The sequence below is a fragment of the Pholcus phalangioides genome, unplaced genomic scaffold (assembly GCF_987345545.1).
Source record: "Pholcus phalangioides strain wild (caught in Gottingen) unplaced genomic scaffold, Ppha-v1.0 ptg000009l_1, whole genome shotgun sequence".
Lineage (NCBI taxonomy): Eukaryota > Metazoa > Arthropoda > Arachnida > Araneae > Pholcidae > Pholcus > Pholcus phalangioides.
In genome coordinates this window covers 40,099,201-40,214,629 of record NW_028301602.1, presented here as the reverse complement: position 1 = coordinate 40,214,629, position 115,429 = coordinate 40,099,201, and the positions used below count along the sequence as shown (strand labels likewise).

The following is a 115,429-nucleotide window of genomic DNA, read 5'->3' as shown; positions in this document are numbered from 1 at the left end:
AAGGTCATCCTGCTCTCTGAATAGAGACATTTTCAAATGGGAGTTCAATGACTGAAAGATGCATAAGATGAACCTGTTTGAAATCTTGATGATATTTAATCCCTTAAATCGCATTTTATTGCCCATTATCATTACTTCGACAATTTTTTTAAGTAGAAATACTGTTCTTATCGTCATCGTCTTAACAATCAGATCAGTCTTGAGTTACCAAATTCATTCACACCCCAAGACCAGACGACCATGAAATCTAGATATCCCATATAATGAATAAAGATTCCCATCATTTTTACGTTGTTTTTTGATGAAAAAAACACTCCTCCAACCATAGCGATAAGGATAAAACGTATCAGGTATCTTTCATGAAGAACATTATCCACACAAGGGTAATATGAAAATAGATTTTCTCTTCAAGGAGAAAATGAAGGACGCGATGGAAATGAATGCACCCATCATTCCATCTGATTACTTAGTACCTTATTATTGTTGTAAGTGGATGAATCTTTGAAGGAATAGGGAGTTGGGTTTTTCTGCCTCCAGAAGATGCTGTCAATCCGTGTATACTATATGGTTATGGACTAGGGAATAAGAAGTTAGCGATTTGATTCTCGGTTTCGGCAGGAAAATTTGTATTCAGGACAACAAAGAATAGAGAAGATTAAACGAAAAGGTTTGAACAAATTTCCTATTTTTCTTCTTTTCGTGTGCTTATAATACCGTGTTTATTATCAGTGTGCCAATAAGTGCAGGTGTTAATAATTCAAGCTTCCCTGTTCTGAGCGGTGCGAGGTGCGGGCATCGTGCTGGAATCTTGTTGTAAGGATCCGAGTTCGTTGTCGGCACAGTGGTAAACTGTACAAAACACCCAATTTGAATAAGTCTCTCCACAGAGAGCAAGCAGATCTTAACATATTATACTCGACGTTTGTTATAACGATCCAGTTCGTTAGTATGAAAATGGGCGTTATATCGGATAGCCGTTATATTGAAAAGAAAACAGTACAGTCGCTATATGAAAACATTTGGGACTTATCTTACCAGTCTGTCGGATTGGTCGCTATAATGTGCGCAGTTTGCGCTTATATAACATGTAAAATTCAAGCTCTTATCATCTTCATTTAAAAATATGGAAAGCAGGTGGCAGCACCAGCAACAACACGAAACCAGCACAACTCTGCCGCCGTAAATATATTGGGGCCACGCATATGAACTCCTCCCACACAACACATTCATGTACCGATTCGTAAAAGAATCCGCAAAAGAATGTGTACGAGGTGTATGTTACGGTTGTGAGTGGTAGAAGCGATAAATCGATTATGGAAAAAAAAAGTGCGGCAGGTCTGAAAAAAACCATAATTTGTGGAGTTTCTGAAAGACCTCACTCAAACTGAGCGCAAGATTTTGAAACAAGAAAAAGTCCTATAAGGTGACACCAATTTCATCGAAATGTCTGGATTTAATGGCGAGCTGAAGGCGCTGAAAGATTGGCGAAGTTCAAAATCGAATTGTCACCAAAATTTTTAATTGCTGATTCCGTAAACACCCTTCTAGCTACAATCGGTCAAATTTGCCAAAAACTTACCCTTTCCACCAGCTTTCGAAAGAGTCTAGAATAAACCATATTGGTCATCTAGTTCCGGAGAAATTTAGTCGTTTGTTAGCAATACATCATTGAAATCTGCGTTCGTCGAAGTAATTTTAGTAGGTTTCGGCGACAATTCGACTTTTCACTTCACCGATCTCTCAGCGCTTGTAGCTCGCCATTAAATACGGATATCCTGTAGATAGAGGTAGTGTGTCACTTTATAGAATTTTTTGTGCAAAATGAAATTGTCGCCAAAAAACCTGTAACCGCCAATTCCAAATTTTCATTGAATATCTACTTCGACAAACGCTGATTTCAGTAACACAATTGAATAATCGACGTTAGATTTATCCAAAATTCCAAACGAACACGGCTATACGCGTTTCGGAACTATATGAAGTTCCTTCATCAGTAACAGAAACAAAGAAGAAAATATTGAAAACTCCCGCTATAAGGAGTTTTTCAATATCTTCTTTCTTCTTTGGAATTTTGGGTAAATTTAACGTCGATTATTCAATTGTATTAACAAAACCCAAAAAAGGTAATTCATTTCTGCTGATTTCAGTGATGCATTGCAAACACAAAAGACTATATTTCTCCTGAACCAGAGAACCGATATGGTTTATTGCAAGCCAGTTTACCAGTTTCCCTTGTTAATGTATTGGTAGCAGCAATATCGCAGATCTAGCCCGCAGACAGAAAAGGTTGTGCACCACTGTTCCAAGGAAAGAAATGCTGTTCGTTGCTTCTGTAATGTAAGTGTGTCCAGTGCATTCGTCCTTCTTGCTAGGGAACGATGGTGCGATTTCCTGCACAGGCGCAATTAAATTTTATTTCCTGAATTAATTTTTACGTAAAGTCAGTTTTCAAAAACTTTGAATGTGGAAAGGTTTACTTTGGTTGCCGTGGTTTACAAACAATGAGTTTTACACGTGTTTATCCTTCTACAATGGTTTGTCTAATGCACTCAGTATATGGAGAAAACCCGGGCAGCACCGGTTATTTTGCTAGTAAATTCATAAAAGTCATCGATATTAATACTCATATTTCTTCCGCCTCTATGACGGAGACGGAATCAAAAATTAGTTAAACTGATTTTACAACCAACATGATTTTGTAGGGGGAAAAAAAAACCATACAAAGTTTGCAAACAACTGTTTTATTTTTCCCTAAACATAGTCGACAAGGAAGTTGAAGAAGGGATGCAAATCGTGTGTACAAGTGGTGCATAGCGAAATTATTATCACTTATTATTATCACTTTTTTTATTCGTATTGCATTACTATTAATACAGGGTGGTCCATGCAACCCGTTATAAAAAAAATTAATTTCTCGAATTCTACTGTTTCTAAATGTAGTTTTTTCATAGACAGCAGCACTATACTGTTCAAGATGGAAAGCCCTTGTTTTTAATTTTCCATGTGCACTGATACTCTCGGTGGCTCTTTTTTGTTGTTGTATGATGTAAATGGTTTCTTGCCAGAAGCAAAGAATTTTTATGATTGAACAATATTTTTCAACTCGTTCGTTATTGAGGCGTTTAAAAGCCGTTTGAAGCCGTTATTGAAGCGTTGAAAAGTGAATTAAAAAATGTTTCTGTGCTCAATACGACAACATTCTTCCGATTGGTGTTCATTTTCGAGAAACTAGAAATGCTGAAGACCGCAGACGAAGTGGACGTCCATCTCTATTGAGCCAGTATGGGCTGCGTCAACTAAAGGAAAGAAACTAAAAAAAACTGAATTGTAGAACTGAACTGAATTCACGCCGTAGGAAAGTGTGGGTCCATTTTCTTTTAAGAAACAGTGGATGGGGACCTGTATAGGGAGAGATATGATCTTGTAATTCATCGCACTGTTGGATGAAAATTAACGTTTTTGCTTTTTGCAACAGAATTGAGCAACTTGTCATACGCCAAATGAGACAATGGATCACTGCACGCATTCGATGATTCCATTATTGCCTTGTCATTTCTGCATCCGGTCATACATTCTTATGTGGTTCTGTTTTGTTGTTTCTGTGTTTGTTTTCTCTCTCCCCCTAAAAGTTTGTACGTCGAGTTTTGAATTACCCTGTATATCGTCATTAGGTAAAACGTTAAAGGAAATAATTTTGAATTCAGACAACATAGAGGAAAGATGGTCTGATAGAAAAAAATGAAACTTATAATTCGTTGTTTTTCTGCATTGCACAGCGATTCCTTGATTGAGTACGAAAAAAGGCTTCTTTTTTTTTAATTTAAATTTTCTATTGTATGTTTCTAGCGGGGGGGGGGGGGAGGGAGAGCTTGTTTTTGTGCGAGTTGGAAGTTTAAACTCTCACACATAGAGATATTGGGAATATATAAATATTTTCTAAAATGAATATTGATGCCTAGAAATATTGTTTTTATTGTTTTCCTCCCCCGATCGCGAACTTACGAATTCATTCGAGGACTTCTGTGACTGAGACAACATTGAAAAATAAGTAAGCCATTCAGTGTTATTGATTAATATTTGCAAAAAATACTTCAACTAAAATTTAATTAGCAATGTATTAACCCTTGAATGCTCGATTTTTTTTTTCGAGCTCATAATATTTTTTTTTTCATAGTTAATGACAAGTATTGAAAGCGGGAAAGATCATTTAAAAGAAAATCTATTTTGAATTATACTGCTAAAATACAGGGTTGAGAATGCTCCAAGTCACAAAAATCACACATAAAATAAATGTATTGAAGTAATACTGCTTTCATGAAAAACTATAAGTAAGTTTACTCCTGTAAGTACTATAATGCGGCTTTTATCCCATCAACCGTCCATCGTAGAGGTATGATTCCACTTTGAAAAATGCTCAAAAGTCGTTCAAAAATTATCTTGTACCAGTTTTGAGCTTGAAAATAAAGGGGTCACAATATTAAAAAAAAAAAAATCTGCATTTTTATACGGTCCCACATGTCCTTTAACTTCTAATTATAACGTTGTTGCCCTGTCTCTTCTGAGGGCAACAAAAAATTCCAAGTTTTGAGGGCAATATTAGCTGAGATATTCGGATTCAAAAATCGGAGCCAAGTTGGGAAAGGACAGTATGAATGAGGGAAAGGGGAGTGTTGTCCGTTAGTTTTTGCCGTTCTTCCATAACTTTCTTTCGCTTTCGAAATTCGAATATATCTGTGAATATTGCACTTAGAAACATTATTTTTTTTTTTGTTATCAGGAGAGACAGGGCAACAACTTTATAATTCGACGTTAGAGGACAGGGGAACGTACAAACATTTAGATTTTTCATTTTGTTACACACTGTATTTTCACTCTCAAAACTGGTACAGGGTAATCTTTGAAAGCCTGGTGAGCATTTTTTGAATGGAATCATACCCCTACGACGGACGGTTGATGAGATGTATATTGTATGTGTTGTAAATATTTTGCAACTACAACCTTTTGGTACATTTCACTTGAATATAATATATGCAGGTGAAATGTGCCAAAAGGTTGTAGTTGCAAAATATTTATATTATATGTTACTGTCCATATGTTACATATATTATATGTCACTGCCAAACTCCGCAGTTGTCCACTTCGCGAGCTGTCCAGCCTAGTTGATTCGGCCAATGTTCTAAATTCGGGCTTTGGCAGTCCCCTATATGTCGATCCCTATACATCCTTATATATGGGTCACTAAGATATCGATATTCAGGTTCCTTTGATCGTTAGGGTTGCCATAGCTAACCATAATCATTATGATTAGCTATGGCTAATTATAAATGGCCGTAATTATCACAAAAAAATACGCCAACTTGGCAAGGATGTATAGGGATGAATATATCGTGCCCAGTTCCGAAAAAAAAACATCGTAAGAATAAAATAACGATTTTTCGCAAACACCGATTCATGAATTTTTAGCGTCTACAATTTATGGGACACACTGTGCATTTTATTTTCGATGAAACAAATTTCAGTCCTTATGCGTATCAGTGATTTTTACGTCTTTTTTTATCAGGTAAGAGTAAATTTTATCATTAAGAGAGTGACCTTAATTTCTTATCTTTAATGAAGATTTCCGAATAAGTTGATTCTCCTCGTTTCTGGTTCAAAACTTCAAAAATGATTCATTTTCAATTCACGCAATTGGAATCTTCAATTATTATTATTTTCAATATCAGACTAAATTCTGTCTCGCAAAAGGTTGAGAAGCAGTAATGATGTCCGTTGAAGAGAAAGACTGCAATGGTTCGAATTCCACCAAGTCGATGCCTCCACCATCTTGGAAAGAAATGGACTTTCAAATAATCACTGAAAAAGCTAGAATTGAATTGGGGGAGACTCCCGAGAAAGTGCTGCATGGTCTGGCATTCCTCAGAGGATACATAAAAAGTGTGTGTGTTAAATATCATCCTTTTATATTACATTCTCTGTTATATGTGTTAATACCTCGTGGATTGTATTTTTATGAAATTAGCATTATGTGTGTATATGTTACTGCCGATGTCTGAAGTGTTGCCACTTCGCAAACTGGCCTGCCCAGTTGACCCAGTCAATGTACAAAATTCGGGCTTTCACCGTCCCCCTATATATCGATCCCTATGATTCGGGGTCACCGAATCATAGTTAAATAAATAAAAATTATGGGAGATTCAGGGCTAAATAAAAACTATGCCGTGATCTGGTCTTTCGAAAGTCGTATAAACGGGGTTCTCTCTAGCCACTGTATTTCTTTTTTTCTTCATTCTCCTCTCTTCGGATACGAAGACTACCCAATGTCCGAATTTGAATGGGTTTTGTGCTACTACACTGGTGTTTATCTAAAATAGAATGTGTTAACCCCGGCATCTGTTGACAACCCGGTAACTTTAGATCCTTTCTACTCCCAGGGTTACATAACACAATCGTTTTCCCTTTAATGAGCATAAAAAAAAAATCAATCAATCAATGGTCATATCCTTCGCCTCGGCCATCCTCCATCTATTCTTTATCTGACTTTTTATGAGAGCGAAAGACCTATTCCAGAGAAGTTGGTCGCTGGAAAACTTATCTTTTCACTTGTTATATCTTGTATTTCTTTCCTTTTTCTTCTTGAAAAAAAATGACCAGTCAGCCTTGAAAATGACGAAATCTTTTTGTGTACGTTTTTTCTTCACCTCCCTTCATATTGGTAAAGTTTGAAGTTGAAGCTGCTTCAAAGAAAACGAGAAAAGGGCTTTGTCCCACCAGTGGTAATTTTTGATCTTCACTGGTGGGGCAAATAGAAAGGCTAGTGCAGCAAACTAGTTAACATGTAAAAAAAGGCTTGAGGTAACAACATATTCCTTGGAAAGTAGAGGACAAAAGGGAACTTAAAGAAATGAAATTCTGTCTTTTTTAGTACATATATGCGTTTCTAACAAAAAGATTTGACTCATCTGAAATGGGCATATCATTTGGGAACTTTTCTAATGGAAAGTATGTTCCTATAACCAACGGTCGAGAGGGAAAGGTCCTTGGTATGGACTTCCGATGGACCTCCTTAAGAGTTAGGGGTGTTGCGACATATGCGGTCGCACTGGACCCGCTTTTCGGGGAGGATAATGGTAATTCCTTTCATAAATGAATTTTGGACAATTCTGGGATCATTTTCTTCAATAAAATCTGCATTTTTATCAATTCTGGAATTGTTTCTTCTATAAATTCTAAACTTTCATCGTTTTCGGAATTATGAATTTTCATCAATTCTAGAATTATTTCTTCCAATTATTCTCAGAATTTTCATTTGTTCTCAGACAATTTCTTTATACAGATCATAACTTTATGTGGTTTTGGAACTATTTCTTTCATCAGTTCAGAATTTTCTTCAGTTCGAAATTTTCTTTAATTTTTTTGTTTTGTTAATTTGCATTTAATCGTGTCTATATTTTTCAGCATTGCTGTGTATTTTGTAATAATTTGTTCCTTTCTGAATGCTGATTCCCATCTCAACAGAATATATAACATCGAGGCTAAGGGACCTCGAAATTATTATGACGCCTCTGGCTCAGCTATTATCTTTGCACCGAGTCCCACGTCAGGTAAGGGCGGCCCTGGCACGCTGTAACATATTTGAGAAGTTTGAAAAAAATGGACATTAACTTCGCATGCTTTTCTTTGTAATTAATGTAAATTTTTCAATTAATTAACTTTTCGATTAATATACGTTAATTAACTTGATTTAATTAAAATAATTAGTTATGATTTTAGGGAAACTAATGTACCAAGTGACTAAAAAAATTAAAAACAAAAACAATTTTTTCCTTTTTTTTAATTATTTTTCTTCATGGTTATGGAGGGGAGACATTCCACTTCGAAAATCGGGATAAAATTTCCAAAAATTTCATTTTTGAAAAGTCATAAACAATTAAATTTATTTGTAAACAAATTTAAAAAATACTGTGTCACTCATTAGACCAGGCATCTTCAACCCGTTACTCGCGAGCACCACTGTGCTCCCTGAATCACGTAGAGTGCTCGATGCTCATGACTGATTTCGTACTCGCGAGCACTTGATCAACGTCTCAAGTGAACACCTTGCACAAACTGCATTGAAGGATTGAAATCATCCTGATTTCAACGCTTTAGTATGTCAAACTTGCCCCGATGGTGCTCTTATTTTAATGATAAAGGCAGTGCTCGTGACTAGAAAAAGGCTGAAGACCTCGCACATTACACCTTTTTTAATTTTCCAAAGATCTTCATTTAATACATAATTTGCGTGGAAATGAAAACAAAAAGTGTTGTGCAATCGCAACGTAAGGGAAAAATGGATGCCCAATATGTGTTTGTATATAACAAATACATTATTTAAAGCTGTAAGAATCATTTTTATGCATGTTTTTTTTTCTTTAAACAAAAATTACTAATATTGTCGGGAAGATTTATTTTGTTCAAAACATCTTCAGAGATGATTGATTTTTCTGATTAATGTCTCTTCGCACATAAATGCCTTAAATAGGAATCCTTATAATCATGGATATTTTTCATCAATTAGCCATGCCAATGAAGTTTGCAGGGTATTTGGAATAAACAGTCCTTGCTTCTTATAACGACACCCATCGTCCCACGGAAAATGAGCGTTACATCGGAAAGTCACAAAATCGAATGAAAAAACATAGGTCAGTCGTTATATGAAAAAATTTGGGACTTTTCCTACTGATGGTTGTAATGTAATGGTCGCTGTAACGTGTAGTCGTTACAACGAGCGTCGACTGTTTTCTTCTTTTTTTTTAAATTTAATCTAACATCAGATTGAAAATTGTGTATATGACATTGATTTTAAATTGTATTTCTTATATATTTATTGCTAGGAAATAATCTGAAATTCTACGAGAGTGACGATTACCTTTTGAAATTCCTCAGGGTGAAAAAGTTTAGACTTGAAGACAGCTGCAAGCATCTTAAGAGCTTCGTTAGAAGCATGCAAAACGCTTACGATAAGTACGGGCCCATCGACCCTGTAATGACAAAAAGGGTGTTGAATAGAGCCGCTTGCGGTTTCCTACCATACAGGGATTCAGACGGTCGATACACTCTTATATACCGGATGGGTAAGTACACTATAGATGCTGTATATCAGGGGTGTTCAACGCATGGCCAATAGGCCACATTTGGCGCTCGGAGCTTTCAATCGTGGCCCGTTAATCATCTTCAGAAAACGGTTTTGTGTGTGTGTGTTTTGACAACGTTATTTAATTTTGGTACAGCCTTTTGATATATTTCACTTGCATGTATATATACAAGGTGATAACTATCGACCGCCCAATAATTATACAAATACAACGCCACAACAGGCAAAATGCCCAACGAGGTGGCTGGATAATTACCGAGGATGATATCACTCTCCGCTATCCGTACAAAGGTTTTTAACAGTTGGCTGATGCGAAGATACATTTTGGAAAGAGTAAATTCAACTGCCCCTGCGTAAAGTGAGTTCACTTTCCCGGAAAGTGAAGGGACGTGTGTTCGATTCCCCACAGGGGCAGTTGAATTTTCTCTCTTTCCAAAATATATCTTCGCATCAGCCAGCTGTTAAAAACCTTTGTATGGATAGCGGAGAGTGACATCATCCTCGGATAAATTGCACGAGTTGGTGGCGCTCGGACATCGAGGGAACATTCAATTCGGCCGACGTGTCTGAAAAGTTGAAGACCTGTGCAAACAGGTCTGATACAAACTCGAAATCAGTGGTGTTCAATCGATGGTGCGCGGACCGGTTGGAAATTCCTACCGGTCCGCGGAGCATTTCATCCAATTCATGTTGCCACTACATTATTTTAGATTAGATTTAAAATATTACACCGCAGTGCCATATATGTTTTAATTTTTCCTTGTTTCATCCGTCGTTACGAGGATTATTTTTCCCATTCATTTATTTTTCACGTCTTCTTTTATTATTTTTACTATTTAATTTTTTCTTCGTTTTATTTGTTTTTGCTGGTCCATGAATCATTTCACTCATTATTTTCATAAGGGAACTAAATAAAACGTTAATTTATCTATATAAATGTTTTCAAGTATAAGACCATTTGGAAAATTAAAGACATTTTTTTTTTTAGTTCAAATGACCTCACGTCACTTGAAAACTTCTTGTAATTGAAAGTATGTCTCCAATGTCAAATGTTGCCGAGATATCCACTGTGCGAACGATTTGACAGCCTGTATAAGACATCCTAAACAGGTTGATTGTTCTTCAAGCTAATAAAATTTGTCAAACCTCAAATTTGAGAAGCTAATATTAGCAGTATATAAGCAAACTAGATATCTTTATAAAAAATTTATCGTCTATTTATATAATAACTATTTCTTTCAGGTAATAGTGAAGATGTGAACTGGTTAGAAACGATGCGGACTGCGATGTTTGGCCTTTTGCACGTGGTGAACGATCCCAGCAGTCAGACTTGCGGAATAAATCTGATAATTGATGGTCTAAATACCTGCCTTCAGGAACTTGTATACGTGAATTCGTACGGGCTGGCACTCATTAAGCTGCTCGTAATATATTTACATTGTTTATTTATGATATTTTGATGGAATTATTCAGTATTCACTGTTATGTGAATATTATACAGAGTGTCCCATAAATTTGTAAACAGTTTAAAAACTCATTAAAAAATTAAAGCACTCCGTATATTTGAATGCGGCTTGTGGAAAAAATATTCTAACGGAGAGAGAGATTTTTTCGATGTTGAAAACAATAATTAGTTTGAATTTTTTTCGATAAAGTTCACGAAAGAAAATTCTAGAATTAAACTTTTCTTCAACATCTTCTGCGATCGACGCGTTCGTAAAGCTTTTGCCGGTGATTCGTGACTGAGGTAAAACAACTGCATCAATAGCGCTTCATCCACCAATGCCAACATCACAATGAAAACCTTATAAAACCCGCAGTAACAGGAAAATTCAGAAATGAGTTGTTCATCGTAGTAAACCCTGCATTTTATAGAACTCTGATTTCCATATTCCCAGTGGTTTGCTTTCTTACAGATCCCTCTATCAACAAAAATCTGAACAATTTTTTCGCATGAAAAAAAACCCTCCCCCTCCGTGGAAAAAACCTTTTTCGTATTCCGCATTCAAATATACCAATTCCTTCACTTTTTATGAATTTTTAAGCTATTTACGAATTTTTCGGACACCCTGTACATACAAATAGGGTCGTTCGAAAGCACAGTTTGATCTTACTCTCATTTGTACCATATTCTACAAAATTTTAATTCTACGTATTCGTGTTGATCCAATCTTAATGATTTTAGGATGGTGTTCCTTACCGTTTGTCAAGAATAGATGTTGTCAACTCATCGAGGCTATTCCGTTTGTGTCATATTGTAGTGAAACCTTTCATACCTCGCAAGCTTTCGGAACGAGTAAGAATTTTCTGTATTTTATCTGGGTCAGGGGTCTCTGCAACGCACGGCCCTCGGAGCTTTTTGTCATGGCCCGCAGGTCATTTTCAGAAAACGGTTGAAAACATTGAAAAACTATCGGTTGAGTCTGTAAAAGGGCTAATGTGTATGTTTTGTTGTTAGAATTATTGCAGCATGGATGTGGGCCGAAGGAGAGATCAAGATATCTATAGAAAGGGGGTTAGAGTTCCTGAGAGGACAGTTTTTTCTCGAACAAATCAAGGAACAATTCTAGAATAAATGAAAGAAATAATTCAGCAGTTTCAATTTGGCCAGCCGTGCCTGAAAGGTTGAAGACCCCTGATGTAGGCTAAAGATCAAGGTATTATTATTCCACAGTATTTATTCAGTCACGGCTGTAGAATACTAACAAACGTGTACATGCATCTCTTCCAAAAAGATATTTATCGATGGCCTATTCTTATGTTTCAACCATTTTGATGGCATAAGTTATAATTTTCTTGAACAATCGTTCAAGTCAATGGTGCCGACGACCTCCGAAAAATTTTCCTGTAGAAAATTATCGAGACAATCCAACGTATCAGTCAGTATATACCACGGCAAATATCTGGGCCGATCATATTTCGGGAAATAGGGTTCCTTACGAGGCATCGCCAATCGGGAGCATTGCCAAAGACAATCAAAATTACCGATTTTTGTCAATTACAATCAAAAAAAATTTCAGAGGCAAGTAAAATATCCAATTACAGCAAAAAAAAACTGTGAAAAATTTGTAAAGTTGCTAACTATGGCTACAATTGCTGAAAAATCACCTATGACGAAATAAAGGACGACTGTAAGTCGCAATGGATTGAAGTTATTAAAAAAAATCCTATATTTTTACAAATATATGACATGAATATATTTATACACACATATGAAAGTGCAGAGTGTGACATATATATGTATCCATTCAAACATTCGCACTCCACGAAAGCGCCACCACATTTTTGTTACTCTGGTTATATACCAACACATTTATACGATATTTGAAATTTTATTTAGTAAACTTTATGCAGAGAAAAAAAATTATCAAATTCTGCTTAGTTTGTCGTGGTGCTGTCGGCAACCGCGCAAACGATGTGTCGACAGATAGATGAGAATAACAGCACCAACAAATACGCGCTCATGCGAACAGCGCCACCACAAACTTAGCAAAACGTCTTTATTTGCTAATTCTTTTTCCGCCGGGTGAAGTTTACCAAATAAAAATTCAAATATATAATATAAATGTGTTGGTATATATTTAAGGAAACGTAAAAAACCTGAAGAAAAAAGATATTATAAATATTTTTTACAGTTGGTGCTGCACTCAGGTTGCGCAGGTGCTCTGAGGAAGCATTACGATATGAGTTTGATACCCGATGAATTCGGTGGTTCTGGTGGACCGTTCACTAACGACCATTGGGCAGCTGAATTCGACAGTTCTATCGAGAAGATGGCAGAATTGCAACGTCGAATAATCACTGGTCGTCATTGATAAATAATATTACGATTAATCTTGCGTGCGGATCTGATAAAAAAAAATCAATAAAAGTTTTAGCTGTATATTCATAAAATAAATTGTATTTGAAATTACATGCTCTTTCCTGCAAATTTTCTGATTCTTGTGCATGTTTTCTGATCATTTCAGTTTTATCCAGAACACCGATAAATAGTCATTATTCAAAAATCGTTTTTCCATTAATTTACATACATAGTAATCATTATAAAGAAAAAGAAACATATATATACAGTCGAATCCCGTTTTAACGAATACCGTTATAGTTAAAATCTCGTTTTAACGAACACTTTTCTAATCCCCCCTTTTAAGTTTATATAGGAGCAATGCAAAAACCTGAAATTCCTTCATAACGAAATTTCGTTATAACGAAGTGATTTCTCCGGTCTCTCTTGGAGTTCGTTATAACAGGATTCGACTGTATATATACATGTATATGGCCGGAACAAAAATTGTAGTGTGAAAAATCGAGAGATATGGAGATAGAGAATGAAGAAATTGCTAAAAAATAGCTTTTTAAATGACAAATGCGCTAGTGCTACTCACTTTGTTCATTCAAAAAAACATATATGCACAAAAGATAATTATTTTATGAAAAAATATACAAGATGGAATTTATGCAAGAGTGGAATAGAACCTATGCAGTGGGTCGTCATCGGGGAAACAGCATTCATGGTTCGAAAAAGTAGGCGTTCCTGAAGGGTGGCTATGCCTGATTGCACTAAAAATGCCGACCCTTGTTCCCGACGCCTGCTTTCTCAAAAAAAAAAACACGCTGGACCGGGGGAAAAAAAAAGTGGAGAGAAAAATGAGGAAAAAAATATATTGAAGAGATACAACATTTGAAAATATACAGAACTTCAGGTTATATAAGTGAAATGAAGCATGAGAAAAAAAATTATTAAAATATGCAGGTTTTCCCATCAAGGCTGAACACAGAACTGTGTACCTGTACGACCCGTAGTTTTCGTGAAAAATGCGAAAGAAAAGTATGATCTCATACCCGACGCAATTAAAAAAAAACTTTATTGGAAACATGAACACATCGGTATTTGCATATGTTTGCATAGGAAGATATTCAAAATATCCACAGCGCATATCGAGGCATGCGTGAGCGCGCCGTGGAATGTTTTCTCTTCCTTGCACCGGATATGACGTCATACTTTTCTTTCGAATTTTTCTCGAAAACTATGTGTCGTACAGGTAAAGTTTTAAATTCGAAACGGAGAATCTGGCTGTGCAGAGTTTGGGAGGTCTTGATGGGACACCCTGCATATCCAAAATTACAGAAAATTTACAAAAATTACAGAAAATTAAAAAGTCCAAAGAGTAGTTAAAAAATCACCGGGCATACCTTAAGAAGTGGGATACAGTTGTGCTGTTTTGAATATAGTGGAGATGTAGTGAACAAAGAGGTGGATATTACGTTACCGCGCTGGCTAGGCATCTCGTTTCGTCCTTTTCCCGATTCATCCTTAAATAGTCAGTTTCATCCGATTGTTCCGTTTCAACGATAGAGTACGAGTGTCAAATCAAGATAAAACACGCCCCCCCCACCCCCCACCCCGGTTGAACACTGAAAGAAATTCGAATGATTGACGTAACAAGAACTTCATCATAAATAGAGAGCCTAGAAAGACACTTTATACACATATATAATATAACCAATGTGTTTGTGTGTGTGTTAATCTTATGTTTATGACTCTACTAGTTCAGAGCTGTGGTAACGCATGGGCCCGACCGGGCATCTCAAGAGAAGAGAGGGCTCACAAAAATGCGATCTGGTTGAAATTTTTGAGAATTTGCCATGTAAGGATCTCAGAAAAATCGTTTCTTCTGGATTCCCATGATGCTTTTAAGGTATCCGACTACGTTGAAAACATCATTTTGGAAGGATTTCATGGATTTTCATTTTTTTTATAAAAGCCCTATTTGTTGTGATTCCAAAACGTGCCTTGTTTTGTTTATATGATGCTTAGAATCAAAATTACGTTTACTTTAGTGTTGCATTTTTACATACAAGTTATACGCGAATAAAGACTTTAAACATCTTTTACGAAGAATGCTATTTTTGACATTTTACTTGAGTTTGTGACATGATTTGTAAAAATTGATGCATTGCATCCTTACGAAATTTTAATGTGATATTTCGCTATATATTGTTGAGGTTATGAACCAAAATCTAAGGTCTATCACATATATTTTTTTGAATTACAGTGTTTTATAGACAAAATGTAGGATGAAATTTCAAAAAATTCACGCGTACTTAAAACAGATTTTGGTGTAACTTATGAACATATCATGCAATCCTTTAAATTTTAGTTCATAACCTGCAACATTACTAGCTAAATACACTGTGAGAATCAGAAAGCATCTATTTCATTAATAAAATTTGTTGCAATCGTGTTTCGAATATCACATGAATTTTGCCTAAAATTTGACATAAAAACGACTTTTTTTATAAAAAATACAATAGACAGACCAGAATTTGTCACTGTTTTCACCATTTCGAGACACTTTCTAACAAAAAATGTATTTAAAGTTCACTTCAGAACCATTTTAAAGAAAAGTGACAAGGAAGGTAGTCGGATACCTTAAGACGGCCTTCTACTAGGTACCCCAATTATTATTATGATTGGGTATCATATCAAGTATTTTGTGAGACAGAGTCACAATTTTTTCCTCATCTAATTCTAATCGAACAATATCGCAATGGCACCATTAACACTAACGACACCATTGGAATAAAAACCTTTATTTTTAAAAATCGTTAGTTTAAAATTTAGGAGCATTTAAAAGAAAAACTGATGCAATCAAAGTTTGTAGGATGGAAAAAAATATTCTATGGTTGAGTTTTTTTTCGTTCGTATGCAATTGCAGTCAGTTTTTTAAAAAAATAAAGCTAATTATTTTTTCGTGAAAAATGACTAAAAATCAGTTGTAAACGCCTTTCGATATGCACAATTAAACATTATGCACATGCAAAAATTACATTAGACAATTAAGTAACTTTCAATTTAAAAATACTCTAATTTATTGAAAAAAAAAAGTTAGAGCAGCTTTAAAATTGTTCTTGAATTCAAAGTTAGATTTTTCTAGCTCAAAAAAAATCTACCATTTAAACCTAATAACCCCCCTGTTTAACATATACGGTGTATAGACTGTGTGGTGATTCCAATATGAATTTATCACATTTCCGGTGTTTATGTATAATCGCTTGTTCGTAATCCTAGTTAGTTTTGATGACATAATGCAATGAATCAGATTTACCGGACATTATGCATAATTGTCAATTCGGATGAATTCAGAGAATTATTTCATTTCAGAATTTTATCAGAATTATAGTTAGATTAATATCCATTCTTTTGATAAACTTTGCGTCTTTCATACTCCCAAAATGAAAAAAAAAAAAAATCGCGCTTCTTGCTTTTGAAGTCACTTAGGAATTTTTTTTTTTACTTTGGTTAAGTAGCCACAATTAGCATCAAGAGTGCAATGGGTACTTGCCATGTTATCCGAAGTGCAGATCCCCCCCCCCCCCCGTTTAGGTGTTATCACCTGAGGATGATGAAACGGCACTATCTTGCTGAAAGAATAAGATGGGAAAAGACGAATCAGAACATCACCGGGGCGCTAATGTATACGCGCCTTTACAGAAATATTTTGAGCCATTTCATGGAAAATGAACGGTTAAGCGAAAACACATAGAATACATTAAAAAAGCAAAAAAAAAAAAAAAACCTTAGTGTCGAATGATTCAAGTGCATACGGGTAAAGGCCGCTACACACCATTCAATTGCGATAGATCTTGTCCGATTGTTATACATACATACTAGCCAAGTCAATATTGAAGAAACGATAATGAAGGAAAATGTAATCGAAGAAGAGATACGAATATTGTATTCTCTCTCATCGATTACATTTTTCTTCTTATCTGTATGGCAGAGAGAGAAGAAGAAAGAACTTTTTTTTTTCATTTCGCTAATCTATTTGGTACAGATTATGTTTCTGTTGTTGGGCGTTCGCCAGATCGAATTCTCCTAGCTTCCGACTGCTGATTACACAGGAGCACACGCTTCGTTTTTCATTTATATTTTATTCTATCGAAACATTTTCCGCTCAAGAAGCCTCAAGAGTTTTCTCCTTCTGTATTTCCCAACTCTGTAAGTGTGATACATATTTTTTTTTTGAGATTTTTATTTTATTTCTCTTTATGCTCAAAGCAAGGCTGAACTCCATAAATGTACATGCTCGACCAGGCATGTGACTTGAAATAACATTTTTATTTCGGACTTAGGCAGGTGCGAAAGGTACGGTGCACCGAGCTAATTTTCCCATAAGAAACTTTTTCCCCAAGGAGCCTCAAATTTTTTTTTTGTACTGGGCCACGAAGTTCCCAAGCCCAGCCCTGATCAATATTTTACATGCCCGAAAAATGTTACTAAATACTGGATTTACTTATTTCATTATAATATATCATTTCTTATTGTTAAAAAGAACGCACAATATAGTTCCATATGTAATGGTGATTCATATAATCATCTACAAGAAAAAAAGAAACATATAATGATTACACAAAAGTTTTAAATAAAATCACCACCTGAATCTGTCTTATCACTATTGTGGCTGTTGATATGATGAAAATCCGCATAGAGTTTCCCAATCTTACTTGTCTTACCATCCCATGTCAGAAATTTTTTCCCATCAACCCTACCTCCCCACCCTGTTGAGACATTGCATTAGAGTCAGGATCAAATTTATCAATTTTTAGACTATCGATGCTGATCCTCATAAAATAAATGCGGTCACAAAATAGCCCCGTTTACACGGGAAATGGAAAAAGCGGGTTTAAACGCGCTTCAGGAATTTTCACCACAATTAATTCTCCTCATTTCTTTCCTTACGAAGAAAGACGTCAAGCGGGTGCTAAAACTCCTAATGCAACCGCAATATTGCACATGTAAACGGGGCTTGATTGAAAATATAAGATCTGTCAATAATAATTTTCTGCGCTGATGGTGTCGATAAGTATGGTAACTGTTCACTTCGCTCATGGAATCATAGCCGATTTACGTTCCAGGACCGGACTTGATCCGGTGCGAGCGACGCAGCAGCACCAGGCCGCAAAATACTAAGGGCCAAAAAATAAAATATTTAACACTAGAAGGACCACGCCGGTCATTTTTCGATCTTCTGGCTCGATTTTCGTAATAAACTAAATCGTTTAGAATATTGAAATTTCACGACTTTTCCTAAAAATGCTCGAATATTATACTGTGCAACTATCATAAATTAAAAAAAAAATCGGCCTAGACATTTTTAATTATACTTAGAAGGACCATCACCTCAATTTAACCGGTAACGTCATAGGCACTGTCGTATCCGTGAGCAGAAATTATTTCGTCGAATCGTGGCATCGAATTTTTTCTAATATAGATAAGCTCACTTCGGTTATTTGAAAGCATTTTTAATGATCGACTAATTATGGAATAAATTACTAATAAAATAGTGATGCAAATCCAAACTATGTAGGAGCAAATCTAATGTAAGAGCTGAAACATCATTTTCATTTGTATGCCAAAACGCACACATATCAGAATTTAATTTGCTTTTCACGTTTGATTTATTCTTTTCAGCAACTCAGTGTTTGACAAAAGAAAGAAAGAAAAAACTCATTGCGGGCGGAAACCGGCAAAACTCTGTGATCTAATTTCATAAAATGCCTACCCGTGCTGAATGAATAAAATGCTTGAATAAAGTGAGCTATTTGAAATTAATGAATTGACAGTATAAGAAAATATCAAAGTTGCTAATTTGTAAATTCTAAGTGGTTTTTTTTTTTTAAATTTGGTAATTCAATGCTCATTTTAACGTTGTTCAGGTGGAGTGCATCGAGAATGTTTACCACTTAATACAAATTACGTTGTTCAGCCTATCCATGAAGGTGTACCATTCGAAATCTGAAAAACTTTTATATTTTAAGGGTAAAGAAAGTATCGGAAAGAGTGCAAAAACTATACAGTTATCAATAACTAAAATTTGAGAAACAGTTTCATAACGATGCTATGTTGAATATTGATGCTTAAGTTTGCAATTTGTATCCGGGTTATGGATCCAGGATAGATTAATTGGATAATTCGAATCAGCCAAGCTAGAGACGAAGAAATTCTCAAACGGATGAGAAACTTTGTAGTCCGTTTTAGAATAAAAAGTAATTCTTATGAAAATCGGAGGCAGGGGGGGGGGGGGGAATCCTTATGCTTCAACTAAAATAGTTTACGAATTCATCCCTTTTGAACTTTTCATCCCCTTTTTGAACTTTCCTTACAAAACCTTCCCTAAACTAAGATTAAATCCTCTTATTCAGACACGGACAACTACCATGTAAGGGTCCAAATAATAGTACTTAATTATTACTCTATGGGGGGCTTAATGGTATTTCCAGCTTCTACTGCACGATAAAATGGCTCTTGCGTGTCCCTGGGACACCGATAATTTGCATTTATACCTAGACAGCTGACAGTTAAAAAACACGTTTTCGCCCGTATTACATCATCAAAGAAAGAAATGTTAACATGCTATAGATTGCTTCGCAGCTAAAATAGAGATAGGTAGTATTATGTAAGAGAGTATCTTGGGAATATATTCGTTGAGATCTCTTGGATGTGACTTTTATACGTTCGACTGATTATTCTCATGACTTTATTATTCGACTTGGAAGAAATAGAAGAAAAAGGTTAGTGGATTCTGACCATTTTAAATATCAATTTCTTCAATAATTTTCAGTTCTTTTTCGAGTTATAGTAACCTTTCATTCGAAATGGTCGGGAAAACTAGGCCAGTAGTTTCCAACGTGAAAGTTCTTGCGGAACCCTGGGGGGTTATGAAGTTGTTCGACGAACCCCGAACAAATTTCGAATATTTATCAAATATACAGAGGAAGTCCTGCAGTCCGAAAATCCTCACTCCTAGCCATGGCCTCACATTGTAGAGGGAAGCACCCAAGCCAGACTTCTCATGGGCCCGGGCCCTTCTATAGTGAATTTATAGCACGAAAAAACAAAAAAAATGATTCTACCCCAGGACAAAAGATTGGAACCCTGTCAGCCCCACCTTTGTCCCACCATGCTTCTAGCCGATAGAATATTTTTTACTAACCATCTTCTTTATGACATGAAATATCCATATGAAACGGGAAGTAACATTTACGACACTTCATCCATCGCATATGGTTGCAGAGAGGTTTTAGTTTAAAACTTCATTTTAAAAAATCCTAACAAGTTATACAAAAACCAGTGAAATATGAAGTAGTGCTGAGTAAGAAAGAGTTTTTTGAGATGGAGAACACACGTGATATATATACTGTCTTTCCAAGTGACATGTATTGCATGATCAGTCCTGAATGTACAGCGAATCACCCATGTGTTGCTATTTAAGGTTTGAAGTCTCGAAAATTTCTGTTCTCACACATACAGTGATGGGTCACTGAATAGTTTCCCATATGCTTTGATTTTAACAACAGAAAAAAATTGATCATTTTGTCGCACAACTGTCATTTTCTGCCCACGAGATCTAATTACAACCGGCCCTGCAGTTTATAGTCGATTCTGAACTGCAGCCTTTTTTTTTTATATTCACCGAGTGGTTGGTGCGCTAACCACCTCGATGTGGGACTCCCTGCGGTAGCAATCTTTTTTCTGTGGTCATGTCATCATTTCTGTTGTACCCCTGTGTCAGGAAAGTTTATGACAAGGATGAACCAGGAATCGAACTCGCGACACCTCAAAACTACTTAAGGCGAGTATGTAATCGACCAGGGTTACCGCGCCCTGAGAAAAATTTGAAGGGAAAAGATTGATTTGCTGAATTCTTTTCATAGTTGTAATGTCCGCAGTTGGTCCTGCGAATTGTCTGAACTTTGTAACGGATACTACTTCGTCAAAATCCAAAATGAAAAACAGTTTTACTTGTATAATTTTTTTTTCAAAGCTCCCGGGTTCCGGGAATTTTCGGGGTTCCATGACGTTTGATCCGCAGACACCCCTCCCCGCCCAAATAAGTCTCCCGGAACACCAGTCGGAAATCTATTGATTCAACCATAGTTATAAACATAGATGGCAGATAGCCGCACTATAACAAGCATTACACAGAAACTTCACGTTAAGTTCACAACACGTACACACACATACCAACATGCGCAATTCTCTAGATGTTTCGCAGAGGAATATTGACGAAGTGCATGTGTGGTTTAGTAGCAGTCAGAAACCTATGAACTAGAGAAACTTGTGGTCGCTGAAAGTAGAGGAAAAGCGAGGGGACAGAACTTCGGAAAGGAGCAGTTATTAGAATCCCAACAACAAATTATCGCATTCTTATTCGACCAATTTTAAAAATTTTTTAAAAGTGCGAAAAAATATTCCCCCCTCTTTTGGTCCTAGGCTCCGGCGCCCCAGGATTGAACATCATAACCATTACTAGTACTTTGCCGTGCATGCACCTCGTGCACATTCTTCTGTGGAAGTTCTATTGAATCGGTACATACAGAACCATTATGCGTGTGCATGTGTGTCCCTAACGTATTTATGTTGTCAGTGATGTGTTCGTTTCGTGTTCTTGTCAATGCTGTCATTTGTCATCCATATTTTGCAGTGACGATGTTAAATGCTTAAATTTTAATGTTATGTAAGTATACTGTTGAAGGTCTGTCTGCTGTCCGTGAAAAGAAATTTCTAAATGGGAGACCGGCTCGCATTCTAGTCTTGAAATTGGAAAGCAGCACAAAACAAACTTCAGTCGACCACCGCTGCGCCTCCAACGCGGTTCGAACCTGGATCCTGAGAGTTCAGTAAAATGCACAGCACCTACACGACAGCACACTGGCAATATGAATATACAGTAACTGAAATAATAAGAGTTGGTATTCCACAAAAAAAAGAAAGAAACTACAGCATAAATTAATCTTTGCATTGCAGACATAATCTAAGATAATTATGCTACATACAGTGCATTACTAGATAACATGTTAGTTACATAATATACAGTTACTAGATAACATGTTATTTATATAACATACAGTTACTAGATAACATGTTAGACTATAATATTCCGTAATAGCTTTTGTAATCAGAATGCCGTGTCTATCATCTGCCACTCATATCATATCGGTATCATGCAAGGATAAGTTTTCAATAAATGGTGGTGAATTATCCTCATGGCATTTTACCTTCTAAGGAAATCGGATGTTAAAAAAAATAGAGCCATATTGATACCACTGATATCAGGTATCGATATCATCTGGTGATTAAATTTGTTTGGATTTAGATGCAGTGTAGCCAAACTCCCTTTAAATGTTCACGACTGATGCGAATATTGCCGAGACTATCATCGGTGGTTCCCAAAGTTGTAAAAACTCTGTAATTGTCAAAATAATTCTCGAAAATCTAATTATCATTTATTATGAATAAAAATAAAACAAAATGGTTTAGTTCATTCTATTTATGGGCAGTCCCAAAAAATGGCAACTTTTGAATAAATGAAATCTTTTACTAGTGATAAGTTTGATAATCTTTTGTTAAATATATATATATATTTTTGTGCAAACGACTTTTCAAAGCAGAATCTACATTTTAATAATTGGAAGTTTTAGCACATGGAGACTGTGTAAAAAGTGAACTTATTTTTTTTTTCGTGTACAGTACTTATACATAATTCGCATATTCTATTTTTTTCAGGGATTTTTAGGTACGGCTTATACGATCAAAAGCTTTTCTTTACTTCTCGTATTAACTGACAGTTCGATATATCTATTTACTTATTCATTTATTATTTATTTATTCATTTATTATTTATTTATTTATTCATTTATTATTTATTTATTTATTCATTTATTATTTATTTATTTATTCATTTATTATTTATTTATTTATTCATTTATTATTTATTTATTTATTCATTTATTATTTATTTATTTATTCATTTATTATTTATTTATTTATTCATTTATTATTTATTTATTATTTATTTATTCATTATTTATTTATTTATTTATTTATTTATTCATTTATTATTTGTTTTTATTCATATCATTTACTGGTCTAACATGATTGTAAAAACTACTCAGTTGATTTCACATTTCAAAGTTATTTGCGTCTCCTCTTTCTTTAACTTCAACAAAAACAACAAAAAACATGAGGATGTATTCATCTGATGTGATTTGGATACTGTCAGCATATTTTTCCCAAACAAAAATATTTTTTTATTATATCTCTGAAATATGTCTAGACAACTTTCCATCAAGCAAAATATTTTTCATGCAAATGCACATTTATACAGTAACGATTTGAACTTTATCCTCCGGAAATTACGGACTACTATATAGCGATGATTTTCCATACAACGATGATTGTGTGTAAAATGTATCGCCCCCCCCCCCCCTCCGAATGGCAGAAGCAGGAATGTGCAAATCTTTTTATATCAGCTGGTTAGATAGCTCATTTTGGCATGTTTCCTGAAACGCGAATGGTATCCCTATTGAAACACGTTACAAAAAATTTTACGAAAATAATAACAACATGGGTATACTCAACACCCATCTATAGCAAAAGACCTCCGCGCGAAGCTCGTGGCATCACTGAAGAAAGTCATCTCACCTACAGCCATTGGATATACTACAAAAAAGGGTAGCAATGGTGCATGCGTTGACTTGCTATATCCAATGACTATAGGTGAGATGACCTTCTTCAGTGACGTCACGAGCTTCGCGCGGAGGTCCTTTGCTATAGATGGTGTTGGTAGAGTAAATGTAAAAAAAGAAAAACGTCACTTCCGACGCTTTTTTTCCTCAATGGCCAAGAGCATTGCACATTCGTGTTTCTGGGGAGACGATATGATTTCAATAATTGAAATAGATTTCAAAACTTCTAGGACATCCCGAAGCGGAGCAATAAAAATCAAAAATGGATATCAGTAGTGAGAGGCTTCAAGTGAAACCGCAGTACATCCTGTGCTTGCAGGAATTTACAGACGAGGAAATACGGGATCAAGCCGCGCGGTTCTTGGGCGAAACGCCGGAAAAAGTGGAAAAGGGTCTCGAAGTCATGAGAGATTATATTGAAAGTAAGTCAATCTATATTTTTTCATCCTCTTGGACAACAAAGTTTTGGCGAATTTTCTGTGTCCGGAACAAAATTAGACGTTTCTTATGTAATTCTGTGTACTGAACACGAAAACCGGATTGGCTATGGTTTTCTCCGAAATTGCATACTTAATACACATATTTAATGGCACGATACAATATATTGATATTGAAACACAACATAAGTATATAGAAAATAAAACAAATATACAGAAAAAGCAAGTATATCCTCTGCGTTCCACAAGTCCACATATGTGACCCTCAGGTTTTACGATTTTCATTGGCTTTAAGTGGCTCTAAGACCTGGGGTACATACGTATATATGTACCTAACTCCAATAGTTCTAGTAAAGATATCGACCCAAATGAATTAGTTTATTTATTATTTTTAAATAGAATTTATTTTTGAACATCTCTTATTGTCCAACAGTAGTCAGCCAGCATCGAGGTCGACCATTTCCCCTAGTTACGTTCTCCTTATCACTTTTTCACTATATAATAACACGCTCGTAAAGCATTTATTAACTACTAAAGGCGCAACATCTCAAAAGCAATGTCCAATAAAACTTTTTCATGGTGAATATTCGTGTTCACAGTAGTTCAAAATCATTCGGAATCGTCTATTTTCATCTCGGACGCAATTTACTTATTGTCCAGTGTTATTTACAGAATTTTGTTACTTGCTCCATACACAATAAATACAACACATGATTCCCGTACACCGCTCATCAATGAGGAAACGGGTTCGAATCTACTGCATCAGCGACACTGTCCCGTGCTTCATGATAAGGAACACTTATTCCGCTTACGAATGCAAATATTTTAAATAATCAATTATCGCAGAACGCGCAGCGAGACCTGTTGAAAGATTCAAGCTTTTGTCAATACCCCAAATGTGTCATCATTTGGAATATGATTGAGAACATAAAAATAATAAACAGAATATAAAAATTTGTCATTTTTATATTCTGTATTGTGTAAGAAAATCATTTTAAAGCATCAGCTCCCGGCCATGCTCCTGATGCACAGCACTTATCAGGAGCATGAGCGGGGATACAGTGGATCATGGGGGGGGGGGGAAAGGGAATCCTCCCCGTCTCTCGCCTCCAACATCAAAGATGTGTGTGGGTAATCTAATATAAAGGGTGCATAGCTCGCGAACCATTGATCCTAGAAGCATATTTCCAGTTGGGTGGTGTCCAAACAGAACTTGTAGATCTCAGATACGATACGTTATTCATATTGCGAAGAATTCTATAGTTATTAAAATTTAAAAAAAAACTTTTAATTTGGATAATACTGTCCTAAAAATTGAAATATTGCATTTTACATGATTTTTTGGTGGGGGGGGGGGGGGGTTGTCAAGAGAGACAGGGCAACAACTTTATACGCATACATAATTGGGATTTTTAGGGCAGCATGTGATCAAAATTAAAAGGTCTATTTTTTTATTTCAATAACCATACAACTCCTCGCAATATGCATGACGTATCTGATGTCTGCACATTTTTTTGATACTTTTCCCCCACTGGAAAGATGCTTCTAGGTTTGTGAGTAATTCCAGGATAAAGAACTTTCCTATGCACCCCGTATATGTTAATGTATGCACTGCATAGCTGCCAACTTTTGAAAATGAAAATTCGGGAGATTTTCGCGCAAACCCGTATTTTATGCTTAAACCACTCCCTAATAAATACAATAGGGATTTTTCCAAATAAAATAGGGATTTTCCAAACATAAAAGTTAAAGCGTAGGGAATAAAATCCCTACTCAAAAACTGAAGTCAAATTAAAATAGGGATTTTACAAACATGGAAGTTAAACGCTTGGGAATAAAATTCCTACGCGAAAAACATGTGAAATTGGAGGCCAAAACTTCAGTGATGTAAAAATAAATATTGTGTTCAATCAGAAACGCTGCGAACAAACATTCTGCGTGAATGACCCCAAAATCATCGGAAGATGAAGGAAAAAAGCGTCAATTTTTGAAGAACACTGACTAAGACACTTGCTTGATTTTTTTCTTTCTTTTTTTCATTTCACGAGTAATGATTACAGTCTTTCCATGACCGATGATCATGTCCGTAACACAACTTGTACAAAAAGGAAAAGTCGGCCCTCTTCTGGAACGTTTGATGAGAGGAAATTCATCGGAATAAGTGTCTTTAAAATTGATTAAATATGTTTTTGCTTATCATTATTCATGCTTTGTTATATCGCACGTACGTAACTTCAACAAAAGAAATTTTGACAATATGCGCGTCACTATAATCTTCAATTATTATCCAGGACTATTGGCTGCTAAGCCATTTCCCTGCGCGATAAGACAAACAGCTTTCTTGTTACCATCAGAGGGTTTTGTAAAACTTCCTTAAAAAGGGAATTTTCCCATTTACGACGTGTGGCGTCATTTCAAAAGGGGGAAAAAAAAAGAGTCTTCATGCCCCGAAAGAAATTCCTTAGGGATTGTTTTCATAAGCGGCGATTTTTTTTTTTAATGAAGTAGGGAATGTTTAGGGACAATTAGGGATTTTTTGTGATTTTCTTAAAAATTCGGGAGATTTAAGAACTTTTCGGGAGGTCGAGCGATGAAGCTAAAATTCGGGAGACTTGGCAGATATGCCACTGGGACATCATCATCATCATCTCCCCACATCCAAAGCTCTCAAGTCTAGGCACGAGGGGTACAGATGATAATAAGATGCTCATCCGTCACCACGAAGGTTACCGTCAAATCCACTGAGTCAATTCCAACGAATGTCAAAGAAAGGTTGTTTCCCTATCGAACCTGAGGTGGCCACTGTTTGATGGATCCTTCTCAATAACCCCATCCCTTCTTCTAAAAGGAAAGATTTCTGAAATCAACTCGATAGGTAGTAAATCGCATTATGGCGATGTGTTCAGGGAAAAGAAAAGGACCTCCTAGTGTATCTTCCCTGATGATCAGGAGCCATTTCCAATAGGGTCGGATAGGAAATACCGACCAAGGATCGAGATACAAGCTCTTCATCATGAAGAACTATTTTGCTAAGACTAATTTATTCCCTTTGACCCAAGGCAGAATTCAGCTTAATTATTCGATTTTAAGCTATTTTAAAATTATAGATTTTTAAGCTATTTTAACTGATTTGATCTAAAGTGCACCTAATCTGTGAGGTCGTAAATATCCAACGTCCACTTCCAATATAGAATACAAATCGCAACACTCTGACATCATGTGAATGCGTTGAGGCCACAGCATGCATATACACAGGCAGCACATCATGGCATGCAGAGCCGTAGCTAGCCATTCCTGTGTCCTGTGCACGAATTTGAACTTAGGACCCTTCTGGTCTATCTTTGCTCCCATTCTAGCCCCCCCCCCCCAAGTGGACCCTGTGCGGGTGCACCTGCCCTGATGGCATGCAACTATTTATTAGAAATTCCTCAGAAAATTCTTACGAGGTGCATGTATGGTTTAGTAGTATGTAGTTATCAGGAGGTACGATGACGCTTTCAGGGCCGTTGACAAGCACAGAAAAAAGAAACTATAATAGAAAGTCACAATCATGGTAATCTGATTTTGATTAAAACCGAGATATATGAAAACAGTGTAAATACTGAACTCATTGACAAGGGACTCTATATCATTGCTTTTTTAGTTCACATTTTTATCAGTTACAAATTGCGTAGAGAGATTCGAGGTCGTGAGCCACATTCAGAGATGATAGTGAATATAATTCCACTGATTTTGTCAATTGTCCTGATTTTTGACCTTCGTATAGGTAGAGGAATAGCATAGAGGAATAATGTAGGCCTTGTGCACGAAACAATTAGGCACTTATCTAGTAGTAGTTTACCGCATGCATGTTTTCTTCTTAACTACCTCACAATGTTATTTTCATATAGAATAGAGTCGAACCGCGTTAGAACAAACTCGCTTGATACGAATTGCACAATGCGAATCAAATACAAGTATTTTTCTGCTCGCCGGTCAGATAGCAGCCGGTCATATATTACATTAAAACCGCACTCCCTATAACAGTGTTCTCCGCGGGCAAGTCGCGACACATTTCGACCAATTCATAGAATCGCTACATAGTTTTAGATTTAATTAAATATTATACATCTGTATTGGTTTTTTTATTTCTGTCGTAACCGTAAACGAGTTTTGCGTTTATTAACTTCACATTTATATGACGTTTGACTTCGGCCGCAATTGGTTCCCACATGTATATGTTACTCTAAAAGTGATACACCGGTGGTTATGCATAATCACCAATTGTCTCGATAAAAAAAAGTTTGATTAAATTTCACTACCTTTATCACTTTTGCCTTCGATTATGCATGATTCCCAAATAAAGTTGGAATGTTTGATAAATATGGAGAAAAATTTATAAAACTTTTATTCTCTTCATTAAACCAATTAATTATTTTTAACTGTGCATGCTACAGGCACTACACGTATTTTCCAATAAAAATTCAGGGCGGTTGATGCACGATCTTGGCTTCCCATGCTTTCCTATGGGAAAAATCTCTTTCCTTTAAGGAACATTTAAAAATTTTCTATTCACTTTAGGCATTCAATTCTTTTTCTCAAATACTACGGATATTTTTATGCAGTTTAACAGCAGCATTTAAGCTTTTAATTGTTGGTAATTTTTTTCCTCGAATTTTAACTTCAACAACATGCAACTTTTTCCCGAAAATCACCGAAATTTACCCATAATTTGTGCATTAAAAATGTATTAAATATTTCTAATAAAAGAATCCTCTTGTTAAAGTATGTGACACCACAGTGTTGAGAAGACATTTGAACGAGTGGAGTTCGAAAAAATGTTTCTTATCTGACAATAAACTTAGTTTTGAGAAAAGAGCATTTTAGTGGAAAACATTAGCATATGCCTGCCAGCAGTTTATATATTAAAATATTCTAAAAATATTTATAATAAAAGCAAAACAAAAACATAAACACAGTTAATTGAAAAATTTGAAAATGTGTTTTTTGTAAATTTGCGTGCACCAACCCCTTTAAATTAAGTGTGAAGAAGATAAAAACTAAAAAAAACCCATTGTCAGTCTTGGCTGTAATGTTGGCTTTCTTCATTTGTGTCATTATGTACACAAGCAAAACCAACATTACTATTCTAATTTACCACCCTGGATCATCGTTCCAGTTCAGTTAATTTAGTAATTAATTGACGATTTATTATATTTACCAATGCAAACTTGAGATTATACATAATAATTGCTGAATGCGATAAATTCTTAGTTTACGAACAAAAATTAATAAATTAGTTTTGAAAAAAAAAAATTGGAGTTGGCCTAATTTTACTGTCCGGTATTCGAGAGTGTCCACTAACGGGAAATGAAGTAAACTAAAGCCGTCATCCACTGGACCAGGGATCAGAAAAGTGTCCGTTAGTAGAGGTTTCACTGTATTTTTTTTACCAGTCCGCTAATTTTTTTCAGTTATCCTAATTTTTTCTTATGTTCATTTTTTGCTGATCCGCAAACAATTTTCCCCATTTTTGCGGGAAGTTCTTCAACTACTTTCAATGGTTGGCATTGTAAAAAAGAAAGGTTGAAGAACACTGCCCGCAGAGTATATCTTAATTTAATGAAATGCTATATTTTTCAACATTTTTTTGCTTCGTGGACCTGATGAAATTCTAGGATGTTTGTGCACCCCGGAACTAAATGAACATGTTTTTTTTTATTGACACAGGAAGTCAGCTGAAATGTTATACAGGCGACGAGTTCTTGCTCAAGTTCCTCAGGGTCAAGAAGTTCAGATACACAGACAGCTGCAAACAGCTCGGAAACTTCGTCAAGAATATGCAAAACGCGTACAAGAAATTCGGTCCAATCGATGCCGAGATCGTCAAGCAAGTCGTCCAGAAGAACATCAGCGGCTGCTTAACTTACAGAGACCTCTCGGGGAGGTTCATCCTTTATTTCCGTTTAGGTCAGTATTGTGAGGAACGTGTCTCGTGCTCTGAGTGACACCGATCGTTCTCCATTCTTTACTTGGACCAATCTTTCCGTGAGATCAGTGTGTGTACGGCTCAAGATTTTCCTCCAACCCGTCCCACATCAAAAGTCGAATTTTACTGTTCAGTTCTGAATTCAATTTTAATATTGGAATGTAATTGAAGACTGATGCAAGACCACCTGATCTCCAACAGACACGGGACCAGCATGATATGTCGGGAGGGGAGAATAGTTGTTTGAGTAAGGCCGTATTTTACGAAACAGACAAATTTTCCCATTATATTCAGTTCTTTGGGAGGATGATCGTTTCTACCGCTCCCCCTACTGGATATGCACCTGAGCGAAGGCAGACATCTTTAACTGCGAATGAAGCGAAGGCAGGCATATTCAGATTCGAATGGAGCGAAGGCAGACATCTTCGGCTGCGAATGGAGAGGAGGCAAGCATCTTCAGCAACAAATGAAAACGAGGCAGATATCGTCAGATTCGAATGGAGCGAAGGCATACATTTCCAGCTGTGAATAAAGCGGATCCAGGTGTCGGAGAAGCAATTTATTGTGTAGGTGCATTTTGGATCACCCCTATTTATTTATTTATAAGATAATATTGGCTGATGCTTATACATGAGAATGTGTTTGATAGTGACAGAGGTGTTGTTTTATTTTTTACGGGACAGACAAATTTATTCCATATTTATTCGGCTCCTGGGCTCTGGATTCACACTTGATCTAAAGGCACCCTAAAGTACACACTCGTGACACACCTTTGGTTATTACTCTATTCATTTGTATTTTCAATGTAATGCTATTCAAGATGTCTCGAAGCACATCTGTCCGGCCGATCTCATAACACCTTAAAGTGTAACGGCCCATTATCTGGAAATCTCTGTTTTAGATGCTTGCAGTTACAATATCGCAACGTGAAGGACGGGTCTCCTATTGTATATATGAGGTGGAAAAGGATTCGGTCGCTCAGAACACGATGATATTCATCTTGGTGGCGCATAGCACGTTTTTCCTCTTTGATTGATTTCGCGCTACGAGCGCGAAACCTAATTCACTTCTTGTTATTGAATACCATTCAGGGAACGACGAAGGAATGGAACTGATAAGAGCAATGCGTACCGCCGTGTTTGGTATCTTACACACGATGAACCAACCGAGCAGCCAAACATGCGGCATCAGTCTGATAGTCGACCTCAAAGGCGTATCGCTACAACAGCTTGCTATGGTCAGTTCGTTAGGAATCACTCTCACGAAATTGATGGTAAGTATCTCTCAATACAGGATTTCTTTCACCCCTACTGGACAATATTACCACCGTGTAACCCCCCCCCCCCTCCCGTACCTCCCTCGAAGAACATAATTTTTCACATTATTTTATTATGACTTTGCAACGAATCAGTGGTTACCAACCTGTAATACACTTTTTTCTCGTGAGCATACGTGACGGGCGATGGCAGAGTTAAAAGAGTGAAGTAAACTGAAAAATGCAAAAAAAAAAATATATATATATATATATATATATATATATACAGGGTGATTATAAAAAAAATATCCCGACATATGGGCCTCTAACTATCATACCATTCACAGAAACTGCATGAAATTTTGGCATAAGGTATTTTGAGGTATGCGCTCAAGAATGATATGGAAAACAACAGTGTCACTCTAACAGTTACGGTTACAGTGAGAAAATTTCGAAAATATCAAATGGCAACACCAAGTTTTTTGTATTGGAATGTGATCTCCATTGTGAAAACCCCTAGATAGCGTTCGAACGGCAACTGTAGCATGAAAACCACCGGCGGTAGATAGGCTAAAAGTGAGGACAACCAATAAGGACAGAGAAGCAGCATAAAATGAAGCATTTTATTGTGTTTCACAAATTTTCCACATGACCTTGTAGAGGAGTTATGCAGGCTGGGATCTCAGCCGAAGAAACTGTGTGACGAATGAAACGAACATTAATGCTCACGGCAAAGTTCCTTTTTACTTTTTCCTTGCCTAGCTCCGGGGATTTTCGTGCTACAGGTGCCATTCCAACGCTATTCAGTGTTTTTCAGTATGGAGATCGCATTCCAATACAAAAAACTTGGTGTTGCCATTTGATATTTTCGAAATTTTCTCACTGTAACCGTAACTGTTAGAGTGACACTGTTGTTTTGCATATCATTCTTGAGCGCATACCTCAAAATACCTTATGCCAAAATTTCATTCAGTTTCTGTGAATGGTATGATAGTTAGGGGCCCATATGTCGGGATAGTTTTTTTATGATCACCCCGTATATATATATGCAGTCGAATACCTTTATAGCGAAAATCTGGATTTAAAACGAACATTTTTCTAATCCTCCAGATAAGTTTACATAAGAATAAAATATGAAAAACCCGGGGATTCCTTTATAACGAAGCGATTTCTCCGGTCTCTTGGAGTTCGTTATAACGGGATTCGACTGTGTATAAATATTATTTTTTTTGTGCGAAAACGCGGGGTTCGTATAAGCCTCGTACGCATGCCTGAGGACAAATAGGAGCCCTATGTATTTCCAAGCGTAAGCGATAGCAAACCTATTGCGTATTTTCAGAGATATGCCTTTCATGGGGTACGCAGGCCTTCGGCTTATTTTTATTTAGTAAACCTGTCATGTATTTAGCTATTTACATATGTATTAATACACAGGCTAGCGACTGTAAAGGCTAAAGAGCAGAGAGCAGTAGCTGTTGTTATGATGTGGGAGCACATGTGTGCCTGAACACGGATCCAATTTTACCAAATTAAAATATATATATATATATATATATATACCTGGCTCAATATTATAATACAAAATTACTTGTATTGTATAGTTGTTTCAGTAGTTTGAGACATAAGCGCTCGAGTGGCATGGTGGTAAGATGCTCGTCTACCACCGTGAAGGTTGCTGTCACGATCCCAGGTTCAAACCTGAGGGAGAAGCCAGATAGGCCATTTTCCCTAATGAGCTTGAGGGGACCACTGATAGATAGCGCCTCCATTTCCAACCCATCTCATTAATGGCAGCAAATTGCAATACAGCGATATGGCCAGAGTTGGGGTTTGGTGAAGTAGTAGTTTAAAGCGTAAGACAAATCCTTCAACATTTTTCTAGAGATGTATGAAGCTCTCCTATCAATTTTTATTTTTTACTGTCGTATGTCGGGTTGGTCTCAACGCAGGTTTTCATGAGAAAAACATGACACTTTATTGTTAGAACGGCTCCTTACAATAATGGAAAGGCCCTTGCGGATTCCGCTTCTAAGCAGAACAAAATCTTCAAAGGTAAAAACTTCCAGGGGATTTCATCATTGCGGGGTAGGCGCTATAAAGTAGGAACTGTACTAACAAAGTACCGAAAAACCTCTGGACTCATATACTGTTCATGCCTCCAACGCATTTCTAGTGATACGCAATACTCCTGCACATTTCAAGAGTGTATACACACACACCTTCCACGCATTTCCAGTGGGAACTTGAATCAGGGAAGGTTGGAAGCCACTGTAATACAGTATTAAAATGCCAAGTGACTCTCTTATTTTTTCTATCCTATTTCAGGTCGGAGCTCCATTCAGATTAGGAAGGATCGACGTAATCAACGCATCGACGTTTTTCAAATTCATCCATACCGTTCTTAGGCCTTTCTTGCCCCGTAAAGCCGCAGAAAGGGTTTGTTGATTATTCTTTCTAGATATTGGGGACTTATACACTTCCTCCTTAAGTTTAGGAACAAACTGAATTTGCGCTCGCGCTGAATCGGCTCGCATTTGCGCTTCAAAGTTAGAAACCACAAAAAACCAATTTCCACCGACCACCACAACAGCGGCTGCTAACCGAGCACACCAACGATAGTTCGAGACTGAAGAGAATTTTCCGAATGCGAGAGAGACCGGCTCGCATTAGCCTTGGAGTTGAAAATCCAACTTCAGCAAACATCCACTTTATCGTCATCGGGGATCGAACCTGAGTCCTCACTCTGAGAGCACCCATCACGAAATGAAGAGAACTCGATGTGATAATACCCCGGCTATTTCATTTTTAATGATTTCAATTTACTTACTTTACCGCACACCAACAATTCACTTCACAGAACCGCTCTTTTGATAGATCGAGGGTCTTCAAAGCATGGCCCGGGGGCAGCATTTGGCCCTCGGAACTTTTGTCGTGGCCCGCCGATCATTTTCAGGAAAATAGTTGAAAGCATTGAAAAACGATTAATTCTAGAATTAGTGAAAGAAATTATTTCGGAATAAATGAAAGAAATTATTTTTCGGGAAATCAAGGAAAATTCAGAATTATTGATAGAAGTAATTTTTCAAACAAATAATTTCAGAATTGTTGAAAAAAAACCCCTCATAAATCAATGAGAGAAATGATTTCTATAATAGATTTTATTTCACAATTAAATAAAATAATAATTGCGTAGTTATAAAAGTGAACAGAGGCCTAATGCTGAAAGAAATTATTTCAAGATGTATTGAGAAGGAAAATAATTTCAGAATTATCGAAATAAATAATTGAAGAACCATTGAAAAGTGATTTCGGATTGCAATTGACCTCAGAATCTCAATTAATGTAATCAGTAATCATTCAAAAACTTTTTTCAGAATTAGTGAAAAAGTATTATTCAAGAGCTATTATATAGAAATTGATAATTAATGAAAGAATTGATTTCAGAATAAATAAAAGTTTTCAATTGTTTTTGTCCCTGTTCAACTCGGGGGGCTCCTTCTAGTATAAGACGTCACTAAATTACATGAGTTGGTGGCCCGCGGGCTTCTTGGGATGTTTCAATTTGGCCCACCTAATCTAAAAGGTTGAAGACCCTCCTTGTGCTAGACTATTCTGGGGAGCCGCGTTTGCATGAGACTAGAGAAACGAAGCCACTGGATTAAGGAAACATGGTCTTTCTATGTGGTTGTGATATAAACCAGCGGTTCCCAGTCGGGATCGACGGTCCAATTGTAGAATTATAAAAAAATTATAAAGTTTCTGCTGCCATAAATATGTGGGGAGGGGGAGTCTATGGTAGACAACAAAATACCAAAAAAAGGGGGGGGGGGTCCACGGCTGACACCAACGGGATTTACGACTAAACGTTTTGGGAAGCGCAGTACAAACTATTTGTTCCGTTACTTTTTGAGGGCCGTATATTTTCCACGTTTTTTAAAAAGTTTCGCCACAGAGAGCAACAGGCATATAACGGTACATATCTTCAATCATTACACTTCACTTATAATTCTAAAAATAGATACCAGCACTATAAAGAAACAAACTCCACGTTAAGTTCACAACACGTATACGCATATTCTAACATGTACTGATTCGTTAGATGTTACGCAGAGGAATATGGACGAGATTCATGAGTGGTTTAGAATATTTACCACTAATTTTATGTAATAGTTTTTTCAAATGATTAAAATATCTTCATAAATATATTTCCCGACATTTTTTGCAGATGTCAATACACAACACGGCAGAAACTCTGCAGAGATATTACGACAAGTCGATAATACCGGACGAATTTGGTGGCACGGCCGGGCCGCTGAACAACGACCACTGGACGGACATTCTAGATACTTATATAAAAAGTGCCGAAAACCTCCTCGAACAAGTCATCTCGGAAAAATAGCTCAGCCGGGAACACGCTCATAGGAGACGGCTGCCCAAAAAGCATAGAATACTGTTCGTTTCTCAGCTGGCGGTCATGCGGAACCCCTAGTAAATTATCTACGTTCCAAGGGAATCCGCTACAAAACAAAAAGAAACAAAGAAATTCATGTGAAAAAAATTACCAGGAATATTGTGATAAAATAGACTTTCAAGAATTTCTGGCGACATCTTGGGAAAACCTAGGACACAGATTTCCTACTGCGGTTCCGTGATATTCAAAACTGTAAATTATTATTTTTGTTTATTCGTCTTTCAATAAAGATACATACCACTATTTGAATATTCATGTCGGTTTGGGTTACGGTGCGACCGGTGTTATCAGAGAAAATTGAATTTTGAAAAGTAATTTCACTCCTTCAAAATTTCAAGGCGTATGTTTGCAAAACGAAGGTTATTATTTCAGTGAGAAATAACTCAATTTAAAAGGAAAAGAATTGGAGGAGCATTTTCACTTCTCAACGGAATTTGGTGTAAAATTTTTTGATAAGTGAATCTCCCGTTTAGATGCGAATTGGCGAACACTGCGTGGAACAGTCTTATAACCATCCAGGGGCGAACCACGGTTTGATTATGAAATAAGCCTTGAACTGGAGCAGTGGTCCTTAACCGGGGTACACGGACTCCTTGGAGAGGTTTCACGGGAGGGGGGGGGATGTAAACTTAGATGAGGAAAACAATTAACTTCTTGTCTTCCCATTATTATATACTGAATATTACTCACATATGCATTGTGGGGGGGGGGGGGGAGGAACTCATATTGGTGAAAAGAAGAAAAATTGATGAAAATATATTTCCTTTCACAATACTATACAAAAGATTCGGAGAATCGCGGATGCCCTCCATCGCAAAGAGCATCTCTTTATCGTGGGTCCACGATGTTTATATGGCCCATATCAAAGACGGTTCTGTGCGGTCTTTACCATTTACACACGAGGTCTTCTACCTTTTTCTAGAACGCGAGCACTGCCAACACCCATCATCAAAAGAGGAGCATCTTTTCGTCAAGTTTGACATACTGAATGCATGAAATCAGGATTTTAATTGTTTAATGCAATTTGTACAAAGTGTTTAATCGGGACGTTGATCAAGTACACGCGAGCACGAATTCAGACTCGCGTATCGAGCACCGTGGTCGCGAGCAACAGATTGAAGATGCCCGATTTACACCATTCATCACCCAGCCACAATTGGCAGTCGCAAATTGTCCTGTACGGTCCCCTTCGTACCAGTCTGGAGAAGTAGTACAACGCTGGGCGACTTCTGACATCAAACAATAACATTAAACAACCTTACACGGGATTACGATCCACCCGATGGCGGTATGTAAGGAAAAATGCGCACGTTTGTGCTGAGGGACCCATATTTCTCCTGGGTGAGAACCACTGAGCAAGTCGTCGTGCTCAAACTCCCATCGCAGACCGGAAGGGTGTAGCTAGAATAACATGCGACGCTGCCGCCACAGTCGTCCGCCACTGGATGGCGCTGTCCGAGCGGTGGGAAAAGAGCGTGCCTACGCTATCCAGTGGTGGACGCTATCGCCACAATTACATTCAACATATGTATTATCCCATTACCCAGGTGAGGGGGAACTTGGTGTTTGCGATAAAAATAAAAATGTTTAATGTGATTCTGGAGTGACTGAGGGAAATTCAGTTCACTCGTCTCCGATTGGTTAAAAACCCGAATTTCAAGTTGAAATTCGGGTTACTTGAAATTCGGGTTTTTAACCAATTGAAGACAGCCCGGGTTTCCAGAATCTGAAATACGGCAGCGGGTGCAAAACCTGTTTAGTCCACGGGCAAGCCACGCAGTATTTACGCTGCTCGCGAGCCAGAAACTGATGTGTTGATGACCATCACGCGGTGACATTCACGTAATTTTGGCCATCCAGCTTATTAGAATTGCCTGGTTTTCCTGCATTGTTTGAACGATGCTTGGATTCTTTTCCATTCGTTATTGAAATCAAAGATTGAGATAATTTTTTTGTTATAAATTATATTATAGTAATTATTATGAATGTCATAGTTAATTTCGGTCATATAAAAACGTTAATCTCACAAATTTTGTGCTTGCAGTAGCGCCCCCCCCCCCCTTTATCTTTATTTCCTTCATTGAAATGCGGGAACTCGGGATCCATAAGGGACGTCTCTCGCTAATTATTGCCAAAAAAAGCTGTAAAAAGTTGCTAATTATAGCTAAAAAGAATTGTCGAAGGTATTTGCAGTACGCAACTATCTCTGAAATTGCTGAAAAACTACTAATGACGATATTATTACCTTCGACAATCTTTTTTGGCAACAATTAGCGAGAGATGTCCCATACGAATCCTGATTTCCGCATTTCTATGATGGAAATATGGAAAGCTACTACATACTTTTTCCACCGGAACACTTTCCGCGGGCCGGATGGAACCCCTTGACGGGCAGCATTTGGCTCGCGATTGCACGCCTATGTATATATAAGGCCAATTAACTGCATAACACTTTTTGGAGTCATCCAACACAATTTCATACTTGTATTAGCACAAGGTCATGCTGAGCCACTCCTTCAAACAGGTTTATTTTAAACACAAACAGTAAATCAAGGTAACTGAAACGAAGTGCATGAATACAAGCATCAAGATTAATTGTGAGAGAAGATAGTATACTAGAGAGAGAAGATGCTCCCAGAGAGCAGTTGAAAATAAACATTGATACAGCTTCAAAAGCAAATCACCGGACTTGGAACAAACGATTAGCATCAAACAAAACAAACTAAAGGCTTTGCCAAACCTTAACGAAGTGTCACGAATAAAAAAAAAATATCCCAATCTAATTGAAAATGGGGGAAAAAAAGCATTACATATATAAAACAAAAGAATAGCTAATGATGAAGAAATTGGTTCGGACGCACCCTTTTGTCATGCGCCGCACAAGAAGTGAGTATGGATTCATTATTCACTCGCGATAGACGCGCTTGGCCGGTGGTGGCGCGTATCCCGCGGGCTTGCGCAGCTCGACGGACATGGTCTCGCGTCCGTTCTTCTCCTCCCACTGCTTGGCCTGGTCCTCGAGCAGCCCGCAGATGGAGCTCTTGCTGAGGTGCTTCATGTTGTCGATCATCTTGTACTGCTCGGGACTCTTCTGCTTTAGGAAGAGCATCTTGTGCTTGTAGCTCTCGAGGTGCTCTATCACGTTGATCTTCGTCAGCGACCCCTGGCACAGGTAGCACGTGTATATGTTCTCGGCGTCGCGGTCGGAGCTGCGGCGCTCTGTCATGAACGACAGGCCCAGCAGCGGGCCGGGGTACCTGTCGAGCAACGACTGGATCTCGGGGCGGCTGCGCACCTTCATGTTCTTCACCCTGGACGGGGTTTCACCCGGTGCCTTCTTCATGTTCTTCAGATGGCGCTTGCCCGCGACGTGAAGGTCCCAGATCTGCTTGCTGTTCATATGGCTGTGGCATATGGTGCAGTAGAAGTCCGACGTCGAGCGGTCCGGCTCCGATCTATGCTGGTATTCGTTCATGGCTCGCTCCTGCGAATGTCATGAAAACAATTAGCGAATTCGATAAACAAAACGTCGAGGTTCAATGAAAAACTCATTCAGGTAATTCACGTGAACCTGCCCCATTCTCTAAAGCTGAGCCCCAGCCTGGCCCAATACGTACCATGGTTGCTCATGGGCAAACAGTGTGGCCGCTCCACCATCGGCAATTATTGTTAAATGTTGGAAAGCATGGGCCCACCCAGGCACGGCCCTCAGGTTCAGAAGGGGTGGGGAATCGTGAAAATCAAATCTGGTTAAAATTCTCTATAGCAATCATGTGAAATGGCAGGTATGATGTCACTCTCCGCTATCCATACTAAGGTTTTTAACAGATGGCTGATGCGAAGATGTTTAGGAAAGCGAGAAAATTCAATTGCCCCTGCGGGGAATCGAACCCACATCCTTTCACTTTCTGGGTAAACGCCTTAGACTACAGTGGCAACGAAAATCTCGATCTTTCCTTGGAGTTCGTGTGCACTGAACGGGACCGTACATGGCCAGCTGTTAAAAACCTTAGTATTGATAGCGGAGAGTTATATCATCCTCCGATAAGTCGCCATCTAGTGGCATTGTCGGCAATTGTGAGCTTTGGACTACGGTCCCATTCAGTGCACACGAGCTCAAAGGAAAGATTGATATTCGTTGACTCTGTAGTCTAGTGCGTTCACCCAAAAAAGACGTTCGATTCCCCGCAGGGAAACAGTTGAATTTTCTTTCTTTCCTAAATATATCTTCGCATCAGCCAGTAAAAACCTTCGTATTATAAGGCTAGTCGAAGAAAATCATCAGGACCTTACGGAACCCACCCGAGGTCAAAAAAGCCGTCTTTCTTCGCGATATTCCATCCGTCTGGCCACATATTCAGAGCCGTAACTAGGCAGTTGCACCCGCACAGGGCCCACTTGCAAGGGGGGCCTAAATTCAAATTCTTGCACAGGGCACAGGAATGGCTAGCTACGGCCCTGCACACATTGGTCGAAGATGGCTAACGCCGCTGGCCCTCATGGCAATAAGCAGATACAGGCTTTTCGAACGGAGGAGGATTTTCTACCTCAACCCTCCCGCCTATGCTAGTGATACAGATTTTTTGGGGAATGGAAGGGGCCGTAGCCACTCCACCCCTCTCCTTGCACCGCCGCCTATGCTTGTGGGGGCCCTTTGGAGGTTTTTTATGGGGGGGGGGGTGATCCTTGAACAAGTATGAGAAAACGGTTAACTCATTTTTAATTGGTATACAGTGAATATTATTTTATGAAAGAGTCTGTGGCTATTATTTAATCGGCACATAGTCCTTGGACTTCATGTTACTGGCACAAAGGGTCTGTGGAATAGAAAAAGACAAGTTTCCCCTACCCCCTAATTCAGGGTCTCTTACGACAGTCGAAGATTCAGAGCATGGGCAAACGGAGCACGTGCTCAGTGCCCACAATTTTCAGGGTCCCGAAAATTGCTTCCTTTTTGCATTAAAGACACGCTTCCCCCCTCCTCAAAGAACACTATACATGTAATACATGGGGGGGGGGGGGGCAAATCTCTAAGAGTAAGCATATAAATTCGTAGGCAGGCAACACTAGTCAGGTGGGAGGAGGGTCTGACAAAAACATCACTTTGTCCGGGTGTCCATGATGCTCTTAACACGGCCCTTCTATAGCTACTTTATAATTCACAGAAATAGTGGTAATAAGAGACATCCGAGGGTCCCTGTAGTGGAAGCCGAATTGGAAAAACCGGGGGGGGGGGGGGTCCGGGAATACTTTGTAACGGGTCCGAGGGATCATTTTCATTCACCGCCATTGTATGAACGACACAATGTGTGATGTGAATTGTGATTTACTCAGTCTTAGGAACTGTTAATTAAAAAAATATATATATATTTCGGATTTTTTTCAGGGTGGACATGTTCCCACAAGGGTGAGACTCCCACAGGGCTTTATCCCGGGGGGGGGGGGGGGGGCACGATTCATAATTTTTCTCACATAATAAATTCACTTTAAAAGAACCTGTGAAAAATCTGTCCAGGGAATAAGCCAGAGAACACGGCTTACGGGCCCTGTGGAAGAATCACATTTTCATTTCATACCGTGCACCGCCCAGGCTCTATCGACCATTGTCAATTTCTGCAGGATGAGGGAGCTGGGTGATGTCAGGTGCTTCATTATGCATATAAAATACAGTACATGAATATAAACACATTTAAAAAAAAAAGTTATACACTGATTTGAAAATTTCTATTATACAAAATTTAATATCGATAAGCTCTTACAATGTCTTTGTAAGATTCTTTGATTCTCAACTAAGGGCTCACGTGGCCAGGTGGAGAATCACAAGGGTGCGGCTGACAGAACCAGTGATGATGGGGGGGAGGGGGGTATGGGTACTTACGTGCCCTGGTGCAGGATGTGGGGCCCCATAGGCATGGCCTCTCCACGCTCTCAACCCTGCGAACCGTGATGATTTTGAGAAATTTTTTTTTGTTTTTGGTAGAGATGCTCATGAAAGTCTATCCTAAAGGCTTGCCAAAGATCCAAGCGTAAAGGACCTGCTGCAGGATGTGGGGACATACATGTCCACGGGAGTGGGGCGGATTTTTCGAAAATAATGTACACTACGTGGGGGTTGGGGCTGCAGTGCATCGATCTTCACCAGCGGTTCGTAACGTCAAAAAAGTTGGGAAGCAATTTCATAGTCTACTTCATACATGTCCAGCCTATAGTCAGCGGGCCAAAAGCCGGCCTCATTTGATGTGGCCCGCGACATCAACCCTAGTATTGTAAAAAAAATCAACTTAGTGACGCATTTACGGATCACCGAAGTCACATTCTACACAGTTCCAAATAAGGGGCCCCGAGACACATTTGCAGATCACTGAAGTGACCCGCACAAATTTACAGATCACCGACGTGTGGCAGGTTTCCACTTTAGCGACACGTGGCACAGTTCAGATCACTCAAGAGGCCCACGGCAATCTTCAACATGACTCAAGTGGAACGCGGACATGACCCTTACATCATATAGAAGAACCCCCCCCCCCCCCAAGCCAGACTTTTTAAGGGGCCTTCTATGGTGGATTTACAGCACGAAAAACAAAAATTTGTGGTAATTATCGCGGGCTTCAGCCCCACTATTTGTGATGGCCTATGTTCGCGACCCTTTCCTAGATCACTAAAGTGGCCCCACGACCATTTCTTCAAACTAATGAAGTGGCCCGCATGGTCATAAACCTTTCGATATTTTACTCTAGCGGTTTTGAAACGGTGGTCCACGGATTCACTGGAGGTCGCTAAGGTGTGGTCGTACTTCAGAACTATGCATAAATTAGGATCACAAAATAGTCGAGCGGGGGTTGAATCTACGGTTCTTTCGGTATTGGCCGGGGAGGTGCGATCGTGATCGCAGTCTAATAAAATACAAATTAGACAGAGAGTTCACATTCAATAAATAAACTACGAGCACCTTTGAATTTGTTCCAATGTACATTAAGTCATCGTCATCAACGATTGCAAACCGGATTCGAAACCTGATGAGCGAGCGGGTCGGACCTTAAATTACCGCAGGATATACGGCTAAGAGGAGCATTAAATAAATATATCAGTCAATTTTAATAAACAAATTCTCACCTTTGTTTATATTTATTTAAAAACTTGTTTATACTCAAGAGGAAAATGATATCCGTCAACAACGCGTCAGTACCGCCTCCACGATGGTGACCGATGGAATGACTAACGAAAGGCGGGAAATGCCAGGTATTTCGCAACAATAAACAGCCTTTACAACGGCTAGCGGTTCGTGAAGACTCGTCTGCAAGTAGTTTGATAACCATACGACCTACATTTACCGGGACACACTTTTTTTTTTTCACGGTGGGGTTCTCAACCTGGGCCAACAACGCCCTCTCGTGGTTCTAGCCTGTTTCAGACCCGGGGATTCATTTTGTGGAGTTTTCAACATGTTTTGGCATCTTTTTTTCCTACAAATTTTCTTTTTTTTGTGAAAAATTCACTTCGTTCAAATTTTTTTCAACCAAGATGACGCAAGAGTAATGCATCTTCACATACAATTTGTTCCAGAATTTTATTGCCAAATTTTATGTAATAAATCTCCCTTTTTCCCAGAAGCATTTTCTCTTCGAAGCCATCTTAATAAAAAAAGAAGCCTGTACGTATAGCTTCAAGTGCTGCCCTCTGATGACAACGGGATCCGAAAATTTTGGCTACGACGTTTCGTCCCCGGTACATTTCGCCCTCGAAAATTTCGTCCTGGTTATTTCGCCTGCCCTGACCATATGGCTGAAAGAGTGAATGACCACGTACGTGACTGATTCTGTGAGTGGCCAAGTGATTGGTTGAGTGGCCGCGTGAGTGACCATATAAGGAGGTGAATAACCACATGAGTGACCAAGTGAGTAAGTGAGTGGAAGTGAACCGTATGGGTGAATGAATGACCATATGAGTGTTAAAATGAGCAAGAAACGAGTGAGTGCGTGACCGTATGAATGACCTCGAATTATGAGTGATTGTATTATGAGTAAGTGTAAGTGACTGTATGGGGAAATTAATGACCATATGAATGATCAAGTGAGTGACAACAATCCCGAACACGGCAATGCTTAATAACCGAAAAAAAAACGAGAAACAAATGCGATATCCGAGGCGTCGACATGAAGAAAACATTGGATGGGCTGAAAGTTGCTGGTCGTCCTGTATATACGGGACTTGAGCATACACAGGAGAGGGAAGGGCCGTATTCACCGACATGGTTTAAACAGTGGTCACAATTTTTGGATAAGGATCAACGTATATTGGTTAAAACCGGAATTTAACCAATCCGTGTCGATCTCTCATCCAAAAATTGCGACTATACTATTTATCAGTCAAATTTACTGATTCATTTTATTTCCCCACGGAGCCCATGGGAGGTGCGCACGGAGCCCTTGGGGCTCCGCGTAGTACCGGTTGAGAACCGCTGGTTTAAATCATGCCGGTGAATATCACCCATGCGAAAAGGAAAAACAATCAAACTTGTTTGTGCGAGTAATATAACTAGACTATGTGTGATCTATTGTTTCCTGTTTTTTCTCAAATATCCCAGACTTCCACTTGGCGAAATTTACATTTTGCGAAGGGTTTTTTGAGTGGCTTCCCCCCCCCTATCGTTTTATTTTCTCACGTAATTGCAGGCAGCACCGTAAGAAATTACGAAATTATCGAATTTTAAAGTTGTGGGGACGGGGAAATAATGTTTGCCCCGGGCGGCAAAAATCCTACTTACGGCCCTGATTGCAGGTGGTTTTTCCGATTGTTGTCTTAAATTCGAGTGTTTAACTTTACATTATAACCTCTCTTTTGCGGTCATCGACGGGACAAAAAAATTCGCCCGTGAAAGAGGAGTGACCGTTAATCAGGGATTTGAAATGCATACTTTCATTATACAAGGGGAAATTATTATTTGGCCGTAAAAAAGGGGTGACCGCATCTTAGGGGGGTCCATTAAGAGGGGGTTTTACTGTATTAGTTCTAAAAGGGCCCTTTTAAGGGCAAAATTACATTTTTTGTAGATATTTTCCAGCATTTCTGCATATTCTGTAGAAATGTGAGAATTTTTCGATGTTGATTCCTCTCCCAGAGAATAGACGTATAAAATCGGGGATAAGAGACCCCGAAACTATTAGGCCGCCTCTGGCCGTATTATTTTAGTACCTTGCTCCGAGTCTGATAAGGACGGCCTTGTTTAGTACCATACGTTAGATATTGAAAAAATTAATAATTAAAAATTAGTAAATTAAAAAATGTAATATACCATAACTATAATATATTACATTTTTACAATATTAATATTGAAAAAAGATTTTACTTTCGTTTTTCCTCTATTCCCGCTGTTAATATATACGCGGTTAGATATACTTATGATCTGCTGCCATCTGTCAATGCAATAACAAACTATAAAACTGAAAAATTTGTTTGAAACAAACTCTGCGACATGCTGCCATCTCACGACTAGATATTACACTAAGACGTTTTATATAATTATCACTAGATGGCAGTGTAAAAGTTATCAACGATTTTTTTCTGGAATTAAATGAAAATTGGAAATTCATTTCATAAAAAATAAAAAACACTCCTTCATTTTCAAATTATAAAAAATTTTCAGAAAGGGCACGAGGAAGTGCTGGAGGACCTCGGCTCGATTCCCGGTGGAGACAAAGAATTTTTCTTTCGAAGTTGAACCTCGGGACCATTGATATCCAGAAAGTCTCTTCCTTTGATGTATTAAAATTTTGCTTTTGGTTTTGTTATTAACAAAATTTTCAAACAGTATACCGTAGAATACTTTCACTGTTTCGAGAAACCCCTATTAATGGCCACCCCTTGCTTTAAGATCAAATAATAATTATGTTTTATTAACTCCCGGTAAGATTAACTAACAGTTAACTCCCCAGTTTATTAACTCCCCCACTCCATTAATTTTTTATAACCAAATGATGATTACATTTTAGTTTTAACACTTTATTAAGACTCCTCCATGTTATCCTACGGTGATACTCTTACAAACGAATCTTTACATCGCTCCGGTGTCCGTAAAAGAGGGGTTTCACTATATACACGTTAAGGCTCTTCCCCCCCACCCCCCCCCCACCCCCCGTCAAGCACCAGTGTTTCTCAACCGGTGTTCTGTGGAATAGAGCTTCCTGCGAGATATCAACTACTGCAATGTTTCTCAACCTTTGGAAGTCCACGGCCCGGTTGACTTCTGTTTTGGGAGTGGAAGGCCCGGCCATGCATACGACTAATGAGGGAAATAAATGGGTAAAAATTTAACGGTGAACCACTCACGGCTCGGTTTTACTGATGTCGGGGACCGGTACTGGCCGCGGCCCAGCGACTGAGAAACACTGAACTAGGGTGTTCCACGAGAGAGATACAGGGTTGGTCAAAAGTCCAAGACACAATTAAAAAACTGATACAAAATCAACTGATTGACATATGGGCGTTTAGTTTATATTAAAAAAATATTAAAATTTCGAAAGAAAATACCTTTATATGTTATTATAATCGATTTCTGTTAATTCCAATACTATTTGAAGGGTAAGAACTCAAAATTTCTCTTTAAGAAATTCATTACGACCCAACCTTTAAGCCATATATGATAAACCTTTGACCCGCAGACCAAATGTGGACCTGAAGGTTATCTGATGTGGCTTGCCCCCCCCCCCCTCCCTAAACCTAATTTAGTAAAAATGAACTAAGCGGCACATTTACAAATCGCTTAAATGACCCGTGGCACAATTTTAGAGCATTTTAGTGCCCCGTGGCACATTTTCAGATCATTAAAATTATCCTCAAAGATCACTTCCACATTCAAAGAACACTTAAGTAACCCGCGACACAGTTCCAGAACACTTAAACGATCCGTGGCAAATTTAGAGATCCCTTCAGTGGCATGTGGCACAGTTTTAGAGCACTTAAGCGGCCCCCCAGTGCGGTTCTACATCACTCAAGTTACCCACGGAACAATCAGGTGCCGAATAACTATCGAAAGGTTTTTCGTTTTTGGCGCACCGAATAAGATATCATTAAGAATATTTCATATCTTCATAAAGTGTAGTTGATGACGTAAGCATCATCCAACCCCCCCCCCACCCCCGTCATCAAAAGTTAGCAAATCGGGAAACCCCCTTCCCCATCGATGCTGACGTAATACTTGAATGAACCCTTATCAACCATCAGAGCCGAAACAACAGGAGGAGGGGCATTAGCCCAAGTGGCAAAATTTAGAGGTAAAAACGGCTAAAAATCTTTTTTTTTTTGGTTTTTATTTTAAATTGACGGAGGGGGGGGGGGGAATCAAGCTCACCCATTACGACGAAAATTTAGTTACGGCTCCGTCGTACTGAACCCTAATCGTACTTCAATATTAGCACCGTTTGTGGAAGAGAGAGCCGGCAGATCCCGTAGACAGATTTTCACCACTACGCTTACATAAGATGAAAATTCAAGGATTGACAACCTTTACTTCAAATATGGGAAACAGATGGCGGTACCAAAAAGAACGCGAAACAAGCATGGCTCTGTCAACATAGATATGTTAGGGTTGTGGTTCTTGAAGTGTGTGCGCCGCTGCTCCTTGAAACACCGCCAGTCACTGTTAGAGGGTGCTGCGGTTAGCTGGCTCATTAATGGGTGCCATATCATGAAGCGGTTCTCTAACTATTCTGGAGAGCGACGAATTCATATCCACATTAACATGCTCACTTCACCGCAATTTTAGAGATACTTGGCAATTTGACTTATCTTTGATTGCTCTTATAGCTATAATTGTCAACATTAGGTATCTTTCACAATTTTTATTGCAATAAAATTGGGGCGATGCATCAAAAACGATCCTTTTTTCCCGCATTTTTATGAAGAAATATGGTCAGCTTTTTACTGATGATACTCTTCTAAGGAAATACTTTTTGTGGTCAGATGGAAACGCATTTGGCCAGTGGCTGTGCACCCCCTGCTTTAGGTCCTTGAGACTATTAGGGCTTTAGGGCTACACATACACTCGGAACAGGCCCGTCATTTGGGGGGTCACGGGGCCGTTGCCCCACCCCTGGTTTTTGAAAATACACTATAAAAATGTTATTTATACATTTTTATGCAAAGCACATACATTGAGTACATGTGCTTTGCCTCCCCCTCCCCCCCCCCCTGGAAAAAGTTGAAATGACGGCCCTGAGACTCGGAACACACATTTCGGCGTGTACCGATTCAATAGAAATTCTGGAGAGGAATTACGAAATTAAGGGCAGTTAAGTAGTAGTCGAGGGTGGCACATCTTAACGGTACTTTATTTTATTTCTTTTGCGAGTATGGATTGGGAAGGGGGGGGGGGTTAATTACTTGCTTACCTTCAGGTATGAAATATCCAATAAAAACTGTACTGCAATACATGTCAGCAAAATTTCGATTATTTATTGGGGGAATAAAAGCATTTTTACTGCAAATCACCGCTAATACGTTAATCGTTTGATTTTACATAAATTTTTGTACTGTGTCATTGCTCACCCTGTAGCAATGGACAGAAATAGCAAATTATGTTTGAAATCTCAAGGATATTGACGTTGATTCCAAGGGATATTGATGCTGATTCCAAGGGATATTGATCCAAGGATTTCGCGATAGCAGAGAGGTTGACCAACACCGCTGAGACTACAATAATTTCTAGAAAAAACTGTATTTGGATTAAAATGTAGGATTTAAATTATTCGTGATTGCCATTTTCAACTATTTTTCATTTTTCTGCAATGCACGTAACATGAAATAAACTAAATGAACTGAAAAAAATTGCTTTTATATAGTTCAGTTTTGATCATTTTTATTTCACTGAAATAAATATACTTTTCATGGCATCATGTCTCGTAATACAGATCAACTGTACTTTTGAAGGAGAATAAAAGGTCAGACTGATCTTGATATCACAGATGTGCCTTTTTTTTTCGAACTCGTCAACGAAATGAGATGCTTCCTAGTATCAGGGATTCGAAAAAGTGGTGCAGATGCTCTGTCATCGGAGAAAATCGATCAATTCTTTCGAAATCCTCATTCCATTAGAATGGGCCGAGAAGAACATCTAATCAAACTTCGTAATCTTGTGGCCTCGTATATCCATACGAGTTCCTGAAGTCTCCATGCTCCTATGATAATACAATACATCAAAATAAGTTTATCGGTATTGATTCACTTGATAAATAAATCACTAAACATTTTCATTCATTTTGTAGATTTTACGATATTTTTTTTTAAATTATCATAAACCTGCACCTCATAAAATAAATATAATCATTGATCGTTTTGTCTTAAAGCATTTTCATGTAAACAATTGATGATTAGATCGTAAAACATGGATTAAAGTTTATTCCAAATGGACTTCCACAATGAGTTCTCCAGCCGGAGCTTCATGTGTTAACCACAAGGTCACAGTCCCCCACATAGAAATCATTATTTTGGTTTTTGCTAAAAGAGTTTATCGCAACAAGAAATTGGAGCTTCGATATACTACTACTACTACTAGTCCCCACATGTAGTAGGGTGACAGGGCTTTTTACCTTTGGGCCGGAATTAAACTCATTATTATTTTTGTCTTCCTTTTGAACTATTTATCATGAGGAGCACCGCAAATAATGTTGACTTGGGGGTGGGGCTCACCAAATATACTAACCTAGGGAGTCTACCGCAGCAGAAAATGAGGCCCTCCTCCCCAAAAAAAAAAGAATAATACTCCAAAAATCATACTCTGTATATCTATGGTGAACTAATTGTTTTTTCCCACATTGGCCGCATAGATATTCATGTAATTTTCATGTCCGAGTTTTGTAAATAAAACAACAATTAATACGTACAATATTTGTATTTGAGAAAAGAGCAATTTGCTTCCTGAGTCTGAATTTGTTAATTACATTAGTAAGATAATCACCGTTATAAATGGTGACAATTGTACCAAGTCTGGAGAATTATTGTAATTTTTTTTTAAACTGTTAATGAACTTACATCTTGCTTTTCCATAATTTTCCACTTTAATGTCAGAGGCGGATTTAACTGTTGGCACATCGGGCGCGCACCCGAGGCCCCGGCTTCTGAAGGTCCCCGAAAAACCCAAATTTTACTCTTTTTTGATAATTTATGGGACCAGAATTTTGTTGTTGTTTTTTTTGCCAAGGGCCTCAACCGACTTCAATCCGCCTCTGCTTAATGTATAAAACTAATTTGCACACATCTAAAACCTTGTGGGAGAAAATGATATTGCGTGAGGGGGGAAAAAATATCCAGAGAGGAAAAGTATCTAATTGTATTTTGCTGAAGGATATCTGTCACTACTTCTCTTATTTCCATATCCACGTTGAAGGAAACAAGAACCGGTCACAATGTAATTGAGTGAGCATTGACTTATCGTTTCTTTCCGGCAAAATTTGTGCAAAAGACTGCTAATATATTAGTTATAATAATAATTGATGTTAATGGTAATTATCGGCGGAAAGCATTAACGTTAGTTATTAACTTTTTAAATGAAAACACCAAAAATTATTCAATTATAACTACTGTATATTGTTTTACTTTTGTTTTAAATTCACTGCATTTTTTTCTTTTGTAAATAATATCAAAATCATGCGAATCTTTTAATACGAAAATAATTGTATATATGACGCCATGTTTTCTTAATTTCTTATAAGCATGGCGAAATAACAATTACATAGAGTAAAAACAAATCTAATAATAATCATATTAAACATTCTCAATGCTCAATTTTTCGACTTAATCAAATTTTGGTAATAACTATAAATTGATGACGAACATGTTTCACATTTTATAATATACTTCAAAAATAATGAATTATTGTAGTTTTATATAAATCCAATGCTTACTCATAGAGCATTCATTAGTATTCATTAATACCTCTAAGTAATAGGTAGGCTATATTTTGTCTTCATTTGAAATTTTAGAAATTTTTCTAACGAATAGAAAGATCTAAATAATGGTTTCGTTAATGTGGGTTCACTTCTCGTTTCTTGAAAATGTGGTCCCGTCGGTGTCCACAAAAGAGAGGTTTTACTGTACTCGTATACAATGAATCAGCAAAGTGCAGTTAACAGTATTTTTTTTAAGCACGAAAGACCTTTTGCTAGCTAGCTACATAACTATTCGCATTGTACAAAACGCAGTCCTTCAGTATTGCTTGAATCGCCGTGTTCAAAATACTGTATTGAATAAGCGTTTCTCTCGTATGTTTCCTGCCGGTGTGAGTCGATTATTTATTTGCTCTCAAATTACAAAATTTTTAGCGAATCTTCTTTCACTCATAACAGAATACTGGTACGAGTTAACACTCTCAGATCAACAAATCACAATGTACTAAGGAGTGGAGTGCCATTTGAGAGAAGATTATTGGGAACATTATTCCTAACCGTCTGGAAGTACCCTTTGAGGATGATTAAAGAAGGAATTACTGTATGTACGTTCTCTAAGGAAGTATACCAAGCACTGATATAGCAAATTTTCTAATTGGAGGTAAAAGTTTGTGCTGTATACCAGCGTCTCTCAACCTTTTTGAACCCTAGGACCAGTAAAATGTATGGAAACAATTCGACGGACTTTTCCCGTATTGCGGGGCATTCTTTGTTCAGTATTTTTTCATACATTTGTACCATTTTTTCAACGATGCTTATCTGAATTCGTAATGTTTACTATAGAATCGTGAATAAACATACATAATTATATTCGTCTTATATATGTCAAGTTATACGTTTTTCTGGTATTTTTTCAGCGATTTTAACTACAAATTACTAAATTTTTCTACAGTTGCGGATTTTACTGACTTATGATAACGTTTTTGATGACGATTGGCAAAGTCCCCTTATTTCACCGTATTTAAGATTTCAGTTCCTTTTTTTCTGAATGAACTATGGTCATCGACTCCTTTTTTTCCGTCAGATGCATTTTTGTTCACTATGATTGTAACAGCCCTTTATTTCCCATCCTTCATCCAGTAGTTATCAGCATTGACAACCATATAGCACAGTAATTAGTAAACTTGTAAATTACATTTCTTGGCTACAATTATTAGTGATATCCCGTATTTAGGTTCGCAACTCTTCCCGCATTTATTTTAACGAGGTATGGTGAACCAAAGTATGTGAAGGTACAATTTTTATTTGAACTCATATGGATATGACTAATATCAATTACAACAATCGAATTAATTTTCATTGAGTTAGAATTTATTTATCAATTGTGCCTGCAGATCACCTATGTCATGGTCGCTGGCCTACTCTGGTCCGAGAACCATAGGTTGTGTGTGTATGTGTGTGTGTGTGTGTGAGGATACACTGCTGTATACTATTTTAAAAGAAGTTAATAAAGATTATAATAAAGAAGTTATAGGGTTATACACAAAAAACAGCTTATTAGGATAGATATAGGAGAACATGTCACAATCATCCTGTCTTCCACCATCAGTAATAGGGACGGAAAAATAACGTTTGCCACCGGCGGCAAAAATCCTAGTTACGGCCCTGATTGCAGGTGGTTTTTACGATTGTTGTTTTAAATTTTAGTGTTTAACTTTACAGTAAAACCTCTCTTTTGCGGTCATCGACGCGACAAAAAAATTCGTCCGTAAAAGAGGAGTGGCAGTATACATATAAAGCTGGATGGTATCTGTGGTTGTCACAGATTTTTCTTAAGAATTTTTCAAATATTAAAATTCAAAAATTCATTGTTTGGACGTCTTAAAATCGTGAGTTAGTAATTATTGTCAGATTGATTACAACATAAAAAAGAGTGTCTTACCGCATATTATATTAAGCCTTCAAAAGCACGAAAACAATCCCGAACACGGCAATGCTCAATAACCAAACAGATATTTCCTTGGAGCAGGATTTTTTAGCCCTGGTGACGAATCTGCAGAGTGACTGAATCATTATTAGAAAGGAAATAAATATCCAATATATGACCAACGCGCTAGAGAGATTACGAGTTGTTGTTCCGAGTGCGATGAATTTTGTTTGTGTCCGTGAGAAATAAACATACACCTGGTTTAAATACTCAGACCTTCAGACAGATAAATGACTAGAAGACGAACCGGTATGTGCATGTGTAGGCCTACGCAAAAAAATAAACAAAACGACCGTCTTTGTGTTATGTTGTTTTTTTGTAAACAACTTTTTTTATGACTGGCCATATGCATGATGCGGCACAGCATCAATCCGTTCAGCTCATTAATGGCCGCTTTCGAACGAGAACGAAGCTTTCAATTTAATATGTATAATAATAATCGTCACGAAACAAAATAAGCGGCTTTTTGCAGTTATTCATTTTGCAGAGAGAGATTATTGCACCCTTATTATTATTTTTTTTCCTTGATGAATAGCCTCTGGTCAAGGCTCGGTGTCTCGTGTTGTATCAAGGTCGTAATCCCGTGCGTGTTGTGTATTTTCATTTGTCTGTTTTTACGTGTTTTTTTTCTGTTCTTCTCTAGAGCGTTCTTAGATGAATATTTCTTTCCATTAAAGGTATTCGATAGCTTTTGTTATAAAACGTGCGATGTTATTTACCATCTTAGTTCCAGAAGGAAAAATGTTTTGATGGTCTATGTAACCGCAACGCAATTTGTTGTTGTTGTTTAGGAATTCCAGGAACGAACTCGTCCTTGAATTATTACTGTCGTCATTGTAATTGAAATCACTGATGATTTTTTTTCGAAACAAAAAAAAGGCATGGATGTGGAAAGTGGAGTGTATAATTTATCTAATACACTGATACCTCGGTTTACGAATTTTTTGGTTAACGAAGATTGTTTTCGTTGTTTTGCAGCCATCAATCAACCAATGCCTCTGCTAACGAATATTTTCATGGATGCATGCGCTAACATAAAAGTGTGTTGAGCGAGAGCTAAATTTTCCTGCCAATCAAAATGAGTAACATTGATGTACCATTGAGTAATGAGTCCAATGAGTAACTACTGCTTTACCGCACACCAACTCTGTTCCCGAATCTGTCCTGAATTATTGAAAGAAATATTTATGAAACCAATGAAGGTAATTAATGAAAAAAAAATTAAATTTAGTGAAAATTCATATTGAATTAAAGAATAATTTCAGAATTTTCAGGCGATGAAGGTGGTTACCTAAGATTCAGTGAGGAAAGAAATTTTTATCTGTCCTGACGACAACCTTCATGTTGGTGGACGAGCTTCTAACCACTGCGACACTCGGGCGTAAAAGTTTCAAACCGAGGTACCGGTGGGATAATAACCCTGATAAACAATTTTTAGCTTTTTTTTAATAACATGACTGAAATAATTTTTTTTGGCTAATTTTGTATTGCTGAATTCGTGAATATGATTGTAAAAAATCTATATTACCTAGTTTTTTCTGTATAAATGAGTGTCATTTTATTTAAGTACATACGCACAATGAAAATTTATACAGCTTGAAAATGGAAATCATTGGCATACTATTAAGAAAAAATTATAAAATATTTATTACAATGGTTATTTCATTATATTCACATACATGGTTATCCATAAAATAGGTAATATATATATACATATATATATCACCCCCTTCATATAGTCTACATACATATAATATCTAATGAGTACACATGTTACACACAAAAGTAAATTTATATGCATTTTTCCAGTATGAAAATATATTTTCTCCCTTATGTATCATGTCTTCTTTTTGCAAAAACCAACAGTATTATCACTTATCATTGAAGGGTTTCACCTACCTCCTCCATAGTTCCAATGTCTAAGTGGAACTTGTATCGTTGTTCATCACTTTCTAACTGCTGCCAGGTTATCCGGGAAACAATCAAAATACATTTTTGGAGACATTAAGAGCAGCTAAATTTTTTTAAGTTATGAAAACCTTGTGGATCGATGTAATCAATGAGTAACAGTCACTCGAGATATATTAACTTATTTCTGACTCGGAATTGCTTTTCAAATATACCTCTCCTTCTCTTTCCGAATGATTTTGGCCATTTTATGTGAAATGGATGATTAAGCTATAGAAAATGTATTAAAAAAAACAAAAAATAAACATATATTATAAGAGCCTTACACTTGAATGGTTTCAAAGCATACGATAAGACGCTTAATACAAAACTAAGCATGCTGGACATTCTAGGAGCTTATTCGTTCTACCCGCATGTGCGTCAGAGAAAAATCGGTTGACTATACCACACAGCACACCACACATTTTTTTTATCACTATAGCTTACGATCCTGACTATAATGGATAGCGTGCATGGTGTAAAATAAAAAGATGTTCAGTTTTCCATCTTCCTTTAAATTCTTCTTTATCCAATTGTGGAATTATTTATATCAGTTTTTCGGTCAGTTTCTACTTTTTTTATAGTGCGTCTTAGTGACTTATGAAAATTAATCTGAAATTTTTGGCTGTTCCTAGAACGAATTAAACGGTTTAACCTTAAAAAATTCTAGCAGCTCCTAGGACACGGGGATTAAACGGTTTTCCATAGAAATTCATGGAAAGTCACGTTTCAGTAATGAATGAAATTCCGGAACGAATTTCAGTGGGCCAATCGGATAACGAATAAACGGATGAAATCATTCGTCACCAAAATTTGTCTCATACGGAGAATGCTAGTTCTTCGCCTAAACATGATAAATTAAACCACACTTTCCCATTTAATCAAATACACTTCACACGTCAACTGCTAATACACATCAACCACTCACCATACACCCACTGTTTTTATTGAATACAAATACAAAAGCAACGCCACGGCAGGCAAAATCGCCAACGAGGCGGCTGAGAGAAAGACGCCCAATTCTCAAAAAATGCATTAAATACATAAATGTAAAAAAAAAAAATTCAATTTTTTTTTTGCAAATGTCATTTTTTTTGACATTCAACACTTTGTTCAAATTCTTTCTGCCAATGATGCAGGGTATATTCATCTTCATATAAAAAATTTTTTCCAGAATTTTATTGCTAAATTTTATGTAATAAAATCAAATTTTTCCCGGAAGTCCTTCCGAAAATCCCTGAAAGTTCAACTGTAAGTACTGCCCTCTGATGAAAGCCTCCGAAGTTCATACTCAGCATATTCTGACTGAAAACTCGCAAAATCCTTTAAATTCAGGTCAAAATAAGAATTCTACTGTGAGAAAAAGCAACCCACACATTCGTGGCAGCGGGGCCTGAAAGGGATATAGAAGCGTTTTGTAACAATGGAAAATTTTTACCAGGTGAAGGAATATGTGTTGTTTTTCATTGTGATGAAAATGTGTAGGTAAAATTATGTAAATATTTATATAGGTAAAAAGAAATAACGATGAAAAAACAATTAAAAATTCATTTTTTATATGATCTCATGACGGAATTCGAAATAACTTTCTCGCAAACAATTACACTAGTAAAGTAGTGCATTTTTTAAATGAATCACCGTAGATAAATGGTTCTCAACCTTTTGTCGTCCGTGGCTCCGTAGAATAGTTTAGTAGATATTTTCACTTCTAACCGATTCAAAGCATAAATACGTACACAAATCAATATCTCCAGCTCACCACGACGCACACTTTGAGAAACACTGCCGTAGATGAAAATTTATCACCAGAACTCGATTCATTGTGGGCACGGTAAACATATACGTCGAGGCCAAGAATAATATATGTGATGAGCCACATGCATATATGCGAGGTCTGAGAGGCGAAGAAGGGAAAAAGAAAGACATTCCGACCTTGGAAGGGAACTTATAAATGGCTCAAAGTGGTGGATTTGTTTGTAAACAACTCGTTTAATCAATTTTCGACTTGCATACCGAACTCCTCGACCATAAATTTATGTTCGATTTACGTGAAAGTATTTAATTATTCAGTAAAAAAATCGTTGATTAATTGATTGTAATCTGATGTATCGAATATCTTCGGGTGGTCATTAATAATTTATTTTGTCATCACATTTATCATTGGATACCATTTTCTTCTTAAACGACCATGAAATTGGGTTTTCTGCGTCTCTTATTGGTTACGGTTCAATATGACAAATATGCTCATTATATTAGTCCGTTTATTTCCCTAATTGTCTGCAATAAAGTCTCAGAATCATGATACTTTCATTGATTATTGGATCTATTTGATCCGTAGTAGCTTTGTATGGATTTCACCAACATTAATTTACCATACATCGAACAGGGAAGCTTAGTAGTAGCTTTGTAAGTGTATATCAGGAATAGTATTTTACGAAACTTTCAGTGACAATCCTATAGGAGCTCGCAGAGTACATATATTTTCGGGATTTTCGAAGTAAGTTAAGTTTCTATTTTTTTCCGCACCAAAAAGTATTCATATCAGATTCTTATACTCTATGACAGACCGCTGACAGCGCTGAGAGACCATCTTGGGGCGGTTTGCGCTCTGGACGGTCTCGGAAAGAATACTTTATGACAGCGTTTCTCAACCACTTTTTCAGCGTTTTTTCTAGGACCAGTGAAATGCTTGAAAAATTCGACGGACCAATTATGTCTCGTGTTACGGGACGTGTTTCGCTGCATTTTTGGTTGTTCCGATTTTTTTATTCATTTGTCCCGTTTTTTCCCCCACGATCGATTGTTATTTGAATTTGCGATATTTACTAAAGTTATGAACAAAAAAAAGATAATCATCATGACTTATAAGTTATAGTATGAGCAATATTGCTATGAACATAAATATACCCATCTCACATTGTCAGGTAAGTTCAAGGTTTTTTCCGTGCACGTTTCGATTCACCACGATTTCCACTAACCCTTGATTTCTCCTTCCATTTTCAGCAATTTTAACAACAGTTGAGGATTTTGTCGATTTTTGTCATCGTTTTTGGTGGCAATTAATGATGCCTTGTATCTGAAAAATACAGTGAAACTTCAATACAACGATACTCTACGGACCAAGAAAAAATATATTTGTAGAGCATTATCGTAGGTAGCATTATCATCAGGCACCGCTAAATTTGTTATTGTTGCCATCGCTTCTGAATTGGCGTTGTTAGTACCACAATAAAATGCACTTTTATCATTTATTCGGCACCAAAAAATTCTGCAATTAATCAATCATCACACTTCACTCATCCACTCATCGTTGGAAAAATTCACAGCAGATGGCAGAACTACGCATAACAAACTTTACGTTCTGTGCATAACACACACACACATTTCAGCATGCACCAATTCGTTAGAAATTCCGTAGAGGAATGTGTACGAGTTGCATGTACGGTTAAATAGTAGTAGTAGCAAAAAATTATAATTTATAAGTTGATGAGTTGGTTGTTTCACTCTGTAAAGTAGCTTCTCTCACAACACTTTTGTGCACAGAAAGCAGCTACACGGAAACTTCATAAACACTCTTGAAAGGTAGATAGGGCAAAATGCCCATGTTATTGACCATCCTCGAAAGGACAAAAACTGGTGAGGAATTCAAAATCATATTGAAGGTGATTTTGAGTGAAATATAAGCATTGCATTGTCATTGTAGCAGTTTTACAAACTTTTCGAAAATGTCATTATAGAGCAGTGTTTCCCAAAGTGAGCAATATCGCCCTCGGGGAGGGCAGCGATGAGAAGAAAAAACATTTTGAGGGGCTGGGTGATGAAACGAAAAGTTTGGGGAACTATGATATAGAGCAGCGGTTCTCAACCGGTGCTCCACGAAGCCCTTGGGGCTCCGTGTGCACTTCCCAGGGACTCCACGGCCACTCGAGGATAATAAAAAAAATCAGTAAATTTGATAAACAAACAAAAAAAAGAGGCCTAAAGTGTACCGCCTTATAAATAATATACTAAAAAGGGCTTCTCGAGCTAAACAGGGCTCCGCCATAGAAATTATACACTGAAAAGGACTCCGGGAGTCAGAAAAGGTTAAGAATCGCTGATATAGAGGGATATATCGTAGTAGAGGATATCATTTCATCGAGAGGAGTTTAACATTGGACCATAGGCAATTTTAAACGAGATTCGAAAAAATATCCTTCTAGAGGGATTTATCGTTATATCGAGTATCGTTGAAGCGAGGTTTCATTGTACCGTAAACTTTTATAAGTTTCCCGTATTTTTTCTAAATGAGATGCGGTCACCTTTGAATGTGTGTATTTTCTGTTGTGTGGCATTGTTTTTTTTCTTTCGTGAATATATTTTGCTTTGCTGTGATTTGCATTAAGGCCGTCCTTTAGCAATTTTAGCAGTAATTAGAAAATTTGTCTGAAATCACATTCTGTTTTTCCCACAATCAATAATATCCCGTATTCAGGATGGCAATCTCCTCGATGCGATATGACGAACCTGAGTACATGTGCAAAAATGTGTAATTTTTATTTGAATACTTATGGGGTATATATACTAATATCAATAATAACAATTGAATAAATTTTCAGTTCAGAAATAGATCATCAAGTATGTCCGCGTACTATAGGTTGAGAAGCTCTGCTTCGTGAGATTTTTAGTGAGAAAAATACTTTACCTTGATTAATATTTGTTGGCCGTGAATTACAAAAATTAATTTGATTTTGTGGGAAATCAAGGGTGAATGTGTGGTGACGGTGAAATTTTTCAGTGATTGAGAACAGAAAAAAAAAAATTTCACTTAGGGCTCGTCCGGGATTTGAACCCGGGACCTCTCGCACCCAAAGCGAGAATCATACCCCTAGACCAACGAGCCATGTTTCGCTAATGCGAAAAAAAATACAGCAACAACATTTCTAATGTATATTGGAGAAGGCTAGCCTAAAGTGGATAAAAGTGAACAAGTTCAAAAACTGTAGTTGCTTTAATAATAAAAGACATGCGTGAAGACAAGAAGCGAATGCTATTCCTATTGCTCGAACTACGTTTTAGACTCTGAAGAGATGCTGGTTTTGGCATTAAAGAAAACTGTGTCAGCATTCATATGGGACGACAAAGGATTGTGATTTCTACAAACTTCAACAGATGGCGCTTTAAAAGCATTCCGTGGAGATAGCTAGGGTCACGAGATTCCGAAACCGAGAAAGTAGAACGCCTGCGTTACATCCTTAGTGACGTATCCCCCAATTTTCACAATAGATGGTGCCACTATTCCGACGAGTAAAAAACCGACCAAAACAATAATTTTTCCCAACTCTGCAAACAAGAACCACTAAAGAAAAAACAGAAACGGAAAAAATTCTGGGCATTTTTCGACGGCTATAACTGGTGAAAGCGTGTTGGGGGAAAAACCACAAATTTCAGTACAAAAAAAGAAAAATAATTCTGGAGGACAAATAGGCAAATTTTGCGAAAATTAGGAGGACGTTTAAAATAAAATGGCATCAAAAGAGAAGGACATGTTCTTCTAAAAGAAGACGGTTGGTAACCCTACATGGAGCCTCATTTGAAATCGTCTTTTTTTTTCAACAATTTTCATTTCGCTTCCATACCTATAGGAATTAGGAGTCACTGACGTACTCGGGGGGGGGGCGGGAATTCTCCCCACACAAAAAATGAGATGACATTATGGTTTCATTAACAGGAATAAAACGACCTGGTCCCCCCACCCCCACAACCACGAAAATTCTGCGTACGCCACTGGTCAGGATAATTTTTCCATTTTTTGAATTTAAATATTGCACTTGAAAAATTGTTTCTTTTCTTCTTTTTTTTTTCCTGCGCTCAAGAGAAACAGGGAAACAACTTTCTAATTGGAAGTTGAAGGACAGGGTGTCCGTATTAAAAAAAAGTTATTTTTCATTTCATTTCAATAACCATAGAACCCTCTTGCAATATAAATGACGTAACTGAGGTCTACACGTTATTTGGATACTTTTTCTAATAGGAAGTATGCTTCAAGGATCAAGGGGGTTCGCGAGTTATTCCAATATAAAGTAACTTGCCTATGCACCCTGTGTGTAACAGATGGAGATAGAATATATATATTTCCCTTTTGGGTTTATTTATGTACAGGGTGCATAGTAAACAGGGTGTATGTCACTCATCCTAGAGAGGTTTACTTCCTATTAGAAAAGTTTCCAAATAACGTGTAGTACTCAGATGTGCCATTCGTGTTGCAAGGGGTTGTTGGGAAAGGAGAGGTGGGAAAAAGAGCGTTAAATGAGGGTAAAACGGTTTTACCACATTTAACGCTGTATTTTCGTAACTTTCCTCCGTTTCTCGAATATCTCGATGAATATTGCTCTTACGAACGTGGAATTTTTTTTGTTGTTGGCATCAGGAGAGATAGGGCAACAGCTTTTCAACACGGGAACTGTATAAAAAGTTAATTTTTTTTATTTCAATAACTATACAACCCCTTGCATTGTGAATTATATACCTGACGCCTACTTGTTATTTGGATACTTTGTCTAACTGGAAGGATACCTCTAGGATCAACGTTTGCCAGTAAAAAAAATGCCATACCCCCCTTTTTATACCCTGTATAGTATGTTTATATGTATGTATTTTTGTCATGCCAGTAAGCCAACTTATCAGCTGATAAGAAAGGGTAGGGGGCAAAAACGGGATGAGGGTGTGTTGTATCACAATACGGTGCCAGTGAAAGAAAGAAACGATGATACAATTGTACACACACTCACAAAGTAAAGCTAAAAATCTCTTGCAGAAAAAGTGTTAAAATCATTTGCTCGTGTGAGCAACATATTAACAAAGCAAGTATTTAACGAACGCGGAATGATTTCGGACCAAACTCGTTATGTGAAATGTTTTTATTTCCAAAAAAAGGCACGTTTATACATGAAAGACAAGTTAAGGAAACGTAACGAAGTTGCATATCGATTCGCGTAAACGCATATAAATGTCCATTGAAAAAAGCGAACATCAACACGTTTGTACGAATATTACACGATAAAAAAATATATAATATTGCACACAATTCTTCGAAACACAAGAATAAAAATAATGAACAGTTCACGGAATATAAATAGTATAATTGTTAACTGAACGAAGTTCACTTGTGTTTGTGTGCGCTATGTACATGAAAAAGACACTCATGATCACATTACATCTTGAGCATAGTTACGAAATGCCTCGAGTGTTCCGCGTGCACATGAGCACATTTTTTTTTTTACAATAATTTACAATGTTGAGAGAGAGAGCGAGATTGGTTGTCTTTGGTGTGGTCGTATTCTAGCTCTCGTCGTGGCTGTCTTTGCGAGATTTGTATCCGTATGACATCTTCTCTCTGTAAACGCTCTTCATACTTTCGATCTTCTTGACCCAGAAGGAGTTATCGTACTCTTTCATGCCGCCATACTCTGGCGGTAGGATCGCCGGGTTGAAATGCTTTTTCAGGCTATCCAAGTTCGACGCGTGGAAGTAGAACTAGAAAGAAAGACACAAATTATGAGTAATATGTTGAAGAAGCAGCCTGCGATGCATACATCTCCGTCATAGACGGAGCCGATATAGGCATATATATGAATTTGCATCATCATCATCATCCCTCCCTAGCTTTCATTATCATGCCACCCCCCAGTCTTGCATACCAATTCCGCCTATGATCCATATACATTATTCCAGGGTTGGTCAATTTCCCTCTGTTCGAAGGCCAACATAATGGTCAGTTGTAGCATCACTCCGACGACGTATAAGCCGCAGCTGGAAAACGTACAGATTCGTATACCCCATACGGTGAAATATGAGCAATTTAAAAGTTATATTTCATTTCAATAACTATATAACCCCCTTGCAATATAAATATAATTGCAATATAATGCGCGGGGCTTTGGATTCCTCCACTTCATAAAATTTCCACTTATCTGGTTGGGTTCTCTGCAAGATGAAATGCATCAAAAATTGCAGTTTCTTCCGAAAAATATTCTATTTAATGCATCCATACTTTAAATTTTACAGGACAAACCACATGTGTGATACTTGTATTTTTTTTTTTTTTTACGAGAGCAGGGGTGTCTGGTGGGTTTCGAACCTGTAAGTGCTTTCGTCTTAAGCCTTCTGTAGGAAATTTTTATTTCTGAATCAATTCTGGTTGCTCGGACTCGTGTCAAAAACTGCCATGGGTACTCGAGCACCCACAGAATCCCCCTCCCCTCCGACTCCGACTCCACGGTACGCGAGGTTACCCGAACACCTGTGATTCGGTTCAAAGAAGAGCCAATCTGGCGCAAAGAGGAATGTCACCAACCTGCCAGTTCCAAAATCAGAGATGAATACTTCTCTGTTCTCAGAAATCGTAATGCTCAAGTTCTTCAATCAACGGCACAATGTCAACCCACCATCAAATATAGCACACTTTTTTCCAAGAGTCTGCTTGGATTGGTCAGTTGAAATTTCGAAGTGGCATCGTGAGTTGGCGTTCAATCCACAACAAGTTTCGTCACCGTGAGCAAATCCCCAAATATGCATTCATATACAAAAGGCATCTTTTTGTATCTGAATTATCCTCAGTGAACGGGAGAAAACTTGATAGAGCAAAAAATGCTTATGACAAAAACTTCATGAGTAATTTGTGTGCAAAGGCAGTATGGTGAGAAATTTAGTAAACTATTTCCGTCACTCGAAATTTGTAAACCAGGAAGTTTGTGGTTGTAACCAATAGCTAAAATAATGATTACAAATTCAAATATATACAATTTTTGTTTCTGCGTTGCTGGGCCCACAAAAAATCATCTCGCGGGCCACATATGGCCCGTGGACCAGCTGTTGCCTGCAATATTTAAACGAACAACACATTGAACTCACCCTGTTTCTGATTTTGTCGCTCAAAGCAATGCTCACGACATTCCAAACGTACTGGAAGAACGATGACTCATTGACAACGTGGATTTCTCTGAACCTCACTGGAAGACAGTTCTGTGGGTTGGAAAAACATTGAGATGATTTAGTATATGTGATTAATTTATTAAATTACTATTTTGGCATCTTTATTGACAGTAAAAAGTGGTTTTATACGAAAGAGTGCATTACCCTAAGGCCACGAGCGATTAGAGTCAGGTATTTGGGGTGAATGTGTCGGATGTTGTGGAATCCTATTCCCTTCGCATCGGTTATGATTTTTATGCCGCAGATCTGGGTAGCGGGGTCTTCCACGCATGCGAGAAGTGCGCATGTAATGACATTCACGAACATGCTGAATTTCATTTCGTCTTTGTTCCAGTTATCTGAAATCAACGAAATGTAACGTCAGAAGCGAAAGACAACAATTATGCGTGTGAAAAACAATCATGCATGTGTGCATGCATAAATAACACGAATTATCATATTTTAAAATTTGAAATCAATGGGAAATTTTTTCATCAACCCGTAATAAATATACGTCGTAGAAATTATTTTTGTTTATCGTTTTGTAACGTGGTTATAATGACATCGAAGACTCCGTGAATTTTTGTCGTTATAATCGGGGTATAAATGCAATCAGTTGCAATCAAATGCTGTGCGAGAAACTGTTATTTCATTATGATTAAGGGTGACCATATTTGATCATGACGATCGGGATCACATAAATGCAAGAACTAAAAGATTCTCGCCAATACTATTACCAACTGTTAGAAAAATCGCCAAAATTAAGTTTTGCACAATTTATAAATTATGCTAGTTCACCTCTGTGATTCTACTAGTAAACATTTATAATTGAATTTATAAATTTCATCAAAAAAAAAAATCGGAAAAGAAGAGACTACACGGGAAAATACAGTAATGTTCCGTTTTCGGAAAATCATGACACATACTTCGGAGCACGTCAAAGTCCCAAACTTCTATAAAATCCTTTTTTTTTCATCATTAGATTTTTCATTCGTATCTCCAAAGAACTCCATAAAACGACAAAAAATGTGTCGTTATAACTGAATTCATGCCATTTTCATCGACGCTATAAGCAAGATTCATTAATGTCATTCTCGATGGGATCAGCTCAGACCTCTAATCCTTGACGTTATAACCGAGGTGTCATTACAACCGAGCTAGTTGTAACTGAGTTTGATTATTTGCCTACTTAAATTTCTCCGCTTATTAATTTTGAGGAGATATATTAGCCCCTTCATGGTTATTGCCTCCTCAATCGGACACTCATCATCTCAATAGTAACCAATATCACTTTTATTTATTATAGTTAAATCAGTATTTGGATAATTAATTGACAACAACTACATATTCGTATATAAAGGACACCTTTACATGTGTTTCTTGTTCATTAAACCACAATTTCATCGATGTTTCGTATGGTGCTTTATGGAATGAAAAATAAAATCACTCACGCATCTGGACGACCATGATGACGCAACCATCTTCATCTCTGTCTGGCAAGATGTTGATAACCTTATCCGAAATGCCTTTCTTGAAACCTTCGAAATCTGATTTTCCATACACTTCCGGGAATGTCTTCTTCACGTGGTAATAATTCTGAAGGACTCCGAACGCCCTCTTGACGTTGAATTTTCTCGCACGCAAGAAAGAAAGCAAGTACAAATCCTGATCCGTGCAGTATAACTTTGTGTCCTCTGAAGGAAAAAAAATTGATAATTTGTTTAATTCCACACACATGGCTTAATTAGAGACACATGGCGTCATATCTGCTTCGAAGTATGAGAACAAACTAAATTTATATCTCATTTAAAAATTAAATGTTTAAAAAAAGGGAAAATGTGCGCATCACATGAATCCTCATATCCTCCAGTGGGGCCCCGAGAACTTTTGTGGAAGGGGGCAATTTCAGTTTCTAGTGAATTAACAGTATCTTTAGAACAGTGGCTCTCGTCCGAGGGGGGGGGGGTGGGAAAGCATTTCTGGGGGTGCGAGATGGAAGAAAAATTACAACATGTTGACAGATTATTCAGGAAAATTGAAATGATGATAAAAATTGAATATTTCAATTCTTAAAAAATATGAATCTCCACATTATTCAACAGCTCAATAATGGGGGGGGGGGATTAGCCTGTACCGTGAAATACGGAACGATTCCATGATTAAACTATACGATAAGTCGCCCCTCCCGGCATCCCTGAATGCGAGCCTGGTTACACTGATGTTAAATCTATTATATAAAATCCCTCCATCCAAGGGTGGGATTGACAGGGCTCCAGCCAGGGTACCCGGGATGATTCTTATCATTTTCTTGTTCTTGACACTATAAATTCACTTTAGGGAGGCCCATAAAAATCTGATCAAGGGGGCCCACCAAATGTCCAGCTGGGGGGGGGGGCGGCGCTGCAGTATGCGGGGACATGGCATGCTCTAAATGCAAATTTACCATATTGGTTGAAGGAAAGTTTCACCACAGAAGAGAGAAAAAAATACAAGTGTTATATATGTGGGCTTATTGAAGTGAAAATTCTATAGCGACATGAGAGCGAATTTCTGTGAGGGAGAGAAAATTCATCACAAAAAGTGAAACGCTTTCTTTTTCATCAAAATCCGTTTCGTAGAATAACTCGTTGTGCGATGAAGCAGATATATTGTGGTGGTGGGGAGGATGGCAATATAAATTCGGCCGTGAAGGAAAATAAAGTTAGGGGCGGGTAGGTCGTAGCGGCTATGGATCGGGACACGGAGCAATTAATATCCTAAAGCGCATGCGCGGAGCAAGTTACTCTCTCTCGTGACGTCACAGTGGTAGCTACTAATTGGCTGCGCTGTCATAACGCTGTACATCTAGAGCGCTTTCTTTTTTTTTTTTTCTCGTACTCTTCAGTCCTGTACTATATATACTTCAGTCCCGATAACCCCCCCCCCCCCCATGATTTAGAGCCAACCACACTTATCGCTAGAAATTTTTAGTGAACAAATCTGCATGCGATTTACAGCGGAATCAATTTCGATTCCATATGACGACAAACTCGTTAGAATTCTGCGGGGCAAATGGTGTCTGGGAGTTTAAGGAGTCAATTAGATCAAGTGAGTCAAGTTTAAGAGGAGAGGAGGGGGGAAGTTTAAGAAAAATAAGGGGTCAACACAAAGATCAATCTTATTTAAAATTTCTAAATTCAATTTTAAATAATTAAAGCAATTTAATTGAGGCAAATCTATTCACATGTCAAACCTAGAAGTTCCACTTCTATCGTGCGAGATTCTCTCACGCAGAATTTTTTTCCCCATCTTTCATTCAAGTGGTTCCATATTTATCTGTATAGTATATTCCATATATAGTTGCTGGGTGCCATCTTTTGATGTTAAAAATAATGAAATTACATTGTAGAGAAACTATAGATGTCAAATATTTTCAAAAAAATATTTACCTTTCATGAGCTTTCTCATCTCCATCAGGCATTCCTTTCTGACTTCATCCGTTTCTCCGAGTTCGTTCTCAGCTATAGCTTTGATCTCGTCGGTTATGTAGCCCATTTCAAATGGGAGAAACCCACTGCTAACTTTGGTCTTCATTGTGAATCTTCAGTGAATACCAGAAACGTAAGTAGACGTCAATCAATTTTCAAAAAACCTTTAAAAATAGGACAACACAGTTTTCAAACATCTAATAGTTGCACTATGAAAACGCAAAAGAAGTTTAACTCTTCAATTTAAATGTTAACTACTATTCAATTTACGTGTCCTGACCCTATTATATAAGAGATCAACATAAAGTCGAATTATATTATTCATCAAAAACATCAAATCAAAGTTTTCTTTAGTCCAGGTTATTTGATTACAAGTCAATACGATTATGTCGGGTAATATTCTAGGTCAGGATTTGGAAGATCGTGATATGGCGCCATCTCTAGGATCTGTGCCAAAATCCAATTTTTATCGAGGTTTATTATCTCTAATGAAAGTGAAGATAGAAAGTGAAAAACACAAGTGTGATTAGCACTGTTCTTTCTCTCTCCTTTCCTATCACAGTCTGGAACCACACACACTATCTTAGAAAATGTGGCGAAAGATGTTGTGACGTCATGTATTTGGGTCACACATGGTTTGATATTCCAAGACGTCGGGGTATATTGGGAACGGGAAACAAAAAAAGCCGATAAAGTATCAATACCAACAACGTCTCGCATTTCATATTTCGATATTAAAAATATTTACTCCGTGCACGAATTATCTTTTGAACAAAAAATCCAGAGCAATCCACTTCAAACATGACACAAACAGCGATACCTGAACAAAGTAAGAGATAAAGAAGAACCCCCCCCCCCCCTTATTTCAAACACAAATGAGTGTCAAATTGCACGACATAAATTTATGTTCGACATTTTGAAAATGAGCTTCTAAGAAGCAAAACAACTTGATGCCATCGGACATAAAAGACTCATCAACTGATTAGTATTGATGTTTTGCAGCGTTTTTCCTGCTTTCCTTAATCCATAACGAGCTGCAGGATGAGGGGAGAGATCCATCAAATTATTAGAACCGAACTTTCCATCAATTAGATTGATTATCGCGGAAAAGGTAAATGAAGGTAATATGACCTTGCTGAGCTTCAATAATTTTTGCTGAGAATTCTGAGACACAGATAAATATCACATTTAAAAAAGACTCTGAAATGCTCCTAAAAGAAAAAATAATAATAATGAGCTACGGTGTATCTCAACAGAAGATATGAAAAGAAATTGGGTTTTTTTTTCAAAGAGAGAGAGAGAGAGAGTATCTACCTCTTAGCCATATTCCCAATAGATGAAGGTAATATGGTCAATAAAGTCCTCGACGTATATATATCTAAACAACTTAACACGCATCTTCGCGAGAACTTATTGATTTAAAACTAAAGAAACTATTGGTTGAAAATTATATAATACATCTATATACATATATACATATACACTTCGTCCACATAATGAATTTCGTTAGCTTTAACTAAGATAATGAATCAAAAACTGAATTTTTTTAAGGTACATGACAGACATTTCGGACTTTTCTTCGTATTGAATAGAAATTCGGAATCGGGGAGTCTAGAGACCCGGTTATATGAAGTTTCTGACAAAAAATGTGGCATTGGCACTTACGCTGCAAATATAGCTTACCTGGGCCGTAAAACCAACCTGTAAGATATTCCAAAAAAACCTACACGACAGACATAATTTTATACAGAATGAAATTACAATGAATGCAATTGAAAAAGCATTGAAAACTGCACGTCACAAGATTAACGAACTAATGTTGTGGAATAATGCAAACCTGAGAAGAAATACAAATGTATCGTAAGAAAATAACGTGATTTTCTGAATGTCACTTCTGGCGTAATATGACGAACTGACGCAAAACTACACCTCACCCAAGCAAAAAGAAAAGAAAAAAAAACAGTGTCATGTGTCCAAACAAATGGCTACAAAGAGTAAAAACGTCAAATTCCGAATTTCGTTCGAAAAAAAAAATACCATATTACTATCAGACACTTTGTTAGAAATTCTAGAAAATGAGATAGAAAATGAATATAGCGTAAGGATATCAGAGTCCATTGTCTTTTTTTTTTGCAAGAAATTTCGATTGATATTACCAGAACAAATGTAATCGAAAATATGTATTTTTTTTTTCAAAGGAGATAATTTGAGAGCAGTAAAATTTTTTTCCCCTCTTTTCGGATGATAGATAACAACATCACCAGCGATTAACAACTATGTAATGCGTGAACAATAATTATTATCAAATGAGTCGGACGACGAACGGTATTACGTTTACCTGAATTTCCAAAGTACAGTGCTATTCATTCAGCTCACATGCACATAATATCTGGTACCATGTTTAACACTATTACTTCGGCAGTATTTTGTTTATACGCGTGTTATTTTATCAAATTTTGATTAGAAAATATGAGGTTCCCATGGAACCCAAATTTGTTACACAAGAAAACAAAGTGAAAAGATATGTAATATCTAGCCCAAATCAAACAACTTGAAAACGACCCGGATTGTACTGAAACAGTGTTAGAGAATGTGGAGCATTCTTGATAAGTAATTAGTATCATCATTACGATAAGAGGTGATGATGACGTAATCCAAACAGCCTTCTAATTCAAAAGTTATTTTCTATTTTTATAGGATGTTCACCGAGTCTATATTTCATGATAAATTGGAATTTAACCGACTCCTTATTGCAGGATAAATTCGAACGAATTTTTAAATTGATACAAAATATCAATAATTGACCAAAGATGATCTATTACTAGATCATTGACAATAACATATTGTGAAAAACATTAAAAATACTGAAATATATTAAGAAATTAGAAATTCCATAATTCGAAATTTTATTTAAAAAATTCATTATAATCCTGGTTATTAATTATTTTTATTCATTATTCTTTGATTTCATTGCAAAAGGTTTTGACGAAAAATTGCCTGATAAATATATTTATTTTTTATCCAAAATACTTGAAAACACATGATAAACTTTCAGATCCAGATTTTTCGAAGTATGCGGTATTTTACTATACCAAAGCGTGATTGAAATTATAGATAATTTAATTTACATTTAATATTGTTAATAGTATCACGTTCATTTTGATATCAAGAAATATTTCTATTGTGTATTGCTGTTTGAAGTGATGATAGCTCATCTCTGTAAGATTAGAAAATTCATTCATATTTCTAAAAAAATTGCAATTAAAAGGATCTAGATTTAAAAATAATTTCTTTTCAAGAATAATCTCTAAATACTAATTTTTTATAGAATTTATTCAAAAATTTTATCGAAGTAGTTTCTATAATCTTATGGAATTTATTTTTCTAATTTTTCGGAATTTATTTAAGAAATTTTATGAAACTATTTTTATCTACGTATAAAGGAACTAATTGAAGGCAATAATGTATTTAAGCTTTTAGACAGGTTTCACTAAACTCACTTTATTTGCATTAATTGATGTATTTAGATCGTCTTCGTTAGTAGTAAAAGAGATGTAAAATGTATTAAAAACAAATAATCACTCACATAACACACATATGTGTTCCTCCCTTGACAGGATGTTGGACTCTGAAAAGTCAACGTCAACCAAAAATATTCGACTCAAACGCACGAGTTATAACATGTGCTTTGATATTCAAGGCGAAAAAATTAGGACGCGACACACAAAAAAAAAAAAAAAGATATGGAATCGCGCCAAATCCGGACTTTAATCGGTGACGTAAAGCCGCATATACAAGTATATTTCCTTTTTTTTTAAATTTGTCCATGTGTGTATCAGAAGCAGGATACGATTATTGGTCCTTTGGAATATTGAGTAACACATATTATGATTCTTTTTTTAAAAAGTCGATTTTCCACGTATGAAGAGGGACGGATAAAGGATAATATTCTCTTTTTTATGTGTGCGCGACCGTTATCATCCATTTCTTTTCCCTTCCCGACATTAGCTAGAAAGCAGATAGATAGCGCAGTCACTGCTAACTTTACCCAAGTATCTGGATAAATAACAAAAAATAAAAATAAAGTAAGGTAAACACAAATACAACGTGCACAGTATCGTGAATAAACACAGACAATTCGACGCTTTAAGATGGACTCGAACACACACGAATCGTCTCTGATTATAACACGGAAAACCTATTTCTTTAACTGAAAAAAAAATGTGATAATACAGGTAAAGTCTTCAAGTAAATATATGAACATAAAGATAATTCCTCTTTCTTCTTTTTTATGAGATGAAGATTAGGGCAATTTTACACACGTGCAATCACGTAGGCAATTGGAATCGAGTCACTGAGAGCATGTGGCTTTGAAGTTGAAGAATTGCTAAAGACTGACTTTTCATTGATGAACATATTTTCTTACGTCTTGATGATGTAACGGTTGGTTTTGGTTTTCTTATTCGGAGCTGTCTAGAGAGGCAACCAACGGAAGAGGAGGAGCGCCAAATTTGGGTAGTATGTAATTCAGATCGTGGTAAAATGACTTTTATTTGCACTGAGATCGCTCCAAAAAGACCAATGGGCTCAAATATGGCGTTGCAAGTAGTGTTAAGCAGTCAAAAAGCGAAGTGTGTCCCATAATTTTTTACACAGTTGAAAATTCATAAAATTTGAAGGAATTAGTGTATTTGAATGCGGTTTGCAAAAAAGATATTCTCACAAAGGGGGATTTTTTTGGGGCAGAAAAAATTTAGCTCAAATTTATGTCAATAGAGTACACTGCATGAACGGAAAATCAGGAGTGATTGGACCTGAGCCTTTCTTCAATCTCTTCTGTGTTCGAAACGCTCGTAAAGCTTTGGCCGGCAACTGGTGGGTGAGGTTACACTGCTTCACAAATAGTCCCAACTTCAAGGTGCCAATGCGAGCTGATCTCCCCGATAAAAAGTCTTGCCACAGAGAGCAACAAGCCTACAACGATACAAATCATGACACGTCACTCACAGTAGAAAAACTGACGGTAGATGGCGGCACTACAAAGAAACAAACTTCACGTCAGGTTGACAACACGCACATTTCATCATGTACCAATTCGTTGGAAGATCCGCAGTGGCCATCTCAATCTGAAACTACATAAGTCTGGAATGCAATTTAGACGTCATACTATACAGGTACCAAGGCCAAATAAAACTCGTTTCCAAAAATTTTTCGTTTATTTAGCTCCCAAAATATTTAATTTACTTCCTCAGTTAATAAAAGAACAATCTTCATGTACATCTTTTTTTATCAATTTAAAATCTTGGTTGTTAACTCAAGAAGATTTAAATTATCTGTTTGATATTGTAATGTAATCTTCTTTTATCTTGCATAAGCTGCTAAATGCCAAATTTTTTTGTTTATCAATTCCATTCCTGTTGCCACTTATTTCTTGGTGTTATTATGTATGTGTGTTTTTTTCTTTCTTTTTTTCTCTCGTTATTATTTATGCCGACAGATATGTATCGGATATTGTTTTGTGGGCTCACAAGCTTGCTTAGCCCCTAAATGTTTTGTAACTGTGTTTAAAAATCTTAAATAAAGGAAATTTGAATTTGAAAAAAAAAGAAAATTGTGGATGAAGTGCATGTGTGGTTTAGTAGTAAGCGTCACAAATAGGTGTTCATAGCATCACAATAGACTTTACCCGAAAGTGCCAACATGTAAATGAAGACCTTCAGCAAGTGCCAGTGACAAGAAAATTCAGAAATAAGCTGTTAATCGTACATCCTGCATTTTATAATTTGCATATTTCCAGAGATTTGCTTTCATGCAGCGCCCTCTATCAAGAAAAATTTGAACTATTTTTCTGAACTATGAATTATTTTTGTTCCAAAGGAAAAAAAGAAAAATCCTCCTTCCGTGAGACAAACTTTTTAGCAAATCGCATTCGAATATACCATAGTTTCCCAACCTTTTTTTGTCCCATCGCCCCCTTATTCAGAAATTTTTTTCTTCCACCGCCCCCCAACGAAATCCAACCCATAGGATCCTATGCTATACCTGTAGCTTCTACCGCCCCCCTGGAACATTCTATCGCCCCCCAGGGGACGTTAACGCCCACGTTGGGAATCACTGGAATATACCCATGCCTTTAATTTTTCATGATTATTTAAACTATTCACGAATTCATGGGACACAATGTAAATGAGAATGCGAGTTCGGCTAATGCAATCAGGAAAAATTAAAGTTTCATCATTCCTTTAACACAGCTTAGTTGTAAGGCATGCTGAGGCAATATTTGACCATCGATGTTATCATCCAATTGATGTTTATTACATCATAGCTTTTAAATATTTTTGAGTCATGGACTTTCAACTAATTATGTAAATTTTATCAATAAATAATGCGGGGAATCCGCCATACTTATCCTTACCGGTGATTTTTTTTTAAAACGAAAATTCCTTCGCAAACAATCACGCTCTGAAATGCATATCGTACAAGTTTTGAATTGTTTTGCCTCAAAAAAGCTTTGGGTAGATGCATTTTAACTAGATCCATCATTTAGTAAATCGATCATCTCTCAGTGCTTTCTCCCTATAATTTTTTTATCCTTTTTTGTTTGAAATCACCGTTTTGATAATGACAGAAAAATTGTTATGGAAGCAATTTTTATGACTTCAGCATAAAAAAATCTTTAACTGATTACTCTGTGCAAGTGAAATTAATTCCTATCATGCGAGCATAGGTAAATTCTATAATTTTGAAAGCAGCAAAAACTATTTTGTTTAAAACTTTTGTAAAATAAACTTTACAAAAATACTTTCGTAAGTGTAATAATGTAATAATAATTGCGCAATCACAATAAATAGATAATTTTTAATAAATGATGCACGTGAGACATGGATAAACGAATGTATGGTTGAACAGTGAACTAAAAATTCGATAATTACTATTCACTTGTTTTTTTTTTCTTTTTATAATTTGCTTCCTTTTCTGTGGGAATAACAGTAAATGTTTCATGTCCCAGACAGATGGAATGGCGTCATATCAATTAACTGATCACGAATCGCCCATGAAGTCGCATGGGCCACATAAAAATGAGCTTATCGTGTGGTAAATATTTCTTACGCAATTGTTTTTCCCCCACAATCTAAAATAATCTCTCCAAAAAATTTTACTTTTTTTTTTATTCTCATTTTAAGCTGGAAAAAGTGACGCTGATATTCAAATAAAGTGATAAAGTATATTTTTCGTAAATTGTCCGACATGTGACTAGCACGTGCTAAAAATACGAATTAGTATGGGATTTTACATTCATGCCTTTCATTTTGTGTATAAAATTAGTATGGGAGTCTTTCAGAACTAGACTATGACGCATACGCACAGTCGAGGACGTAGGAAACAGATTACGTCACGGCAATTAGAAAAAAAGAAAGGGACGGAATGGTGAGAAAATTGGCAGGAGCCAGGCTGGGAAATGCAAGGCTGGCCCATATCCATCGATCAAAATTAGTATATGGGAAAAGGAATATTCATTTTCGGGTGCTGTAGTCCAGGTCGATAAGATACTCGCCTAAAGTACCAAAGGATGCTTAGTGGTGTCGCGAGTTCGATACCCGGTTCGTCCTTGTCAGAAAACTCTCCTAACACAGGGGTACAACAGAAACAGCGGCATGACGCAGAAAAAAATTGCTACCGCAGTCCCCCATCGAGGGGTTAGCGCACCAACCTCTCGATGAGTGTATAAACAAGCCTGCCGTTCGAAATCGGCAAAAAATTGTAGGTCCCTGTCTAATTAGCCCTAGTGTGTATAAAATGACCGTGGTGGGACAAAAATAATCAAAAAATGAATATTCATTTTCAATGTTCACAGATTTGATTCTGAATTGTCAATTCATCTCGTAGTATCTGTGAAATTTGATAATCCCATGAAAGCCATGTAGAATGCTCAGAATGAAATTTCTGAAATTATTTTGAAAGATATTGAAGTTCCTTTTTTGGAGGGTGTTGTACCGTTCTTTACTCTTAAAATTTAACACTTTAATTTTTAACTTCAGAGTCAAGCCTCATAATCAGGGTCCTTATATTGATGATATTTGCTCTTTTGCATTGTTCTGTTTTGCTCTTTTTTCACTGTTGGAATATTTTTTTTGGCGTTATCACTAAATTTTGTTCACTTTGAAAATTTTTTGACAATTTAAAAGATTGAAAAAAATTATATGAATACTGATGAATACATTGAGAGAGCACTATTAAAAAAAAATATGATTGAATTTCTTGGAAAGTAAAATAAAAGATGCTTTTTGGCTTGCTAACCATAGGCATACACAGGATTTTCTCGGCAGGGTGGGGGGGGGGGTCATTTTTCGCTTTTTTTTTACCGCAAAAAACCCTCCCCCCTATGAATGAACGCCGGAACTTTGCCACCGGATTTATCCTGTTGCCGAAATTTCTTCCAGCCCAGCTTCATGGCAGAGTTCGGAACACTTTATTTCGAGGTAAAAAAAGGAAAAAATCCTTCCCCCCCCCCCACAGTACGCCAGTCATGCTCCCCCACATGTAGTAACAGAGCCCCCCCGATCAGATTCTTCACAAGTCTCTCAATAGTGAATTTCTTGTGACAGAAACAAAAAAATGATAACAATAGTCTCAGGCCCTTTCAGCCCACTGTTCCTAACCGATTCGTGACTTGTCTACAAAAATTTTTTTATTATTTAATGAGATCTAAAAAAAGAGGGGGGGAGGAACTTGAGAAAAAAAATGTACGTATGATCTTAATGATGTCATAAATTTTTCTTTCGACATTCGAACATTATTTTGATGACATTTGTTTTTCCAATTTTTAGGGCAGCAACACCCGAGCCTTGCTCATAACACTCAGATATGAGTAAAAATATTATCTGAATATAAGTAATAGGTTAGCATGATAGAATGTGTTATATTTTTCTTCATCAGGACCGAACTTACCTTGGTATAGACAGGTGCAAGGATGCAGCTGCGCCGGGCCGCAAAATGTTAGGGGCCGTAAAGAGGTACTAAGTGCACTGACCACGTATTTCATCTTTATTTTAACTGCTTAACAGAGCTCCGACCAGCTTAAAATTCTATTAATTCGCTATCGCTATTATTACACAAACAAGCCTTGTTATATGCGTTATAAACTTGATAAAATATATAAATTTTACTCTTTCATCATATTCATACACATAAACATAGATATTGTAAAAGAAAGGACATATAAATCACCCTGGGGGCCATAATAAAATAAAGGCCATATAAATACAAATACAAATACAAATACAACGCCACAACAGGCAAATTGCCCAACGAGGTGGCTGACTTAAGAACAAAACATGACCCTACTATTCAGATACAGAATATACTCGATACTTAGATACTAAACCAGTATGCACAAGATTTTGGTGCTCTCTGGGGTCAAGCAAATCTGTGGCATTAACATATGCTTTATTAAACAAAACAAACAAAAAATTAATAGTAATAACTAATTATGCCGCAGAACTTGAAGTATATATTTTGAATTATTATAAATTTTTTTTCTACTTAACCATGACTGCACCTCGTAAAAATTAATTTTGAAAATTTCAAAAGGAATTGGTTATATGCAGAAACTTACTGTGTGTATATGCGTGGCCCTAATGTATTTATGCTGTTAGAGTTAAACTTGTTTCGTGTTATACTGGCGCTGCCACCTGCCTTTCATATTTTGATCGTGTTGAAGTTCTGCTGCTGTTTTCAGGGAACATTCAGGGAAACTCGAAAAATAAGCAGAAATGCGGAAGAAACGAGTAAAGTAATAAAGAAATGCAAAGCATTAGTTACAGTCAGGGCCGCGCAACTATGGGGTAATAGGCGGATCCGGTGCCACGGGCACGAGACCCACTGGGGGCACCAAACTCACAATTTAACAACCCTTTCTATATCAAACGGGGCCACAAAATACGTGCTTGCCCAGCTGACAAAGTATCTAGTTGCGCCTGCGGGCACAGTATATGGTATAAAGGTACACAAGCTTTTATGCATTACTTGGAATACGTAAACCTGCCACGCATCTCTAGTGGTACGTTAGCTTCCTAAGAATTTTTAGTGAAACGTGCACCAATCACGCATTTCTAGTGGTACGTAAGCCACCTACGAATTTTCATAGGGTATTTGAAGCAAGAACAACGGTTGTGTGGTAATTACTGGATATAAGACATGATAGTTGAAAATTTCAATACGTCAACGGAATCTGCGAATTCCGCGAAGCTGAATTTTCGATGGCTAACTTAAATCGGTAACTTTTAACCATTATTATCGAGCAGACATCATAATGATAAAAAAAATACGGATGAACATTTAGATTATGTCATTTGTGTTTCAAAGAAATAGTATTTACTTTATGTGCATCGAATTTTTCTCCTGTAACGATTATAGTTCGAAGAACGAGAGAAAGAAACTTTCCTGGTTCAGAAGGTTGTTGAATCCATCAGTAAGTGTTTTTCTTTTACTTTACTGAGGAAACATGATACGAATGCAAACATCGAATATCATGCGTTTCCTCTTCAAAACTCGAACTATTATGAAGATGCGTTAATCAGATATGCAAATCAAATATCAGGGTCAATGTATATTTCCTTTTTTTTAACGTTTCAGATTTTGTTCAAACTATTAAAACAAAATTGCTATTTATAAATAATTGTTACGATATTCTGCTATCTTAAATCATTGTTTGTGTTTTTGATCATACGGAAAACATCATAACTGTCTACCGTCAGCGAACTCTATGCAGACTCTCTGGATTGTCATGAGATAGCAATTTGCAAGGTTAATGCCGCGAGTTCATCCTTGGTGTTCATCACACGTATCTTCAGACTGTGCAATTATGAAACTTGTACGGATATCATTGTGAAAAACGTGAATTTTTCATGGAATATCGATCTAGCGTGAAAATCACACATGTTCAAGATGAAATACGTAATCAATGCATTTTAAATGCGTTTTACGATCTGATGATGATGATGAATTTTTTGTACCATGCTTGTTTGGCCATGACTGGAAGCTCCATAAATGATAAGCTATTAGACGACCAATATGGGGTCAAAAACCAGTTGAGCTTTTTATGCTCTTTTTTCTGAGTAAAGTGGAAAAATCGTCTTAATTTATAATTATTTATAAATGTTTAATGTATTATATAAAAGAAAATTATATTTCTGATAAATGTACATATTATACTAACATTTTGTTAGTTTTTAGCTTGAAACTGTAGAAAGCTTCAGGAGCCAAAACAAGGGATTTTATACCTTTGCGGAATTTTTTTCAGCTTGAGACGTTATTTTCTTATGAATCATTTTCTTGGAAATAAAATCCGAATTCTGATATTTTATTTCGTTATCGAAAAAATATTGAAAACGTTGTTTTCTTTACGTTATTCTCAGCCGAATATCTTATCGAATTTGGTCGTCAACGGGAAAACCAAAACGCAGTAATGATAGCAAACAAGAAACACCTGTTAAATGCGCAGAACATGGCGATTCAATATGGATGAACGATTATATTATTATGTTTGAAAGAGTTTTAGTTGCCTGTATACAAATTCACAATTACCCAAAACAATTCGAGAGAATTAATAATAAGTGATAACGAAATTAGCTATATTAATTAGCTATAGTTTTTGGTAATTAAGGAATTTAAGGGGGTCTCACACCTTTTTCAATATGGATGGAGAGCCTCATAAAGAATGCTGCAGCGAAAATACCACTTAAATTTATTTTTAACCACTGATTTATTTCAAAGTCGATGCACATATTCTCAATTATATGTATGCTATGCAATTCCCCAACCCAATATTTCATACATACTAATACTTCTTTTTTCCCCGCAATTTTCAAACATTAAGAAAATAAATGTATTTTTAACACCTTGCGCTTATGGTAAAATAACATGACATCAATGTGATCGAATGAAGATTGATTCAAAATAAAGAGCTCATAGTTCAAAATAGGGCAAAATACTGAACTTTTATATACTCTGTCCTGTAAAGTCCAATTTTTTTAATTAATTTTTTTATATGCCAAGTATTCATTAATGGATCATTTGATAAAATAAACAGTTTATGATTTTTTGGATCAATTTTAATTCAACTACAGAGATGCCATGCTATTTTATCATCCTAACAATATATGTGCTAAAATTAAAATATTTTTCTTAATGTTCAAAAATTTTCAAAAAAAAAAAACAACCAAAAAACAAGTATAATTATTAGAGGTGTGTGCGATATTGTATTCTCACATAACTTAAAATATACAATCGAAAATATGTGTTCCGAATTCGAGATAAATCACAATGGTTAAATGATACAGTCAAACTCGGTTATAACGACCTTGGTTGTAACGTCAATAATTAGTGGTCAGGGCAGATTCCCATAGAGTGTAATGTTGACGAACTTTGCTTATAACGTTGATGAAAATGCGATGATTTCAGATACAATGGCATGCTGCTTTTGATTTTATAGCCTTTTCCCCAAGAGAGAAATAACTAGAACTAGAGCTCACACACATCACATAAATTTCATCTGACATGCTTGAAATGTTAAATGTTTTTCGTGAAATACATTGTAAATCACTACAGACTTTCTGTAGCACCGTATTTCTCTCAAGGAGTTATTTATAAGCAATATTTGGCGATACCGCTGGCAATCGACAATACTTTTGATGAGAATTGAAAATATCCCAAAAAAAGGTATTAGAAACGTCAGCCTCGGTTGTAACGACAGCTTAGTTATAATAACATAATTCCACCGAATCTTCGACGCCATTATAACCGAGTTTGACTTTTTCATCATGTTAAAAGGTATGAGACCCCCCACCTTTTGGCTTCAAAAGCTAAAAGTGATACAATGCATATATTTCTTGTAGAAAAAAATGTAAATTTCATTAATTGATGATGAGAAAAGTATTGATTGAAAAAAATATGCGTATATACATATATTAATCTTATTTATATATTGATTTTAGAACTACCTAATCAGAAACTAAATTAAAGCTATAATATAAAACCATTTCATCGTATTGAAATATTCACGTAAAAATTGAGTTCTTACCACTGAAGTTGAGAATTGCTATCTCTAGAGCCTCCTAAAACACAGATTGCGTCTTTCTACTTTGAAACCAGTTGAATCCTTGAGTTTTTGGTTCTTTGAGTTTTTTTCTACCAGAAAATGTTTCCAGTTGAATGTGATGAGGGTATTGTTTTGTCACTTGAAGTAGGCGGGGTCGGGTTACTATCGTCAGCAGAAACAGCTGAATCTACTACTACTATTACTATGATTCTTCTACCAGATCAGAAAGAGGGAACAAGGGAGAATCATTTCACAAAGATCGCTGATGAACTGTCTAGAAGAATTACTTTTTTTCCACTGTTATTTTCTACACACGTACAACAACAACAAAAAAAATATATATAGAAAAAATTACACGTGAGAACACCGGTTTGGCTTGGACATTCATTACATGTCCAACACTACTCGCTATGCTGGTAGAGCAAACAAAGGCTCATATATCTCGTGTATGGGAACAGTATGTGGTGGCTCTCTTTTTTTACGAGAGGGCGCTGCCTGCGAGGGTGTTTCCATCGATTGAATCATTACACTCGCTTTTATGAGTCCTTGTTCTTTTCTCGGTTTGAGCTCCTGTCTACTGAGTTTCATGGCAGCAGGATACAATGATTTTTTTGGTGAACTTAGTATAACCTAGGAGAATGAACTTTGATCACGTGAGGCTTATTTTAGAAAGCGTGCGCTCTATCCAGAACTGTCTCTCAAAATGTTCTTAGCATTTATTTAGAATTCATAAGGTGAAAATGAAAGCTCATTGATTCACCAGCTTTCATTTTTTAAGTTAATCACGCTGAAATACGAGTAAAACCATAAAATCGAATAAATACAACCGAAGAAAAAAATATTGATTGCGGTCAAATTCGGTTATAAAAACCTCGATTGTAATGACACCTCACCTATAACGTTGTCAAATCGGTTGTCCCGGCTAATTCCCATAGAGAATAATGTTAACGAGCTTTGCTTATAGCGTAGATAGAAATGCAACGACCTAGGATATAACACATTTTTTCCTTCATGTGTCACGAAAGCAAAAACGATATCATTTCTGCTTCCGTTTTTACGGCGTTTTCCCAAAAAGTTCAAGAATTAGTATTCATCGCATCAAGGGAGAATGTTTGTCCATTGACATTCAACGATGAGAACACGACCAATTAGAATTTCGCATTGGTGTAACTCGTATACAGGACATTTCAACAATTTTACCCAGCATTTTTTTCAATGTCTCGTTTTTCGATGACGCTTACTTTAATTTTTAATCTTAATTAAAATCGGGGATCGAGAGAATTTACAAATATGACTTGTGAAAATGCCATCTAAAATATTTTACTATTTTTATTTTTGTTGGTTCCCCCCCCCCCCCGCAGTGAAATACATTTGGCTGTGCTGCTGCACTATACATTTGGCATAATAAAGTGCTGCTGTAGCACTTTATTTATCGCCAAGGGTTATATTGCCAATTACACTGACAAAATTAGTAACATTTTTGGTGAGAGTCGTCAATATCCTGTATTTATGATCCCAATTTTGCGTATTTTCTTCGCGGTTACCTTCATGGGCTCCACGTCCTACAGCTGGGGATGTCTGGTAGGTCCTTTCTATAGTGAATTTATTGTGTACAAAAACAAAAATAATGAGATTTGCGCCAGGCCCGGGTTAGAGTTTAAACAACTTCATTGTTATATCCTACATATATATTTACCCTTCTTTTTACATCCATGTTACCCTAATCGTAATGAAATAGCAATTTCATGTTTCGTGTTTTGGATTGCATCAGATTATATTTTTAATGCTTAGACTTTCTTCAAAACGTCAATTTTGTTTATAACAAAAAAATTTCGTGGAATTTTTGATATTTTTACAACCAATTTTGACTGTATTAATGAATGTATTATAGCTTGACTGAGAGGCTTATAAAACGCATGAGATGAAAATGACATTTGGAAAATTTCCTCATAAATAAAGGAAAGAATTTTTCTGCGTGTTAACAGTTGGAAATTTGATATTTAAACAGCAAGTTAACGATTCGATTTGAAATAATGTTACTGAGTATTAGAAAAATATTTCTTGGAATATTTCTAATAGACTTAGAGGAAAGAACAGAGAAAAGAATGCGCAATGATGGGGAAATGCATTTTAAAAGACATATCGGTAATGATCCCGTTCCATGAAAAAATTTTTAAAGTAAATATCACATGACATGAATGTCGCTCTCCACTTGTTAATACAAGATATACAGAAGACTGGATGTTGTGAAGATATTTAGTATTTGCGATGTTAATTTTTTAAGGAAGGAAAAAACTCACCTCTGCCTCCACCGGGAGTCGAACCCGGGTCCCTCGATTGCCGGACGAGTGCTCTGACCACTAAGCTACAGAGGAGGTAGAGATTTTCCTTCGCTAGAGCGTATATAGTTTTTTCCTTCCTTAAAAAATTAACATCGCAAATAATAAATATCTTCACAACATCCAGTCTTCTATATATCTTGTATTAACAAGTGGAGAGCGACATTCATGTCATATATATAGCCCTCTGGTGGCTCGTCGTCCATGAGCTATTAGCTGATCGGTTTCACCGTCCATTGCACGGTTCCGTTCGGCATATATACGCTCTAGCGAAGGAAAATCTCTATCTCCTCTGTAGCTTAGTGGTCAGAGCACTCGTCCGGCAATCGAGGGACGACTCCCGGTGGAGGCAGAGATGAGTTTTTTCCTTCCTTAAAAAATTAACATCGCAAATAATAAATATCTTCACAACATCCAGTCTTCTGTATATCTTGTAAATATCACATGATTTGCATACAAGCGAAAAAAGTCATTAACACAAAAAGATAAGTATTAGTTCGAAGAAATTTACGCATATATGGGTATTAGAAGTATAGCTTAATGCTAAAAATATCGAATTTCTTAGTTTCTAATGCATTTTTACTATATACAGGATGTAAAATCATATTCATATCCAAATATACCCTTTATTCTTTATCACCAGCATACTTTCAATTAAAAAGGTATCCAAATAACGTGACATTTTTAGATATGCCATTTCTTCTATTAAGGGCCCTATATGTACTGAGGTATGCAATTTATTTTTTATACGATGTCCTTGTCCTTCCAACAACAAAGTTGTTGCCCTGTCTTTCCTGAGCAAAACAAAAAGACTTGAGCAAACAAAGAAAGACGAGCATATTACCAAGAGACGTACTCGAGGAAAAAATGAAATTCTTTTGCAGTTATTAAAACTTAAGTTCTGTGTGAGATATCCCTTTAACTCTCAATCAGCAATATCTCAACGAATATTGTACTAACAGACATGGAATAGTTTTGTCGGGCTCAATAGAGACGGAGCAATTACTTTTTGATTGGAAGTTCGGAGACAGGGGGCCGAATAAAAAATTAAATTTTATACCTCAGTACATATACGGCCCCTAATAGAAGAAACGAGGTACAAAATGGGTACTTTATTTGGATACCTTTTCTAATCTAAAGTATGTTTCTATAACAATCAGTTCAAAAGATACAGAATATAACACGCACTGTATAAATAAAAGAATATTAATAAACACAAGATGAAGGAATTACTACCGCGATAAAGCTGTATACACCTATTATCATTCAAGTTCCCAAATTTATATGTATATAATATCTATCATAATTAGTTATTAACTAATTATTAAATTCTATAATTTTCCGATTTAAGTACAAAAAATTTAATTTACCAGTGTCAAATCAATGGATGAAATTCGTTGAAAACTTACTTATTTCTGCTAAATCTTCAACCTCAATAAAGCCTCGAACTAAAACCTTCCAAGAAAATGTCATGAATGCAGAAAAGACGAATCAGACTCACGAGTTGCCTTCATGACATCATGGTCATCATATGATCATATCGTATCAAGAAATTAACATCAATAACTGATGACGATTTCTCAGCATAAGGAAACAGTGGTGATTAATGATCATTTTTTTCATGAACCGGAAAGAAAAAGGGCAATAAAATTTATTTTTTCCCGGTCACATGCGTGTTCTGACTCCCATTTAAAGAAATTGGAATATGTTGCGACTGATTCATATTTAGTCTTTCTAAACCCTAAGCGTTCCGTTGGCAATAGAATGAATCACAGTAATAAACAGTGTTGGTCTACAGAACATATTTTATAGTTTAGGAAAGTGATGGGCAAACTACTGCCCCGCGTGGCCAGATGCGAAGAGCTCAGAGGTACTACCTGGCCTGCCACAAATTATAAAATGGTAGTACAGTAGAACTTGGTTAATTCGAATTTTGGATAATTCGAACTTCTACGAACTTCCCTTGTGTTTGAATTTTGCTAATTCGAACTATTTTCGAAATTTTTGGATAATTCGAAGATTCCAGATCTCATTTTTCTGAGGCCCCCCTCTTCGCTTGAGGCCCCCTGCCGTGCCCGGGTGGGCCCATGCTTTAAGACGGCACTGCCGATTATACTTTCAATCTATATATATCAAGTTGTAACATTCAAAATCTGAGATAGTTTTTTGTCATTGGAAACAGTTTCATAATGGATGATAAAGAACTGTTTCCGTAAACCAGGCTTTGAACATGGTCAAGAAATTTTGCAGTGGTGCTGATTCCAAAACAGTGCGAATAATGTCAGCTGAGATAAATTATCTTAATTATAAATTATTAAAATTTGGAAAAGAGTTTCGTAGCTGATAATAAAATATTAATAATTAATAATTATTATAATTTACTATGCAAATGTTGATCTTTGGGTTGCAATTTGTAGTAATTTTACGGATACAGAATAGATTAATTGGATAATTAATTCAAACTTTTTTTTAAAGTGACTTTGGACTGCGAATTAATCAAGTTCAGCTATATGTGTAAATTTTCAATTTCAAAGTTTCCAAAAAAAATTCATTTGAGGGGGTGTTCCAATTCATTGCGGATGGAAATATAACTGTGAGAATTACACTTCACTCATAGTTCGAAAGATATGTGGTAGATGGCAGCACTACAACAAGCATTACACAGAAACAAGCTTCATGTTAGGTTTACAACATGCACATCCCAACATGTACCAATTCGTTAGAAATTCGGCAGAGAAATATGGATGAGGTACATGTGTGGTTTACAGTAGTAGTCTTCCAAGAATACAACATATACTGTCATTTCACCTTTTAAGCATTAGAATTCCAATTATGAATCAATGTCAGAATACTGTATGTCCTGCCCACCAAATTTTCTTTCTTTTAACTTTTTGGCCCGCTCCTAAAACATTTTGCCCATCACTGTTTTAGGGGGTTCACAAAAACATGGATATTATTTGAAGGGTTCCACAAAGTCGAGAAAAAAGATTGATATATGTATTGCTCTCCTCTATCAGAAATATTTTGATGGTGACTAAAATATTTACGGTAGTGATAACATTTTGAAATTTTATAAATAACAAAATTTAAATTTATAAAATTTTCTCAAACTTTTTATTCACATTTATTGAAATAAAACTTGCAGAAAAAGACTCGAAATCCAAAAAAAGTTCAATTTTTTTAAAATTAAGTAATAAGAAATTGATTTTTTTTCAGAAATTTTACAATATTTCTATCATTGTCAAAGTTCATAACTATATGGAAGATTCCAGAAAAAAAATTGTTTACCTGTAATTTTCGAAGGACAAAGAACATAATCACATGTGTTTGGTCGTTCCTCCCTCCTCTCATGTCAAAAGTCACACATCCACCGTGACATGACTAGCATGAGAATAACCAGAATATATTTTTCTTTTGTGGCTCCAAACGCCCACTTCAACAAAGCGGATGCTTCACCAAAATGAATATGAATGCATAATACGATTCCTAGAGAGTCGCTCAATCAATTCTCGTGACATGGAAGAATATTGCAGAAGAAAAAAAACCCATGCTGTTTGCCTCGTGACTCTTTTTTTTTTATCATGTTCATAACCCTTCAGAATATGGCAGTCACGTGGTTCATCAAGACAAACCAGTCTTTCGCAAATTAAACGTTTTTAATGACAGGTTTTCGCAGAATTATCCGCTACATGAACTATAGGAAATTACTTTCCGTTAGAATAAGAGCCCCCAACCCCCTGCCCTCTTCCTCTAGATTTCTATCATTCGCATACGGTTGCAACGAATAATTATCATTTTCTATTCATCTAACCCTGACATGATCTGCATGCACGGTACGAACATAAACTACTTGCGGTCGAAAGCAATGAACCACTTTCGATAATTCATCCAAATCGATAGAAATTGGCTCCAGTCATCGTATTTGAACTTCAAATTGATTTCTGTCAACGTCTTTTTTTTTTAATCAGAAAATTAATTTAACTAAATAATTGATGAAAATGTGATTTTTGAAACTTATTATGCGTTTTAATTCACGAGCTACCATTGAAAATAAAATTTTGCTTTTTCTGTCTTTAATTATTTTCTTAAACCGCTGGTCCGCAAAAAAATAAATTCGTCCAACTCATGTGGTCACCACGTAATTTCAGATTAAAAAAAAAAAAACCAGTTGTTTTTCTGATGTCGGCCACTCCGCAAATTGTTTCTCCTGTTTATTTATGTTTTGATGGGCCGCAAATTATTATTACTCTTTATTTACCTTTTGCCGGCCCGAAAATTATTTTTCCCATTTATTTATCTTTAGCCGGTTCTCAAATTATTTTCCTACTTATTTGGTTTTTGCGTGGTCCGCAAATTGTTTTTCCTATTCATTGTTCTTTTTGCCACAGTATGAAAATTATTAATGTATTTACAGTCGAAATAGCTTATTAGAATCATGGATAATGTTATAATTCGGCTATTTTTATCACTTTTGCAAAGAACGAATCGGACCAATATCATAACATGGGGAAAAATTCGATTATAGTTATCAGGACTTCATAGAATATTATCATCTTTTTTTATCCGCCGAAAGTTTTTGAATCAATTTTATATATATATAGATAGATTTTAAAAGTGTAGCAATATTCGTGATGTACATTATACGGCACAATTCTAACGCATCACAATGGCTGAATAACGAAAATGTAAAATTTTATCTCAAAAGGGAAAAGGTATCGTTTTAGAATGGAACAAAAAAAAAAATTAAATAACCAATTATGTGGGGAAAAGAAAAACAGAGCTATACCGTTCAACCAAACGGGATGTATGGTCACCGTACTAGCAAACGGTACTTCTTTCGGATATACGTAATTATCATTCGGTTGTTGTTATCAGAAACCCCTATTACCGATGTGGTCAAATTAAGTAGCGTGGATTGTATTTATTATTTTCCGATCCGCAAATTTTTGTTCTTGTCGTTAGCCAGTCTGTAAATATTTTATCCTTAATTATTTATTTTCTTGCACGCGGTCCCGAAAATTGTTTTTCCTACTTATTTAATTCTGCGAGTTTGAAAAGTTTTCCTCTAATTTATTTATCACTTGCCGGTCCGCAAATTATTTATCCCATTTATTTGTCTTCTGCCGGTCCGCTAAATATTTCACTTACTTATTTCTGCAGGTCCCCGAAATTGTTTTGCTATTTTCACCGGTCCGTGGGCGTAAAAAGGTTGAAGAACAATAGAATAAGAAATTTCATTTTTCATAATCTAATTGAGAAAAACCATTTTTACCATTATTTTCTGTTATAGAGCTGCGGCTTATATAAATAGCACTAAAAAATTAATTCCTATCTCTTACAGTTAATTCAGCGCTGTAATGTATCCAATATTTTTGTTTCTCCTGGAGTCCTAACTTCGAAGGATTATAATGATTGTTTTTTAATTCTTATTGTACTTAATTTCTAATGTTTAATCAGTTTTTTTAAATAAATTTCTCAAAAGAAACAGAAGGTAGAAAACATTCCGTTTTATTAAAGTTTTGCATTTTTTTGAAGTCTTGAAAATGAAAATTACGTGCAGCTTATACGAAGCTGTGAAGTTTCTACGTAATTTTTTTTTTTTTTCAGTCATTTTTTTGGATGCAACTTGTTTACCGGAAACTCGGTATTATTTTAAAATTACGCATTGACACTTATTAATATGGTGTTTCTCTTTTTATCTGTGCCGTTAAAATTATATTATTCGAGATTGAGGAGGCTGAAATATTACTCAGCCCCGAGATAATGTTTGTATTTCTGAAATTATTAGGTCTTTCTATTGTAACAAATATTTCTTGTGTAATTTAATGAAATAATTTTGATGTGCACTTCATGTTGTATGACACAATTAACCAATATAAATATGGTTATCCTCGAATATGAATATTTTCTGAATGTAATAAATACGGAACTAATGAAAATTTGAAATCGTTGAAAATTTGAAATCGTTGAAAATTCGGAATCGATAAAAGTAATTCTCAAACACTGATAAAGCTGGTCTATAACTGATAAAAGAAATGGTCGAAAATTTCTGAAAAAAAATCATTCCAGAGTTTATGAAAATTCGGATTCAATAAAAATACAAAACTAATGCAAGAAATAGCTGAAAACTCATGAGAGAAATAATCGATAATTAATACAAATTTGGAATTAGTTGATGAAATTTATGAGAGAAATACTGCAATTCCAAGATTTAAAAATCACAATCCATAAAGAGATACATTGTCATTTACGTATCAAGCCCCGCGTTTTGTGAAGATGGACCTGCACTCAGCATGAGAAACACGGTAGAATTCCTGGCCCAAATCTAATTGACCATTTTTCGATTATTTGGTGTGACAAATGATCGAAATTGCAATTCGCTGACCATCCTACATTTTTTTTTAATGATTACAGACAAAATTATTTGTCAATTGGCGGATCAAAGTAAATCGGCGTATCGCTTTGTATGCAACTAAAATTATGTTGTAATCTATATTGAAATAGCTGGAATATTGGGCAGCTTTGAGATAATATTTGTATTTATCTTATGAGATTAATATTTGTATTTCGCCGCCTGCAGTCCAATGGTTAGGACTCTTCTGACTGTGCAGGTCTGGGTTCGAATCCCGGGTTGGGCATGGATGTCTACTAACATTAACGAATTCCTTGGACAGATCGTAACGATCTCTTGGGAATACGTGCTGATCACGTTATTATTGATTAAATTTAAATTTTAAAAATTTGATGTGCATTTCATGCTATATGACATAAAAAAACACTGATAGAAATATGGTTTGAAATCTTCGAAATTATTGAAAAAGATTAATGTTATAAATTTGTTGTGAATATCGAAATCAAAACTAACATACCTCGAGTAATGAGAGAGAGAAGGGGGTGATGATCCTGCAAGCAAGACGGAAACAGATGATGTCTTTCCGAAGTCAAGATTCATCTTACTTGTAGTTTATATCATGTGCGTTAGAGAACATGTACATGCGCTTACACTTGTGTTATTTGAGGTAAAGACGTCATCTGTAATTAATAGATTCGTGCAAATTTCTCTCAAAAAATAAATGTTTCTCTTCTTTCCAACATTTTCTTTCCTCTCTCGGTTGAAAAATCTGGATTCCCAGAATAAAAACTACAATTTATGAATCGTACGCACCTCTTGTTGCTTCCATGTTTATCTCATTGTTTTCTTAGATTTTGTTACAGATATCATATTATATCTTAGAAATCTGTCATTCGAAGTAATTTTCCTTCTAACGAAAAAGGTGCTGAGATATTTACGAGTGGTTTCTCAAATTCATTTCAGAACAGCTCGACTATCGGAAACTTTTTACTAACTCATAAACATTCTCAACAGGGAAGTATCGACGCACTAGAAAATTCATTATTCATAAAGAGGCAAACTTTAACTAGTTGTGGTCACAAGTTAATAATAAATACGCAGAACACATGTACTTTGTCTTTTTTTTCGGATTATTTACATCGATTGAATAACATTATGCTCACCGGAAACATTGGTATCGAAGTTATTACCTGAACGACGGCAATTGGAACAACGTATTCTAGTCACAATTTTGTGTGGTAATACAAAGTATCGTTAAGGACATCACTTGAGTTTAAAACGTGAAAAAAAAAATTGCCTGACTATTTCAAAATCATAGAAAAAAAAAAGGAAAGGTCATAACAGGCAACATTCCCAACGAGGTGGCTGAAAAAAAAATGCCCGAAGAAAGATTTATGCAGGGTTGAAAAATTTTGTTGATTCTATTTTATTTCATAAAATTTAACAGCAAAGTCGAAATTTCTATACCCCTCTATGAATACCCCTATCTTTTTTATGAATTTCGGTTTTTTTCCCAGTTTTTACAGTTCAGCTTTTAAAAAATATCTGAGTTTATCATTGCTAAAATAAAAGGCTTTTAAAACTGCGAGTTATCTCGTCAATGCCGGTGAGAGGGTTAATGCATGGAAAAATAGAATGTCTTTAATATCACACCAATTGCATACTCGTTGAGTAAACTATAGGCTCCCCTATATAAAATCTAACCATATAGGCAGTTATTTTACCTTCTGAATATTCATGCAATGAACGATATGAACTTGACGTTGGGTCTGAATAATCTACTGCAACGAACAAACTGAAAATGATAAATGGGGACTTTAACTGAGTATTTTCAGTGAATGTTAACTAGACCTACTTGGCCTACAAAGCAGTATAGCCCCAAAAGATACAACTATGCAAAAACTTCTCGTTTCAGATACTCTGGAACTAGTTCTGATTTTTCATTTTGAAATAACATAAGTTAGAGATTTTGTGCGAAACAATGAAATATACGGGTTGTCCTGTAAGTGCTTATGTGGCCTTTATCTCATCAACCGTCCGTCGTAGAGGTATGATTCCAATTAAAAAGAATGCTCAAAAAACATTCATAAACTACCCTATACCAGTTTTGAGAGTCAAAACGCAGTGTGTCACAAAATAAAAATAAAAAATCTAATTGCTTATGCGGTCCCCCTGTTCTCTAACTTTCAATTATGAAGTTATTTCTCTGTCACTCTCTCTAGAGGCCAACAAAAAAACTTCAAGTTTCTAAGTGCAATATCCACTGAGATATTTGAGTTCAAAAACAGAAAAAAGTTATGAAGGAACAGCAAAAACTAATGAGGAGCGCTCGTTTCCCTCATTTATGCTGTCCTTTCCCAACTTTTCTCAATTTTTTTAATTCGAATATCTCAGTGAATATTGCACTTGGAAACACAATTTTTTTGGTTGGCCTCAGGAAATGCTGGGCAATAACTTTCTATTTTTCAAGTTAGAGGACAAAGGGATCGTATGAAAATTTAGATTTTTTATTTTGTGACACACTGTATTTTCACTCTGAAACTGGTACAGAATAATTATTGAACGCCTTTTGAGCACTTTTTTAAATTGGAACCATACCTCTACGACGGACTGTCGATGAGATAAAGGCCGCATTAGCACTTACAGGACACCCTGTATAAAAAAATAAATAAATTTATATTATGTACTACTTTTTGTAAAAATAAGCAATTTAATTTGAGCCGCATCTAGAGAAAAATTTCGTGTGAGCACCGTGACTTTTTACATTCAGCAGCTTAATGCGTATAAACGCATATTATTTTCATTCACGAACTGATTTAGCTAACATTGAATAGACTAACATTTGAATAAAACTTAATTTTGTAAGTTCAACTTACTGTGTTTATGTTTTCCTCGAGAATTTCATAATAATGCTCATTAAATATTGATAATTATCCTTTACAAAAAAATATTTTTAGGTTAATAAATATAAGAACAAACTAAATTTTTTTCATAAAAGTGCGGAAATTCGTATATGTGAAATTACATGAATATTCTAAGAATACCGAATGTTTGTGTCCGCGTACCGGGGTTCAAACCAGATGGAATGAATAATGAAAAATGTGTCCGCTACCAGTGGTTCTCAACCTTCGGAAGCCCCGGCCCGGTTCCATTTATTTTGTAAGTGGAAAGGCCCAGTCAAACACATGATTAACGGAACATGAATTGGGGGGGGGGGGAAGGAAACAGCACATCAGTCGCGAACCGATATGAATGATGTCACCAGTACCGGGCCGCGGCCCGGCGGTTGAGAAACGCTGCGCTACTGTATCTGAAGGTGATCGTTGTGCATATTTTAAATAAAGTTTGCCCGGGAAATTGTTACAGTCAAATGAATTTTTATTAAAGCCCTTCCCCGGCCTCCGTAGATGCTTGCAATGGATTAGATCAGTGGTTCCCAACGTGGGCACTACTGTCCACCGGTGGGCGCTGAGAATTCTGAGGGGGGGGGCGTTTTTTGTTCAAGTCATATTGAGGGGGCGTTCAGAAGTATGAGGGGGGGCGTTTCATGTTCAAGTCATATTAGCCCGGTTTGCATGTTCAATATTGCGGTATCACTGAGAGTTCAGGCACTGCCTTGATGACTGTTTTCCCTAGTAGAGAAAGAAGAGTAAAGAAAGAGGAGGAAAAATACTGTATTTACATATCCTCTTGGGGATTTTCGCGGTGCATAGTATTTCTCATAATCCTTTGCGATTTTTCGCTATTGCGGAATAAGGAAACAGAGTTGCCAGTTTTGCCTGTTCAGCAAAAAATTTTTGGCTTTGGTGGATGGCGGTTTCCCCTTATTTTTTCATTTCCCATGTAAACAAGGCTATTGAGTTGGCGTTGAAGGTACCGCCCTTTTAAGCATGTGCAGAAAATTCAAGGTCATATAGACCTTAAATTTCCGGGGCAATATTTCCCGGGCGGTACAATACTGCAGTGGACGGAGGTTAAAGATTATTATAAATACCAACCAATGTATTTCGGAATTTCTTCATATCAAGGGTAAATTGTTACCACCAAAAGTAAGAATGTGTTTATTACTTTTATTGTTTTGATTTTAATAACCCTGGTAAAATCATAAAGGCATTTCATTGTAATAAACACAATATGTTCCGGTGATATTAATCTCCTACCGTGGATTCATTTCAATCCTGAAAAAAAGTCGTACCAAATTTAGTGGCCGTGCATTGTATGATTCACCGACAATATTTGGTCGCAAAAAATCTTAGTGATCGCTTTCATCGCTCGCTACAATATGTAATTAAAGCAGTTAACAAGATCAGAAGCAATGCTCTCCATGACAGTATATTTAGAAATCTTTGTGATGAAAACGATGAAGACACGTCAATCGTTTATTATTACATACAGAAGTTCGTTGGTTGTCAAAAGGTACCTGTCTGAAACGATTTTACGAACTCTTTGAATCAGCCACGAAGTTTTTTGAAAACAAGGAAGATTCATTAAGAGAGAATATATTGAAATTTAAGAGTGATATTGTGCCTTTTTGGCCGATTTATATACTAAATTTAATGAAATGAATGTACAACTTCAAGGTAATGATTTGAATTTTATCAAAGCAAAAGGAATTATTTCAGCGTTCGTGTCAAAACTTGCTTTTTACAAACAAAACTTTGGTAGACGACAATTTTATCAGTTTCCAATGCTTTCTTCAATTGAAACAGCTGATGGCGACATTTTGGTTTATTGCCAGCATTTGGAAACTCTGACAGAAGATTTTACGAATAGATTTCAGGATGTAGTCAACATGACTATTCCAGAATGGGTCCTAGAACCTTCCTCAAATAACAGAATTATCGCTGCAGGAAGAGTTGATAGAATTTTCAACAAATGAAGAGTTGAAATTAAAATTAAGAAAAGGGTATCAGGAATTTTGGCTACAAAGTCAAATTCAAACATTATATCCGGTTTTATGGGCTGCAGCAAGAAAGTTTTTCATTGCATTCCCATCATCATATTCAGCCGAGAGAGGATTTAGCATAGTCACCAGTCTATTAACGAAGAAAAGAAACAGATTGTCAATAGTGGAACGCGGATATTTAAGATTATTGATGGCAAAAATGGCACCAAACATCGAGAAATTAGTTTCATCACATCAAGCTCAGATATCTCACTAATGGTAATATATTCATTTTTTCCAAATAGCATATATATTTTCAATCAAATACTGTGAGAAAAATACATATTATTACCTTCTCATAAATTAATAAATTAATTTAAAAATTTGTCCTTGTTTTCAATATATACTATGTACAATATAGTTTACCTGAAGAAGGGGGGGGCGCTATGGAGTCGTGCACTAAAAAAGGGGTGCTGGTTCCAAAAAGGTTGGGAACCTATGGATTAGATGATTCCTGCACGCGACACAGTAGTGATCGGCTGAAGTTGATTTTCTGTGGTTCCCAACTTTAGGCGCGAATGCGAGCCGATCCCCCTATTACAGTCTCACCACATAGAGCAGCAGAGATTGAAACGGTACAAATATTCAATCATCCCAATTCTCCCACAATTTGAAATATTAATGACATTACTGAAAAATTCGCAGCACACTAGATGCATACTCATTAAACTGTCAAGAGCACATGAACACTTCTGATACAAGTCACTCGGTAGTGAGTTACATATCGCGATAGACCGGAGTTGTGCTCTGTTTGAAAGACAAAAGAAAGATGAGGTTACCCTCTTTACAGATAAAAAATAATTTTTATTTTACGAGTTTCAATATGAACCCCGTTTTTGTAGTCATCACTCTTTTACGGAAGAAATTTTTTTTGTCCCACCAGTGTCCATAAAAGAGGGGCTTAAATATATTTGGTCGTAAAACAGGGGTGAACGTTGAGAGAGGTTTCACAGCAATAATTTGAGATAACTAGCTCTGAAGCTTACCTGTGCAAGCAGCCAATGCCGATTCAGTCCGCATATAAATTTTCTGCAAACCACTTCACCAAGCTCCAACTTCAAAAATGTAAAGGTTCAAGTGAAAACGCTATCAGAAATAGTTTTTTTGTTTTTAATTTTAAGTTTTCATCAATGTCTTTTCCGTGATATTTAGTATATTTCCTTCTCGGTGGGTGTCCCTTTTCATGTTAAACTGTCAAAAAAATTGCCGATGAAATTTGAGCCGATGCAAGGCCATCATGATGACATTCGAAACGAGGAACCAAAACGATTGGAAAAAAGAAAGACATAATTCGTATCGGACATGATCCGACGATTGAGACATACAACACCTTATGAATATCCGTATGAGGTATCTTGATAAAATAAGAAATTGAAATGACCTTTATGAATAAAGTACTTTATTCAATTTATGTCTTTTTTTTTAAAATGAATCCTAAAAGGTGATAGAGAAGAGGATTATATTGTTTGTTGTTTTTTTATCCTTGTTTGTATTGTGTAGAAACAATACCTAAACACACGTAGGTAATAATTCCCAGTACTGTATTTAGTTGTTTCTTGGTATTCAATGATCAAGTGATTTTGTGATATCGGGTGGTTTCATTGAACTCTGTTTCATTCCGAAATGGGATTGACTCCAATTGGAAAAATAATCAAATGTAATTTCATTTCACCTATTTCTGCAGTTAATTATAATTATACAAATACAAATACAGCGCCACAACAGGCAAAATGCCCAACGAGGTGGCTGAGAAAAAGATGCCCATAAAAATATGGATGTCATATATTTCAAAAATACAGCTACCCAATTAAAAATGCAATTAACAAAAATTATAAACAATATATACACATGATAGAATATCATGCAATGCCCATAAAGAATACTTATGGTTGTCTTATTCTAAATATGGATAGCTACTCGATTTACCCCAACATGTTTATCGTATTTCTTTTTAAACGTGTCAATTGTGTTACAATTTACTACCTCCGGGGGTAAGCTATTCCATTTATTAACAACCCTATTAGAGAAAAATTCTCTGCGACACCATAACCTTGCATTGTCCCTCACCAATGGATACTGGTGTCCCCTTGTAAAAGCAGTCGACTAGCGGTGTACTAAAAGTTCATGGTCCATCATATCCATCCTCTTGAAAATTTTGAACACTTCGATCATATCGCCTCTAATTCAATCTAATTCAATATAGTTGATCCCAATTAATCGGATATCAATAATTCCAGCACACAATATCCGATTATGCGGAGGGGGGGGGGGGTAGACAATTAAATTTGCATTTTACAATGTTAGTATAGTTTCTATATAGAAAATTGATGAAGGGTCAATATTAATAAAGTTTCTCGAATAAGTCAGACATCAAAAATGAAATTAAAATTATATTTAATTACAATGATCACACAATACGTAAGATTTTTACTTTTCATTGGGAAAGTTAGCGCTCTCTATTGGCTCAACTGAGAACAAAAATGAAATTATTAAATGCACGTATTGAAGACTTGAATACTTAGAGGCCGTATGTTATGTATTTAGCTTAACTAGTATAACGTATTTTCTGTTAATTCGAAAAATGTTTCATTCAATAAAAACATTATGTGCATTAACAGGTGATATGTGAATTGTACTATTCGATTAAACGGGGAAAAGTCATTGGATCTTTTAGTGGGGAACTCTGGAACTTTAACATTCTCTGTATGAGAGAAATTTTCGTGCCGGAGGATTTTATACGTTTAAGCGGGGTATCCGTTTATCCGTTATCCGATTAAGCTGGGCCGACTGCAATTCATTCTGGAATTTCATTCATCAACTGAAACGCGATTTTCCATATATTTCTGTGGAAAACCGTTCAATTCGTTCTAGAAACTGCAAAAAATTTCAGAGTAATTTTCATAAGTCACTAAGACGCACCATGAAAATAGTAAAAACTGACCGAAAAACTAAGATAAGTAACTCCACAATTCGATAAAGGAGAAATTAAAGGAAGATGTGGAAAACCGAACATCCTTTTATTTTACACTGTGTACGATATGCAGTCAGGGTTCGTAAACCATAGTGATAGAAAAAAAAATGTGTAAAGTGGTGTGCTGTAATTAAATGCTTATATATATTGAAGACAACCTGAATACTTAGAGGCCAGTACCTACTTTCAAATGTATTTATCTTGATTAGTGAAACATATTTTCCATTAATTCCAAATGTTTTATTCAATAAAAACATTTTATTCGGTTGATGTGTAATTAACAGTTGACGTGTGAAGTGTAATATTCGATTTAGCGGGGAAGAGTCGCTGAAATGATCCATATTAAGCGGGGAACTTGAATAATGTCTCTCTGGAAGAAATTTCATTGCTTGATGATTTTATCCGTTTAAGCATGCTATGTGTTGATTTGTTTTTCGGGTCAAGCGGTGCCGACTGTGCTTGTTTTTTATTCTAATGAAGAAATGCTGGCATCACCATTAGAAAGTTCCGGGCTGTAGAGAGTGCCGAACGAAATTGTTCTGAACGCCTCTAAACAGCCGCTATCTCTCCCTCGAAATTGACCGTATCCGCCGTAAATATAGATTAAACTTTTAGAGTAGCAGTTGTCAAACATTTTGAGACTCGCGGAGTCTTTATTTTATAATTATATTTTTTTATTATTATAAAAATCAGAATTTTCATGGTGGAGCCCTGAAGGCTTTTTTATTTCATTTATTATTTTTCTCAAATATGCTGATTTATTTCATTTTCTTGAAGTGGTCGCGGACTCCATATGAAATGCACGTGAAGCCCTAAACCGTTCACAGAAGGAAACCGCTGGTTTAGAACAATTTAATATGGACCATGGCTCAAAAGCCACAAAGTTTCTATTGTTTTCTTCTAGTCATGTGTGGTATTACAAGATCCATTCGTATTACTATAGGAGACAACGTCGAAAAACAAATGGTAAATTAATTTCTCTTAATTCACTTGATATTTACATTTTTACAATTTTATTTAAATTTCTGATGCCTCGATTTTTTGTGCCGCTGGGCTAGGGTGCAAAAATCAAGAATGAAAGTAGACATTTCACCTGCAGCAGCGTCAATCATTTCAGCAGATCTTACTGAACTACGAATCAGCAGAACCACGCTGATGGCGCTGTGGTGGGCGGCTGAAGTCGGTTTAACATAATCGAATGCGAATGCCCCTTTGAAAGAGGCAAACCTCTCTTCTCACAGAGCAGGCAAACCTTCGAAAAGATACTTATGTGGCACAAAAATTTCATGCATCGACTGTTTTTCACTTCAAAACATGGAAAACGGATGGCAGCATCAATAAAACACGTTACACGCATAACTCTGCCAACGTAAATAGGTTAAGGCCTTACAATGAGCATGTTCCGACATGAACCAATTTACTAGAAATTCCTCAGAGGAATGTTTAAGAGGTACGAACGGTAAAGTAGTAGTAATAGTGATAGTATAGAAAGTAGGCCTGTGGTTTTCGGACTTCGAGACGTGAAAGCAAGCTAGTTTCCCAATCAAAAAAATATCTCCGTAGAGAGCAGGCAGACTTTCAACAAGATGCTCAGAAAAGACATGAAAATTTGGACATCCGTATATTCACTTCCAATATGGAGGGCAGATAGCAGCACTTCTCGAACACAGGACACTCACAACTCTGACATCATAAATGCATTAGGCCCACACAGGCACGCACGCACGCACTCACGCGCACAGACACAATGCTTCCTAGTAATGTTTACGAGGTGCATGTCCGATATATATATAGCAATAGTAGCTCTTATCGCAAATGCTATTTTGATTTTTTTTTTATGGTAAAAGCTCGAGTCCACAAATGACTGAAAGAAAACTTTTGATATACTGTACATAATGTTTTTTTAGCTCCGAGGTATCGCTATTCGGTATTAATTCACACCCAGCTGCTCAGCCGCAAAGCCCATACTACAGAGCTGAACCTCTAATTTCGGAGAAAGGAAAAAAAAAATAATTGTGCCTATCAAATCAATATGTGTCTTATTTATTTCATAACGTTTTCAGTATTCACGGATGGTCTTCTCATGTTCTTTGCAAAATAGCGTTAGGTAGTTATTATCGCGAATCTTTATATTCACTAATTTTAATTGCATTTTTAATTGGGTTGCTATATTTTTTTTTGAAAATGTAATGACATCCATATTTTTATGGGCATCTTTTTCTCAGCCACCTCGTTGGGCATTTTGTCTGTTGTGGCGGTGTATTTGTATTTGTATTTGTATTTATATTCACTACAGGGATGTTAGCGAATGTTTTTGCAAAACATACAGGGTGTCCTGTAAGTGCTAATGCAGCCCTTATCTCATCAACCGTTTGTCGCACAGGTAATGTTCCAATCTAAAAAATGCTCAAAATGTATTTAAAAATCACTCTGTACCAGATTTGAGAGAGAAATAAACTGTCATAAAATAAATAAATCTCAGTTTTTGTTGTTGCCCTGTCTCCTTTGAGCCCAAAAGAAGTTCATGTTTTTAACGTGACTGATTTATTATTTTATATTTTAACGACTAAATATTCGCTGAGATATTTGGAATTAAAAAAAAAATCTTAGAAAAGTTGAGAAAGAACAGCATAAATGGGGGAAAGAAGCATTGTTCATTAGCTTGTGGTGTTCTTTCCCAACTTTTCTAAGAATTTTTTTTTTAATTCTAATATCTCAGCGAATATCGCAGCTAAAAACATAACTTTTTTTGGACTCGAAGGAGACGATATTTGTGCCTCACTCTTTCTATGTTCACTCTCAAAACTGGTACAGAGTTATTTTTGAACACATTTCGAGTAGTTTTTATATTGGAACCCTACATCTGCAACAAACGGTTGATGAGATAAAGGCCGCATCAGTACTTATATCCTTATACATCATCCTTTATACATCACACATTTATTCTTAAGCAAGCTTCTATCATATTCCGACAGCTTGTTATTCTAAAGAAAATAAATTTAAACAGACGAACAGAAGAGAGAAGAAAAACATAAAGGCTCTGTCAAAAAAAAAAAAAATGTTATATCCTTTTCTCACCGTTTTCTAGAAAGTTCGGCCGCGTCTCCTCGTCACGAGGTGCGGTTCAGTCACTTTATAGGCATGTGACAGAGAGTCAAGGCCAAGTTATCAAAAGATATTTGTTTTTAAATTCAAGTTCACCGCTGTAAATGCAATTTCCAGACGTCTGAATTGCTGTCCTCCCAACGCCCAGGGAAGTAATAAATAACGCAGCTATATATATAACCATTCATTGGTATTAGTTTGGCAACTGCACTATCTTGGCTCTAAACTTCATGAAAGTTCCTCACAAATTATTTATGCACATATTGCACTTACTTTGATTATGGTTACACAATTTCGTGGTAATTGCATAGCTCGCTATGGTAATCTGGTTATATTTTCTTTCTCAACACGTTGACTGCCGAGTAAGCCAATTACACCTCGTGGTGATTCAAATAAAGCACGAAATTCGTGTTCTGGGTATCTATGTGTGGCCCTAACGTATTTATGCTGTCAGATATATGAGTATTTCGTGTTCTACTGGTGCTTCCAGCTACTACTACTACTACTAAACCACACATGTACCACATGTACCTCGCCCATATTCTTCTGCGGAACTTCTAACGAATTGGTACATGTTGGAATGTGCGTGTCCGTGTTGTGAACCTGACGCGCGTGTGAAGTTTATTACCATGTAATGCTTGTTACAGTGCTGCCATCTGTCACATATTTTTCGAACTGTGAGTGAAGTGTAATGGAATACTGGTGGTTCCACCTGGCTTCCATATGCTGAAGTAAAAATGGGGCAAGTTCCTGAATTTCTGTGTTAAGCAGAGGCGTACGAGGAAGCGGGCACAAAAGGTCCATGCCCCCCACCCCTCCTCAACATGATCAAAAATTAAAAATACTTTTATATATTTTATATATATAAATAATTAAAATGTCGAAAGAACACACCTTCATATGTATCTTGAATACCTTTACATTGTAAGAACGCAGGTGTCGGAAGGGGGAAGAGGATATGATCGAAGTGTTTAAAATTTCCAACGGGATGGATAGGATGTACCATGAGTTATTAATACACCGTCAGTCAATTGCTTCGACCAGGGAACACCAGTATCTTTCGTTGCATTATTTGCCTGTTGAGGTCTTTGTGTTTGTAACTTAATGTATTTCTATTAATTTAAAATGATTTTTTTGTAGGTTAGTAACGCAGAAATGTTTGGGAGAAATTACTTGTGCTCTCACCAAACCTTTTGCATCCCTCTCCAAAGGTCAATCCTGCGTTAGCCCTTGGTGTTATATAAGTATCGTGTCGGAGAATCAAGTTCGCTGTAACAAAGCTCGACTTAATGTTTCTCTTGTAACAAAATCAACCATTTTCACCTCAAAATAAAGAAGACAGGTAGTAGCACCATCAGAACACGAAACATGCGTAACTATGATAACCTAAGTATGTTATGCCTACACGCATGCACACTGTGACGTGCACCAATTCGTTCTTAATTACCCAGGGGAATGTTTACAAGGTGCATGTACGATTAAGTAGACTGTTGTTTATATAGGCCCCAATAAAATCCCGTGTTTGGTACAGAAACAACCTTCCGGCAAATCACACTTCTGGAAGTGGGGGGGAGAACGCGCGCTTGTATATTGCCCAACAGCGATAGACCAGAGTTGTGCTCGATGTAGAAGAAGAAGTAGATCCCCCGTTATAGCCAATCCAGCTTAAAACTAATACAGGGTGTCCCACAAATTTGTGAAAAAGTAAATTTGTGAAATTTACAAAATTGTAAAACATTATAGAAAAGGAAGGAATTGGTGTACTTGAATGCGGTTTGAGGGAAAAAGTTATTCTAAAAGTTATTAAAAAGGGGGATTTTTTTTGGCACAGAAAAAATAGTTGCAATTTTGTCAGTAGAGGGCGCTGCATGAAAGCGAACTGCACGAAAGCCATGGAAATGTATAAATCAGAGTTCTATAAAATGCAAGGCGTCTTATTTAGGTGACGAATCGCTGGCTGAAGCTTTACGAAAATTTCAGACACAGAAGAGATTCAAAAAGGATTCCGTCCACACAGAACTCAGATTAGCTTCTGTGCAGCGTCCTCTGTCGACGAGAATAAAATTTTTTTCCGTTCAAAAATATATCCTCCATCGTGAGATTGACTTTTTTCACAAACCGCATTCGAATGCACCAATTCCTTTAATTTTTAAAATTTTTTAAACTATTTACTTATTTATGGGACAGCTTGTAATTACATATTGTAACATTATTTTCTGACCCGTAAAATTGAATAAAAAAATGATAAACATTTTGGTGGTGTATAAAAATTATAGTGTGTAATATTACAGGTGTGTGTGTATGTATTATGTATGCCATCGGACCTAGATTCAAGCCAAATTAGTTTCAGAATCGCATGGTTTTTTTGGAAGTTACCCAGTATTTTCTCCAAGCTAGGTGAGATTTCAAACTACAGATATTATTGATATTTTGAGAAAAGCGTATTGCCGACTATGATAACTATAATGCGAAGGACGTAATTCATTATTGTTATCAAATAAATCACTCATATACAAAAATTCTGTTTAGGTTCTGCAAGAGGTGAAATGCCTCCACCGTCAGAATACATAATTTCACAGAACAATAGATTCGCGTTGTACGTAAGTTCCTATTTCCGTAATATGCGTTGCAATACAGCTGAATGAAAAATTATTCTTTTGTTTATTTTAAATTTAATTAAAAATAATAATATATAACCAATAACTTCTGTTCTCGTAAATGCTCTTTCTTTCACAATACTTTTAAAGCCAAGTGTGGCAACGTGTGCACCCCGTTCAAATGTATTACAATTTCCTTCATCAATGACGTCATGCATCGCGCGCTATTAGCATTTTATCTTAGATTGTCTTGAAAGTTTATAGGTTTTGTATATTCAAAGATATAAGGAAATGCTTGAAACAATGACTGTTGTATGTAGAAAAAGTCCAATTAATATTATAATGTGAGGGAAAAATCTCACTTCAAGCAACAGAAAAAAAAGGTCATTTTCAATTTATAATCTTATGTGATTCTCGTAATAATAATCGTATAGTGAATTATAAGCTTCAGGCAATACGAGTAATATTCGCACATACAAAGGTCTGGACATGGCCATGATATCAATTACAAACTTGTAAACAACAACAGCGTTTCGAGCATTCTCTATTTTTTTTTCTCCATTCTATATGAGCATTTGTAATGACAACCATCCATGAATCCTATGAAAAACCTTCGATCCTCAACTATGCCACCTTAGACGGGAAAAATCCTTCAATTCTATCTTAGTAATACAACTTGATAGCGAATTATATTACATAACATCGCCTATCTCTATAAATTGTCTGTATAGTGTCCTTCTTTAGCATGTGGGTAATCAGAAACGTAATTGTAGTAAACATTTTGTGACGTAACGAGGCGGAGTAGGAAGCACGAATCGTGTTCCCCAGAGCTATATACATAAGGTCGCTGAGAGAAAAGCTGGTAGAATATGTTTTACCTTGAGCAGATCCCATATAAACAATAACCGGACTATCCAGATATAAGGTAATCAAGAGTGAAAAACACAGCTATCATTTTTACCGAACGTGAGGTATGACGAGGACATTTTAGCTAGGAATTTACTTTCGATAATACGTTCACTTTCACTGATGGATTTGATCCAATCAAGTGTGATTTAAATAATGAAATTTAAATTTAAATAATTAAATTTAATAAATGAAACACAAGTTCTCTGTTAGCTATCTTGGAAGTTGCATGAAGATATACATCTTTACAAGCGGCGGGCGACATCCACTTCAACGAAATTAAAGGTCCAGTTACCAAAGGACGTGAACGTCACGTCATACGAGTTGGTCCGGTTAAGTAAAGTGGTTTGCTCGCGTTACAAAAAGCGGTTTTCACATTTGTGAATACTGTATATTGTCATTTTTCCACTATTCGTGTTGAGTAACGTATTGAAGCATAAGCAAGTTCATAACTGATACGATTTAAGTAGTCTCATTCTGTTCAACATATTCAAAAAGGCTAAAACTGTGCTCTTGTAGAAATGTCATTAAAAATATTGGTCAACAATTGATTTATTTCAAATTGATCACTCATATTTGCGATTATGTATGGTGCAGAGGACGTATGGTATTTCACTGGCGAACCGTTTATCCTAGAGGCATACTCTCTTTCCAATTGAAAAAGTACCCAAATAACGTGTAGTACTCGGATACGTCATTTATGTTGTTTCTATGCGGGCACCCTGTGCTCAAGAACATAATCATGAAGTTGTTGGTTTGTCGTCCCTGATGCCAAAAAAATTAAAAAACTCTACTTTTTTAAGTTTAATGTTAGCTGAGATATTAGCACTCGAAAAACGATGGAAAATTTGAGGAAAAAAACAGCATTAAATGCGGGTAAAACCGTTTATCCGCTTTTAATGCTGTTTTCTAGGTATTTTCTATGCTGCCCAGCCGGTATCCCATTTGAAAAAGTATCTGCGCTGAGAGCAAGCAAACCGAATAAAAAAATAAATTAGTAAAAAAAATGCCTCATGAGTGCATTCTGCGGGGAAGGATTTTTCCTTGTATAAAAACATTTTTTTACAAAAATATTAAAAAAATATATTTTCTTTAAGTTTTTATGATCGTATAGAGAGAGACACGAGCTCTCAATGCATACCCCCCCCCCCCCTCGCCTACGCCTCTACTTAAGTGAAGCAGATTTCACACAAGAAACGTCAGAAACGAAAACAATTGCGTAAGCTCTTTTGCAACTAAACCTAATCGAGCGGTTCCCTTTCCCCAACAAAAATGATTATTTTGCCGTTAGTTCAGCTTCTTCGAAATCTATTAATCGACATGAAATAGCTCAATCAATGTTGATCCTTTCGAAATAGGAAAGAAATCAAAAAAAGTCATCAGCAATGAAGAAATTGAGAAGGCTAACGTGATGAAATTGTTTCACCATTTGAAGACAGCTTCTCATTTGCTTCATTTTTATTTTCAACGCTTCAAAAGTTCGAGGCATCAAAAATGTCCAGGACCCCCATCTTCCCACGATTTTATATACTTTGTGTGTGGGTGTGTGGGGGGGGGGGAATTAACATTTATTATTTCAGAATATACAGGAATGCTGAGAAGTATCCATACTAAAAATTTCAAACACACATTTAAATGCAAATTTACCCAAGAATTAACGAAAATTCAGCACTGAAGTAATTTTAAACTAATGAGAAACATTTAACGAAACTAATGAGAAAATTTTAGACTTAATGAATTGGGAAGAAAATAAATCCACACCCAAAAATTCAGAATAATTGGAAGAAAAAATTCCAGAATCGATGGAAATTTGGAATTAACGGAAGAATAAAAATGCCAGTATATAGATGAAAATTCGGAATTAATGAAAAAATTACTTAAGAATTGGTAAAAGCCTCCAATAATTCACCGTGCGTGTGGGACTATGTACGATCGCACCTGCCGCACACCCCTAAGGCGGCTCTGATGCCATAAATCTTTTTACCAACGTAAGGTACGAATAAAACAACAGACGAACATTTTTCGGATGTGATAACCAGTAATTTCAGGAATTTCTTGGGAAAACGTTATTGAAACGGAAACAAAAATGACCAAAAATTACTCGCTATATCCAAGTCGGTTGCTTTTAATCGACGTTATCATCAAGGCTCATTTCATTAACATTACTCTCTTACGGGAATCAGTCCGAACTGAAGATTCTTGACGTTATAGCAGACGTGTCGTTGCAATCGAGTTCGTAATTGGACTGTAGTTCCTTAAATTACGTCTCATTTAATCACAAAAACAAAATTTTCGAACATTCTAGAATACTATGCACATGAAACATATTATGTCGCTTTTGTTAAATCGCGTGCCAATGTCTTGTGTCGAATTTCTTACGTGAAAACTAATTGGATCGTAAATTTCAGTTTCTATTATACTGCGTAGCAGAAGGTAAAATCATACTTAAGGAAAAAATAAGATTATACTTTATTTATCGCTGGTATTTTCGGTTTATTTGAGTTTCAAAATTACGTAAGATAGTTTAGAAAATAATAATAATAATAAACGAAATAGAAATCAATGAATATGAAACATTTTTACGTACAATGTACGTAAGAGGAAAAAAATTCACACACAGCACCCATACAATATATTACATTCTTACGCGAAGATTGCTTTCAACGATTAGCTGTGGAGAGTAAACCAACTACAAAAAAAAGAAGAATCTTCAATGATAATTATAAGTATATAACGATTTCACCCCCTTGGACCGGATCCTATAACAAAGAAAATATAGGGTCATCAATTCTATATATATATATATATAAAGCTTGATATGAGACCATTGAGAACCTAAATGTCCCTCTTCGTGCCCTTCACATCCTGATAATTTTTTTTTTGAATTACGTCACGAATGACCTTAAACTAAAAATATAAGTCAGTAGAAATATAGTTCAGTGTTTTGGCGATGTGCGAAAAAAAAAATTCAAGGTCTACTAAATTTTTATGGTTGCCGTTGAAGAGGAGTTTTAGAGAATACTCTTTCATTTTCTGCAACTGGATTAAATAACACAGGGTGTCCTTCCTGTGAGTGCTAATGCGGCCTTTATCTCATCAACCATCCATAGTAAAGGTATGGTTGTGATTTAAAAAAAATGCTCAAAGGGCGTTCAAAAATTATCCTGTACCAGTTTTGAGAATTAAAATACAGTGTGTAACAAAATTAAAAAAATCTAAATTTTTGTGAGTCCTCCCTGTACTCCAACTTCCAATTAGATAGTTGTTGCTCTGTCTTTTCTGAATCAAAAAAGATCCTATGTTTTTAACGGCGATATCTACAGAGATATTCGAATTCAAAAACTGAGGAAAGAGTTGGGAAAGGACAGCGTAAATGAGGGAAAGAAGCTTTGTGTCCGTTAGTTTTTGCGGTTCTTCCATAACTTTTCTCAGATTTTTGAATTCAAACATCTTAGTGAATATTGCACTTTAAAACACGGAATTTTTTCTGTTGACCCCTCACACACTCACACACACACAAGATATGCAAAGCAACAACTTTCTAATTGTAAGTTAGAGGACAAGAGGACTGTATAAGAATTCAGATTCTTTGTTTTCTGATACACTGTGTTTCCCACTCTCAAAACTGGTACAAGGTAATTTTTTAACGTTTTCTGGGCATTTTTTAAATTGAAACCATACTTCTACGACGGCCGGTTGATGATATAAAGGCTGCATTAGCACTTATAGTATTCCCTGTATATTAGAAAAGCGTTTTCAACCCATGGCCCGCGGACCCCAGAGGTGGTTAAAATCACTGTGAGGGGGGGGGGCATTCTCCTACAATTCCATATTAAATTCTCGCTTAGCAAATTACTATTGCAACTAACAAAAGGAACAGGGTGCTCCCATAAATTCGTAAACAGTAAAAAAATCCATAAAAATTGAAGGAATTGATATAATTTGAATACGGTTTGCGAAAAAAAGTTTTTCTCACAAAGAGGGACTTTTTCAGGCACCGAAAAAAAAACCAGTTCAAATTTTGATTGATAGAGGGTACTGCACGAAAAAAATCACTGAAAGCAGTCATAAAATACGGGTCGAACGATTAACAGCTCATTTCCGAATTGGCTTTCGGTGGTGGTTATATAAGGTTCTCATTGTGATGTTGAGATTGTTATATAAAACACTGTTTGTGACGTTGTTTTACTTAACCCCAAGAGTCGCCGGGTGAAGTTTCACGAACGTTCCGGGCAGAGAAGAGATTGAAGAACGGTCCAATCAGGCCGATAGAAGCCGCACCCTCTATCGACAAAAATTTTAACTGAATTTTTTCTGTACCGAAAAATCCTTCTTCGTGAAAATAATTTTTTCGCATTCAAATATACCAATTCCTTCAATTTTCATAAATTTTGAAACTATTTACGAATTTACGTGACACCCTGTGCTTCGAAAAAAAGCAGTCAGATTGTAGATTTGTGTACCAAACATACATCCAATCGTGCGGCACGATTTTAAATTCCAAAAATCTAATATATTTGAGGAACAATATTTTTTTAGCGCTTCAAAAAATGCCCAATTTAATTAAAAATTCAGCACCCATAATTCTAAAAACGGTTTAATAAATAGTCCAGAAACATGAGAGCAGCTTCGCAAATCTTCTATTTAAAAAAAAAAGTCCTGACACATGGTTTATATACACTAACGCTGATCACATGCAAACCATGTGAGCGAAACCAGTATCGTTCCGAACGGCTGTCCTTGTTAACGGTCACAGTGACGTCTAACTAGCTCAAGGAGATAAATAAATCTGATATCGATGGTGATTGAAGAGCTGCAGTCTAACAAAAGCCCGTAATAAGCCACGTGCTTCTACTGTTTATTCCAAGATAACTCACGTTTTATAACATGCTGAAGTTCTTCCGATAAAGTTGTTTTGACAAATCCATCTGTGTTTGTTTTTGGCGATTAAATATAGACTCAACCAAATTGAAAAAGAAAAACAATCAATTTTTACTCAAAAAAGAGGGGTTGAAACTCCTTATGGATCGTAGGAAATGTTGTGTGTGTGTTTCATCAACATAAATGTAAATTAAGCTCTGCCATATACGGGCTGGCCCAAATCTCCGCACATAAATATATAGAGATATCTGCCGTAAAATTCATAAATAGGTTTTCAATCATAAAAACTTTTTAAAATGACGTGCGGATACTCTGAATGTCCTGAATACACGTTGTCTTATAAATGAAAAAATTAACTTTTTATACAGTCGCCGAATACTAAAACTTCCAGTTATTGAAATATACATTCCACTCTCAAAACAAATTTGCAAAAAAAAATCATATTTTCAAGTGCAATATTTATCGAAATTTATTGAATGTATAAACCCCCTTATGTTTTGACAACTTATCACTGTTTTGGCAAGTTTTTATTGGCTCAAAAGTTGACGTTTTCAGGGACTGTACGGATAGAATGAATTTTCAACCGTTTTATTTATTTTTTATTCACAACAAACAGCAATTACGTTTTTTTTTTTTGACAATTCTTTTGATAATTTTTACAATTTTTAATTTCATTTACGTTTGTGTACATTAGCAACATCCGAAGTGTTGCTCACGCGTGTAATGTGTACAGAGGAACTGCAAACATATATCTCTAAGAAAATGCTAACTTGTCAACTCATATCAAATGACATCGTACAAATTCAAGAAAACTCCACCTGAAAAATTGGGGAAAAACTGGGACATTTTTTGCGAAAAAAATCGAGATGGTCAGAAAAACAGAAAAATCTGGGACTGTCCCGGGAAATACGGGATGTGTGCCACCCTAGTAATTACACGGCTTTTGAATATATTATATATCATATATTTAAAAGTATGTTTTCCAACGGTTGCAGAAATATCCGCTGTGCAAACAATTCGGGACATCCTGTATTATTCAAATATTCAACTGTCTCAAAACATCGGTGTTTTCTCATGTCGAAAACAATAATTATCTTGAATAAAGTACGAAAAGTCGAGATCAATATTTTTTCTCGAACATTCAAAACATATCATTAACTATTCAATCAATGTGCTTCACACAACTGACTATTTTGTGCTTGAAAAACAAAAATAATAGCTTCGTGTCACGAGATTCGATTGTAATTTACGATATCGAATAAGAAAATATAGTTTCTCTAACTAAAGTTATTTTTGTCCCTAAATCTTTCTTTGCATCTCGATAAATCACTCTCGGTTGTAAACAGGAAAGGAATTTTGTATGCTTTCTGTACTTAACGTATTCCATACGGTAATAGAAATGCCTTGTATCACCATTGCAACAACCGCATCCAAATTCCGTTCATTCTAGCCGTAGTGCAAATAATCTTAGTTGTTTATTCAGACTTGCACCTATCTTTTAACGAATACTTAAGGGATAAGAAATGTCAATGTTTCGATGTTTTTCGTTTGCGGAATTCCAATCTTTCAAGAAAGAAGAGAGGTGCTGAAATTTATTTTCGTGAATTTTCTAGCTTTCTAGAATTAGTGTGTAGTTTTATTAATATAAAATTTTCTGCATTTTTCTTCCAGTCCATACATGGCAAGCCTATTTGTAATATTATTGAACTGATTTCAATAAGCCCGGTCACTTACTGCCACCTGTAATAGACAGTAGACAGCACTCAAAAATGATCCACATAGCTTAATGAAATGCACACAAAGGCCTCAAAATTAGTTCTAGACATTGTAATATTTTTATAGTAAATTATTCACATGCCCAGCTATCCACAGAAACGTATTTCTACGTATAACGGCAGTTCCTTTGTTGGAAAAAAAATCGTAAAAACGTGAAATTCAGTTTCCTTCAGGACTGAGGAGGTTATTATTACTTATTTTTTTCATTTTAAAAGCTATGTGAGTATTATTTGACATATCATCACACAAATCTAAACACACTGTATAGGAGAGCACAAAATTTAGTTTTGGGATGCATAGAACCATGATGCACGCGCAGAAGAAAAATGGAAAACGCTTTAAAACTGAATTTTAGAGCCATAAAAAGAAAACGAAATCACTCTATTCATTCGCAGACATGGTAAATTATTTAATAGACACCATACCGAACTAAAATTTAACAGAAAAGCCTTCTCTCTCTCTTTCTCTCTTTCTTCCCTAACTGGTAATCAAATGTTAAAAATGCAAATTATTAAGCTGAGAAATTAGATTTCGAATATTTTTACACCGCACTTCCAGCCCCACGTAATTACACATTCTATCATATTCCATACTTATTTCCTCATTTCAAATGAGGAAAACAGAATAGTTTTCATCATTCTAAGTAAAACCACTAATGTCGTAATCATATTTCTCAAACCACGAGTGTAGAAAATAAACATCAATAACATCCAAGATAACACGTTCTAGTTGATTAGAAAAATACATATATGTGTATAAAATTTGAAGGAGTTTTCTCGTTGATTTTATTTTCCGAGTATTTCCAGCTTTAAAATTGGAAAAAAAAGTGAACGTCATATGTTGAAACACACACACACACACACACACAACCTTTCCTTAAAATTAGCGTCAGAATAATCACGTCAGTGGTTCTTCTAACGTGCGCAGCATCAATTATACATTTCATATATAAAAATAAAATAAATTTTGTAGGAACACAATTTTTATTTCATAATAGAAAACTCGTCATCACTAACTGAATTTTGTTTTGGTGTAAATACAACAAAATATAATCGATTTCGCTTTTCATCAACACGGTTAGTTGAAAGGTCAAGACTACCACACATTGATATAGACAGGGTGCATAGCAAACAAAGATTACGACATTTCACTGGCGAACCGTTGATCCTAGAAATGCTCGTATACTTCCAATTGGAAAAAGTTTTTAAATAGCGGGTAATATATATTCCAAAGGGTTGCGTAGTTATTACACAACAAAAACAACTTTCACGCAGTCCTTTTTATGCAGTCCCCGTGTACCCAGAAACCTCATTAGAAAAATGCTTCTCTGCCTCTCCTGATGCCGACAAAAAAAAGTTCTATGTTTCTAAGTGCAATATTCACTGAGATATCCGAATTCGAAAAACGGAGGAAAGTTGAGAAAAAACAGCGTTAAATGCGGAACGACCGTTTTACCCTGGTTTTTTACCCAAATTTCCTCCATTATTCGAATTCGAATAGTTCAGTGAATATTGCACTTTTAAACATCGAATTTTTTTTTTCGTTGACATCAGGAGAAACAGGGCAACAATTTTGTAACAGTTTTCTTGAACTCAGGGTGTCCGTATAAAAAGTCAACATTTTTTCTTTAATAACTATACAAACCCCTCGCAACATGAATGACATATCTGAGTACCAGACGTTATTTGGAAACTTTTTCTAAGGCCGGGATTACACTATAAAAGTTTGATAAAATCCCTTTTATAAAACTTCAAAAATCCAGCCAAATACAACACATAATCTTACTGGTTGAATTTTTCAAATTTATAAAAGAACTTTTAGAAAACTTTTATAGTGTAATACCGGCCTAATTGAAGTATAAATCAACGGTTCGCCAGTAGAATTCCATACCCTCTATTTGCTATGCATCCAGTATATTGGCCTTGCCGCTATGGTGGTTGAGTGGTCATAGTGATGTACTCACGTCGCGAGGACCCGAGTTCGAACCCCACCTTCGCCTTAGTGGTGGTTAATTTAATTAATTAGTGTGGATCATAGGCGGAGATAGACTTCGAAGTCGGGGGGGGGGCAAGATGATGTCGATTCATCTATACATATACGCATTAGATCTGTCGACTTCACCTTTGATGCTGGGGGGGGGCAATGCCCCTCCACGCCCGTCCCCCCCCCGTATCTCCACCCATGGTGTGGATAGAAATGAATTACATTTTGGGTTAGATAATAGAAGGTAATGACCGACGTTAGTTGACTCAAAACTGTAAAAAAGAACCACGGCTAATACGCGTTTCGGAACTAAATGAAGTTCTTTCATCAGTAGCAGAAATAGTGAAAACTAGTGTAAAATACCCCTTATAGCGGGAGTTACTCGTTGTTGTAGACAAAAGAATTTTTTACTATTTCTGCTACTCATGAAGGAACTCCATATAGTTCCGAAACGCGTTATAGCCGTGGTTCATTTTTGCAATTTTGGGTCAACAAACGTCGGTCGTTACCTTGTATTAATTTGAGTGGATTTTTTAATTAGTTACATGCATTGTTCAATTAAGTTCAATTAAGTTAATTTCTCAGCCACCTCGTTGGGCATTTTGCCTGTTGTGGCGTTGTAAAGTATTTGTATAAGTGTAATACACTTTTTCCTTTAGTTCACTTTTATCAGTAAACAAGAAAAATGTTATTTAGCGAAGTTTAAAATAGTTTTTACCTTGAATTTTATTTCCTATTCCCTCAATTTGGGGAGATTTTTTTAAATTTCTGAACACATAAAACACTTAAGCAGCGCTCAAAAAATGACACCCTGACAACGAACCTCAACAGCTCTTTCTTGATGAAAAGAGGTATTGTGTGTATTGTACTTATATTATATTATAATATAAGTACATAATTATATTATATTATTCTACGTATTTTCTCGCAAAAATGATATTAAAAGATGTATTTTATAAAACACCAAAAAATTGAAGAAAGTGATTGGTATTATGGAGATTTTTTTGTGACCCTGTATATTTAAATATGTATTGGACCACAGAGAGTTAATTGTTGCTCACATACGTAGATAAGAATAGAAAATAAATGATATCTACAAATAAATAAAACAAATAAAATATTTTTTTTCTGTATTTCTGATATTATTTTTCTTCATAATATATATTATAGATATTTTCAAGGTTATATTCAAGGATGAAGGTCAGGGCTAAGCAGCCATCACTCGTATCCTACTTTTCTCTTTTGACAACCAGTAAGGTGAACGCGTACAAGACTTGAATTATTGAACCAGATCCTCCTATTGTGGGTCTTGAAGCCTTAAAATATCGCTTTGTATAGGATGTGTTGTATTCACAAAAGAAGTATTGACGTCTCCGTTATTTCGACACATTACGGAGGTTGTCTTTTTTTTCAATATGTAGCCTCTCACGATGATATAATTCCAGTTTTCCCCGAAGTGTTTTTCGATGGTTTCTCAAGAAACAAAACATTGATTAAGAGGAAAGAGTTTGCGAGAAAATATTTTTAACTCATCTCTCTGCGATATCCTTGAAACCCTTTCATCCACAAATACATAAAATATAAGAATGGAGAGGGGGGGGGGGGGAATCAGCAAAGTCAACAACACAACATATAAAAAAGGAGAGGAGTCTGGTTCTAGAGATTTCTCAAATGATATCATAACGAAAACAAACAAAGTACGTGCTTTTTAACAGTTTTTCCCCCTGATTTGATCATCTTCGGAAAAACTTTGAAAGGGTTGTGTCAAAAACACAATTAAAATGACATAAAGCGTAATTATTTTATTTTCAGTTTGATTTTGTCCTTCCACGATTATTTTATGCAAGGGTACCTATATACGCAGTTAAACTCGGTTATAACGACCTTGGCTATAACGTCATAATCGGCAGTCCGGGTGGATTGTCAGGAGGGGTAATGTTTACGAACCCCTTACTTATAACGTCGAAGAAAACACAGTGACCTCGGATATAATGACACATTTCTGTGTTTTGCTTCTATATTTTTACGGTGTTTTTCCATCAAAAGAAATTCCTAGAATTAGAGCTCATCACATTGAGATAATGCTTATTTATATCACATGTGTTTTTGACGCTCCAACATGCTTATTGATATAAGCCGTATACGAAACATTCGTGTATTTCCCCGTAACTGTAAGATTCCAGAGAATTTTAGTTTTTCTAAAAATTCAACCGAAAAGTTTTATTGTGTGAAATAGTATATTTGATGACTTTGATCAAAATTCACAAACATAACTTATTTTAAAGGGTTTTATATTTCTCGTTTCAATAATTGCCGTTTCTCGTAGGTTCAGTGGAAAGAACTTGATATTTTTTTCTGTGATACGCATATTTCCGCCTTAAAAAAGATTTCGTTTCAGGCAAATTGTACGAATATTCTTTCAGAAAGAGAAAAAAAAACGTGTATCAGAAAATTTTCAAATCCATAACGATAAAAATGGCAATTATCTCAAAACTTTCGAGCTCCAAAAACGGTCGGAAATGATACGAAAATTCTTACGAAAGCCCGAACATACTTTAAGAAAGCTCTAGAGACACAGTGACACACTTAACAATAAAGAATTCCATCTCCAGACATCAATCGAAAAAAAATCTTCCTCTCTGACAATTATAAAAGAGTAACCGCAATTACAAGACATGAGAAGTTCAGGTTCATATTGGAGAAAAAAAAGCTACTAGTTATCTAATATCAGTTACACGTGTTGTCGTTTGAAACTTATTTTTTTACGTTCCAATCTGATCTTATTGGACTTTTTTTCTAGAAAGTTCTGAACGAATTCAATGACGTAAACTAGAATGTTTCCTGTTTTGTCATTCGACTTTGAAAAACACGTGGCTTCTTTTCATCATTTTCTAATGTCAACAAAGGATCCATGATTAGCTCAAAACATTTTTCAGAAAAGAATAAACATCTAATTTTATCAATTTAATTGCCTTTTTCCGCTATGAAGCAAAGTTGAATACATCATGCGTAATACACAGCCTGAAAACTTCAAATACATCTTATATGAATTTATATTTAAAGAAAATGCAGCAACAAGGGGTAAAGACAGAATTTTGCAATGTTCAAAGTGAACGAGAAGTCCAGGACACACTTTAAAAATTAACAAGAAATCAGTCAATTGACATGAAAAAGTACGGTTTATCACTAAAATACTTATCATGGCCTAGAATGTGTGTGTGTGTGTCTGTTTTTTTTTCTTTTTATAAATTCAAATGAAAACATTCACATTTCACCAACAAGTGGCACTTTGAAACGAAAAACTCGACACACCACATAAAATGCAACAGAAACAGTGCATAATTGATGCTTTTATGACATTCGGCATTCCTTTAAACCAGTGGTTCTCAACCGGGGGGGGGGGCAATATGCCCCCCCCCCACCTAGTGGCACTGGAATACTTCAAGGGTG

The 115,429-nt window shown here is 36.2% G+C and overlaps 4 protein-coding genes, 1 long non-coding RNA gene and 1 other non-coding gene across 19 annotated transcripts; 2 read left to right on the top strand and 4 right to left on the bottom strand.

The window, feature by feature from the left end:
• The first annotated feature begins 586 nt into the window (after positions 1-586).
• Positions 587-14,889, top strand: LOC149083063 (alpha-tocopherol transfer protein-like). 3 transcript variants are annotated; one of them, XM_089236193.1, is made up of 6 exons: positions 587-667; positions 5,724-5,934; positions 8,874-9,113; positions 10,376-10,557; positions 11,319-11,429; positions 12,769-13,045. In XM_089236193.1, exons 2-6 carry the CDS (start codon positions 5,760-5,762, stop codon positions 12,946-12,948), a joined length of 888 nt encoding a protein of 295 aa, XP_089092319.1. In that variant the 5' UTR covers positions 587-667; positions 5,724-5,759; the 3' UTR covers positions 12,949-13,045. The 3 variants fall into 3 exon arrangements, with proteins under 3 accessions (XP_089092319.1, XP_089092320.1, XP_089092321.1); XM_089236194.1 differs by lacking the exon at positions 587-667 and adding an exon at positions 3,954-4,048; XM_089236195.1 differs by lacking the exons at positions 587-667; positions 12,769-13,045 and adding exons at positions 3,967-4,048; positions 14,681-14,889.
• Positions 14,890-16,950: 2,061 nt separating this feature from the next.
• LOC149083062 (alpha-tocopherol transfer protein-like) lies at positions 16,951-36,040 on the top strand. Of its 4 annotated transcripts, XM_089236189.1 has the most exons (7): positions 16,997-17,132; positions 18,606-18,727; positions 23,893-24,084; positions 29,809-30,048; positions 31,159-31,340; positions 33,648-33,758; positions 35,548-36,040. In XM_089236189.1, exons 3-7 carry the CDS (start codon positions 23,925-23,927, stop codon positions 35,719-35,721), a joined length of 867 nt encoding a protein of 288 aa, XP_089092315.1. In that variant the 5' UTR covers positions 16,997-17,132; positions 18,606-18,727; positions 23,893-23,924; the 3' UTR covers positions 35,722-36,040. The 4 variants fall into 4 exon arrangements, with proteins under 4 accessions (XP_089092316.1, XP_089092315.1, XP_089092317.1 ...); XM_089236190.1 differs by lacking the exon at positions 18,606-18,727 and having other exon boundaries at positions 16,951-17,132; XM_089236191.1 differs by lacking the exon at positions 18,606-18,727 and having other exon boundaries at positions 23,877-24,084.
• A 2,267-nt stretch (positions 36,041-38,307) lies between these two features.
• LOC149083061 (uncharacterized) lies at positions 38,308-43,010 on the bottom strand. The gene is made up of 2 exons (XM_089236914.1): positions 42,907-43,010; positions 38,308-39,277 (listed from the first exon to the last, which is right to left on the bottom strand). Exon 2 carries the CDS (start codon positions 39,266-39,268, stop codon positions 38,699-38,701), a length of 570 nt encoding a protein of 189 aa, XP_089093040.1. The 5' UTR covers positions 39,269-39,277; positions 42,907-43,010; the 3' UTR covers positions 38,308-38,698.
• Positions 43,011-48,629: 5,619 nt separating this feature from the next.
• LOC149083060 (uncharacterized) lies at positions 48,630-52,839 on the bottom strand. The gene is made up of 2 exons (XR_016193216.1): positions 52,615-52,839; positions 48,630-48,965 (listed from the first exon to the last, which is right to left on the bottom strand). It is a non-coding gene; the product is annotated as an uncharacterized LOC149083060 (long non-coding RNA).
• Positions 52,840-59,416: 6,577 nt separating this feature from the next.
• On the bottom strand, positions 59,417-59,488 carry TRNAP-UGG (transfer RNA proline (anticodon UGG)). The gene has a single exon. It is a non-coding gene; the product is annotated as a tRNA-Pro (tRNA).
• A 2,002-nt stretch (positions 59,489-61,490) lies between these two features.
• On the bottom strand, positions 61,491-94,796 carry LOC149083058 (alpha-tocopherol transfer protein-like). 9 transcript variants are annotated; one of them, XM_089236185.1, is made up of 7 exons: positions 89,333-89,406; positions 82,425-82,543; positions 66,987-67,189; positions 65,010-65,252; positions 63,724-63,917; positions 63,499-63,609; positions 61,491-62,121 (listed from the first exon to the last, which is right to left on the bottom strand). In XM_089236185.1, the coding sequence occupies exons 3-7, from the start codon at positions 67,129-67,131 to the stop codon at positions 61,927-61,929; spliced, it is 888 nt and encodes a 295-aa protein (XP_089092311.1). In that variant the 5' UTR covers positions 67,132-67,189; positions 82,425-82,543; positions 89,333-89,406; the 3' UTR covers positions 61,491-61,926. The 9 variants fall into 9 exon arrangements, with proteins under 9 accessions (XP_089092311.1, XP_089092313.1, XP_089092306.1 ...); XM_089236187.1 differs by lacking the exons at positions 82,425-82,543; positions 89,333-89,406 and adding an exon at positions 94,747-94,796; XM_089236180.1 differs by lacking the exon at positions 82,425-82,543 and having other exon boundaries at positions 89,333-89,481.
• Between the last annotated feature and the right edge of the window lie 20,633 nt (positions 94,797-115,429).

What these genes read in the sequence shown, in the direction of transcription:
- LOC149083061 (XM_089236914.1), bottom strand. Translation starts at nt 39,268, where the DNA reads ATGAACGAATACCAGCATAGATCGGAGCCGGACCGCTCGACGTCGGAC.
- LOC149083062 (XM_089236190.1), top strand. Translation starts at nt 23,925, where the DNA reads ATGGATATCAGTAGTGAGAGGCTTCAAGTGAAACCGCAGTACATCCTG. An exon ending in CATCCTTTATTTCCGTTTAG is followed by an intron (nt 30,049 to 31,158) that starts GTCAGTATTGTG and finishes AATACCATTCAG; the next exon opens with GGAACGACGAAGGAATGGAA. An exon ending in TCACTCTCACGAAATTGATG is followed by an intron (nt 31,341 to 33,647) that starts GTAAGTATCTCT and finishes ATCCTATTTCAG; the next exon opens with GTCGGAGCTCCATTCAGATT.
- LOC149083058 (XM_089236187.1), bottom strand. Translation starts at nt 67,131, where the DNA reads ATGAAGACCAAAGTTAGCAGTGGGTTTCTCCCATTTGAAATGGGCTAC. An exon ending in CATCATGGTCGTCCAGATGC is followed by an intron (nt 63,918 to 65,009) that starts GTGAGTGATTTT and finishes CGTTGATTTCAG; the next exon opens with ATAACTGGAACAAAGACGAA. An exon ending in GCGACAAAATCAGAAACAGG is followed by an intron (nt 62,122 to 63,498) that starts GTGAGTTCAATG and finishes CTTTCTTTCTAG; the next exon opens with TTCTACTTCCACGCGTCGAA.
- LOC149083063 (XM_089236193.1), top strand. Translation starts at nt 5,760, where the DNA reads ATGATGTCCGTTGAAGAGAAAGACTGCAATGGTTCGAATTCCACCAAG. An exon ending in CACTCTTATATACCGGATGG is followed by an intron (nt 9,114 to 10,375) that starts GTAAGTACACTA and finishes TATTTCTTTCAG; the next exon opens with GTAATAGTGAAGATGTGAAC. An exon ending in CTCGCAAGCTTTCGGAACGA is followed by an intron (nt 11,430 to 12,768) that starts GTAAGAATTTTC and finishes TATTTTTTACAG; the next exon opens with TTGGTGCTGCACTCAGGTTG.